Source organism: Nicotiana tabacum, chromosome 12 (genome assembly GCF_000715075.1).
Source record: "Nicotiana tabacum cultivar K326 chromosome 12, ASM71507v2, whole genome shotgun sequence".
NCBI lineage: Eukaryota > Viridiplantae > Streptophyta > Magnoliopsida > Solanales > Solanaceae > Nicotiana > Nicotiana tabacum.
In genome coordinates this window covers 44,231,719-44,375,897 of record NC_134091.1, presented here as the reverse complement: position 1 = coordinate 44,375,897, position 144,179 = coordinate 44,231,719, and the positions used below count along the sequence as shown (strand labels likewise).

The window sequence follows — 144,179 nt, the reverse complement described above, 5'->3', positions numbered from 1 at the left end:
TACTTGGGCATTTAGGAATAATACCCTTCTTTGATGTTCTCGATCATGCGATAAAGCTGATTGTAAGATTTTTCCTCCTTTAACTCGTGGTTTGCTCTAACTTTCAGTACATGGCGCCTAGGAAGAAAGCAAGAACTGGCCAAGGAGCCAATGTCACCCCAAATGTGGAAGTTGATTCTATATTTGATGATGCGGGTAAGCACCCGAGGGGTGAGGATATTCCCCCAATTACTACACTGCCTGAATCTACTATTCCTGCTCAGACTGCACCATTTCCTGCACCTACTGAGGGTGCAACGGTCCCTCCAACCAGTTCCACCTCCAGCGCCGGCTTCTAGTCTCGGTATTTCTGATGGGGATATTTGGGGAGACATACAAATGTTGGCTCAGATAGTGGCCTCCCAGGCCTAGAGATCAAATATTGCACCTATTTTTTCTAGTCAACCATGGGATTCCACTAGTTCCAGGGTGAACAGGTTTCTCCAGTTGGATCCTCCAGTGTTCACAAGTACTGATCCTGAGGAGGACCCCCAGGACTTCATTGATGAGATGCACAAGACTCTCTGAGTTATGCGTGCTACTGAGACGGAGGGAGTGGAGTTGTCCTCCTACCGCCTCAAAGGGGTGGCCAATTATTCGTTTGAGATATGGGAGGAGTCCCGAGAGGAGGGGAGCCCTCCGGCGAGGTAGAGTGAGTTCACCGATGCCTATATGGATCATTTCTTGCCTGTCGAGACTAAGGCAGCCCATGCCGCTGAGTTTGAGAGACTAAAGCAGGGTAGCATGAATGTGTGGGAGTACTATATGGAGTTCACGCACCTGTCCAAGTATGCTATTCACATGTTGCCCACTATGGAGGCTAGAGTGCGTCGGTTTGTATAGGGTCTTAGCCCCTTGGTTATTAATGAGGCTGCTACAGCTGCCTTGAAAATTTTTGATATGAACTATGGGAAGATGGTGGCGTTTTCTCAAGCTACAGAGGATCCTAAACTGAAAAATAGAAGGGAGTGTGAGGGTAACAACAAGGCCCGGACCGCGGGCAACTTGGGTGGTCCTTCTGGTGGTGGTAGGTCGGCATTTAGGGGAGGGTCATCAGAGCCATCTCAATCATTCGATCAGTCTTTGATGAGTGCACAGCCATTTGGGTCCATTCAGGGCAACATGGGACCCTACCAGCAGGGTCGGCTTGGAGGGAGATTCCAGCAGCAGCGGAGGCCCCCATGCCCTAAGTGTGGGAGGATGCATTTTGGGGCATGTTTCATAGACCTACTTATATGCTACGGGTGCGGTGTGAGGGGTCACATTCATAGGGATTGCCGCTCATCCTGCCGGATCATGGACAGAGGTGTGGCGCAGCCAGTTAGTTCTGCAGCTACTACATCCACAACACCTCCTCTAGCTCGAGGCACCCTAGCACCCGCAGGGTGTGGTGCAGCTAGGGGTGGTGCATAGAGTTCAGGAGGACAAGCAAGTGGAATCAACCCTGCCTAAGCTAGAGTGTCAAACATGCTCAAAAACTGGGCAAGAGTCTCCTAAAGTGCAGAAGTAGTAACAAGCGTCTCAGGTGCTTGTTCTCCAACTGGAGCTACTGGTGGCTCTGCTACAGAAGCTCGTGCAGGTGCTCTGGTTGCACCACGTGGTCTTCCTCAGCCTCTGGCACGGCCTCTGCCCCGACCTCGGCCTCTTGCGGCTCCAATAGGGGGCGCGGGTGTCTGATCATCGAATCCAGTTGTGCGTATTCTCACCATCTATAAGAGAATAGAAAAATAATGGTTTAGAATTTGAAGTCAACAATTGCACACGATAAGGAATCAAAGAAGTTAAAATTTTCCTAACAGTTCTATAGCCTCCTGAAGATAAGTACAGATTTCTTCGTACCGATCCGCAAGACTCTACTAAACCTGCTTGTGACTCATAACACCTATGAATCTAGAGCTCTGATACCAACTTGTCACGACCCGAAATTCCCTCCGTAGGAGGTCATGATGGCACCTAGTCTCTAAGACAAGGTATGCCTATCAATGCGGAATAATAATAGATATCTGAAATAAATAAACTACAATTCAAATAATTACAACTCCCAGAACCCGGTAGAAATAAGTCACAAGCTTCTAAGAATTTATCCTCAATGTCTCTATATATATCAAAGTCTAAAGAAAATAAGGAAGCAACATGATAATGATAGAAAGAGACTCCGGAGTCTGCGAACGCTGGCAGATATACCTCGAAGTCACCGTACACCGGTAACTCACTGATGTCTGGGCTGGTAAGATGTACCTGGATCGGCACAAAAAAGAAGTGCATAAGCGTAATATGAGTACACCACAGCGGTAACTAGTAAGTGCCAAGCCTAACCTCGGTAGAGTAGTGACGAGGTCAGGTCAGACACTATTGGAAAAAATAAATAATGGCATGGTAAAATGTTTAACAACATAATAAGATAAAATGACAATGGAAATGAGTCAAATAGTATGTCACCATTTAATGACACCAAATAATGGCAATTAATACTTCGCGGAAACAAAACAGAATTCTTTTCAACTTTAAGAAAAATCACAACAATAATCAAAGGCAACTGCGGCCATAAATCAATATCAACAAGGGCACTCCCGAGGTACTGCCTCATAGTCCCGAATCATAAATAAATTCACAATATCTCATTTTCTTATATCGTCGTGGGAGCCTTCATAATTTATTTTAAAAAAATATTTTTCTCGAAATAGCATCCCGCGTTTTTAGCCATCCTTATCACACCGCATGACTTCTAGTAGTTTTCCCCTACTAGCCACGCGTATCAAGCCACCCTTATCTCACTACATGTGTTTCAATACCCAGACCTTATACCACCGCATGCGTATCAATATCACAATATATCACAATTTGCATCTCAAGTGCCCAATATTTCAATTTGCCAAAATAAATCAACAACAATAGTTTTCCATAATAAAGAGCTCACGGCTCATGCCAAAATAATCCAATAATAATATTTTTCCACAACAAAGAGCTCACAGCTCCATCACAATGAGCACGGAAAATCTCACAAAATATTCGGGAATAAATAACTTATCAAAATAATATTTTAAAATTTTCATATGTTGCTTTAATACCAAATTTAAAATGTCAAATAATTCATATTAATAATAGTTAATTTTAAAAAAATCACCCTTTAAATAATGCACAGAACAAAAGAAATCAAGTTTCAACTAAACAAGTAAAACAATTAGCAGGAAAAGGTCAAGCAAATTTAAAGTATAAACATTTAAATCAATGATGAAGAATATAAAAAGGTAAAATTATTTAATTAATATGTAACATCGATCTACACAATTTAAAGACATAATCTTTCACATTTAGCCCGTGTACACACTCGTCACCTCGTGTACACGACTTTCAATATATTTCAATTTATCACTTCAATACCAATCCTAGGAAAAATTTCCTCACACAAGGTTAGACAACTCACTTATCTCGACTTGCTCCAATTTAACCAAGTAGTATGCCTTTTCCTCGATTTTCCGACTCTGATCGACTCAAATCTAGTCATAATTAATTCGATGCAGTCAAAAAAAAATTATAGAATCAATTCCATAAGAAAATACTATATTTTTCAATAAAAATCCGAAATTAACTCAAAAATTGCCCATGGGGCCCACGTCTCGGAATCCGGCGAAAGTTACAAAATATGAACACCCATTCAACCACGAGTCTAACTATACCAAAATGACTAAATTCGATAACAATTCAACCCTCAAATCCTCAAATCTATCCAAGAGGATTTTCAAATTTTTCCAACTTAAATCACCAATTACTTGTTAAAAACAATGATGGATTCGGGTAATCTAACCAAGATTGAGCTAAGAAAACTTATCCCGATATTTTCTCCGAAAATCTCCCCGAAAAATCGCCTCAATCCGAGCTCCAAATCGTTAAAAATGGAAAATGGAACAAAGTCCCATTTTCAGAACTTAAACTTTCTGCCCGGGCTTTTTCTTCTATGCGATCGCGGCCAAGTCCACGCGATCTTAAAACACAGCATTCCTAGACCTACGCGATCGCGAGCCTTCTCACACGATCGCGAAGCATTAAGCGCGTGGCCCAGCTTCTGCCTCATTTCCTCTTCGCGACCGCGGTCTTAGCCACGCGTTCGCATAGCACAACTTGCCAAACCTACGCGATCGCGGACTCGCCCACGCGATCGCATAGCACAAAATTTCAGCTGCCCAATTAACCCTACGCGATCGCATACCTTCTCACGCGATCGCGTAGAAGGAAACCAGAACCTGCAGAAACCAGAACTTCAGCTATCAAGCCAAGTCCAAAAATGATCTGTTAAGCATCTAAAACTCACCCGAGCCCCTCGGAACCTCAACCAAATATACAAACAAGTCCTAATACATCATACGAACTTAGTCAAGTCCTCAAATCACATCCAACAACACTAAAAACACGAATCACAAATAGATTTAAGTGTAATGAACTTTGAAACTTTCAATTTCTACAAACGACGCCGGAACATATCACATCAAGTCCGATCGACCTCAAATTTTGCATGCAAGTCATAAATGACAGAAAAGGAGCTATAAAAATTTTCGGAACTGGATTCCGACCCCGATATCAAAAAGTCAGCTCCCCGGTCAAACTTCCAAACTTAAATTCCTATTTTAGCCATTTCAAGCCTAATTTAACTACGGACTTCCAAATAAAATTCCGAGCACGCTCCTAGGCCCAAAATCACCATACGGAGCTATTGGAATCATCAATTTTCTATTCCGGGGTCATTTTCTCATAATGTTGACTGAAGTCAAACTTAACATTTTAAGGCCAACTTAAGGAACCAAGTGTTTTCAACCCCAACACTTTCAAATCCCAAACCAACCATCTTCGCAAGTCATAAATTTATAAAAGCACATATGGGGAGTTTTATGTAGGGGAACAAGGTTCTAAAAGTCCAAATGACCGGTTGGGTCATTACAATTAGTTAGACAATTCAATTGAAGAATACAATAGGAATGTTAGATAGACAATAACCCTAGATCGTTTTCATCACATTGATAATATAAAAATCTGTTATTCCTCTGTTTAAAGTTTACTAGTTATTTTCTTTTTAGTTTAATTACTTTAGCATCGCTACTTTTGGGTTTAATCCTTGTTTAGATAATTAGGATAGTCTAATTTAGTTAATAGTTAATCACAAGTCCTCGTGGGTTCGACATCCGACTTTTAGTTATTTTATTACTTGACGACCGCGTATACTTGCGTGTACGTTTGGCCGCAATAAGTTTTTGGCGTCATTGCCGGGGACTTAGAAATTAGCTATTTTTCTAGATTAGACTTTTACATTTATCTTTACAAGCTTTGTATTTTTTTTTGTAAATATTTTTATTTTTATAACTATTTATTTTTCTCTTGATGAAGAGGTAAGGTTTTCTCTTTACAAGTTTGGCCGCAATATCTTTTTTTGTAAATATACGGAGTTAAGGTTATTGATGAAGACGCTTGATTGACGGAAGAATTTTATGGCCCGTATTATTGGGATATTCATGGCCTGACCTCTGGGAGGTTTGAACTTAAATATGGGAGTAAGGGAAGGTATTGGGACGGATATTCACGATTAACGGAATATGCGGAACGACGTTATCTTCTAACAAAGTTGGTAAATGATTGGTCGAGGAAAGAGTTGATCTTGCACAAGAAACTGACAGGTTTAGCTTGGCTTTGCACAACTTGGATACAGATTTGAGTGCAAAGGTTTATGCGTTCAACGCCCAACAATTTAATGATGAGTTGTGTGAAGCTGGAAAAACTATTCTAGACCAAATTGAGGAGCTAAAACGAGAATACCAATCATTAGACCATATTTTTCTTGAGGATGTCATTGTTGGGAAGAGTGTTCTAAAGTCATATGAGGGAGTAGATAAAGTTATATTTGAAGACTCTAGTGCATGTAAATATGAGGATGTAAATAGTAATAGAATTCCAAAGTTGGGGCGTGTTGGTCCTCATTCTAAACATTTTTCGACATTGTGTTTGGATGATAACATGGAAATCGAGTCATCTGAGCCTTTTGAGGAGTCAATGGAAGAGGAAAAAGCTGCTTACATTCTTGGATTTGTCGTGCCAGAGAGAAAAAATTACAATCCTCATATAAAGGCCGAGAAGTATAGAGTGAAAAATTTATTACTTGGCCTGATTATTTTTGAATCCCCACCAAAGGAGCATAGCCACAGACTGGATGCCTTGTTAGGGGTACAATTCATAAGTTCATGGTGGAGGCAAAAAGTGGTTAAAGTCGTACCGCGACTTTAAATTAAGCATTTTTTTGGGAGGCAACCCAGCTTTACTGCTTTCTTTTATTTTTGTTTTTTTATATTATTTTTGAAGTGTTTGTTTTTATTTTGTAGGATTATGAGAAGAGGAAGCTGTCACTACCCAATTTAGGATCAAGACCGGCACTTAAGGAGAAAGTGCCCTAAAGTAAGCCTCATCGGTATTTTACAGAAAATCGGGCAGAATTTTCCCTGTTCTTGGACTATCCCAAAAATTTCTCTCTCAAATCAACAACCAAACATCCTAATATAAATTCAAACGACAATTATTTTATCAATTAACCAAAACAAATATCTACCATTAATAGTCCACCCACTAACAACTAGAAATACTACTTTATCTCCAACTTTGATAAGAATAAGCGATACTCAACATAAGTCTATAATAACAAAAGAATACTCAAGACTCTAAAAATAATAACTATGGAGCGATTCTAAGAGGTCAAAGAAAAGACCATAACAATAAATAAAATTTCTGCCCAGGCGAACAAGTGCGAAGCTCACCAAGAACTATCAACCTGTGAGCTCTAATTAACGAAATCCTCGCCCGCGTCAACTGCTGTCTCTGTAAAAAAGAATTAGTGGGGAATGAGTCGCTAGATCAGTGAGTAATAAAACTTAACCACAACCGTTTTTATTGGGGATAAGTCAGAAAACATGCTAGTATATCAAACAGAAAATAACATAAAAATGCCCTTTCAAAAACAATAAATAATTCAGTCTCATCATGTTTTTCTTGTAGTATAATACAATTAACAATTCAGTAATAAGCTCGGTAACCACTGTATAATATCAATATTTACTTTTGGGAGGTTTCAATGAACGGATCATGTAATCGGTATAACTGTGGACTTCTTTGCAAGAAATTAAATATAACGGTAGTCCCTACTCGAGGGAAATGAGTAACAGTATGCTAGTTCTACCTTTCCACTAGCGAGGGATGTGACGGTAATCTGTAATTACAAGGTGCACCAGGTCTAACGAACCCGCCGTTAGCTACGGGATCCTTCAATGTCTACTCCCATTTATACTTGTCTCTGTAATCCGTATATACTCGTAGAAAATATTTTAAAATAATATAGGGCATTTCGGTTCTTATCAAATCATATAATTTCATTTCGATAACAGTAAATTCAAGTAACGGTAAAATAGATCTAGTGACAACGGAAATATTTAAAATAACGGTAATCATCTCAAATAACTATTTCGGTATCATATCGAGTAAGAGACTTATCCCACATGCAACTCAAAATAATCGGTAACATATTCATATTAAAAATCATGTGTAAATCATGCAAGTTATGAAAACATAAATTGCGGTAAGATTACTACTCACAGTACTCGTGCCTAAATATCAAATGCTTCACCTCGAGCAATTCGTACAAATTCCTCCAATCAATCTATAATTACATAATATCGATCTCATGTTAATTTCCATGTTTAGGCTAATTCATAACTAATTTAGAATACCCAAATCCTCAAATTTTCATATTTAACTCTTAATTCACCGAATTATAATAACTCAACAAATCCCTCCTATTCTACTTGAAATATCAAGACTCATTTCAGTATCCCAACTCACTGCTACAGTTAACTTAAACCAATTCAAAATCTATTAAATACAACTCATCTATATAATATACCCAGTTAATTCACTGAAAAGTCTCATGGATTTCTCAAAATTTCCTTAACTTTATCTTTTAAACTCTTAGTTCAATCCCAACCTCATATCTATTCAGTCCCATAAGGAATCATGTAAATAAAATAATAGTGTTTTCTAAAGAAGGAATAATACATGTAATTACCTTATCACTGAGATGCAAGAATATGAAAAAAAATCCAGTTGGGTGTGAGTTTTTTCGGTACCAAGACTGCACCAACTTCTTCCTCCTTTTCTCTTTTCTTTCGTACTTTCTTTGCTCGTATTTTTTTTGTTTTTCGTTTTCCTGAAGAGTTTTTGCTTCGTTCCCCTTCCCCTAATCCCTTTTCAATTTGGCAGATAGGGGTTTTCAATGGGCTTCGACCCTTTTTGCTTCAATTCCTTATCTTTTTCTTTTCCCTTTTTTTTTTATTGGTTTGTTTGTTTTTATTTTTTGCTAAATGTCCAATATGTCCTTATTTAAAATATTGGGGTCTTACATCCTTCCCACCTTATAAAATTTGGTTTCCGAAATTTGCGAAAGTCGAATTTTTGGAGATTTTGACTGGTAGTTTTTTTATATCGGGGTCGGATTTCGATTCCAGAAGTTAGAGTAGGTCCGTAATGTCGAATATGACTTGTATGCAAAATTTGAGGTCAATCGAACGTGGTTTGATAGGTTTAGGCATCGGTTGTGTAAGTTCGAAACTTTGAAGTTCATTAAGTTTAAATTGGAGGGTGATTCGTGTTTTTAGCGTTGTTTGATGTGATTTGAGGGCTCGACTAAGTCCGTATGGTGATTTAGGACTAATGGGTATGTTTTGTTGAGGTCCCAGGGGCCTCGGGTTGATTTGGGATGGTTAACAGATCAAATTTAGTTTTGGAAGAATAGCTGAAGCTGTTGCACCTGGTGTAATCGCACCTGCGCAACATTGACCGCAGGTGCGAGCCCGCAGAAGTGAGCCAATGGACATATGTGTAGTTTGGAAGAAATAGGCCATAGGTCGCAGGTGCGGAGGTATAACCGCATTTGCGCATCCGCAGATGCGGAAGATGGAGCGCAGAAGCGGAAGGGTCCAGGGCGTGAGGGATCGCAGAAGCGGAAGAATTCCGCAGAAGCGGGCATGCAGGTGCAGCCCATTGCTCGCATATGGGGACCCAGTCCCTTTAAGTCATTTTCACACCTGTGATGTAAATTCCACAGTTGCGGCGTCGCAGGTACGACTATGGGCCGTAGGTGCGTGATTTCTGGACAGAATACTTAATTCAAGGGTTCGCGATTTTTGCTCATTTTTTACATTTTGAGCTCGGGTTTGGCGATTTCTTGAGAGCATTTTTGATGGATTTCTTGAGGTAAGTCCCTTGTGCTTATTTTTTATCAATAATCTTGCTTCCCCATTTATTTTTCCACCTAGTTAGTGTGTATTTAAGGTGAAATTTGGGAGTTGAGACTAAGGATTTGGAGAGTTTGATTTGAGGATTTGAAGGACCATTTGGTGTAGGATTTTAGTAAATTTGATATGGTTAGACTCGTGAGTGAATGAGTGTTCATATTTTGTGACTTTTACCCGATTTTGAGACGTGGGCCCGGGTCGACTTTTTAGGGCGAATTTCGGAATTTTTGTTAAAGTATTGGTTTCATTAATTAGATGAGCCTATTATAGTTGTATTTATGATATGCAATTGTGTTTGGCTAGATTTGGGCCATTCGGAGTCGGATAGTCGAGGAAAGGGCATTCTTACGGATTGATTGAGCTTGGTTCGAGGTAAGTGGCCTGCCTAACCTTGTGGGGGGAAATCCCCTTAGGATTTGGTGTTGTTATGATATGTGAGCGTCGTGTACGCGAGGTGACGAGTGCGTACACGGGCTATTTATGGGGAAAACCTGATTTTTATTGAGTAATAGCCTATTTTCATCTTATCTGAGTATACTAGCATGTGTAGTTATCCTGTTAGCCTATAATAGTATGTCTATATGTCCTAATTGCCTACTTGAACTCTTGCAGCATGTTTAGTAAGTCATGTTTCTTTCTTGACATGTACTTAGCCTAAATTGTAGGTTTTCTTGCTGTAACTGTTATATTCATTTGTTTGAGTTGTGTATTTATTTTGGGACTACGGGACGGTATTCCGGGAGATCCCTATGTACTGCATATTTACTTTGGGACTACGAGGCGTTTACTCGGTAGATCCCCATGTACTGCATATTTACTTTGAGACTACGAGGCGGTTCCTCGGGAGTTCTCCCTGCATATTTACTTTTGAGACTACGAGGTGGTTCCTCGGGAATTCTCCCTGCACATTTACTTTTAAGACTATGAGGCGGTTCCTCGGGAGTTCTCTCTGCACATTTACTTGAGACTTTGAGGCGGTTCCTCGGGAGTTCTCCGTGCATATTTACTTTGGGACTACGAGAACGATATCTTCTACCATACAATGCTTCGTACGGTGCCATTTGAATACTGGACTAGAACCTATTATTGTAAGCAAATTCAGCTAAAGGTAGATAAGCATCCCAACTACCTCCAAACTCAAGAATGCAAGCTCTCAACATATCCTCCAAGATTTGTATAGTACGTTCAGACTGCCCGTCTGTCTGTGGATGAAATGCAGTACTAAGATCTACTCGTGTACCCAATGCTTCTTAAAAAGATTTCCAAAAGTGTGAGGTGAATTGTGATCCTTTATCAGAGATGATGGATATTGGAACTCCGTGAAGTCGGACAATTTCGTTCATAAATATCTGTGCATACCTCACTCCACCATATATAGTCTTCACTGGCAAAACGTGTGTTGATTTCGTCAGTCGATCTACAATCATCCATATAGAGTCATAACCTCTAAGGGTTTGTGGTAGCCCGGTGACAAAATCCATAGTAATTCTTTCCCATTTCCACTCCGGAATCTCAATTTGTTGTAGTAGTCCTGCTGGTCGTTGATGCTCAGCCTTGACCTGCAGACAAGTCAAACAACTAGAAACAAAGTTAGCAACATCTTTCTTCATACCTTCCCACCAATAAAATTGCTTTAGGTCATGATACATTTTTGTAGATCCAGGATGTATAGTGTATCTAGAGTTGTGGGCTACTTCAAGAATAACATGTCTCAACCCATCTACGTCTGCTACACACAGCCTGTCACCCAATCGAAGAACACCATCACTTTCAACAATCATATCCTTGCTTCTACCAGCTAAGGCTTCATCTCTGTATTTTCATAATCGCTCATCCTCATATTGGGTGGCCTTAATGCGCTCAACTAATGAAGACTTAGCATGAGCACAAGCCAACAATGCCTCTGAATTTCCGATACCAAATCTGATACCTGTATATTCTAGTCTCTGAATATCTTTGGCCAAAAGTCTCTTTATAGGAGCTATATGTGCCAAACTCCCCATAGATTTTCTACTCAATGCATCAGCCACCACATTGGCTTTACCAGGATGATACAGAATAGAACAGTCATAGTCCTTGAGTAGTTCCATCCACCGACACAGCCAAAGATTTAGATCTCTCTACTGAAAGATATACTTCAGACTTTTATGGTCAGTATAAATCTCACAAGTTTCGCCGTATAGGTAATGCCTCCAAAATGTTAGAGCAAATACCACTACAGTTATCTCCAAATCATGTGTAGGATAGTTTTGCTCGTGCTTTTTCAATTGTCTCGAAGCATAAGCTATAACACGACCATTTTGCATGAAAACACATCCTAATCCCACCCTCGAGGCGTCACTGAATACTGTAAATCCTCTATAACCTGATGGTAAGGCTAATATTGGTGCAGTTGTCAGACACGTTTTGAGTTTCTGAAAGCTCTGCTCACATTCCTCCGTCCACTGAAACTTTGCATTTTTTTATGTTAGCTTAGTCAGTGGCGCTGCTATTCTGGAGAAATCCTGCACAAAATGCCTGTAATAGCCTGCTAAACCTAAAAAGCTACGAATCTCTGTAGGAGAAGTAGGCTTGGGCCATTTCTGCACAGCTTTTGTCTTCTTAAGATCTACCATAATTACATCTTTGGATATAACATGCCTCAGAAATGCTACCGAGTCTAGCCAAAATTCACACTCCGAGAACTTAGCATAAAGTCGATGTTCTCGCAATGTCTACAACACAATCCTTAAATGATTCTCGTGTTCACCTTGGCTACGAGAATATATCAGGATATCATCGATATATACTATTAGAAATCGATCCATAAACAGCTTGAACACCATATTCATTAAATCCATGAATGCAGCTGGAGCATTAGTCAGTCCGAAAGGCATCACAAGAAACTCATAGTGCCCGTATCGAGTTCTGAAAGCAGTCTTAGAAATATCTTCATCTTTGATTCTAAGCTGATGATAACCAGAACGGAGGTCAATCTTTGAAAAGTGGGTAGCTCTTTGTAACTGATCAAACATGTCATCTATACGAGGCAAAGTATATTTATTGCGTATTGTTATTTTGTTCAACTGCTTGTAGTCAATGCACATTCTCAGGGATCCGTCTTTGTTCTTTACGAACAGTACTGGTGCACCTCATGGTGATACACTAGATCTTATAAAACCCTTATCTAGCAAATCCTGCAACTGTTTCTTTAGCTCCCTCAACTCTACTGGTGCCATCCGATATGGGGGTATCGATATGGGTTGTGTGTCAGGTGGCAAATCAATACCAAAATCTATTTCTCGTACTGGAGGCAATCCTGGTAAATCCTCAGGAAATACATCAGAAAATTCTCTCACTACTAGTACATTTTCTATACTAACTGTTTCCTTTCTTGTGTCATTTACAATAGCTAAGAGACCAAAGCAACCTTTCTTCAGAAGTCGTTGATCCTTCATAAAATATACAACTTTGCAAGTCTCTGGAACTTGACCCCCTTTTAGAATAAAACTAGGTTTGTTTGGTATCTCAAACTTAACTATCTTTGCATGACAATCGAACATAGCATAGCAAGAAGATAACCAACCCATTCCTATCAGCATGTCAAAGTCAACCATATCAAGTACAATAAGGTCAGCTAGAGTATCTCTACCCTCAACCTGAATCTGACAAGCACGATATACGTATTCAGCTAATAGAGACCCTCCAACAGGAGTAGCAACTAGAAAAGGATCATTCAATAGCTCAGGTTGTCTACTAAACCTCAAAGCAAAGTACGAGGACACATAGGAGTGAGTATATCTCGGATCAATCAACGCAAGTGCATCAAATGAACGGACAGAAAGAATACCTGTAACCACAGCATTCGAGGCCTGAGCATCCTGTCTAGTAAATGCAAAAACTCTCGCCTGTCCTTTACCAGCATTCCCTTGTCCTTGATTCAAAGTAGCACGATCTCCAGCACCTCGACCTCTATTTCATGTACATGTAGCACCTGAAGTATTACCAGTGGTCTGAGTAGGTGCAGCTGACTGAATAAAAGCTTGGCTGAAATTCCTTGGAGGTTGAGGGAAATCCCTCAAGTGATGTCCCAACTGGCCACACCGAAAGCAATCTCCAATCAGAACATGACACTGGCCCAAATGTGATCTACCACAGGTCTGACAGACTAGAGTAATGGCATATATCTGCCCAAAATTACGATGTCCAGATGATGATGGTCTCGTAGTACCCTGTCTATAATGTGGCATGTATATGGACTGTGAAGACAAGTGTGTCCCTGTCTGAGAACCCTGTTGTTGTTGTCCCTGACTTCCTGCTCTGCGATTTTCATCAAAACCGCCACTGAAAGATCCCCCTGTCTTGGCCTTCTTACGTAAATCACTAGCTGCACGCTCGTCACGTCCCTTATTTTCAATCTTTCTAGCGAGATCTACTGCATCGGAGTAGGCCAAAGTCTTCATCTGTGGGGCTACTACAATGTATAGACGATCAACCAACCCATCAACAAACCTCTGAACTCGAGCTTCTTCGGTAGGCACTAAGTAAGGAGCATATCTAGCCAGCTTACAAAACTTGGTGTTATATGTTGACACATCCATATCTGGAGTCTGAACTAATTTCTCAAAGTTTTTAGTATATTTTTGCATCAGGCTTTCTGGAAGAAAATAATTCATGAACAACTTAGTGAACTCGTCCCATGTCAGTGGTGTTGCTCCTATTGGCCTTCCTAGCAACACAGTTTCATACCATGTATTGGCCATATCCTCTAGTTTGTATGCTGCGAGCTCCACGGATCTCTCACTAGAACATCCTAGAGCACGTAATGCCTTGAGTGTCTCATCCAAGAAACTTTGAGGATCTTCAGAATTATCAGAACCTGTGAATTTTGGTGATTTCAATTTTAGGAACTCTTGTAGGGATACTTCCTTATTTTCGAAAGTCTGAGTCTGTGCAGGTTCTTGTGTCTCTAAAGTAGCCTGAGGAGCTGAACTTCCACCCTGAGTAGGCACCAATGCCTCTAACATATTCAATAACCTTGCCACCGCATCTGCAGGTAAGGCAACAATAGGTACAACAATTGGCACTGGTGATGGAGCATCCTGAACCCCCTGTTCTTGTACTTGATCCGGCATAGCAGCTTGGGGTTGACCCATGTTCTCAACTTCAGGTTGAGGAGCAGTCTGTCTTCCAGCAGCTGAGGGTGTGCGTGTCCTAGCCATTTGCGAAAGAAATACTCCAAAGTCAATCTCAAGTTATCTCAACGCACGATCAAAGAATGAAAGATGGGAAAACATTCCTAGATGTTCAGTAGCCTCAAGATCATAAGTATGGGAGCCTACATACCCATGAACAAGACTCTACTAAACATTGCTCCATGATTCGGGACATAAAGCCTAAACTCTGATACCAACTTTGTCACGGCCATCATGACCGGCACTTAGGAGCAAGTGCCCCAAGTAAGCCTTATCCGTATTTTACAGAAAATCGGACAGGGTTTCCCCTGTTTTTGGACTATCCCAAAACTTTTCCTGTCTGAAATCAACAACCAAACATCCTAATATTAATTCAAACGATAATGACTTTATCAATTAACCAAAATAAATATCTACCATTAATAGCCCACCCACTAACAACTAGAAATACTACTTTATCTCCAACTATGATAAGAATGAGCGATACTCAACATAAGTCTATAATAACAAAAGAATACTCAAGACTCTAAAAAGAATGACTATGGAGCGACTCTAAGAGTTCAAAGAAAAGATCATAACAATAAATAAAATTTCCGCCCACACGAACAAGTGCGAGGCTCGCCAAGAACTATCAACATATGCGCTCTAATTAACGAAATCCTCGTCTGCGTCAACTGTTGTCTCTGTAAAAAACAATTAGCGGGGAATGAGTCGCTAGCTCAGTGAGTAATAACACTTAACCACAACCGTTTTTATTGGGGACAAGTCAGAAAACATGCTAGTATATCAAACAGAAAATAACATAAATATGCCCTTTCAGAAACAATAAATAATTTTCAGTCTCATCATTTTTTTTTTGGTAGTATAATACAATTAACAATTCAGTAATAAGCTCGATAACCACTGTATAATATCAATATTTACTTTAGGGAGGTTTCAATGAACAGATCATGTAATCGGTATAACTGTGGACTTCTTTGCAAGAAATCAAATATAACGGTAGTCCCTACTCTAGGGAAACGAGTAACGGTATGCTAGTTCTACCTTCCCACTAGCGAGGGATGTAACACTAATCTGAATTACAAGGTGCACCAGGTCTAACGAACCCGCCGTTAGCTACGGGATCCTTCAACGTCTACTCATATTTATCTCTGTAATCTGTATATACTCGTAAAAAATATTTTAAAATAATATAGGGCATTTAGGTGCTTATCAAATCATATAATTTTATTTCGATAACAGTAAATACAAGTAATGGTAAAACAGATCTAGTGACAACGGAAATATTTAAAACAACGGTAATCATCTCAAATAACTATTTCGGTATCATATCGAGTAAGAGACTTGTCCCACATGCAACTCAAAATAATCGGTAACATATTCATATTAAAAATCATGTGTAAATCATGTAAGTTATGAAAACACAAATTGCGGTAAGATTACTACTCACAGTACTCGTGCCTAAATATCAAATGCTTCACCTCGAGCAATTCGTACAAATTCCTCCAATAAATCTATAATTACATAATATCGATCTCATGTTAATTTCCATGTTTAAGCTAATTCATAACTAATTTAGAATACCCAAATCCTCAAATTTTCATATTTAACTCTTAATTCACCGAATTATAATAACTCAACAAATCCCTCCTATTCTACTTGAAATATCAAGACTCATTTCAGTATCCCAACTCATTGCTACAGTTAACTTAAACCAATTCAAAATCTATTAAATACAACTCATCTATATAATATACCCAGTTAATTCACTGAAAAGTCTCATGAATTTCTCAAAATTTCCTTAACTTTATCTTTTAAACTCTTAGTTCAATCCCAACCTCATATCTATTCAGTCCCATAAGGAATCATGTAAATAAAATAATAGTGTCTTCTAAAGAAGGAATAATACATGTAATTACCTTATCACTGAGATGCAAGAATATGAAAAAAAATCCAGTTGGGTGTGAGTTTTTTCGGTACCAAGACTGCACCAACTTCTTCCTCCTTTTCTCTTTTCTTTCGTACTTTCTTTGCTCGTATTTTTTTTGTTTTTCGTTTTCCTAAAGAGTTTTTGCTTCGTTCCCCTTCCCCTAATCCCTTTTCAATTTGGCAGATAGGGGTTTTCAATGGGCTTAACCCTTTTTGCTTCAATTCCTTATCTTTTTCTTTTCCTTTTTTTTTGGTTTTGTTTTGTTTTATTGGTTTGTTTATTTTATTTTATTTTTTGATAAATGTCCAATATGTCCTTATTTAAAATATTGGGATCTTACAGAAGCAAAGTCATAGGAAGTAAGCAAAAGAGAGCTAGATGGTTGGGACTGGGTGCCCACACAAAGGACCATCCTTGGGGGAAGTTTGAGTATCCCGTGAGCTGCTATTGCTTCGACCTTTCGCCTTCCAGGGGGTTTCTCTTACCCTCTTGATTTTATTTACTATGTGCATTAAGGACATTGTACTCTTTTAAGTGGGGGGTGGGAGAATTCCTTTGGATAATTAGCTTTTTAGCATTTAAGATTCTTATTTTTTATTTTTTTTAGTAGTGTAGTATTTCAATAGTAGTTTTAGTAACTTAATTTTTTTTTTAAATCAAAAATTAATTAGGAAAATTTGGACTTTTCCCGACGATGGATCTCCTAGATTGTTTTCTTGAGGGATTAAAGTCTAACCAAAAATGCACAAAAAAAATTAGAAAATAGAAAAAGTCCAAAAATAAGTTTTTTAATTTCTTTAGGTAGTAATAATCCCCCGTGATTTTTCTTTGTGCCTCGATTCTTTTTCATGGGATGTAGTTTGAACCGAGTAATTATTTTTTCTTTTAGAGTAGATTAGGAATTTAGGGAATAAAAGGAGGAAGAATGATGAACCTAGGTGACCTTGACTTGTTTGATAATATCATATTTAGGATTTGGCATGTGTAGTATCTTCCCTATAATTTAAAATTATTGATGATGCCACGCTTAGTTGGATAGCATGTATTGTGACGCCTATGTCTCGTTTTCTTGACTTGTGTTCACATTGCGCTTAATGCTTAATATCTCGTAGCTCTGTGAATACTTGTATTGTTTGAGAGCCAGAATGGGACCGTCCTTAGTAAGTCATGTTCATGTATGGTGAGGTTTTTGTGTAGTCCATGTTTTTGTGATTGAGTTTAGAACTTGCCCGGTATGTGAGTTGAAGCAAAATTTTAGGTGATGCCCAGTTTGAAAAATGATTTTAGGCCTTCTTTGATCTTGTTGAGCTTATTTCTTACCATAAATAAAATTTATCCCTAGTTAACCCCTTTGAGCCTATAGATTTTATTTTGGCACCCACATTACAAGTCTATACCCTTTTTGTTCTTAATTGACATTGTTTTGATCATTTTACCTCTTAAAGTATTTTAATTGTAAAACTGTGATGACCCAAAAAGTCATCTTATATTTAGAGCTCAAATATGCGCTCTTAAGCCTTAAAAATCTCATTTTTACCCTCCTTAATTTGCGTGCACAGTCCGGGCAGGTTTCCGGAAAGCTTTTATGTTGAAAACTAATGAAAATAAGAATTTTTGCCTTAAAAGTTGATTTTAATTGACTTCGGTCAACATTTTTAGTAAACGGGACCGGATCCATATTTTGACGATCCCGGTAGGTCCGTATCGAATTATGGGACCTAGGCGTATGCCCAGAATTGAATTCGGAGGTCCCTAGCTTGAGTTATGAATTTTTGATGAAAATTAAAAGTCCGAAAATTATTTATTTTTAAGAATTGATTGATATTTTTCATTGTTAGTATCGGGTCCGTATTTTGGTTCCGGAGCCCGGTACAGGTTCATTATGATATTTAACACTTATCTGTAGTGAGAATCGGAGTTGATTTGACGTGATTCGGACGTCCAGTTGAGAAAATAGAAATTTTAAAGTGTTCTTGAGAATTTCATTTGATTTGGTACTAAATTCGTAGTTCTAGGTGTTATTTTGGCGATTTGATCGCGCGAGCAAGTTCGTATGATATTTTTAGACTTGTGTGCATGTTTGGGTTGGAGCCCCGAGGGCTCGGGTGAGTTTTGGATAGGCTACGGAGTGAGATTTGGCTTGGAAAACACTGCTAGGCATCTGATATTATTGCAGGCCTCTGATCTCGCATTTGCGAGATCAGGCATCGCAACTTCGACCTCTGAGATGTTCGCATTTGTGCGCTTCTCATCGCAAATGAGAAGAGAAGTTGGGCCAATAGTTTTTGCATTTGCGAGTTTTCATTTGCATTTGCGAAGGGAGTCGGGGAAGGGAAGTGATCGCAAATGCGATCATTTAGTCGCATTTGCGAAGATACAGTGGTCGCAAATGAGACACTTTCCTCGCATTTGCGAAGGCAGCGGGACTGTGAAGGGCATCGCAATTGCGAGTGTTCCTTCGCATTTGCGAAGCTCAGGTCGCAATTGCGACACCTGCAGCTGAGTAGAAGGGACTTAGACGGGATTTTTCATCCATTTTTCATATTTTCAAAACCCTAAACCTTAAGAGGCTATTTTTCAAAGACCAAATCTTTTCCAAATCATAGGTAAGTGATTCCTAACTCTTTTCTTTCAAACTTTTACATCTTAGAACAAGATTTCAACCTAGAATCTAGAATTTTTATGGTGAAATTAAGATTTTTGGGTAGAACTTAGAAATTTCGAAATTTGAGGATTTAGACCTCAATTTGAGGTCGGATTCCAAAACTAATTGTATATCCGGGCTCGGGGGAGAATGGGTAAACGGATTTTGGTCCGAACCTCGAGTTTGGACCAAGCGGGCCCGGGGTCGATTTTTGACTTTTGTTGGGAAAACTTAGGAAAACTATAATTATGCATTAAAGTTGATTCCTTTAGAGATAATTGATGATATTAAACTAATTATGATTAGATACGAGTGGGTTGGAGGTGAATTCTAAAGAGAAAGCGGTACTTGAGCAGTGAGTGGCTTGCGAAATTGAGGTAAGTATTGTGTCTAACTTTGGCTTGAGGGAATAGGTATTGTGTGAGTATTTGCTATGTGTTTTGTTGTTAAATACGATGTATAGTTGAGGTGACGAGCATCTATACATTATGATCGAGTCATAGCATACGAGTGAAATTCCATTCTTGCAAATTTGTAGTCTTAAATCTTGTTATCCATGCTTATTGTTGTTGTTGAAATGTTGGGAGACTTGTATCCGGTTCGACCAAGGTCGATAAAATTGTGAATATTGATTCGAGGTTGAGATGTTAAATTATGAAAGTAATCATTGATAAAATATTGATTTCTTTGTGAAACTTTTCTCTATTCGTTGTTATTGATTCTGTGAATTGTGAGGAAGAGTTTAAATCACGAAGGGTGATGTCGTGCATGATTTATTTATATTGTGAGGAAGAGTGTAAAGCACGAAGGGTGATGTCGTGCATGATTTATTTATATGGTGAGGAAGAGTGTAAAGCACGAAGGGTGATGTCGTGCATGAATTATTTATATTGTGAGGAAAAGAGTAAAAGCACGAAGGGTAATGCCCTGTAGTCTTATTTATTATTTGGTGAGGTTGAGAGGAAAAGCACGAAGGGTGATGCCGTGTAGTTTTTCTTGCTGTTTTAATTGCTCAATTTGTTTAAGTATTTCCGGTTTAATTCTGTCTTTTCATTATTCTCACTGTTTATGTTGTATTCCCCCACTGTATGTTCCCCTCCCATTATTTCTGCGTTATTTCTTTATTTACTGTTGTTGTCACTAGCATGATTATACTGTTCAGGTTATATGTGGGTGTCTTGTCCTAGCCTCGTCACTACTTCGCCGAGGTTAGGCTCCACACTTACCAGTACATGGGGTCGGTTGTACTGATGTTGCACTCTGTACTTTCTGTGCAGATTTTGATACCGGCTCAGGTTGATCGAGATTTGCTATTGGTCCGCTGTCCGGAGACTCAAGGTAGATCTGTCGGCATTCACAGACCTTGAAGTCCCTGTCTATCTTTTATGTCCTACTGTTTTCTTTCATTCAGACAGTTGTATTTCTTTTAGGCTATTACTTGTAGTAAATTCTAAAATGCTCGTGAATCATGATTCCAGATCCGGGTGGTAGTAATTAATACAGTTTTATAATATTTCGTACTTATTATATTTCATCTTAGTTAATTATTGTTATTTACTGAATGGAAATAAGGAATCGGTTTAATGATTTTCTAACATTGGCTTGCCTAGCAAGTAAAATGTTAGGCGCCATCACGGTCCCGTCTGTGGGAAATTTCGGGTCATGACAAGTTGGTATCAGAGCACTAGGTTGCCTAGGTCTCACGATGCACGAACAAGCTTAGTAGAGTCTGGAGGATCGGTACGGAGACGTTTGTGCTTATGTTCCAGAGGCTATGAAGTTTAGGAACAAGTTTCACTTTTATTCTTCTCCGTTGTGCGATTTTGCTTTCTCAATACTGATTGAACTCTTCTACTCATATTCTCTCGCAGATGGCAAGAACACATACTGCTTCCTCAGCTGAGCAGCAGCCAGAGCCTCCAGTGACAGTTCCTACGCGGGGCAGAGGTCGAGGCCGTGCCAGAGGCCGAGGCAGGGGCAGGGCTCAGCCTAGGGCCCGAGCAGCAACCCTACCAGTGGAGCCTCAGATAGAGCTTAACGAGGAGGTTCTAGCCCAGACTGTTCCTGCCGGACCAGCTCAGGTTCCGGAGGGGTTCATTGCTACCCCAGTACTTCAGGATGCTTTGGTCCGTTTGGTGGGCCTTATGGAGAGTGTAGCCCAAACTGGCCCATTTTCTATGGCACCAGCGGTCTCTCAGGATGGAGGAGGAGCCCAGACTCCTACCACTCCCGTTCCAGAGCAGATAGCTCCCCAGTATCAGGCTCCAGCAGCTCAGCCAGTCGGATTAGTTCAGCCGGTTATTGCGGCACAGGTCAGAGATGGGCCAGCTATATCTTCTGAGGCTTTATGGAGATTGGATAGGTTTATCAAGCTCTTTCCTGTTCACTTCAGTGATGCTCCTTCAGAGGATCCCTAGGAGTATCTTGATAGCTGTCACGAGGTTCTACGAAATATGGGTACAGTGGAGACCAATGGGGTCGACTTTGCTGCATTTTAGATGACTGGTTCCGCCAAGAAATGGTGGAGAGATTACTTGTTGACCAGACCAGCTGGGTCGCCTGCTCTTACTTGGGACCAGTTCTCTCATCTCTTCATAGAGAAGTTTCTGCCTATCACATTGAGAGAGGAGCGTCGCCGTCAGTTTGAGCGTCTCCAGCAGGGCAGTATGACTGTTACTCAGTATGAGACCCGTTTTGTGGATTTGGCCCATCATGCTATTCTTCTGCTTCCCACCGAGAGATAGAGGGTGAGGAGGTTTATTGATGGACTTGCTCAGCCTATCAGATTGCAGATGGCTAAGGAGACTGGGAGTGAGATTTCTTTTCAGGCGGCTGCTAATGTCGCCAGACGAGTCGAACTAGTTCTTACTCAGGGAGGTCAGGGGTCTGACAAGAGACCTCGTCATTCCGGTGAGTTCAGTGGTGCCTCACCTAGAGGCAGGAGTACTTTTGGCAGAGGCCATCCTCCCAGGCCGTTTCATTCAGCGCTCCAGGCATCCCACGGTGCATCAGGTGGTCGTGGCCCTCAGATGCATTATTCCAACCTCCTAGCCTACAATGCACCATCAGCTCCTATTAGTGCACCTCCACTCCAGAGTTATCAGGGTGGTTATTCAGGTCGATAGAGCCAGCTTCAGGGTCAACAGTCACAGCAACCGAAGTTATGTTATACTTGTGGTGATCCGAGGCACATTGCTAGATTTTGCCCTCGAGCAACGGGCAGTTCACAACATTAGAGTTCTCGTGCCATGGTTACGGCACCAGTTGCTCCACCACCTGCTTAGCCAGCCAGGGGTAGGAGTCGGGCAGCCAGAGGTAGGGGCCAGACAGTTAGAGGCAGAGGTCAGGCCATTAGAGGTGGAAACCAGCCAGCTAGAGGCCGTCCTAGGGACGTAGTTCAGGGTGGTGGGGCCCAGCCCCGGTGTTATGCTTTCCCATCCAGGCCTGAGGCTGAGTCATCTAACGCTGTTATCACAGGTATTGTTTAGTTTGCAGTAGAGATGCTTCAGTTCTATTTGATCCGGGATCTACTTACTCATATGTGTCATCCTATTTTGCTTCCTATTTGGTTGTGCCCCGTGATTCTTTGAGTGCTCCTGTGTATGTGTCAACACCAGTGGGAGATGCTATTATTATAGATCATGTTTATCGTTCGTGTGTGGTCACCATTAGGAGTCTTGAGACTCGTGTAGATCTCCTACTTCTCGACATGGTTGATTTTGATGTCATACTGGATATGGATTGGTTGTCACCTTATCATGCTATATTAGATTGTCACGCCAAGACGGTGACCTTAGCCTTGCAGGGGTTGCCTCGATTAGAGTAGAGTGGGAATCTTGGCCATTCTGCCAGCAGGGTTATCTCTTATATGAAGGCTCGGCATATGGTCGAAAAGGGGTGTCTAGCTTATTTAGCTTATGTCCGCGATTCTAGTGTGGGGGTTCCTTCCATAGATTCGGTGCCGGTTATTCGTGAGTTTCTAGAGGTGTCTCCTGCAGACCTGCCGGGGATGCCACCCGACAGGGATATTGATTTCTGCATTGATTTGGCTTCGGGCACTCAGCCTATTTCCATTTCGCCATAAAGCATGGCCCCGCCAGAGTTGAAAGAATTGAAGGAGCAGTTGCAAGATTTGCTTGACAAGGGCTTCATTAGACCTAGTGTCTCGGCCTGGGGTGCACCTGTGTTGTTTATGAAGAAGAAAGATGGATCGATGAGGATGTTTATAGATTATCGGCAGTTGAACAAAGTCACCGTCAAGAACAAGTATCCATTGCCGGCGATTGATGATTTATTTGATCAGCTTCAGGGTGACAATGTATTTTCAAAGATTGATTTAAGATCTGGCTACCATCAGTTGAGGATTAGGGCATCCGATGTTCCTAAGACAGCTTTTCGGACTCGGTATGGGCATTATGAGTTTCTAGTGATGCCATTTAGGCTGACAAATTCCCCAGCAACATTCATGGATTTGATGAACCGGGTGTTCAAACCCTACTTGGATTCCTTTGTGGTTGTGTTTATTGATGATATCTTGATCTACTCCCACAGTCGAGAGGAACATGAGCAGCACCTTCGGATCGTTCTTCAGACTCTGAAAGACAGCCAATTATATGCTAAGTTCTCAAAATGCGAGTTTTGATTGAGTTCAGTTGCTTTCTTGGGTCACGTTGTATCAGCAGAGGGTGTCTAGGTGGATCCTAAGATGATTAAGGCAATTCAGAACTGGCCTAGTCCTACATCAGCTACAGAGATTTGTAGTTTCCTGGGTTTGGCGGGCTATTACCGTCGATTTGTGGAGGGGTTTTCATCCATAGCAGCCCCGTCAACCAGACTGACCCAGAAGGGTACCTCATTCAGGTGGTCAGACGAGTATGAAGTGAGCTTTCAGAAGCTCAAGACTGCTTTGACTACGGCACCGATATTGGTGTTACCCACAGGTTCAGGATCTTATACATTATATTTTGATGCATCTCGTATTGGTCTTGGTGCAGTATTAATGCAAGATGGCAAGGTAATTGCATATGCGTCGCGGCAGTTGAAGGTTCACGAGAAGAATTACCATGTTCATGATCTAGAGTTGGCAGCCATTGTTCACGCGCTGAAGATTTGGAGGCACTATCTTTACGGCGTGCCATGTGAGGTATTCACTGATCATCGGAGCTTGCAGTATTTGTTCAAGCAGAAGGAACTCAATTTGAGGCAGCGGAGATGGCTGGAGCTATTGAAAGACTATGATATCACCATAGTGTATCATCCGGGGAAGGCCAATGTGGTGGCCGATGCTTTGAGTAGAAAGTCAGTCAGTATGGGTAGCCTTGCATATATTCCAGTTGGTGAGAGATCGCTTGCATTGGATGTTCAGGCCTTGGCCAACCAGCTCGTGAGGTTAGATGTTTCTGAGCCCAGCCATGTTCTAGCTTGTACAGTTGCTCAGTCTTCTTTGTTTGAGCGCATCAGAGATCGGCAGGATGACAATCCTCATTTACTTGTCCTTAGAGACACAGTGCGGCACGGTGGTGCCAAGCAGGTTACTGTTGGAGATGACGGAGTTTTGTGGATTCAGGGTCGTATTTGTGTGCCTAATGTAGATGGACTTCGTGAATTAATTTTTGAAGAAGCACACAGTTCCAGGTATTCTATTCATCCAGGTACCGCCAAAATGTATCAAGATTTGCGGCAACATTATTGGTGGAAGAGAATGAAAAAGGATATAGTTGCATATGTAGCTTGGTGTCTGAATTGTCAGTAGGTTAAGTACGAGCATCAGAGACTTAGTGGTTTGCTTCAGAAGTTAGAAATTACTTAGTGGAAGTGGGAGCGTATCACTATGGATTTTGTTGTTGGGCTCCCACGGACTCAGAGAAAATTTGACGCAGTTTAGGTCATTGTGGACAGGTTGACCAAGTCAGCACATTTTATTCCAGTGGCAGTTACCTATTCTTGAGAGAGGTTAGCTGAAATTTACATTTGTGAGATTGTCTGCCTTCACGGTGTGCCCGTGTCTATTATTTCAGATTGAGGTACGCAGTTTACCTCATATTTCTGGAGGGCTGTACAACGTGAGTTAGGCACGCGGGTGGAGTTGAGCACAACCTTTCATCCACAAACATACAGACAAACCGAGCATACTATTTAGATCTAGGAGGATATGCTCCGCGCCTGTGTTATTGACTTTGGAGGTTCTTGGGATCAATTTTTGCCGCTAGCGGAGTTTGCCTACAATAACAGCTACCAGTCGAGCATACAGATGGCTCCCTATGAGGCATTATATGGTAGACAGTGTAGGTCGCCAGTTGGGTGGTTTGTGCCGGAGGAGGCTCGGTTATTGGGTACAGATTTAGTTCAGGAGGCCTTGGACAAGGTCAAGATTATACAGGATCGACTTCGCACAGCTCAGTCCAGGCAAAAGATTTATGTCGACCGTAGAGTTCGTGATGCTGCATTCATGGTCGGAGAGAGAGTGTTACTTCGGGTATCACCCATGAAGGATGTAATGAGGTTCGGAAAGAAGGGAAAGTTGAGCCCTAGGTATATCGGACCTTTTGAGATTCTAGAGAGAGTGGGAGAGGTGGCTTAGAGGCTTGCGTTGCCACCTAGTTTAGCAATTGTTCATCCGGTATTCCATGTGTCCATGCTTTAAAAGTATCACGGCGATCCGTCTCATGTGTTAGATTTCAGCTCTGTCCAGTTGGACAAGGATTTGACTTACGAGGAGGAGCCGGTGGCAATTCTAGCCCGGCAAGTTCGCCAGTTAAGATCAAAGAGTTACCCTTCAGTTCGAGTGCAGTGGAGAGGTCAGCCTATTAAGGCAGTTACTTGGGAGTCCGAGTCCGATATGCGGAGTAGATATCCCCACCTTTTCACCAGCCCAGGTACTTTTCTATGTCCGTTCGAGGACGAACGGTTGTTTTAGAGGTGTAGAATGTGATGACCCAAAAGGTCATCTTATGTTTAGAACTCGATTCTATGCTCTTAAACCTTAAAAATCTCATTTTTACCCTCCTTGATTTGCGTGCGCAGTCCAGGCAGATTTCTGGACTAATAAAAATAAGAATATTTATCGTAAAAGTTGATTTTAGTTGACTTCGGTCAATATATTTAGTAAATAGGATCGGATCCATGTTTTGCCGGTCCCGATAGGTCCGTATCGAATTATGGGACCTGGGCGTATGCCCGAAATTGAATTCGGAGGTCCCTAGCTTGAGTTATGAATTTTTGATGCAAAATTAAAAGTCTGAAAATTATTTGTTTTTAAGAATTGATTGATATTTGACATTGTTAGTATCGGGTCCATATTTTGGTTCCAGAGTCTGGTACAGGTTCATTATGATATTTAAGACTTGTCTGTGAAATTTGGTGAGAAACGGAGTTGATTTGACGTGATTCGGACGTCCAATTGAGAAAATAGAAATTTTAAAGTGTTCTTGAGAATTTCATTTGATTTGGTACTAAATTCGTAGTTCTAGGTGTTATTTTGGCGATTTGATTGCGCGAGCAAGTTCGTATGATGTTTTTAGACTTATGTGCATGTTTAGTTTGGAGCCCCGAGGGCTCGGGTGAGTTTTGGATAGGCTACGGAGTGAGATTTGGCTTGGAAAACACTGCTGGGCATCTGATATTATTGCAGGCCTCTGATCTCGCATTTGCGAGATCAGGCATCACAATTTCGACCTCTGAGATGTTCGCATTTGTGTGCTTCTCATCGCAAATGCGAAGAGAAGCTGGGCCAATAGTTTTTGCATTTGCGAGTTTTCATTCGCATTTGCGAAGGGAGTCGGGGAAGGGAAGTGATCGCAAATGCGATCATTTAGTCACATTTGCGAAGATACAGTGGTCGCAAATGCGACACTTTCCTCGCATTTGCGAAGGCAGTGGGACTGTGAAGGGCATCGCAATTGCGAGTGTTCCTTCGCATTTGCGAAGCTCAGGTCGCAATTGCGACACCTGCAGCTGAGTAAAAGGGACTTAGACGGGATTTTTCATCCATTTTTCATATTTTCAAAACCCTAAACCTTAAGAGGCGATTTTTCAAAGACCAAATCTTCCCCAAATCATAGGTAAGTGATTCCTAACTCTTTTCTTTCAAACTTTTACATCTTATAACAAGATTTCAACCTAGAATCTAGAATTTTTATGGTGAAATTAGGATTTTTGGGTAGAACTTAGGAATTTTGAAATTTGAGGATTTAGACCTCAATTTGAGGTCGGATTCCAAAACTAATTGTATATCCGGGCTCGAGGGAGAATGGGTAAACGAATTTTGGTCCGAACCTCGAGTTTGGACCAAGCGGGCCCGGGGTCGGTTTTTGACTTTTGTTGGAAAAACTATAATTATGCATTAAAGTTGATTCCTTTAGCGATAATTGATGATATTAAACTAATTATGATTAGATACAAGTGGGTTGGAGGTGAATTCTAAAGGGAAAGTCGTACTTGAGCAGTGAGTGGCTTGCGAAATTGAGGTAAGTGTTGTGTCTAACTTTGGCTTGAGGGAATAGGTATTGTGTGAGTATTTGCTACGTGTTTTGTTGTTGAATACGATGTATAGTTGAGGTGACGAGCATCTATACGTTGTGGTCGAGTCATAGCATACGAGTGAAATTCCATTCTTGCAAATTTGTAGTCTTAAATCTTGTTATCCATGCTTATTGTTATTGTTGAAATGTTGGGAGACTTGTATCCGGTTCCACCAAGGTCGATAAAATTGTGAATATTGATTCGAGGTTGAGATGTTAAATTTTGAAAGTAATCATTGATGAAATATTGATTTCTTCGTGAAACTTTTCTCTATTCGTTGTTATTGATTATGTGAATTGTGAGGAAGAGTGTAAAGCACGAAGGGTGATGTCGTGCATGATTTATTTATTTTGTGAGGAAGAGTGTAAAGCACGAAGGGTGATGTCATGCATGATTTATTTATATTGTAAGGAAGAGTGTAAAGCACGAAGGGTGAAGCCGTGCATGATTTATTTATATGGTGAGGAAGAGTGTAAAGCACGAATGGTGATGTCGTGCATGAATTATTTATATTGTGAGGAAGAGAGTAAAATCACGAAGGGTGATGCCCTGCAATCTTATTTATTATTTGGTGAGGTTGAGAGCAAAAGAACGAAGGGTGATGCTGTGCAGTTTTCCTTGCTGTTTTAATTGCTCAATTTGTTTAAGGATTTCCGGTTTAATTCTGTCTTTTCATTATTCTCACTCTTTATGTTGTATTCCCCCACTGTATGTTCCCCTCCCATTATTTTTGCGTTATTTCTTTATTTACTGTTGTTGCCACTAGCATGATTATACTGTTCAGGTTATATGTGGGTGTCTTGTCCTAGCCTCGTCACTACTTTGCCGAGGTTAGGCTCGACACTTACCAGTACATGGGGTCAGTTGTACTAATGATGCACTCTACACTTTCTGTGTAGATTTTGATACCGGCTCAGGTTGATCGAGATTTGCTATTGGTCCGCTGTCCGGAGACTCAAGATAGATCTGTCGGCGTTCACAGACCTTGAAGTCCCCGTCTATCTTTTATGTCCTACTGTTTTCTTTCATTCAGACAGTTGTATTTCTTTCAGGTTATTACTTGTAGTAAATTCTAGAATGCTCGTGAATCGTGACTCCAGATCCGGGTGGTAGTAATTAATACAGTTTTATAATATTTCGTATTTATTATATTTTATCTTAGTTAATTATTGTTATTTACTGAATGGAAATAAGGAATTAGTTTAACGATTTTCTAACGTTGGCTTGCCTAGCAAGTGAAATGTTAGGCGCCATCACGGTCCCATCGGTGGGAAATTTCGTGTCGTGACAAAAACGAGTGCTATAAGAAGTTAGAAGGGACTAAGTTTGGGGTGACTTTGGAGTGGAACCAATGAAAGAAAGAAGGGTGCACTTATTTTGTAAAAATAATGCACCACTAGCGGAAATTGAAGAAGAAAAATCTGAAAAAAGAGAAGGAAAAATATAGGTGAATAAATTGTTGTCTTGTTCTTGCTAGTGAGGTATAAATTAAAGTAGTGCTTAAAGAAAGAGGGAACATTGTTGGGGGTGATTGTAGTTGTGAAATTAAAGTGGATTGAGGAAATATGCGTTTAAAGTTGATTATGTGATGTGTTAAAGTGCTTAGGAGGGTGAACCACTATTCCTAAATATATCATACCCGTCCTTTAGCCCACATTACAACCATAAAAATTCCTAATTGATTTTAGATTGAGCGAGCCTACATTAGTGGAGATTTACATTAAGGTCAAGCTTAAGGCACCAATTGCCTGCATGTGACTTCTTTGTGAGAGTGAGGGATTTCTTTTGTATACAAGTGAGTCCTTAAACTATATTTGATCATGAGATTCGAATGTGTGGATTCTTCTTACTCTCTTTGATTTACTTGTATGGGCACATGGTTTCACGAGAGATAGGTAACTTTATTAGGCTTCTCGACGATGTTGAGTGTTCAAGCCATGAGTAAATTGTGACATTGAGTTGGTTTTTGAGGCTAAGATTGTTATGAATATATTATCTTTGTTCTGAATATTTTTTAATTATGGAATGAGTAAAGGGAAGTGTATGTGATTACATATGCTAAGGTTTAATTATTGCTATCAACCATAGTCATTGGTATAGTGTGCTTCAAAAGTGTTAAATATGTTAAGTGCTCAAAGATAGTGTAAAGTGTTGGTTGACTCGAGGTCGAGCAATGTTTAAGTGTGGGGTGGTGATATTCGGTCAAAAATACATATATTTACTCATTATTACCTCACATTCTAGTACTTTTAATCGTCTTTTGAGTGTTAATTATATTACTTTATACTTAATATTATATTTTAACTGTGTAAGAAAAAAGCGGTATAAAGATGAAGAGATTCGGAACAAAATTGAATAAAACGTGGAAGAGAAAAAAAAAATTAAAAGAATAAAAAAGGGGGGGACACCCTTTAGGTATTTGTCCCCCCTAGTGGAAGACAAAAGAAAAGGAACTAAGTCTCAAAGGCAAACCAAGGAATTGGAGTTGAATTCGTGAAAACGGTAAAAACTCATTGGTTTCTGCGCCAGGGCCAGCGCTAGGCGCTGGTCTAGACGTTGGGCATGTGGGTTTTCCTATTTCGCCCGGGACTTGGTTATTTCGGTCCTACATACCCTAACTCATATAAAAGGGGTCCTAAACCTATTTTGGAGGGGGGAGAACGTTTTTTAGAGTAACCTTTGACCAAGGGAGAGCACAGAGCCGCCGTAGAGGCCGGGTTTCATCTTTTCTTCCACCAAACTTAGTATTTTTTATGTTTCTTTGTATGATTTGTTGTTTTGCTACCATGTCTATGTGGAGCTAAACTTCACGTTCTAGGGTTTTGGTTCTTTCATGACTATTGTTATTCGAATATTGATTTTAATTTCTTAGTTTATTGTATTAGTTTATTCATTCAATCCTGCACTCAATTATTTGATTGCTTGATCACCAATTGAATACTATCTATGAATCTAGAATTGAACTCGAAAGTGAGAATTGTAGATTGCATATAGGATTGAGTAGAGCAAGTTCTTGAACCTGGGCATCGGGGAACGGATTCGCGGTTAGGATAGACATATACCTAATTGCCTTGCTTTGTTGATTTATAGGAATTATAAATGCGTTCTTGTTAGTTCTAATTCCATAGACATATAGGCATTAGGTTAGCTTGAACAGGCGAGTAAGAACTCGACAGATTCTTATGAGCAATATTAACCCTATTAACCAATAAACTAGATATATTAGTTAGTCAATTCAATTGAAGAATACAATAGGAATGTTAGATAAACCATAACCCTAGATCGTTTTTATCACATTAATAATATAAAAATTTGTTCTTCCTCTGTTTAAAGTTCATTAGTTATTTTCTTTTTAGTTTAATTACTTTAGCATCACTACTTTTGGGTTTAATCTTTGTTTAGATAATTAGGATAGTCTAATTTAGTTAATAGTTAATCACAAGTCCTCGTGTGTTCGACATCCGACTTTTAGTCACTTTATTACATGACGACCGCGTATACTTGCGTGTGCGTTTGGCCGCAACAAGTTTTTGGCGCCTTTGCCGGGGACTTAGAAATTAGCTGTTTTTCTAGATTAGACTTTTACATTTATCTTTACAAGCTTTGTTTTTTTTTGTAAATATTTTTATTTTTATAACTATTTATTTTTCTCTTAGTGTATTTCTAGCTCTCTCAACATGACATCTGGGGAAGAAATATACGGAGGTAAGGTTATTGATGAAGACGCTTGGTTGACGGAAGACTTTTATGGCCCATATTATTGGGATATTCATGGCCTGGCCTCTGGGAGGTTTGAATTTGAATATGGGAGTAAGGGTTGGTATTGGGATGGATATTCACAATTAAGGGAATATGCGGAATGACATTATCTTCTAACAAAGTTGATGAATGATTGGTCGAAGGAGAGAGTTGATCTTGCACAAGAAATTGACAGGTTTAGCTTGGCTTTTCACAACTTGGATACAGATTTGAGTGCAAAGGTTTATGCGTTCAACGCCCAACAATTTAATGATGAGTTGTGTGAAGCTGGAAAAACTCTTCTAGACCAAATTGAGGAGCTAAAACGAGAATACCAATCATTAGACCATATTTTTCTTGAGGATGTCATTGTTGGGAAGAGTGTTCTAAAGTCATATGAGGGAGTAGATAATGTTATATTTGAAGACTCTAGTGCATGTAAATATGAGGATGTAAATAGTAACACAATTCTAAAGTTGGGGCGTGTTGGTCCTCATTCTAAACATTTTTCGACATTGTGTTTGGATGATAACATGGAAATCGAGTCATCTGAGCCTTTGGAGGAGTGAATGGAAGAGGAACAAGCTGCTTACATTCTTGGATTTGTCGTGCCAGAGAAAAAAAATTACAATCCTCATATAAAGGCCGAGAAGTATAGAGTGAAAATTTTATTACTTGGCATGTTTATTTTTGAATCCCCACCAAAGGAGCATAGCCACAGACTGAATGCCCTGTTAGGGGTACAATTCATAAATTCAAGGTGGAGGCAAAAAGTTGTTCAAGTCGTACCGCGACTTTAAATTAGGCGTTTGTTGGGAGGCAACCCACCTTTACTGCTTTCTTTTATTTTTGTTTTTTTATATTATTTTTGAAGTATTTGTTTTTGTTTTGTAGGATTATGAGAAGAGGAAGCAAAGCCATAAGAGGTATGCAAAAGAGAGCTAGATGGTTGGGACTAAGTGTGGGGTGCCCACACAAAGGACCATCCTTGGGAGAAGTTTGAGTACCCCGTGAGCTGCTATTGTTTCGGCCTTTGGCCTTCCAGGGGGTTTCTCTTACCCTCTTGATTTTATTTATGATGTGCATTAAGGACACTACACTCTTTTAAGTGTGGGGTGAGAGAATTTCTTTGGATAATTATCTTTTTAGTATTTTAGATTCTTATTTTTTGTTTTTTTAGTAGTAGTTTTAGTAAGTTAATTTTTTTAAAAAAATTAAAAATTAATTAGGAAAATTTGGTCTTTTTCCGACGATGGATATCCTAGACAGTTTTCTTGAGGGATTAAATTCTAACCAAAAATGCACAAAAAAAATTAGAAAATAGAAAAAGTCCAAATATACGTCTAGAAGTTCATTTACGTACTCACTACCTCGTCGGGGTTAGGCTAGATACTTACTCGGTATGCGTTGATTTATGTACTCATGCTGCACTTCTACACTAAATGTGTAGGATCTAACAAGTTCATTTGGCGGTCACTTGGGCGCGTAGGCGCAGCTGCCGAGGGGACTTTATGGTGAGCTGCATTCCATGCTACGATTCACTGCACATAGAGTCTCCATCATAATTATTTACTTTATCTTGTCTATCTTGTATTCCAGACAAATGTTGTAATATTATTGTACTTTTTAATAGATGCTCATGCACTTGTGACACCGGATTTCGGGGATTCCTAGCGGATGTTCATTATTCTAGTTCAAGTTATTATTATCATTTCACCTTATGATTTATTTACATTTGGATTTTGGTAAAGAAAAGCACAGGTTTCTATGAGTGCCAAGTTTTATTCTATTTATTTAATGAAATTCCTGATTTTTAAATTTAAAATGGATAATTATTTAGATGGTCCACCGTTGGCTTACCTAACGGCGACGTTGAGCGCCATCACGGCCTATAGTGAATTTTGGATCGTAACAGAAAAGATCAACAAGGGACACTACCGAGGTACCGCCTCGTAGTCCCAAAACATAAAAGTAACTCACTGTTTTTTCTTATATCTCTGCGGGAGTCTTTACATTTAGTTTTGAAGATCATTTTCCCGAAATAGCTCCCCGCGTTTCAGCCCACCTTATCACACCACATGGCTTCTAGTAGTTCCCCTACTAGCTATGCGTATCAAGCCCACCTTATCTCACCGCATGCGTATCAATAGTAACAACAGCATGGCAGAAACCTCGTGCAAATAGTAACAACAGCACGACAGAAACCTCGTGCAAACAACCAAATAATCCTCTCAATAATAACACAAATGCCAAAATATAACAACTCAATAAAATGATATTTCACAACGTACACTTTGCCTCAATAGAAACCACGACCTTTGCAACTCAATACCAAACTCAACAGCAAGATATTCCAAGGATAGCAAATTTCAAGTAAAGAATCCCACAGTTAAATAATGAATATACAATTAAAGAAAGCAAGTAATTCAACTAAACATGTAGACAAGTTGCAAATAAGAGATAAGACAAGTAGACATGTGAAATTAGACTAAACATGGTGACTATAACATGTTAAAGTAACTAAATTAAAGCATGAAAAGAAAACTATGTAGCTAAAATCGAAATTTCAATAATTATCCCGTGTATGCACTCATCACCTTGCGTACACGGCCTTCACATATCACAATTATCACAACAATACCAAATCCTAAGGGGAATTTCCCCCACACAAGGTTAGACAAGTCATTTACCTCAAACCACGCTAAATCAATCAACTAGAAGGCCTTTTCCTCGATTTTCCAACTCCGAACGGCTCGAATCTAGCCAAATCAATTTCATACTATAAATATAACTATAGGAAACTAATTTAAATAATTAAATTATGATCTTAGCAAAGAATTGAAAAATTGCCTCAAAAAGTCAACTCGAGGCCGCATCTCAGAACCCGACTAAAATTATAAAATCTGAACACCCATTCGATATTGAGTCCAACCATAAAATAATTATTCAAATATGATCCCATTTCGCCTTTCAAAACTCAAAATTTAGTCTAAGAACTTCTACACTTTTTCCCCAATTTTTTTCCAACTCAAATCCTAAATTACATGATAATAATAATGATAGATTAGTGTAACATAACCAAATTCGAGTCGAGAAGTCTTACCCCAATTATTCCTTTGAAAAATCCTCGAAATTTCGTCTCAAACCGAGCTCCCAAAATCCCAAAATGAAATATGAAGACTAACCCTCGAAATCCCTCTTTTCTGCCCAAATAAACCACATCTGCGAGCCTTTTGCCGCACCTGCGGAAATTCCATCGCTGGTGCGGTCATGACTAAATCCCAACTCTCCACCTCTGTGAGCCAAGGGCCACACATGCGCGTGCGCGCCTGTGACAAAAGGTGTCGCACCTGTGACCATGTCGCTCCTCGCTTCTCCTCACCGCAGAAGCGAGGCCATTTCTGCGGAAAATATTCTGCTTTTGTGCCCCTAGATGGGCATGAACAAAACCGCATCTGCAACCAAGAACTTGCTTTTGCGAGCCCGCACCTGCGGCCAACCCCTCCGCAGGTGCAAAGACACCAGAACCAGCCCAGCTTCAACAGTCTCAAAAATTCAAACTTTATCCGGATTCGATCCGAATCACACCCGGGACCCCATCCAAGTATACCAACTAGTTCCAAAACACATAACGGACCTACACGAGGCCAAGAATCACATCAAACAACTTAAATTCAACGAATCACAATCCAAATTCAAGCCTAAGAAACTATGAACTTTCGAATTCCGAAACCGATACCGATTCATACCAAAACAACTCCGATTGACACCAAATTTTGCACGCAAGTCATAAATGACATTACAGACCTATTCTAACTTTCGAAATCGGTATCCGAACCCGACATCAATAAAGTCCACTCCCGGCCAAACTTCCCAAATTCTTCCAATTTCAAACTTTCGCCAAATCACGCCGAAACGACATATGGACCTCCAAATCAACATCCGGACATGCTCCTAAGACCAAAATTACCATACGGAGCTATTGGAACCATCAAAATTCCATTCTGGAGTCATCTTCACACAAGTCAAACTACTGTCAACTCCTACGACTTAACCTTCCAACTTAAGGACTATGTCCTATTTCACTTCGAACTCACCCAAAACCAGAACCAAACACCCCGGAGAGTCACGTAACCATAATATAATATAAGGGATGCATATATTAGGGGATCGGGGCTTCAATAATCAAAAAGACCGGCCAGGTCGTTACATTTTGATGTTGTGACCGCGGGTACTAGGGTCACTTCTTTGACGGTGAATATCTCCTTTGCGGTCGGTTGTTCTGTGTAGACCATCTTGATCCCACCTGAAGTTGGATATTTCAATGCTTGGTGCAAGGTCGATGGTATCGCCCTCATGCTATGAACCCACGATCTTCCGAACAAGGCATTGTACCTCATATTCCCCTCGATCACATAGAACTTTGCTTGCTGAGTGGTCCTGGACGTGTTGACCGGTAGGGTGATTTCACCCATGCCATATTGAACCCGTTTAGTACTCGAACTACTGGTACGATTTGATCAAACAGCCCCAGTTGTTCCATGACTCTCCATTGGATTATGTTGGCCAAGCTACCTGGATCAATTAACACACGCTTAACTCGAGATTTATTAATGAGTACAGATATTACTAGTGCATCATTGTGAGGTTGAATGACGCCCTCAGTGTCCTCGTCTCTAAACGAGATGGATCCTTCCGGAACATAATCTCAAGTTTGTTCCTCTCTTGTGAAAGAAACTTTGGTGCGTTTTATCATCGGTCCTTGTGGAACGTCTACTCCACCGATAATCATGTTAATCATATGTTGAGGTTCTTCCTGATTGATCTGCTTGTTGGCATCCTTATTCTTGAAATGGTTTTTGGAGCGCTCACTTAGGAATTCCCGAAGATACGTATTGTTGAACAAACGAGCCATTTCTTCCCTTAACTGCCGACAATCCTCAATTATGTGCCCATGAGTACCGTGATATTTTCATATCAAATTGTGATCCCTCTCTGCAGGATCGGACTGGAGCGGCCTAGGCCATTTGGTCTCCTTGATGTGATCGATGGTTGACAATATACTCGATGCATCCACGTTAAAGTTATATTCTGATAGCCTCGGGGCATCTCTGACTCCGGATGATCTGTCAAAACCGTCTCTATTCACTAACTCGGGATTGCTTGGACCCTGATCATTTATTCTGTTGTTCTTTGTCGGATAGTGACAGGGTCCGTTTCCCCTTATATCTGAGTTGTAAGGCTGGTATCGGTCTCGGGGTGGCCTCGACTCCTGATCCACTATTCTTTTAGACTTGTCGTTTACTCTGTTGGGATAAATCGAACCCGAGGGATCCCCTAGTTGGTCGTCCTCGACTCTGATCTTTAACTAATACCTGTTATGGATGTGGTCCTAGGTAACCGTTGGGTACTCTACCAAATTTTGCTTCAGTTGTTGAGACGCAACCGAACTTCGGGGGTTGAGCCTTTGAGTAAATGCCTGAATGGCCCAATCGTCTGCAATCGGGGGCAGGTCCATTCGTTCTATCTGGAATATTGACACGAATACCCTAAGCATATCGTTATCCCTTTGCTTGATTTTGAACAGATCCGGTTTTCTCGTCTCAACTTTAATAGCGCCAGCGTGAGCTAACAAAGGCATCTGCAAGCATAGCAAACGAATCAATAGAGTTTGGAGGTAAGTTGTGATACCATATCATTCCTCCCTTGGACAAGGTTTCTCCGAATTTTTTCAGAAATACCAATTCGTTCTCATCATCCTCGAGGTCATTGCCTTTTATTGCGCATGTGTAAGAGGTCATATGCTCCTTTGGATCTAAAAGATTAATTCACATCATATGTGAAGTATTTTGCTTTGATAGCACAAGGAGTACGTTTTTGCTTTGATTGTAGGAAAATTGCTTGTGAAGTATTTTCATCCCATTAATTAGGGAAAGAAGAGCCGAGAACACCTAGTTGGTTCTGTTACTTTACAGAATGCATGTTAATTGAACTATAAATATGCTTTGGCACATAGTTAATCTCTTTGGTTATTTCAGCATATTATTGTATGACCAAATACCAACAGTTACAATCTGTGACGAATCTATGGCATCGAGTGTGGTTTCTCGGGACTACTTACTTATGTCAAAACTCAGTATTTATATTAAGAAATTTATTGAATATTTATAAATATTTAGATGAAACTTAGTTAAAAAATGTGCCGTTGGTTTAGGGGTAAGAATAGCTGATACCGCATCAACTTCATGTGTTCAAGAAGTACATTGCAGAGGAGTGCTGACGGCTAATTTACATAGATTACTCAATACGCTTTATATATATATATATTTATATATGCGCGCACACATTCAATTTTTACTCTAAGCTTTTTGCAATAAATTGTTGCATTCTTATACTTTTCGGGAAGAGTTGAAGAATGATTTGTTCTCAACATTTTGCATTAATTAATTCAAATAGACATGTGGTTAAATCTTCAACTTTACCGAGTAACTATGGGACATTCACTATGAGATGACGAGAGTATTTCTGTTTACCCGTAAAACAGTACAGTTGAATTTATACGTGGTTTCTAGATAAGTGAATTAATTTGATTCTGAAATAAATAAATAATTGAAGAATCATGCAACACTTAGCCTTAAGATATGGACGAAACAGCAGAAGCAACAATTCCTGGAATAAGGTTTTCGGGCACAAAAATAAAAAGAATCGAGAAATCAGAAGTGAAGATTGGATTGGGTTTTGTATAAAATATAGTATAAGTTTGCCAGAATAGTCGTCCCCTTTACAGTGACACCTGAGATCACTATTTATAGCTATGAAGAAGGTCTTAGAGTCATGCCCTTCTTTAATGTCAATTATGAGGAGCATTGATGAAGATATAACGGTGAATATAAATGTCAAATTCCTTGTAACGGGTAACTGCTCTTAATGCCATGAATATTCCCTATTTAATGCTACCGGGAGAAGAGCATTATCATATTTTTATGAGCATTATTCTTTCTGGTGACAAACGAAACAGTTGTCTTCAGTCCTCAGTCATCCCACCGTCTTGGATTTCGCGTGTTCTTTTCTCGGACGGTCACGTACCATAACATATTTTACCCAATATAGATAGTCCCCCTACTTTCCATAACTTTGTGTTACCGGAAAGTTGGTAGAAACACCCTTTTGGCGGGAATTACTACAATTCCCTTTGAAGGCTATTGACGGTTGATTAGACACATGTCTCTACGCATTTAATGCCCCGAACACGCGTCTTCCCATGATTCAACGCATCTTTTGCCGTTATCGAGGTAATTCTCACCATGAATTTAGCCGCCAAAACTTTTACTTATACGTATCAACTTCCACCCTTATACTTCATAACTTCCTTCATCTAATCTTGCATATTGTTTCTTCATCTATTCCCTAATTCTCTTCAAACGAAAAATCCTTTCTTTCCTACAATGGCCTCTTCCTCAAAACGAACCGGTTTCTCAAAAAGCAAGAACAAAGCCGAGGACTTTGTTCCTCCAACAGTGGACTCCATCATCCCTAGAAGTCTTATTACCACAAAAGACTTCGAAGAGAAATTCCCTACCGCTAATTCTCGTACATAGGCCGTTAGCAGGTATCCTTCTTCCATACGTCCATCGAGCATTCCTGCTGTGAAGGAGGAATGTCGCTGCCATGACTTAGAAAGTATCGCTCCTGATCTATCAGAGCGAGTCAACCTTCCCAAGGAAGGTTTTACATATGTTTACATGTATCTCTTTACTTTGGGTGCATTTTCTTTTAGCGGAGAGCTTGACTCCGTGATTGCGGAGTTTTGCCTCTGTTACCAGGTGTGTTTGGCACAAGTAAGTCCTTCTGTATGGAGAATGGTTGCTTGTCTCCGGCGTTTGTGCCAGGAATCTAGGGAGGAGCTAACCTTAGCTCACATGATGAATCTTTATTCTCCCAAAGTCTTGCGTGGGCGAATGATAAACCTCTGCAAGCGTGGCCACCATGCCTTATTATCTAGCATGGATGATGACAACGACCGCGGATGAATGGAACGATTCATTGCAATTGCCACCAACAATATCATTCCAGCAACGGCTTCATCCTTTCCGGCTGCTTGGAACCGCACTCGTAAGCTCTTTATTTAATATTTCCTTTTACTAAAAAATATTTTAATAGCCGTATTGATCTTCCATTCTTTGTCTGTTTAAGCAACTCGATGGGCCCCACAGGTGATTGAAGGTTTGGACCGGTCGGTGCAAAAGATCTTGGATGTTACGACGCCAGAAACTCGCTTGTAGAAAGAATTGGCCCATGTCTATGAAATTAAGTCTATCTGCCGGCTCTATTGTTGTTCCCGAGGAGGATGTCTTGGAAGAGCCCGCCGATGCAGCGAGGCTGCTTCAGGAGGCGCTTACTCGAACAGGTGGCTCCATGCCTGCTTCGAGAGCAAATTCTTCTTTTCAGAGTCCCCGGCTGGAAGACAAACAACCAAAGAGAAGACGCTCCTCTGCAGCCGAGGAAAAGAATAAAAGGGCGAAGATCGATTCCCGCGAGTCATCTCCGGTAGTGATGGTGACTGGTCTTTCTTCCGGACCGGTCATAGACACCGTGATGATCGATGATGATGAAGAAACTAGTGATGAGGGAGCTTCTCTACATAGAAAACGACGATCATCATCATCTCAACAGGATGCTCAACCTGTTGAGAGGGCTACATCAATCGAGGATGATGTCTCGGCACTTTGGGGAGAATTTGATTTAGTAGATAATGTCGACTCCTATTTTCGGGCCCCAATTGTTGTGTTCAGTACTGCGGAGCTGAGTACCGGACCCTTGCCGTCTTTGATTGGCGAGCATCCAACGACCAGCACTGCATTTGACGCAACTGCTTCTCACTCTTCAACTTTATCAGCTTCATCTCCATCTTCACCAACACCAGCAATTACTACATCACTTCCATCTTCATCCATTCTTCTACCATCAATTGCTACACCTCCTCTTCCGGTCAATTCTGACCACGAAGAAGGTTTTCCTCTTTCACAGTGGGGCAAAATTATGCTGCCCCTTCTGGAGATCCACAAATGAGGAGGAACGTTACTCTTTCGGTCTCTACCGGATGCAACTTGCTATCCCGACCGGTGGATCTTGCTAATTATCTGAAGCCTTTGGCTTCAGAGAAAGACTGGAAAAAAATTCAAGCACTCTCGGGAGAGTGTTTGTTGAACAACGTTATGCACAATGCTGCAGCGGTACGTTCCTTTATTCCTTTATTATTTCTTCTATTTTCGGGTGCGAACATCTCCTGAATTTTACTCTTATTATCTTGTGGGCCAATTTTCTTGCTTCCGAGGGCCTTCAGAGGTTGAATCTTGAAAAGGAAGATATTACCTCCGCAGAGGATCAGCTTTTGGCAGAACATGAGCAACATGTCACTCGCCTTTTGGAACTGGAAGCCAAAGCCGTTGAGGCTGTTGTATTGGAAGCTCGTTTGCAGAAGAGCGAGCAAGAAGTAGTAACCCTTAGCCAAGAAGTTGGTCCTCTAAGGGTTAGATTTGACGAAGCCAGGGCCAAATGGGTTGAAGTCCATAACGTCGTTCTTGCTGGAACCGAACGTGAGGCTGCCTCCGCTGGAAGAGTGATTACCTTAGAGGCAACCTTGAACTACAAAACTGAAGAGCTTGTTGTTGTGGGGGTGAAACACACCCAGCTAGAAGAGAAATACAGGAAAACTATCGAGAATAATAGGCTCTTTAGTTTAACAGTCCGTGATCTTGATGTCAGCCTCAAATCTGCTAGGTCTGCCCGGGAAAATATTTTTGCCGAGGTAACCCAACTCAAAGAAGAATTCAAGCGTCGAGCGGCTTCCGTCGTTGTTGAAAAAACTTATGCCATGTACAGCATGAGGAGAAAAACCTTGGAAGAGGCCAAAGTTAGTGTCATTGACATTGATGCCGAAATTGTAAAGGCCCTCGAGCTTGAGTTAGCTGCTAAAAGTGGACTCCCATCGAGGTCTGATGCGCCTGGTTCTTTTGGTTCTGGTTCCGAATTTTCGGGAACTGAAGAAGAATCATAGGATGATGATGCCGAATGATAAGATTCTAAGGTCCACCAAACACTATAGAGAACTAGGTTCTCTATCGGTTTCCACAGATTATGCAAACACAGCATAAAGTAAATAACACAAAGAGTTTTTAAGTAGAAAATTCCCAGCTCAACGGGATCAAAAACTACAACCTACCCTTGTAGGATTTCAACTTCACTACTGAGCAAAACGTTTAGATTACAACCTATTGTAACCTAGGAATTAACTCCTTAATCCCTCACTAACTTGTAACACACCTATCACAAGCCACTTTATAATACATCTATTACAAAGACTTTACAACTTGACTAACTCTAGCCAAGACACAAATACGGGGGTTTATGATTTACAAGAGTTTCCTACACAATGCTTCTAAGTAAGCTAAATAGGAATTACAAGTAAGAACATTAACAAAGTTACAACTCAACTAAGGACATACAATCACTTGATATGTGGAACTGGTCTGTAGCAGTGTTGTTCTTTGTTCTTGATGCACTTGAGAATCGTTAACTGGAAGATCAATCACTATTGAAGTGCTTGAGTAAATTTTCTAAGTGTTCAAGTGATGTTTTGTCATTGGTTTAATGTTAATATAACATTGATGACATCACTTCAATGATGTAAGCAACTTGGGTACAAGGTCCTTGACTGCTGCACTGTGATGTATTATTACGTGTGCAGTCAGTCACTTTCCAGCTGTTGGAGAGTTAACTTGGTACAATCACCAAGGGAACTGAAGTCCATCTGTTCCCCTTGTTGATTCTTTGACTTCTGAAATTCTGACGAACATCTCCAGCTTAAGTTTGGTTATTTCCATGCGCTTGAGAATGTGAACCAGATGTGAATCGGGTTCCTTATCTGGTTCTTGACATTAAGTTTGTTAGATCATCAAAACATAAAACAAGGGCACTTATAACCTATCAATTTCCCCTTTTTTGATGATAACAAACTTATAATTGAAGATCCTACGAAGAACCGCAAAGAACTAGACAGTGAACCGGGAAGGTTGTATTCCCCCTTAATCAGTGCACATCATTATTCAATTATGCATAAATTCTTCCCCCTTTTGGCATCATAAAAAGAAGAAAACCAAGTAAAGGCAGAAAGAATTCCAGCGTAGTTAACTCATGCCACTTGTGTGCACACAATATGATAGAAAACAGAGACAAAAGAACAGTTGTATACACGGCAAAAGGGGAAAAGCTTGCATAAACTAGTTTGGATTTTACAGCGGAAGCAGATTTAATGTTACCATCCACAATTCAAAAACAAAACAGAAACAAGTACCAACAACAAAGACATTATCAGAAATATTCATAAAAGACGGACCCTGGAAAACTGGACACTGAAGGGAACACTGCTTAGGGGACACTGGAGGAAGAGGGATTAGAGGAAGGGACAAGGGATTTAAGGACAATATCCATGCGAGCATTCGCGGACATGTGCTCATTAAGCAGTCTTTCTTTCAGGTCTTCCATTTGTTTCCTGAGCTCAGCATTCTCCTTAGTCAGGCGGGCAACCTCTGAGCTGTGAGAACTACCGGAACCAGGTGCCTCTTGTAGCTGATTGTGCTAACTCTTAAGAATTATGTTCCTTGCCTTTAACTTCTGGATCTCCTCTGTAGCACTATTCTGAGCATGTATCAGTTGAGAGATAGTAGAGGTGCTTCCAACTCCTCCGACCTTGTCAATACACTCACACTCCTCAAGAGTGGTCTTGGAGAAAGTTAGCTTTTTAGTGCCCACTTTGGCATATCCCAGGGGTACCTTGAAGAACTCGAAGACCTTTGTAAGAAGAAACCCATAAGGTAGCCCATGGTTGTCATCCTTAAAGTCTGCCACTTTTTGCATATGCTCAATCATTATCCCAGGTAGATTAATGGTGGTGAAGCCATCCAAGACTTCCTTAAGGACCAGGTCAGCTTTGGACGTAATAGATCTCCTCTCAGCGCGGGGAAGCAATACTTTGTTTACCATCTCAAAGAGCAACTTATATACTGGAAGGAGTGCCTTCTTATGCACCATTTCCCCCTGATGGATTGCCTTGTCCTTAACTATGGCATTTTTGAAATTGGAAGAGCAGGCACCTTGAACATATGACAACCCTTCAGCAGGAACACCCAAAATTGACCCCAACAAGACAGAGTCCATCACTATGTCAACCCCATTCACCAACACATAGATGTGATCATCTTCAACTTTGAAGAAGTCGGCATAGAAGCTCTGCACTTCCTCCTCATACACTTTTGGAACATCATTTGTAAACAAATGAGTCCATTATTGAAAATCACAAATTTTCACTAACTGTCGCATCCCGGCAAGCTCCACAATGTCAGGGGCAAAAGTGTGTCCCCACAGTACCTTCTGATTTCTCAACTTTCCTTTCCCAAAACTTTGGGATTCTTCAACCTTTGCTTTCTTGGAGGAACCAGGTTCCTCATCAACATCCATTTTTCTCTTCACTGACTTGCGAGTAGACTTTCCCTTCTCTGCTGACTTTTCAGGCACATGTTCACCAGAATCTCCCACCACTTCAACATCAGATTTTCCACTACTCTCTTTCAATGTCTTTTCACCAGATTTTTCCACAAACTTTTCACTGGAAACAGCATCAGCACTCTTGGTTGGACTCCCAACACTTACAGAAATGTTCTTTTTGGATTTGGAGAGAGAGTGCTTCTGCTTTGAGGGCTTGTGAGTCAAGGAACTAGGTTCCTCTTCTACTTCCTCATCCACATTGACAACAGGAACAACCTTTTCAAGTACTGTTTTGCCATCCTTCACCAACTCTCTCCTTCTTTGACTCCGTTGACTTTTCTTAAGAGCAAACTCAAGAGCCTCCTTCTTTTGCAACCTTGTAGTAGGTCGCTTAGGAGTTGGATAAGGAGTTGCAACTGGCTTAATCCTAACCCTGATAAAGCTAGCAATCAACAAATTGTCTAAATCTTCTTCACTATCAGACCGTATCTGAGGCATCACCATAGACAGGGGCTCAGCATAAAAATGGGGAGAGGGCACAGGATCAATACTGACCTGGGGAGATGAACCCTGAGCTGGATCCTCCGTGGAGGGATCAGGTCCATCATTAGGGACCCCAGTAGTATCATCATGTGCCAATTTTTCAACCGGTACAAGCTCTCTCCCATCTACTGTGGCCTGAGGCTCTTCCCCCTGAGGCTCAGACCCCTTTATACCTTCCTCAACAAATTCCCCTTCAGCAGCTATGGAGAGCATGTTTTCTATTGCCTCTTTTTCTTGTGGTTCCATGGATATATCAGGAGAAGGATGAGTGTTATTTGTAGACTCAAGACCTGTCGTGGTTGTATTAGCATTGTCAAGACCAGCCGCTTGGTTTTTACTTGGGTTCTCTTCACAGCGAGATTGGAGATTTCCTGATTTCCCTCTTCGGCCATGTTACCTTATTCACCTTTCTTTTCCGGTGAGACTGGGGGAGAGCTGGTAGCCATAAACCTTTTTGGATTCGAGGTTTTGCGACTCTGATGAGAACTTGAACTTGAGTGGGTAGGTGAGGAGACTGAGTGTGGGGGAGACTCGACCCTAGGGTTTGGACTGGTGGTTGTGTTGAGTGAGGAGTCTACTATTGGAGTTTCAACTGGTGTGGACTCTATGGAGGTGTCACTGAGAACACTGGGGGTTTCTTGATTCTCAGTCATGGTGGACTTTACTGGAGAGATTAGTGGTTTGAGAAGAGAGAAGGAGAGGTGAAAATTTTGAAGTTTGATGTGAGGATTATGAAACGGCGGCAGTTTTTTGGGAGGCGGGTCGCTCATCAACAGGTGAGATGTTTTGTTTCAAAAGACGCAAGGAAAGCAACTGACACACTGATGACGTGGCATTGTTTTTATCTGTTCAAAATTGTGTATGAGAACAAAGAAGCTACTAACCTGTGCCAGGAGAATCAGGTTCCCTGACAAGTCTTGCAAGTGTGAGCTTAACCCCTTTTACCAACATGCACTGCATCAGCTGCTCTGTAATCATCATGCGTGTCTACCTGTAATGGTATAGAAATGAGTTAGACTTTGCCAGAAAACACTTTTAGCTAATTTTACTTGTACACTTCTTTCATAGCCAATCATTAGGAACCAGGTTCTCAGTTGGGTTTTATTAACCCCAGTGCCAGGCGATTTCTTTCAAAATGTTCTCTGCTCAGAGCTTTGGTGAAGATATCTGCAATCTAATATTCAGTGCTGCAAAACTTCATACAGATGAGCCCTTTTTCAACATTGTCTTTGAGGAAGTGATGACGTACATCAATGTGCTTGGTCCTCTTATGTTAGACTGGATTTTTGGACATATTGAGTGCACTTGTATGTCACACAAGAGGGGCATACAATCAGAGAATACTCCAAAGTCTTCCAACTGTTGTTTGATCCACAGCAATTGAGCACAACAAGAGGTAGTTGCTATATTCCGCTTTTTCAGTTGAGAGTGCCACCGAGTTTTGCTTCCTTGTACCCCATGAGATTAGGCAAGAACCCAGGAAATGTGCCACTCCAGACGTGCTTTTCCTGTCCACCAGATATCCTGCATAATCAGCGTCAGCATACCCAATAAGATCAAAGCTGTCACCTGAGGGATAGAAAAGAACCAGGTCATGCGTTCCTTTGAGATATCTCAATATTCTCTTGGCAGCCTTCAGATGAGATTCCTTTGGATTGGATTTAAACCTTGCACACAGGCCTACACTGAACACAATATTTATTCTACTTGTAGTGAGATACAAGAGTGATCCTATGATCCCTCTATACATGGTCTGATTTACAGGAGAACCAGGTTCATCCATGTTTAGACGAGTAGTTGTGGCAATAGGAGTGTCAATAACTTTTGATATTTCCATGTCAAAACTTTTTAGCAGCTCTTTGATGTACTTCTGCTGACTTATCATTGTTCTCTTTTAAGATTGCTTCACTTGAAGTCCCAGGAAGAAATTTAATTCTCCCATCATACTCATTTCAAACTCACTCCCCATGAGTTTTGCAAACTCTTCACAAAGAGAGTCAGTTGTGGCTCCAAAAATGATATCATCAACATATACCTGAACAATGAGCAGGTTCCTCCCTCGTTTCTTTAGAAAAAGAGTGTTTCAATTTTCCTTCTTGTAAAGCCATTTTCTAGAAGAAACTTTGATAACCTTTCATACCAAGCCCGGGGAGCCTGCTTTAGCCTATAAATGCCTTGTCCAGCTTGAATACATACTCAGGATGCTCGTGACACTCAAATTCAGGAGGTTGCTTGACATAAACTTCTTCTTTCAGGTAGCCATTTAGAAATGCACTTTTAACATCCATTTGGAACAATGTGAACTCTATATGAGATGCAAAGGCAATACGAATTCTAATAGCTTCCATTCGAGCAACTGGAGCAAATGTTTCATCATAATCAATCCCTTTTTCCTGATTGTAGCCTTGAACTACAAGCCTTGCCTTGTTTCTTGTTGTATTTCCAAACTCATCAAGTTTGTTCCTGAATACCCATCTGGTCCCTATGATAGTTCGATCTGCAGGTCGAGGAACCAGGTGCCATACCTTGCTTCTTTCAAATTGATGCATCTCCTCTTGCATGGTTGTGATCCAGTCTGCATCTTTCAACGCTTCTTTGATATTTTTGGGCTCTATTTGGGAAAGAAAGGCTAAAAAGGCAAGAGAGTTTCTTACTTTTGATCTGGTTTGAATTCCTAAGTCAAGAGGAGTTATTATGTTGTCAAGAGGATGTGAGATTTTGTGCTTCTAATTTGGTGCCTAAATCTCATTGGCAGAGGACCCAGGTACGTCTGACTGAGGTTCTTAGGCGCTTCTTACTTCAGCAAGTGGAGTACATTGGACTGCATCAACAACTCTATTTTCAGCTTCAGTTGGTGTGATCAGGAGACAGGGTTCCTCTCCAATAGATGGAGGTGTACTCGCATCATCTTCACTGGATTCCTTTACATGACTCATCATGTCTGCTTTTCCATTTTCCATGTCAATAACTTCTCCTGGAACAGATAAAGGTTCTCCATCTTGATTAGTGTGTCTGTCTTTCTCACATGAGAGGTGAGATTCATCAAAGATCACATGTATACTTTCCTCAACACATTGAGTCCTTTTGTTGTATACTTTGTAAGCTTTGCTTTGAGATGAGTATCCCAGAAAGATTCCTTCATCACTTTTGGCATCGAATTTTCCAAGGGCTTCCTTTCTATTGTTGAGAACAAAGCATTTACACCCAAAAGTCCTTATATGTGTCACCTTGGGCTTCCTTCCATTCAGCAGTTCATATGGAGTCTTGTTCAGAAGGGACCTTATCATGCACCTGTTCACCAAGTAGCAAGCAGTGTTGACAGCTTCTGCCCAGAAATTTTTTACAATTCCACTGTCAATCAACATTGTCCTTGCCATGTCTTCAAGAGTTCTATTCTTCCTTTCCACAACACCATGTTGTTGAGGTGTTCTTGGAGCTGAGAAATTGTGAGTGATACCATTTTCAGTACAGAACTCATCAAATTTGGCATTGTCAAACTCTGTCTCATGATCAGACCTGATGTAGGCTACCTTATTACCATCTTCACTTGGATCTTTTTGAAAAAAGCAACGAACACTTCAAAAGTTTCATCCTTGGTTCTGAGAAACAAGGTCCATGTGAATCTGGAGTAGTCATCAACTATCACAAAGATGTACTTCCTTCCTCCTCTGTTTGGCACCCTCATAGGTCCACATAGATCCATGTGAAGAAGATCAAGTGGCCTTGAGGTACTGACTTCCTTTTGGGGCTTGAATGAGGATCTGACTTGCTTGCCTTTTACACATGCATCACACACTTTGTGATCCTTAAAGCTTGACTTGGGCAGACCACAAATCAGGTCCTTCCTGACCAATTTGTTCAGCAACGTGAAGCTTGCATGACCCAGCCTCCTATGCCATAATTCAGCATCATCATCAACAACACTTAGATAGTTGAGATCACCAGTCTGCAGGGACTCAAAATCAGCAACATAGATATTTTCGTATCTTCTTGCCACTAGCACCACCTCACCAGTCACTAGGTTTGTGACTGTACATATTTTTAACATAAATTCTACCTTGTTTCCCTTGTCACGGATCTGGAAAACACTTAGCAAGCTATACTTCAATCAGTTCACGTAGTACACACTTTTGATTGAGTGTGAGAGAGACTTCCCAATCCTTCCAACTCCTAGAATGTATCCTTTCTTGCCATTTTCAAAGGATACACTCCCTCCTTGCAGGGCCTTAAGTGAAAGGAAGTCATTTGTACTTCCAGTCATATGCTTTGAGTAGCCACTATCCATGTACCATTGTAGGTTGCTTCCTTTCACTATTCCCTGCACAAGAAAATCAAGAGTTAGACTTAGGAACCCAAATGAGTTTGGGTCCCTTGTAATGAGGAAAGGGGTGAATGAGGGATCTTCTGGTCCAAGCAGGTAATATGTATTTTTATATGAGGGACCAGGTTCTCTACCAGTACTTACTTTTTCAGCACAAACTTTTGTTTTTCTGCTGTGACTAAAATCTGGCCATACAGTTTTCTTTAAAGTGCCTAGTGTTACCGCAGTGAGTGCAAAGCTAATTGTCAGGTACAGCAACGTACTTGCTATGAGGGTTGTAAGGAATCTTTTCCCTTTGGAACCCAATCCCCTACCTGTTTCCCCCATTATTGGTATACATGGAAGTGATAACATAAGAGGACCAGGTCCACTTGAGTGATTTTTCAAGATCACTCTTCACTCTACGTAGTTCTTCCTGAAGTTGTTTGTTTTTCTCAAGCTCAGCAAACAGACTAGACTTCACTGAATTTAACTCACTTTCAAGCTTAATGTGTGCCTCACTTGCAACTTTATTTCCCTTTTGATAATTTTCAGGCCTACTCTCCATTTTAAGTTCCCCAATTGTTTCCTTCAAGTCCACTACCACCACTAATAGGTCATCTCTCTCATGCTTAATGTTAGCCACTCTCTCAGCTAAGACTTCTTTTTCCTTTCTTACACACTCAAAGGTCTCTTTTAGGTCTATCACAGCGACTATTAGATCATCTCTTTCATGTTCTATATGTGTAATTTTTTCATCTATGGCATCCTTCTCTTTCTTCAAGTTCTCAATCGTTTCCTTTAAATCAACAATAACGATTGCTAAGTCATCTCTGGTTTGTTCTGCTTCTCCTAACTCCACAGTTAAAGCATCTTTATCATTTATAAGACTGTGATAAGCATCAATTAACACATTTGCCAAAGACATGAGTTTTTTAAGAGAATAAGATTTCATATTTCTCTAAACATCCAGAAAATTTACCTCATCGTCATTGCCATCTTCATCATCATCAGACTGAGCCATCAAGGCAAAGATTGAGTCATACTCAGTTGCTTCACTTCCCACTGCCATCATTGAAATATTACCATGATCATTTTCTTCTTCAAATTCGCTGGAGGAGTCTCCCCATGCAGCAAGAGCTTGCTTTACAACATTGTCAGCGGCATTCTTTCTCTTGAAGCGTTTATCAGGAACCGGGTTCCTCTTGGTTGCTTTGTCAAAGTTGTTTTTGTACTGATTTTGCTTTAGGAGAGGGAACTCCTTTATGAAGTGTCCTGGCTTGCCACATTTATGACATAGGTCATAATTTTTTGGCTTGCTAGAACTTCCCCTTTTTGGAATGCCTCCATTCCTGCGAACCATCTTCTGGAATCTTCTTGTCAAGTAAGCCATATCACCATCCTCACCACTTGAATCATTGTTGTCTATCTTGAGGACCAGGTTCTTCTCCCTTTTGGGTTCTCTTCTTTCATTGTCCTTCTTCTTCTTCTTCATTTCATATGTTTTCAGATTACCAACAAGTTCATCTATGGTCAGTATCTGCAAGTCCTTCGCCTCTGTAATGGCATTCACTTTGCTTTCCCAAGAACTGGGCAGTACACTAAGGATTTTTCTGACAAGCTTGTTTCTTGGAATAGTTTCACCAAGAGAGTGAAGCTCATTAATGATGGAGGTGAAGCGAGTATGCATATCTTGGATGGATTCATCATCTTTCATCCTGAAGAGCTCGTATTCAGTTGTGAACATGTCGATCTTGGATTGCTTAACCTGTGTTGTTCCTTCGTGAGCTGTCTGAAGAGCCTCCCATATTTCTTTTGCTGATTGGCATGCCGATATCCTGTTATATTCATCAGGACCAATGCCACAAACAAGAATTTTCTTTGCACGAAAGTTCTTTTCTATGGCCTTTCGATCAGCGTCATTGAATTCCTTCCTCGTCTTGCGAATGGATACAGCTGGGTAGCCAAGATTCTTGGTGGGAACAAAGGGTCCATCACATATAACATCCCATAGCTCTAAATCTTCAGCCATGATGAAGTCGTGCATCCTAGTCTTTCACCATCCATAATACTGGTCATTGAACCTTAGTGGCATGTAGGTAGACTGACCTTCTTCAAAGTTTGGTGGAGCAGCCATGAGTATCCTTTCTAGGTGTTAGCCTAATAGAAAGAACCTGTTCGGATACCAATTGATAGAATTCTAGGGTCCACCAAACACTATAGAGAACCAGCTTCTCTATCGGTTTTCACAGATTATGCAAATAAGGCAGAAAGTAAATAACACGGAGAGTTTTTACGTGGAAAATTCCCAGCTCAACGGGATCAAAAACCACAACCTACCCTTGTAGGATTTCAACTTCACTACTGAGCAAAAATTTTAGATTACAACCTATTGTAACCTAGGAATTAACTCCTTAATCTCTCACTAACTTGTAACACACCTATTACAAGCCACTTTGTAATACCTCTATTACAAAGACTTTACAATTTGACTAACTCTAGCCAAGACACAAACATGGAGGTTTATGATTTACAAGAGTTTCCTACACAATGCCTCTAAGTAAGCTAAGTAGGAATTACAAGTAAGAACATTAACAAAGCTACAACTCAACTAAGGACATACAATCACTTGATATGGGGAACTGGTCCATAGCAGTGTTGTTCTTTGTTCTTGATGCACTTGAGAATCATTAACTGGAAGATCAATCACTATTGAAGTGCTTGAGTAAATTCTCTACGTGTTCAAGTGATGTTTTGTCATTGGTTTAATGTTAATATAACATTGATGACATCACTTCAATGATGTAAGCAACTTGGGTACAAGGTCCTTGACTGCTGCACTGTGTTATATTGTTGCGTGTGCAGTCAATCACTTTCCAGCTGTTAGAGAGTTGACTTGGTACAATCACCAGGGGAACAGATGCCATTTGTTCCCCTTGTTGATTCTTTAACTTCTGAAATTCTGACGAACATCTCCAGCTTAAGTCTGGTTATTTCCATGCGCTTGAGAATGTGGATCAGATGTGGACCAGGTTCCTTATTTGGTTCTTGACATTAAGTTTGTTAGATCATCAAAACTTATAACCTATCACCGAAGGACAAACTGATGAAAATGTTGAGCCATCGATGGGTCCGTCTACTTCTTTGGGGAGCGCGGACACTTCTCTTCCTCCTGGTTTTGGAGACAATGCAGTTTAGCTTTTCTTTTCTTTTCCAATTCTTGTATCTATGCCATTTTGTCATGTTCTCGTAAATAAAAACATCTTTTGCTCAAGTATTGTTTGAGTCTTCTTATTGTTAGAATATGCAAGACTTTAATCTTTGTATTTTCTTTAAGAATTTTGCGCAGACTTTTTTGCATCTTACTACGTGAAACTTTTAGGTGTATTCTCCCCGAAAACATTTTTGGCTCCGGGCATCAGCCTTTTTTCGTGAGGGCTCTGATAAGTATTTGCGCAAGTTTACTTTTTCGTCATTTTTATATGCGGCTTCGGGTGTATTTTTCCCCGATGGCATTTTTGATTCCGGGCATAAATTCTTCCGGAACCAACCCTTTAACGTGAGGGTTTTTATAAGAGAGGTCCCTCTTATGTTTACGGTGCTCTTGAAGAGGATGTCTCATGTTCATCACGGCACTAACATTTGAAGTACTTGTTTAACTTTCAAATGATAAAGTTAATTCATCGTTCAGACAAGAAACAAGATAAAAATAAAAGGATTTCACTTTATTCCCTATATTTTCAAAAAATACATAAGCATTTGCTATGCTGAAAAGAAATTTCCATTACTTGTGGCTAACTTATACAACTTGTTTCTACGGGGTTGTTCGGGCAGTCCCCGGTCCCGATGACGTAATTAAATTTCCAGTTTTTCGTTCCCGATCGACGTGGCAGTCATTGTTGTCGTATCCTCATATCATTCCCCTCCCCCCCCCCAGTGTTCGAATCCGACGAATGAGAATTGGAACACTGGAATTTGTGCTCGTGTATGATCAGATAAACTTTGCTCAAATAGCAAACTTAACTTTCCGGTGGGAATTTTCTATAAAGCAAAAGATTATCTAACCATCCCCGAGTGGATCTCTGCTTGTGTGCCTTGTTATTAAAGGTCTTATTGTTGTTGTCTTCGTAGTATGGTTTCTGTTGCTGCCTCATTAAAAACCTTTCCAGAAAAACCCAATAGGGACAAAAACTGAACGAATAAAAAAAGAGTGCAGCACATACTTTCTGATCGGATAATGTCCATCAGCAATAATATTTTTTGAGGTGTGCCACGTTCCAATTGTTAGGCAACTTTTCTCCATTTTGGTTTTCCAACTCATATGAACCTTTTCTGGTGATAGCTGAGATCCGGTAGGGGCCTTCCCACGTTGGACCTAGCTTCCGCGTGTTGAGCTCCCGGGTATTGTGAGTTACTTTCCTTAGGACCAAGTCACCTACTTTGAAATAACGGATATTGGCTCTTCGATTATAATACCGCTTCATTCTTTGCTTTTAATCTACCATTCCTACATATGCCAATTCCCTGCGTTCATCGACCAGATCCAAGTTGACAAGCATTGCCTCATTGTTCTATTCTTCTTCTGCCTTGAAGTATCTCAAGGTTGGTCCCCCTACTTCTACCGAGATTAAAGCTTCTACACCGTACACGAGGGAAAAAGGGGTTTCCCCTGTGCTTGACTTGGCCGTAGTTCGGAATGCCCATAGAACTCCGGATAATTCCTCGGGCCAATTTCCTTTAGCTGCTTCCAACCTTTTCTTGAGGCTCTGAATAATCACTTTGTCCGTCGACTCCGCTTAACCGTTTGCGCTCGGATGATGAGGAGAATATATGATCCTCTTTATTTTCAAATCTTGGAAGAACTTTGTAACTTTTGCACCGATAAATTGTGGCCCATTGTCGCATGCTATCTCTTTTGGTATTCTGAACCTGTAAATTATATTTTTCCACAATAAATCCACCACTTCGCGTTCTCCGATTTTCTAATAAGGACCTGCTTCCACCTACTTAGAAAAATAGTCAGTTAAAATTAAAAGAAATCTTATCTTTCCGGGAGCCAGCGGTAATGGTCCGACGATATCCATTCCCTATTTCATGAACGGTCATGGAGATAGGACCGAATGTAAGGGTTCTTCCGGTCGATGCATCAGTGGCACGTAGCGTTGACACTTATCACATTTCCGCACGAAGATCTTGGCGTCTTATTCCATGCGGGTTAAGTAATATCCTGCCCTTACCAACTTTAACACCAAGGAATCTGCGCCCCAGTGGTTGCCGCATATCCCTTCGTGAACCTCTCTCATGACATAGTTAGCTTTTGACGCTCATATGCACCTGGCCAACGGGCCTTGAAAAGATTTTTTATACAATTGGCCTCCCTTGAAGCTATATCGCGCTGCTTTGGCGCGTAGCGCCCGAGATATTTTAGGGTCTTCAGGTAGCTTTCTGTGTTTGAGATAATCGATAATTTTATTCTTCCAGTCCCAGACCAGACTAGCTGAATTTACCTCGTAATAACCATCTGTATCCAAGACTGAATTCATCAATTGTACTACCGACCCGGATTCTGATCCCTTTGTTTCTGTTGATGATCTTAGGTTTACCAATGCGTCTGCTTCAGCAATTTCTTCCCTTGGGATATAAGTAATTGACCATTCTCGGAATCGTGCCAGCAGAGCTTGAACCTTTACCACGTATTGTTGCATGCACTCCTCTTTGGTATTGAAGATCCCGTAGACCTGATTTACCACCAGCTGTGAGTCACATTTGATTTTGATGACCTCGAAATCAAGTCTCAGGGCCAACTGGAGTCCTGCAATCAAAGCTTCATACTCTGCTTCATTATTAGTTAAATGGACCGTCATGATGGCTTGCCTCAGGGTTTCCCCCGAAGGCATGATTAAGACTATACCAAGCTCGGACCCTTTTATGTTGGAAGCTTCATCCGTAAATAAGGTCCAAACCCATGATGTCAGTATCATCATTGCTTCCTTGGTAGCCTGAGGCAATAATCCCGAACTGAAATCGGCCACGAAGTCAGCCAAGACTTGTGACTTAATCGTAGTCCTCAGCTTGTATTTTATGTCGAACTTACTCATTTCGACGGCCCATTTGGGCAATCTACCTGAGATCTCGGGTTTATGGAGGATGTTTCACAAAGGGAAAGTAGACACCACGGCTATCGGGTGGCATTGGAAATAGGGCCTCAGCTTTCGAGAGGCGACTACGAGAGCTAAGGCCAGTTTTTCCAAATGTGGGTAACGAGTTTCTGCTCCCGTTAAAACTTTACTAACATAATAAATGGAAGATTGCGTACCTTCGTCTTCTCGAACAAAAATCGCACTTACCACAACTTCCGAAACCGCGAGGTAAACCAGCAATGTTTCCCCTTCTTTTGGTTTTGAAAGCAATGGAGGGCTTGATAAGTACTTCTTTAAATCCCTCAAAGCCTGCTGGCATTACGGGGGTCCATTCGAAATTATTTTTCTTTTTGAGCAGTGCGAAGAAACGATAAGACTTTTCCAAACGATCGAAAAATGAATCTACTCAAAGCTACCAATCTCCCCGTAAGCTGACTTCCTTCACGCTTGTCAGTTGGTCCAGTATATCCTCTATGGCCTTAATTTTATTGGGTTTTACTTCGATCCCCCTTTGTGATACCAGAAATCCCAAAAACTTACCTGAGCTGACCCCGAATGCGCATTTCTCGGGATTAAGCTTCATATTATGCTTCCTTAGGATGTCAAAAGCCTCTTGCAGATGTTTAAGATGATCACCTGCATTTGAAGACTTGACAAGCATATCGTCTATATAAACTTCCATAGTTTTTCCTATTTGATTTTCAAACATCTTGTCCACGAGCCGTTGATAAGTGGCTCCGACGTTTTTCAACCCGAAGGGCATCACATTGTAACAATATATACCGAAATTTGTTATAAATGAAGTTTTTTCCTGACCTTCCAGGTTCATCTTAATTTGGTTGTACCCGGAATAAGCATCGAGGAAACTCATTAACTCGTGCACGGTCGTGGCATCAATCATTTGATTGATATTTGGCAATGGGAATGAGTCTTTCGGGCACACCTTATTAAGATCTTTATAGTCTACGCACATGCGAAACTTATTGTTCTTTTTAGAAACTATCACTACATTAGCTAGCCAGTCTGGATATCTTACCTCTCGGATTTAACCGATATTAGGTAAGCGGGTTACCTCTTCTTTGACGAATTTACTCCTGGCTTCGGCGATCAGGCGTTTCTTTTGTCTTACCGGATGTATGTTAGGATCCAAGCTTAACTTGTATACGGCTACCTCCATCGGGATACTTGTCATATCCTCATGCGACCATGCAAAACGATCGGCGTTAGATTTAAGGAAAATAATGAAGTCGGACCTGAGTTCTGGGTGCAATCATGTCCCTAGGTAGAATTTCCTTTCTAAGAATTCCTCGAACAATGCCACTTGCTCCAGCTCTTCCACTGTGGACTTCGTCACATCAGTCTCTTCTAGAACTTGGAATTATCTCAGCACCTGATTATCTTCCGACACCTGGCTAACTTTATCTAGTTCAGGAGTAGGTGTCGGGCCCTGTAATTGCTATGCCACATGTTCCTTTCCTTTGCTATTGGAGACCAAAATTGAATTCATCTCCCTTTCCACCGATTGGTCACCCCTTATCTGCTTAATTCCCTCGGGTGTTGGAAACTTCAGTAATTGATAGTACGTTGATGGTACAGCTTTCATCTCGTGCAACCATAGCCTTCCCAGAATGATGTTGTATCCCATATCATCATCTACCACTTCGAAAATATTTATTTTCATTACTCCTTCAGCGTTTGTGAGTAATAAAATTTCTCCTCGAGTTATCACACTTGCAAGGTTGAATCTGGTGAGGTTTGTGGCCGGAATAATGCTTCAGGTGAGTTTAGCTTGCTCCAATACTCTCCATTATGTGATATTAGCCGAACTCCCTGGATCCACTTGAACACGTTTAATCTTAAAATCTAGCACATTTAAAGAAATTACCAGTGCATCGTTGTGTTGTAGTAGAAACCCGTCTGTGTCCTCCTCCGTAAAAGTGATATCGTCTTCCAAGAGCCTTTTGCTATGCGTTACTGATACTTTCGTCTTCTTTGTTGCTGAAAAGGTGATCCCGTTAATCTCGTTTCCCTCGAAGATCATGTTGATTGTTTGACAAGGGGAATCTTCTCCTGCTTTCAAGGGTTTCGCGTTGTCTCAGTTACGCCCGTAGTTGTTCTTAGCTCGGTCACTCAAGAATTCTTTGAGGTGACCATTCTTTAGTAGCGTTGCCACTTTTTCCCTGGAGATGTCGATAGTCCCCTGTTCGGTGTCCATTTGTATCGTGGTATTCACACCACAAATTGGTATCTCTTTGATGTTTCTCATGGCAGATACTAATTCTACTATACTGACATTGAAGTTGTATTCTGATAATTTGGGGTAAGAAAGATCCTGTGACCCTGTCACTTCTTTATCTTGCAGTGATCGATTATTCCGACCACGATCAGTCCTCCTATCGATCGTGAACCTGTTCGTTGTCTGAAAATCTCTATTTGCGGCCTTCGGTATGTTCCTAAGGTGAAAACCGGCCCTTAGAAGTCCGCATGTCCGCGTCATAATCATCCTTTGATTTTTTCTTATTCTTTTCTCCCCCATTGGTCGACGATGGAAAACCAACCTGATCATCTTCGATCCTTATTTTTGATTCGTACCGGTTGTGGACGTCCGCCCAGGTCGTTTCTTGAAACTCGAGTAGGCTCTCTTTCAATTTTCTGGAAGCGTCTGAACTTCTTGGATTCAATCCTTTGGTGAACGCCTCAGCCGCCCATCGGGGACAGCGGGAGCAACATTCTCTCCTTCTGGAATCGGGTAACGAACTCTCTTAGCAACTCGGACTCTCCTTGCACTATCCTGAATATGTCGGCCTTTCGGGCCTGCACTTTCCTTGTCCCGGCATGAGCCTTGATGAAAGAATCCGCAAGCATTTTAAAGGAATCTATGGAATGCTCGGGTAAAAGTGAATACCACGTTAAGGCCCCCCTCGTGAAGGTTTCCCCAAATTTCTTCAGCAGCACAGATTCGATTTCGTGAGGAGCTAAATCATTCCCCTTTATCGCTATTGTGTAGGTGGTAATATGCTCCTGGGGGTCTGAAGTACCGTCATACTTTGGCATTTCAGGCATTTTGAACTGCTTCGGGATCAACTCTGGTGTCACACTTGGCTTGTACGGCAATTGAGTATACTTCTTCGAGTCCGGACCTTTCAGCATTGGCGGTGCTCCCGGGATCTGGTCTATACAGTCGTTTACTTCCCTCATGAACCGTAAAAGTTTATTCTTGAAAGAATCATTCTCGTTGTTGAGACCGGATACGTTCCCTCCTGCCCCATCGGAGCCAATTTCACCCCTGGGAGTGTTGTTGTCGATCCTCCATGTTGTTTGATTCGTGGGAATCACAAGAGGGATCGGATCTCGTATGTTTGCATTATTTGAAGCTCCCGACAACGCTTGCTTCAACTACGTCATAACTCTATCCTATCGCGTGAGGTGGCCTAAAATGATCGTTTGTTGCTCCTGCAAGACCCTTAACGCGTCGACGACATGCTCCTCATCAGCGTCATCGAGAGTGGTCCCCCGAATATGTCGAGGATACTGCATGTCATGCACCGGTGTACCGTCACTCCCTTCGTTATCGGTGTCGCTGATTGAGTCTTCGGAATGAAGTTGATCCCCTTGAATCTCGGGGTTGTGCATGTCGTTAACAGTGTTATCTATCATTTCTTATGATTTTTTCTAAGACAAAAACAATCAAAACGAGTTAGTAAAAAAGGCAAGGATCAATTTAATTACACGGCTATCTAGGCCCCACGATGGGCGTCAAACTGTTTACTCGTAAAACGGTACAGTTGAATTTATACGTGGTTTCTAGATAAGTGAATTAATTTGATCCTGAAATAAATAAATAATTGTAGAATTATGCAACACTTAGCCTTAAGATATGGACGAAACAACAGAAGCAACAATTCCGGGACAAGGTTTCCGGGCACAAAAACAAAAAGAATCGAGAAATCAGAAGCTAAGATTGGATTGAGTTTTGTATAAAATATAGTATAAGTTTGCTAGAATAGTCGTCCCCTTTACAGTGACACTTGGGCTCACTATTTATAGCTATGAAGAAGGTCCTATGGTCGTACCCTTCTTTAATGTCAATTATGAGGAGCATTGATGAAGATGTAACGGTGAACATAAATGCCAAATTCCTTGTAACGGGTAACTGCTCTTAATGCCATGAATATTCCCTATTTAATGCTACCGGGAGAAGAGCATTTATCACATCTTTATGAGCATTATTCTTCCTGGTGACAAACGAAACAGTTGTCTTCAGTCTTCAGTCATCTCTCGTCTTGGGTTCCGCGTGTCCCTTTCTCGAACGGCCACGTGCCATAACATATTTTACCCAATACTATTTCTTTTCTTTTTGTTTAATTGTGCCATCAATTACTTTTTGATTAATTCTTGAGCATATTTTCATGTAGGCTCTGCAATGTTAAACGAAAAACAGTTTTTTTCTTTTTCTTTTTTAAATCTTCTTCCAAAAGGAGTGGCCTCTAGATTCCCATTCCCTCCCAACACACAAGGTAAAGAGAAATGGGAAATAATTTCTCATTTTTCTTTGCCTTTCACCCCTATTTTTATCTATTCTGAGGATTATTGTAAAATATAAGTCTCAACTGTTACTAGTTCAATCTTTCCTTCTGATCAATTTCTATAGCGTGTTAACTTATTGAGATAGTTCTTCTTTTTTTTTGTATGTTTTATTAATAGGGAAAATAAGCCTTGGGTCTAAGGGAAAAAAAATATGTCTTCTATCTCGATTTAATATATGAAACGATCATTTTTAAATTCACTAATGTACCGCGCAAGCGCGGGCAATTTACACTAATTAGGATTATCATTGTGACGTACAACAAGTCGGTGGCAGATAATCTTATAGAGCACCAAGTTGTCTATACTTAGATGGGGCGTAAACAAGCTCAAGTTAATAATATTGCCCTGAATGTCAAAACTCACAGACCTACGAATGCCATTTAAAGGGGAAGTGCACAAAAAGCCGTAAGTTTGATATGCGTTCAAGAACAGAACTTTTTAATTCCTTCTACATACGTAACGTCCACAAAGTTTGAAATCTGTCATTCATATCATAGTTGGGCCTAACTCTTTAGCTTCACTTTGTAAAGAAGAAGAAAATTTGGTGGCACTTCTACTTTAGAAGCATTAGTCATACCTAACTTAATGGTTTTGCTAAAAGACATAAGAAACTAAAAGCTTAGAACAAGAAGTAGAATGTTGACTGAAAAGAGCCATTTCAGGGTCACTACTGATTGAATATTATTTTCTAAAAAGTGACCGGTCCTTCCAAAAGTAGATATGGGCTCGTTTGGTATGAGGGATAAGGGATAATTAACCCCGAACAAAGTAAAAACCACACCTCATTGACAGATAGCTGCTTCAAATCCACACCTCATTGACAGTCCTGTTTATGTACAAAGTACAAACCACACCTCTCAACAGAAGGCTTCCCCACCTATTGAGAGAACGAGAAAATTGTACAAATTGCAACCAAAACTGTAAACTGATTCATCTTATTTACTTGACAAATAATATAACAGGACATTAAAGCACCTTGAATTTCGTAAATTTCAGCACAGTGCTATTGTGTGATCACAAATACATGCCAAGCTTTCCTCACAGAAGAAATATTCACGAGCATTATATATCATTCGGGGAGAGGAGTACCCGATGCCGATGAAGAAGGTTGCAAGGAGCGGATTTTGATATCATATTTTCTATGAGTGCTTGTTTCACTGCCAGAGGCTGTATCTGATGCATCTGCTACAAGTGGGTAAGAAGAAGCACTATCATCATAAGCAATTCCAATATCATTACCACATTTTCTGCACAGAAGTTTTGTTCGCCGCTGGAACAAGCCCCAAGAACGCTTGGAGAAGAAGAATGGCACACACTTAAATTCTTCAACCTGAGTAAATCTGCTCTCATCAATGGACAAGAAGGAGATCATCCCTTTCTTTATGGATTTTCCGTACTTGGAACCAATGGAAGCGGTATTGCGACTAGATGAGTTAAGGTTTAGCTCATACCCACAACTGCCACAGCTGCATAAACAAACAAATAGAGCTGATGACTGTTTGACTAAAGTAAAGCCAAATAATTGCACAATGCACTATAGAACCAATATTAACATCCAATTAACTGGACTAATTGATAGTTTTCCCCTTTTTTGCTCACATACCTTTTCTCTTTCTTTGAGACGGTTAGTTAATCAAAATTTAAAAAAAAAAAAAAAAAAAAGTTCCTCAGGAGCGTAGACTACAAACTACATCTCTTTTTCTCTACATTTAGATGCTTAAAGTTTCCTAGTTTTGCATAAAATGTGATGTTCTGACCATCTCCTTACCTCGCAATTGCTTTATCGTATTTGTTAGGCAGAAATGCTACTAATCAACCTTAGATGATGCTCAACCACATTTAAACCCTCTATAATGAAGTGGAGCTATTGTAATTTGTTTGTTCTCATGGATAATTAGGAGTTCTTAAGTCCAAATAAAAGATGCATCTCAACTTCTCAGAGAAACATTCTAGCGTAAAGCATTCTTTGGTATAAACGCAGTCTCTCTAAGTTTCATATAGGACCATAACTAGGGAGATGAGTTTTTTTTGTGGTCAAATCAACTTTTGCTACATGACTGGTGTCCATTTTTTTTGCTACTTGGTCCAAATTCAACTTTTCTTTTAATTTTATTGGAGTTCAAACAAAGCATGAAAAATAATGGCTGTTTGCAGACTAATCGACAAAATATAGGTAAGGTAATGACAGTTACTTATCTCAAAATCAAAAAGGATATAGCAATCAGTGAATAGAGAAGTCAGTTGAGGAAAAAATTATCAGCTCACTGATGGAAATAATGTCCATCATTGTTGTCCTCTCTGCACAGAAAATAAAATAAAGAACCCCTGACCTGTTCTAACAATGACAAGATCTATGGCAGATACTTTATGTCCAAATACACTGTTGGGTTGAGTAATTAGATTTACCAAAAAACACTTGCTAGTATATGGCTAATTCCTATCAACACCACCGAAATCCTCAAAGTCAATGTGGGGCTGCTTCTTTACACTATTAGGATTATTGAGACTAAAATCCAGCATGTAGAACGCCATCCATGAGCCCTAGAACACCAGGTTAATAGGTTTCTTCAGTTTAGAGGCCTTACTTCTGTTTGTGTGAACATTAGTTCAAACTTAAAAAATTATCTGTCCAATATCTTCCAGAAGTGGCCGAATAAAATTAATTTTAGCTGTGATCATCATAAGACCAAGACAATGACTCGAAGGCAAAACACATAACAATTTTAGGATGATTAGTCAAGGATTGAGAATGTAACTCGATCACCAAATCAGATTTTAGTCAAACTTTAAAGACTGATATTGCAAAATTCTTTGTAAAGAGTTTTCTTCTATTGTACCTGTATTCTCTTTGACAAAGGAAAGGCCGTCAAATATGATGCCTGATAATGCACAAACAATAGTTTATGATAGATCGAGTTGACAATCTGAGACATGACCTAACAAATCAAACATCGACTGGTGGAAGGGGGCAAGAAACCAAAAAGATTTTCTTTTTTCATTATTATTATTTTATGTTTTTGAATGTTAAGTATTCTTGATGTACAGAACCAGCACCAAGAAAATGTTGTGATTATATCCAAAAAGAGCAAAAGAAAGTGAATCCTGGCCATCTAAACAAAAGTATCCATTATATTTTGTTTCTCCCATCGACGTCAACCTCCAGATACCGGGTTTTAGGTGTAAAAACCAGAGTTATTGAAGGTGTTAAAGGGGACAAGATAGGAAAAAAGTCACAATGGTATGAAGTAACAAAAGACCTACAATCTCTTGGAGCCCATGAGACTTGGCAAACTAGGATACAATGGAATAAAAAAAACCATATAGGCGATACCAAATAGTTGGATAAAGTTTCTTTTGTAGGAAAGTCGGATATCGTTTTAATCATGTTAATACATTTACATTATGTTGACTTTTAGCTAGGATTTTTTTGGTCTTAATAAAGATTTGGATACCAGTACAAAATGTAAAAACTTACTACTGCTAAAGAACCTAAAGTTTTAAATATTAGATCGAAAAGGTTTAAATGGAACGACACGAACAGTGAGGATTTATATAGCCAACCGCCAACTAGTTTAGGATTGAGACATAGTTGTTGTTATACCATCCTAAATGCCATATCCAAATGTTTTAATTTTAATAGGATTAAAGGAACAAGACAATTTTTTCCCGTTTTTCTCTCTTCTTTTTATAAAGTAGAAAGGAATAAGACAATGAGATCTCTAACTTGCACGCAGACTGAAAAGATTTTAGGAAATTTTGTAACTTGAAATAAGCAGAAGATCAGAAGGTAGCAGTTTAGCACCAAATAAAAGGCAAACAAGTAGCTGAAATCCTTCAAGAGAATGAATGAGACTACAATATAGGGACCGGTACAGTTTGTTTCATTGTCTCAGATATGAATTCCTAGAAAAGATTTAATCTTTACCTAATAATTAAATTTAATTTCTAACAATCTAATCTAGTTATTTTTTAAAATAAGGACAATCTAATCGAGTTTTATTAGCTAAAGGAACTTAACTCCTCAACTATGTAAGAAAAAGTACCACACTCTTTCTCCAATATGTCCAAACTCTCTCTTCTCCACTAATAGCCGGGCAACAAGGCCACCAGAAAGGATATAGTTTGAAATTAGAGATGGCAAACGGTGCGGGGCAGGGCGGGTGCGGGGCAGGTTCTACTTTAACCCGCAAAATTTCAACCCTCCCCGCCCTGCCCTGCCCCTCCCCGCATTGCATTTTCACCCGCATCCACACCCGGGTTATCCGCCCCGTCCCGCAAAATTTTCCTCTTCTTTTTTTTTTCTTTCCAATTTGTCTTATTTTTATTTTTGTCTTTTCAATTATGTTTATATATGTCATTGCTAATGTACAAGTTTCTATCAAAATCCAGTGGCAAACCAAGGAAGTCATATTTTGAATACGCATAACTAGGGAATAACTATAAATCCTACCGAATGCTATTAGTATGTCATTCTAATATACAATTCAGATTGTACAATGTAATGAGATCATATACCTGAACTTAGCTTAAAACAAATTAACTATATAGTTAAAAGTGAGACTTTGGAGCAGTAAATAAAATATAAAACAAGCAGCTCTTCTTCCCAGTGATGCAATTAGCAGAAGCATTCATATTTACAATAAACTGAATAGACGTATACTATGAATCAATTTAAAAAACTAAATCAATTTGAGACTACAATGATCCAATTCGTAGGAGAACGGAATTATAAGTCCAAAACTGGAAAACAAATATTTCTTGGTTGAATATTAGTGATCGATAGCTGAAAAGTTGCACTTATTCGAAAATTTTAAATCTTAACCCGCATCCGCACCGCACCCGCAAAAAACTGAATTTGTTTTTATGTTGACCCGCACCGCCCCATTGCCATCCCTATTTGAAATGCAGGTACACTTGACTTAACTCACTTTATTAACATAGAATCCTAATACGCCATTGATTCTTTTCTCCACAAGAACAACAACAGTGCAGGTATTAACACTCTATAAATTAACATCTAAATTATACAGCATGTGTTCTCACTAATATGTGGAAAAAACTTAGTTAGTGCACCTATCAAAACATGTGGAAACTCAGTGGTACAAGTGCGAATGTGCGATCGCCTCACAAACTGTAATGACAATTATTTTCATTTGGTTAATAAAGTAAGATTCTTTTCTTAAGAAATTAAAAATTGGAACCACAAAACAGTAAAATAAAAAACCTAATTTTAAGAATGAAAAGTTCAAGTCAAGCACCATACAATTCATTTCAAATTAATATTGGGAACCAAGAAACAACAATTCACCTATAATTATTGCACCTAGAAGCACATTTAAAATCAAAGTCAAGTTCTATCAAAAGTAAGAACTCCAATTTGAATCACATTTTTTTTCCTTCAGATATTAAAGTAAGATTCTTTGAAGAAAGCGAACCTGTAGGAAACATCTCTCCTAGAAGAACCAAAAGAGGGATGTTGATGATAATTCAGATACCCACTTGATGTTTCCATTAATTAATGCACCAAAACAAAATTAAAAAATACAATAAAAAAGGCGTTGGCAATGGCGGAGAAACGCAGTAGGTGGTGTTTTGGATAGATTTAATTACTCAACGGCTTAAGTGTTTTGTGACGGCCGCCGGAAGATGGCGTGAAGCCGGAGATTGTGACGGCCGCCGGAAGTTTGGCCGGAGAGAAGAGAGGGAAAGAAAATTGATGGAAAATAGGAAGAGAGAAGTTGAAGTGTTGGAACGTTGGGAGTATTTGTTGAATCCGACATCATCGTTGGAACATGGGTCGGAGCTTGGGGGGTGGGGGCGGCTCCCACAAATTATTAATTTATGACTTTTTAAAATTTATTAATTATATTCGGTACCGTGATTAATTCACTCCTATTAGAAGTTTGCGTTGGTAAATAAAATAATTTTTGGGAAAATGTTTCAAATAATTTCAAATGTAAAGGGGAAAGACGTAAGATTTTCTTTTCTTTCAAAAGAAGCAACATTTGTAAAATATAAAGAAAATGAAGAACAATGTTTTTTTATACGGCAAAGATCACTTTTAGCTCACAATGAAAACTTATTTACATATGATAACCGTAAAAGTATATAAAATTTATAAATTATATAATATATATAAATATATATATATATATATATATATATATATATATATATATATATATATATATATATATATATAATATTTATTTATTCGATAATTATTTGAGAGCAGGTATACAATGTGATTTTTTCCTTTTTTTGTATAGGAGGTTGAAATGAAAAAAAGACTTTGGACAAAAAGGAGAATAATAATTAATGGTCACTTACTACTCAATGTCAATTTGTCATAATTTTACTCTCCATATCTTTTTTTAGTTTAACTAGTCAAATTTGATTTAGTATAACATCGGGCAATCGAAGAAAATAAAAGTAAGGATCTGTTGAAAGAGAAGATATACAAAATTCTATAAACTGGTCAAAGTTTTAGTTGGAAAAGTAATACATAAAAGAATAATCTGACATGTTTTTTTTTTCCTTCAAAAGAGACAAGAATTCTGAAATATCGAGAAAGTGAAAAAAAAAATGGTTGGTTTATTAGGTTACAATTTGGTGTGTGATTCATGTTAAGGGCAATTTGATTAAGTGAATCAAAAAAAGAAAAATGGAACCATATGAAAAACAACACAATTCATTTAATAATGAGTTTGTCTAGGCATTTCTGGGAACAGTCAAATCTTCAAAATTTCAGCAATCTTAGCTAAAAATCTTTTCTAAAGAACGTTCATTTAATTTCCAAACATCAAGGAAGTGAAGCAATTTCAAGTCTTAGGTATTTTCAATATTTGTTGTATTACCATTGCTTAAATTGAGATATGGAACCTCGTACGTACTCAAGTGAGATATTACGTGCATTTATATTAACAAAGCAAGAACATATTCCTTTCTCTGCTTTTTGCTCTTTATAGCCCCACCAAAAATGATGAGAAACTTTCTATTATCGGGAAATTTTACTTCTCTCACCCCCACCCCCACCCCACCCCCCAAAAAAAAACCCAAAAATTGTGTGATTTATTCATAACAGTCTTCTGATTAACAACCAAATATGTATCATATATTCATACTTTATTATCAATTTACACCATCTCCTATTCATAAAACAAAGATTCATTTTAATTTGCAAGTTAAAATTTTGTAAATTCTTACCAAATTCAGATTCTCTTCCTTGGTTATCTTCTTCTCAACCCCATCCCCCGAAATTCAAAGCAAAGCCAAAATATTTGTAAAGAAAATCTTCGTTAGCCTAAATCTCAAAACACCATTAACAATTCACAACTTAAATTAGCATTCTCAAGGCCACAAAAAAGAAATGTTGGGGAAATTACTCTCTTTTTTAAAAAAAAATTGTTGGGGTCTTCTTCACTTCTTGAATTATTCTTTTATTATCTCTTCATTTCAATTTATGTGAATCTATTTTCTTTTTTGTCTATGTCAAAAAGAATGAACCCCTTTTCATATTTGTAAACAATTTACATTTATGCAATGATTTAAAGTCATACAATTTATATGTGTCTCATTTTACGCTACAAATTCAAAAGTCTTCTATTTTTTTAAAACCACATACATAGTCAAATAGGTTCACATAAATTGAAACGGATGGAATATTTAATTCTATTATTTATTTTTTTGAATCTTTGCATCATATCACATCCTTTGTCGTCCAGTTTGGGTTGAAATTCATGTGTCTGCTATTTTTGAGGCACTTTTTAGTTTGGAGTGGTAGCAAATGCAACTTGCAAATTGGATCTTTGTTTCATGAAGAAGAAAGAGCGTGAATTGATAATAAAGTATGAATATATGATCCATATTTAGTTGTTAATCAGAAAACTGTTATGAAACATTTATTATACAAAAAATTTGGGTTTTGGTTTTAAGAAGGGTGGGGGGAGGGGGAGAGAAGAAGAATATCTGAATTTGGTAAGAATTTACAAAATTAATAAAGTGGGACAAGTAGTCCAATTGTCAAATTTTAAAGGAGCCTCACACAAATATTGTTGGTTGTGTGACTTATAAAGTAAAATTTCTCTTCTATTATCATGATTCATGCAACAACAAAAAAAAAACTTTAATGAAGAATATTTCGCAAAAGAGAAAGCGAGAGAATAAAAAATTAAAGTACACAGGAATCCAATAAAAGTTGTTCATATCATAACCAAATTTAGCACATTCCAAAATTATTAAATCCAAGACTATTTCCCATGCATAAAACCCTTGTCATAAAATCCTCTTAATTAAACTCTAATCGCCACAGCAGGCTGAGGAGATGGAGTTCCACAATAACCACGAAGAATATCAACTTCCTCAGCAGTAAAACCAATGGAAGTAAGCATAGAAGGCCAACAGTTATAAGTAATAGTTCTAATAGCCTTACAACAATCTTTCCCTAAATAAGATTCACCATTGAAGAAGAAAAGTATGATCTCATTTGTGCATGATTTTATTTCAAATAATGCATTCCAACACACTGGCATGCTACCTTCTCCTCCATTTTCGCCGCCTTCGAGTTGAAGCCTAGCAACAATGTCTTGTCCTAATTTCATTTTGGACAAGTTTATTGCCGTTGTTGTTGTTGTTGTCAGAAGCCACGAGATTAAAAGTACTAATGGAAGTTTGAAAGGAGCTGTCATTGATTTATTTATTTATTTATTCTTGAAATGAAGTGCAGAATATGTGTAGAGTGCGTGGTAGGGATATGGTGAAGGAAATGAAGGTTTAGACATGGTGATTTATAGGTTGTAAAGTAAGCTATAGAGACTGTAACTGATGTAAGTTGAAGAGGCAGAATTTAATTAAGAATTTGATATACACAATAATAAGTTTAATTCATGATTTCATCAGTTAGTAATGTGAAAAGTTAGGAACCTAATCAAAGATTCATTTGTTTGATTGAAATATTAATCAACGTAACGTTTTGGATAATTACTAAAAGGAATCCAATCATACAGCTAGTTATGATCACCAAAAGGAATTATATGTATGGATTTTCCGTCTACTATACAAATAAGCTACCGAATCGATACCTAACTGATATATACTTATTTTAGACTAATTCCAACCTAAACTAGATGTTCTCTAGCCAATATCTCTGACTATAATCGAAAGGTCTTTGATAATATGATACCGCTAAAATGTTATATCTCAGAAGGAGCTTCAAAATAGAACTAGCTAGTATTTTCACACTTTTTCCTTTTTTTTTTTTTTTTTTGAGTTGAGCAAAAGATATTTAAAATTTAGACGTCAAATATCTAAAAGAAAATTCATCAATCCAAATTCTAGATTTAGTATTCACAGCAAATTCGTAGACCTTTTTCTTTGCTACATAAAGTGTAAAATTTCATAATATCATCTTAGTTTAACCACCTAATTCTTTAAAGATTAAAACGAGAAAATTAAAACCATTTGCTTTATTTATATTTGCTTCTATTCATGGCCCACAAAATCAAGAACCTTCAAAAAATAAATAAGAGATAAAACAAAAAGAGGAAGGGTGAGATTCAAAGTTCCAACTGACGATAACTTTTGAAATCTCAAAAAAATGGGATGCCAAAGATTCCCTTCTTTTTTTTAATATTAATATAGGAGAGATTCACCTAGAAATGACTGCACACAATATAATTCTTATATTATTCATTAGAGTATATTCACTTGAAATAGTCTTTATATGTTATTGTTATTCCATTTTCATTTTGCTGAGTTATTCTCGTTATCTGGTGTTGAACACAAGATTCATAACTTATACAGCTTGAGTGTTCGGTTTGACTTGAATCAAGAGGCTTGGCCCATGTTGATTGGATAGCAATCTGTTGAATTTAGCCCAAAAGAGTTGCTCTACTAGGCCCAATAAAGCATTAAGACCAAAGCCAGATAAAACTAACAGAATCTATAACAGTTGTTTCTTAACAAGAAATGTATATTTTTAGCCGCTCCCAATAATAATATCTGATATATATATATATTGCATATACTTTTGGGCATGCGAATGCAATTAGTTTCGGCACGGCCAATTTTGTATTTTGCCCTTTCTTAGTTCAGAATAATTGGGCCAACTATGATCAAGAATTTGAGGTTTCAATCCAATTTATTTTCTGAATATAGTTAAGAAAAAATTTATTTGTACTTCTGTTGAAAATATGAAGAGTAGCAAATAGGAGGACCCTACAATTAGCTGCTGAGCCTAAAAACCAACCGACAATACAAAAATTCCTAAAACATTCCGAATAGATCGGCCCACACCTACAATCTGGTCCTATAAGCCCATCTCAGTTAATAGTGGGCCTAAACCTTAATGGGTACAATAGTGGGCTCAAAGGCCCTACCTTGTTTGTAATCCCATGTCCTATTTGTCCAAATGACCCATTAAAATGTCTCATCCCACGGTATAACTATTCTTGGGAATCCCGAAATAACTAATCTCGAGATAATTAATTTTGGGATAACTTGTTTCCCAACCAGATGACCCCTAAAGGTGTTCTACTTTGTGTCAATTGTAGTGTCCAATATACTTGGGCAAAATACAAAATTAGCCGATCGGTAGAAACTAATTGTATTTACTAGTTAAAAGTATATAAAATATGTATATTATGTATATAATACACATATTAATAAAAAAAAAATATTTTATCAGATATTATTTTTGGAAACGACTAAAAATATACATTTCTCTATAAACTTTCGTTGCTCTTTATGGTGCTTCGGGTCTTGTATATGGACACAATGTTGAAATATAACCCCGAGACCACATGCACGGATAAACCCAACTTAATCTGCTACTTTCTAATTGAGATATTACATGCTAGATTACAGAAAAATATGGTTTATGGATCAATTCAAAGCATTCTCTTGGAAAACAGTGAAAACCCTACTTATCAACCCCACAAACACATCCTCCAGAAGAAGAAAAAAATACTCAATAGAGAATAGGATATGTGTTATGATGGAAATCATTTTTATGTGAAAATTATTTTTTAGTTTTTAGTCATAAAATAAGGAAAACATTTTCATCAAAAGAGGAAAAATGGCTCTCAACTTACCTTATAATTATTTTTTACTTTACATTTCATACTACTTGCTCTAATTAATTTTAGACGTTATTATTAATCTTTATTACTTAAAATCTTATTAAATGTTTTCTGATTTCGTTAATATTATTAATAATTTTTTAGATATATCTTTTTTTTATGAAAAAAATTGTAATTAACCAACCAAACCTAGGAAAAAAAATCATAAAAGATATTCTTGAAAAAAATATTTCCATTAAAAATGATTCCGTCATGCAACATATGTTGTACGTACACTCATATTTCTCAATTCACATTGATCAACTTTTCCAGTGAAATTCTTTCATTATTCTGCTTTGTTTCTGCTAGAAGAATAGAGACCAAATTCGAGATCATTGGCACTGGAATATTACCTATGACTGATGGTCAGCCGTCTACTATAAGATATCAATTATTTATACAATTTTTTATAAATTGATGTATTTGTTAAAGAGAAGACTGCTGTATATGGTTCGTTGGAAATTAACCATTTTAAAATGTGTTCTGCCCTTGATATTGTCTGATTTTTTTCTTTTCTTTTTTGTTTAAAGAGCGATCTTTCTCAAGTTGAAGCAACAAAGAATAATCATTGGAACATAACATTTACCAAGAAATTTAAGTTACCTTGATTTCTACAAAGTTTAAAAAGGTTTACAAAACCATAGCATTTCTTAATATAACTCCTCATCATTAAGTAGTATAGTTAGTTACTACCTTGATTTCTACAAAATAATTTAAAAGGAGCCTCAGCTAGCCTTTTTGTTCTTTAGGCTGATCTCAATCCACTACATTACCAGTCTTTTATACATTTGTTATTTGTATCGGAACTTGTGAACTGCTTCTCCGACCTTAGATCAGTTAATATAAATATGTGTTGCAGTAAAGTGTATCATCCGACCTTAGCTCAGTTGGTAGAGCGGAGGACTGTAGTGGGCAAAACCCTCAGCCAATCCTTAGGTCACTGGTTCGAATCCGGTAGGTCGGAAATATTTGTTTTTTTCAATTTTGTTTATTTTTACCACCCTTTTTTGGGTTTTCCACAAAAAATAAAAAAAATTAGAATTCACAAACCTTTATCAAGAATGAAATTAGAATGCCACGGTTGTTTATCCGGTGTAATAGTAAAAGAATTATTATATAATAAGTGGATTGTAGGGTTAATGATGAACATTTTGTACCCCTTTTTTTCTTTTTTCTTTTTTGGTCTTCCACACAGAAAAAAAAAAGGAAGATATAAACGAGCTTTTACGAAGAATGAAATTAGATTGGTAAGATTGTTTATCCGATAAATAATAATGAAATCATTATTATACTATGATCAATAATAAAAGAATTACTTAAATCTAATGGTATTTTTTATTTTTGTATAATTTAATCCACATATTGCCAATAAATATCGTATTATTTTCAAAGTTTATTTAAAGAAGTAATTATACCAATACAATCAACGCCAACTTATAATGGTTGGATATCAACAATTGGAAAGTCATAAAGCTTGGAAAAAGTATAAATGAGCTAATAATGGTTTACAAGTACCATCTTGTAGATGACCCTACGCCAACTGTCGGTGGCAAAATCACAAGCCAAAGTCCAAACGCAGAAAATAATAGATGGAGTAAAATAATACAGAGTACGTAGTAAAAAAAGGATTTAAATATAGAAATTGCACATTGTCTAACACATGACTCAGCTGAGTGTCGGCAGATTCCAAATTAGAAATCTACTGATTCCCACAAAATAGGTCCCCCCAAATATATTTTCATTTTCGCAATGTACGATTCACAATCTTGTTTTGCATATTTTAATTTCTAATCTTAGAAACATTCATCAAATAAGACAAGTTGTTATTACTTTGAATGAGACTGGTTCTTCTAAATTTCTCTACACACTCAAAATTATGGTACAAAAACTATAGGCCAAGAAAGGAAATTAAGTCTTTGTAGCCGAAAAGAAATAAAAGATAGGAAAATGACTTGGAAACCAATGCCTTGTAGTATCATTTATTGCTTGTCAAATTGATAGAAAAGTTTGTCTGCATAACTTTTCTTTATTTTGATTATGATTATCCAATATCTGAAATTCGTTAGCAGATTGATTCGAATTCCTGCCGAATTAATCTATTAAAGAGATAAAAGTTCCCTATCAAGAAGTTATTTATTTCTTATGGTTCTAACCCCATAAATACGGTTAATATTATAGGAATCTCAATCTTCTCATCACAACTTATGTAGGTTAGTGTGTGCATAAATTTGATTCAGGCAGTGAATCCAAAGAAATGCATTATGTATATGTCATACTTCTTAGGTTAACAAGTAAAAGAACTTATTCACTTTTCATTAAACTAATAAGTGTATATAGTGCCAACATATACAGTTCCTAAAATGGGAAATATAACAATTTTCAAGTATTAGAATAAAACATTTTAAAATTCATGGGAAGGTTCATAATTAAAGAAAATAAAAACAAACTTAACTCCCTTCACTTTGTGACTAATATTACTCCTAAATTTGGTGTATTTATAGGGTACGACTGAATTTTTATTTGTCGCTACTCATTATCCCTATTAGTAGAAAAACATGATTATGTTGTTTTCTTTTAGAAATGAAACTCTATGTAGCTGAAATTCTAGTTTTATTAGAGTTGGCCTCTCTACAGCATTCTGCTCTTTTATTTTTTACGGACTTTTTTAATTATAATAAAGCAATTAAGAAGAAAACAAGGTTAAATGGCTTTTACTTATTTATTGTTAATGCGTCCTCGTGAGGAGGTGGGAGGCCTAAAATAAATGCAGCAATTGATGGTGTAACAAACTTCTTAACTTGATACCCCAAAGAATTTGATGTATTATGTATAGAAATTGACTATGTCATCTACTTTTATTTGGAAGTAATGAAATCCCAATATTATTGATTTGTTATTTGTGCCTTTCAATTTTCATGAAAGCCAAGAGCAGTTAAGTGAGTGGCCAAAAAATAATTGTCATGCTAATTAAATTTCAAAAATAAATGGTGAACCTGGCCCTCACAAATATTCATCATTAATTATTTCAGATCGTCTAATTCTTCGACGTGCATGCATTTAGAAATAGTTTTTCTTTGTAAGTATTGAAACTAAAATGCAACTTTGTATCAGTTTTTAATAATTTTTAATATTCTTTGCTTGTTTATTTATGTATTTGCTATTTATTGTTCTGGTTGATGAAGGACAGTAGTAACTCCTGGCCAAACTAACTTGCAGCTTCTCTTGAATGCATTTGTACGTACCAATGCACTTGTTCTTCAGAAGAGTACGAATTATGATCTATATAATCCATTTTAAACTTAAAAACTGTACAAGACTTTACATTAATTGACGAAATCACAGATTAAATGTATTTTGCAATCGAAACTTTTGGTTCATGTTTCTACTATTGTGGATTATAGGAATAATATATCAAATTGTCGTGTATATCATCTTTGGAAGGGGTTACTTGATTTGTAGTTTAAATTATTGAAATTTTTGGAGAATATATTTCTAATACGTCTTTGTGGGTATTGAATACTGAGTAAATTTAATGAGCTCGGAATAGCTTAAGTTGAAAAGGCCGCACTCCTGATTCTAAAACTGTCCTTTTTATAATTCCTTTTAAGAGAATTTTTAATGTTGTTTATCCTCAAAAGAGGATAACAATTAAATTTGTTAGTGGTTATATGGACATGTAGATTAACTTCATACGAAACGATAAATTATATTGCAATTAAAATAAATAGTGATAAAATAAACAGCAAACCACACGAATTGTATGATTTCAATTTATGAATGCCAGCCACCCTTGAGTTGAATATACTTTTATTGACAGAAAAAAATATCAAAGAGTAGGAGCTTGAAAAATGTATTGCTTATGAGCGTATGTTATAATATCCTTCGTGGATTGTCAAGTCCTCTTTATATATTGAGTAAGACCTACCCCTTAGGGTATTATTTAATTGTACTATGAAAAACATAAGTGCTTGATTTTGAAGACCGTTGGTTCCCTTTTTGACTAATTCTGTGATTTCCGCCATAATGATCGGTTAATGACTAGAATTCTGGACCCTTGTCGGATGAGCTGCTAGAGCTTTCTTCTAGACCGTTAGAAACAGGATCGGTTACGCCTTCGGTAGACTGGAGGGCAAATATGATAATCTCGATGGTTAGTTTTGATGATGCTTTGGGTCCGATATTGAATATTATATTTCGCCCTCGGCTAACCATGTTGGATGTCAGATCGAACTTCGGATTTCGATTTTTACCCTATTACAGATGTACCGATCTTGGTCCTCCATTTCCCAAGCTCGATCGAACATCGAACTCGGTTTTACTCGTACACAAAAGTAAAACTCGAGTTGCTTCTTTTTACATATTTTCAGTAACCATTTCAGTAATTTTTCAGTTTCTGAAACAATTGAAAGAACTTTTTCTTGTGTTCGCTTGCTTCTTTGGTATTGTTTTCTTTTCATATGTCCTTGGGTGGAGCCTTTCGGAATTAGACTTTTTATCCTCAAAATAGAAATAAAGTCTGCATACACACTACCGTTCTTCTCCTTGTAGGGATTTATTAGATTTGTTGTTATTTGGTTAAAAAACGATTTTTCAAAAATTTAGAATTAAAAAATTGCAAAAAACGATTTAGTCAAACTTTGAAACAAACACGTTTAATTTTCAGCTACAATTTCCATCGTAGTAGATGTGCCCCATAATACACAAACTTTAGATGTTACAACCCAAATTCGCATATCATAGATCACGCCGTAAGGTAGTCGACGTAAATCCAAGAAGAGATTATCTTTGAGATGATAATAAGTTAATCCTATTGGTCTTAAACGATACAAGGGTGTATAAGAGTGGTTAACAAGTATTTGAAGTTAAGCTAATCAAGGATGTTGTAACCCGTATTTTCGGATAACACTAGAGGTGATTAACTGTCCCAAGAGGTCTTGTTTTAATGTATTTGAATCATATAATATCCGCATCATAAGTCTTGAAGTCAAGCGAGTTATGAAATAAAAGTCGATAAAAGTTGTCGCAACTTAGGTTTATAATTTTACTTAAACTTTAGGTCAAATGTTACTGCATTTTACTCCCAATGTGCTTGGAATTATGGGGTGATCTACCTATCAAATTGAAGATCTATGAGTCTAGTTTCCAACACATTAAACCGTTCGTCGATACGATCTCGGAATTGAGAGATATTCGCGTTTTCGCGAGTGTGCGCCAAGCTGCTCTCTATGGGGCCCACAAAGGCGGTTTAAGACATTTGGACATATATAAGATAACTCAACCCCGTTTTAAGTCATTATTTTTCAGTATATTCAGACCTTATAACCCTAAAAACAGTCTCTCAAGGTTCTCTCATGATCCAAGACCCAAACAAAGGGCAAACAACACAAATCAAATGTCGGGAATCCCGTGGTGCTAGTAAGTTTCTTGTTTTTCTTGTTGTTGCTGATTTTTGTGTTATTCCAGCTCATGTGGGAGGTTGTTTTAAGTGTTTTATGTCCTGTAAATACACCTTCAAGTTTTTAATATCAACCCTAGGTGATTTCAAGTCTTCTAAAGTAATTCTAGTGCCGAAAAACCCGAATTAATTGCTAGTTTCGCTTCCTTGTTCTTGTGGCAGAATTGAAGGGATATTTCGTGGAAAATTAAGGTCAAATTGGAGTTGTTCTTTCTGTTTAAAGGTAAGGAACCTGTTACTCGATATATATTTAAGATTATCCAAGTTGCAGCTAAGTCGTTGAAGCTAGAACTTGTGAAATATATATATCGAAAAGCTTGGTAGTAACGTTGTTAGTTGGTGGACTGTTTTGGAGGCTCAATATGATTATTAATGATGTTGTTTGGGCTGTTTGGTGATTGTATTGACTTGTGTGAAGTCATATAAATAGGGGAGGTGCTGTCCGTTTCATCGTAAAATAGGTTGCGGTCGATACATAATAGTTACGACGCTTAAACGATAATGATAGTGTCATTTCTTTTATTGTAGACTAAGGAGTCGTGATATTTGCATAGCTTGAGGTTGGGCAGTATATACAAGGTATGTGAGGCTATCCCCTTCATTCTTTTGCACGACTCCAATTGTACATAATGTAATGAACGAGCTCCCAAAGATACTCTACTCTTAGAAGCTAGCAGTACTTACATTGCTGCCCTTCTTATGAAACGATTGATATTGATGTTACTTCTCTTATTCTTATATTATCAATGTTGTTGGTAGTTCCTGATTCTTATAAGATTCTTGATGAAGAGTTAATCCTAATAACGTGTACGAAGGATACCGACCTTACGTCACTCTGAAAGGTTCAAAATGTGATTCCAATGAGTCCAGCATGCATCATATATATGTATCTATTTTACTCTACCGAGCCGCGCTATAGTTGGCCGGGTATGGCACCTATTGTGCAACCACTGATCAGTTGGGTTTTACCGAGCTCCACGTGGCCGGGTACGATTCTACCGAGCCCTATGATGGCCGGGTACGTTTTACCGAGCCTATTATGGCCGGGTACGATATGATGATGATGATGCCCACAAAGGCATATGTTTTAAACGTTTATGTATATATATATGTATGTATCATGTATTTCATGTCAGTAGCCCTCAGAGGTACCCAGATGTCATAGGTTGTATATTCCCTATCACTGTTTACATTATTGTTCTTACTTATGCTATTCTGCCTTACATACTCAGTACTTTATTCGTACTGACGTCCTTTTTATTTGTGGATGCTGCATGTCGTGCTGCAGGTCCTGATAGACGGGTAGACGCAGCTCCCCCATCACAGTAGGCTATCCGGTTCAGCGTTATTGGCAAGATCCTTTCTCCGGACTTGCCGTGGTCTTGGTATGCATTTTTGTTATAGACATTATGGGTATGTCGGGGCCCTGTTCCGGCAATGTTGTAGCACTTATGTTCTTTTAGAGGCTCATAGACAGGTGTCGACTCATGTATGGTTTGGAATGCCTTGTCGGCTGATTTTTGTTGTATAGTCTTTCATGGCACCATGGTAGCTCGTACCTTATATATAGTTTCTTGACAGTCTTGTCGTCCCATGTTACGTATGTTCATGACATTATCTTTCATTGTTGGATGTTCATGATCCATGTCTTTCATTTATATTGGTCTTGTCGGCCCTTAAAGATAATAAGGAAGGTTAGAAAATGTACGTTGGTGCTCGGCAAGTATGGCCCGGGTGCTAGTCATGACCCTCCAGTTGGGTCGTGACAAACTTGGTATCAGAGCAAGTCTATCCTAGGGGTTGTCTATGAGCCGTGTCTAGTAGAGTTTTGATTATGGATGTGTAGCGCGCCACATTTATAATCAGGAGGCTACATGACATCTAGGGTTGTTACCTTCTTCCTAAATCTAGATCGTGCGTAGAGTTGAGTTGTAAGTGTTCATATCTAATATTCACATTGTTTTCTTTCAGCGATGCCTTCGACTAGGAAGCAAGCGATTAGTAAACGGCTTGATACAGCTGTGGGCGAGGGTAACATTCAGGTGCCTCCAGCCATAGCAGGCCAAAGTGAGCCTCAGAGTGAGATGCCGTCTCATACCTCTCCGTCTCCTCCAGAGGATATTAGGAGGCACCCAGTACATCCAGTTCCACCGTCTGGCACTACAGACCACGATATGCGCAGTGCAGTGCAGTTGTTGACTAGCTTGGTAGCTGCTCAGGCTCAGAGGCAGAATACCGGTGTTGCTGATAAACCGGTTAGTGCGAGAGTTCGTGATTTTATTAATCTAGACCCTCCAGTGTTTACCGGATCAGATCCCAAGGAGGACCCACAAACATTTATTGATCAGGTTCATCGTACATTGCGGGTTATGCATGCTAGTGATACGGAGGCAGTAGAGTTGGCTTCTTATCGGTTACGGGATTTAGCGGTTTTCTGGTATGATAGTTGGGAGAGATCTAGGGGTCCGAACGCTCCTCCAGCCGTGTGGAAGGAATTTTCTGAGGCCTTTCTTCGTCACTACTTACCAGCTGAGATACGATGAGCTAGAGCTGATAAGTTCTTGAACCTTCGACAGGGTAATATGAGTGCATGAGGGTATAGTATATAGTTTGATTCTTTATCAAGGTATACTCCCCATATGGTGGCCGAGATGAGTGATAGGGTGACCACATCTGATAAATGAGTGCACAACAGCCTCCTTGGTAGAGGGCATGGATATTTCCCGTATTCAGGCTTATGCCCAGACCCTTCATGATCATAAGTCATATGCTAAGCTCTCTAAATGTGAATTCTTGCTGAACTCAGTAGCATTCCTTGGCCATGTGATATCTGATGCGGGTATTAGTGTCGACACTCAGAAGATCGATGCAGTGAAGAATTGGCCGAGACCTACAACACCGTCAGAAGTCCGCAGCTTCCTGGGGCTAGCAGGATATTATAGGCGGTTTGTAGATGGGTTTTCCTCTATATCAGCACCATTGACTAAGTTAACACAGAAAACTAAGTTCTAGTGGTCTGATGCTTGTGAACATAGTTTTCAGGATCTAAAGAATCGATTGACATCCGCGCCAGTGGTCACTCTCCCAGAAGGAACAGAAGGTTATGTGGTATATTGTGATGCCTCAGGTATAGGTTTGGGGTGCGTATTGATGCAACGTGGGAAGGTGATTGCTTATGCATCAAGACAATTGAAGAAGCATGAAAAGAATTACCCGACTCATGATTTGGAATTGGCTGCAGTAATATATGCTTTGAAGATATGGCGGCACTACTTATACGGCGTCCATATTGACATCTACACAGATCACAAAAGTTTACAATACATCTTCAAGCAGAAGGAGTTGAATTTGAGGTAGCGTAGGTGGCTTGAATTACTGAAAGACTATGACGTCGAGATATTGTACCATCCTGGTAAAGCCAATGTTGTGGCAGACGCTCTCAGCCGTAAGTCAATGGGAAGCTTAATACATATTGAGGCAGGTAGACAAGGGTTGACCAAAGAGCTTCACCAGCTGGCCAATATGAGAATCAGATTGTTGGACTCTGATGACGGAGGTGTTACTGTACAGAATACAGCAGAATCATCTTTGGTAGCCGAGGTAAAAGCACGGCAATATGAAGATCCTACCTTAGTAAGATTGAGAGAGGGAATTCAGCAGTGTAAGATTACAGCTTTCAAGATCGGAGGAGATGGGACACTGAGATACCAGGGCCGATTATGTGTGCCTAGTGTGGCAGGGTTGCGAGAGAAGATTATGATTGAGATTCATCAGTCCCGATATTCTATCCATCCTGGCTCGACAAAGATGTATCATGACGTTAAGGAGCAGTATTGGTGGGACAACATGAAGAAGTCTATTGCAGAATTTGTAGCCCAGTGTCCTAATTGTCAACAAGTAAAGATCGAGCATCAGAAACCAGTGGATTGATTCAGAATATAGAGATTCCGACCTGGAAATGGGAGGTGATTAATATGGACTTCATTATTGGATTACCTCGCTCTTATCATAAGTTTGACTCCATTTGGGTGATAGTTGATCGACTTACAAAATCTGCCCATTTTCTACCAGTTAAGACAACTTACACGGCTGAAGATTATGCGAAGTTGTATATCAAGGAGATTGTTAGGCTTCATGGTGTGCCGGTATCTATTATATCAGACCGAGGAGCTCAATTTACGGCTAACTTTTGGAGGTCTTTTCAGAAGGGTTTAGGCACACAAGTAAATCTCAGCACTGCATTCCATCCGCAGACTGATGGACAGGCTGAACGTACCATCCAGATGCTTGAAGATATGCTACGAGCATGTGTTCTAGATTTCAAGGGGAATTGGGATGACCATCTGGCACTTATAGAATTTGCCTACAATAATAGCTATCATTCCAGTATTAAAATGGCCCCGTATGAGGCACTGTATGGGAGGAGATGTAGATCACCAGTTGGATGGTTCGAAGTCGGTGAGACAGAATTATATGGGCCAGATTTGATTCACCAAGCCATTGAGAAGGTGAAAGTGATACAAGAGCGACTGAGGACGGCACAAAGCAGGCAAAAGTCTTATTCCGACGTCCGACGTCGTGATCTGGAATTTAAGGTTAGTGATTGGGTTTTCCTAAAGATCTCGCCGATGAAGGGTGTTATGCGTTTTGGGAAGAAGGGTAAGTTGAGTCCGCGGTATATTGGGCCGTACAAAATTCTTCGACGAATTGGACAGGTTGCTTACGAGTTAGAATTGCCATCTGAATTGGAATTTGTCCACCCGGTATTCCATGTATCTATGTTGAGGAAATGTATTGGAGACCCTTCTCGGGTCATCCATATCAAAGATGTACAAGTTACAAAGGATCTATCATATGATGAAGTGCCAGTGGCTATATTAGATCGACAAGTCCGCAAGCTGAGAACAAAGGATGTAGCTTCCGTGAAAGTATTATGGAGGAACAAGAATATAGAAGAAATGACATGGGAAGCAGAAGAGGAGATGAAGTCTAAATACCCTTACCTATTCCAGAGTGAGGATAACGAGGATGCCGGGGGAAAGAAGGACGCATTATAAGGTGAAACGGCTCTATGAGATAAGCAATAGCTTGTGAATACTCTTTTTTTAATACAAAATGGTGATATGCAGATAATGTACATATCCATAATGCTTTGTATAGTCTTGTATGGCAATAGGTTGGGTTTAACTGCTTGCAAGTTTGGCTAGTGTCCATTTTATAAGGGAAACTCAGCCGGAAATCTCCATCGGAATCCACGATGAGTTAGACACCCCATAAACCCTTACATTCGAGGACGAATGTTCCTAAGGGGGAGAGGATGTTACAACCCAAATTCGCATATCATAGATCACGCCGTAAGGTAGTCGACGTAAATCCAAGAAGAGATTATCTTTGAGATGATAATAAGTTAATCCTATTGGTCTTAAACGATACAAGGGTGTATAAGAGTGGTTAACAAGTATTTGAAGTTAAGCTAATCAAGGATGTTGTAACCCGTATTTTCGGATAACACTAGAGGTGATTAACTGTCCCAAGAGGTCTTGTTTTAATGTATTTGAATCATATAATATCCGCATCATAAGTCTTGAAGTCAAGCGAGTTATGAAATAAAAGTCGATAAAAGTTGTCGCAACTTAGGTTTATAATTTTACTTAAACTTTAGGTCAAATGTTACTGCATTTTACTCCCAATGTGCTTGGAATTATGGGGTGATCTACCTATCAAATTGAAGATCTATGAGTCTAGTTTCCAACACATTAAACCGTTCGTCGATACGATCTCGGAATTGAGAGATATTCGCGTTTTCGCGAGTGTGCGCCAAGCTGCTCTCTATGGGGCCCACAAAGGCGGTTTAAGACATTTGGACATATATAAGATAACTCAACCCCGTTTTAAGTCATTATTTTTCAGTATATTCAGACCTTATAACCCTAAAAACAGTCTCTCAAGGTTCTCTCATGATCCAAGACCCAAACAAAGGGCAAACAACACAAATCAAATGTCGGGAATCCCGTGGTGCTAGTAAGTTTCTTGTTTTTCTTGTTGTTGCTGATTTTTGTGTTATTCCAGCTCATGTGGGAGGTTTTTTTAAGTGTTTTATGTCCTGTAAATACACCTTCAAGTTTTTAATATCAACCCTAGGTGATTTCAAGTCTTCTAAAGTAATTCTAGTGCCGAAAAACCCGAATTAATTGCTAGTTTCGCTTCCTTGTTCTTGTGGCAGAATTGAAGGGATATTTCGTGGAAAATTAAGGTCAAATTGGAGTTGTTCTTTCTGTTTAAAGGTAAGGAACCTGTTACTCGATATATATTTAAGATTATCCAAGTTGCAGCTAAGTCGTTGAAGCTAGAACTTGTGAAATATATATATCGAAAAGCTTGGTAGTAACGTTGTTAGTTGGTGGACTGTTTTGGAGGCTCAATATGATTATTAATGATGTTGTTTGGGCTGTTTGGTGATTGTATTGACTTGTGTGAAGTCATATAAATAGGGGAGGTGCTGTCCGTTTCATCGTAAAATAGGTTGCGGTCGATACATAATAGTTACGACGCTTAAACGATAATGATAGTGTCATTTCTTTTATTGTAGACTAAGGAGTCGTGATATTTGCATAGCTTGAGGTTGGGCAGTATATACAAGGTATGTGAGGCTATCCCCTTCATTCTTTTGCACGACTCCAATTGTACATAATGTAATGAACGAGCTCCCAAAGATACTCTACTCTTAGAAGCTAGCAGTACTTACATTGCTGCCCTTCTTATGAAACGATTGATATTGATGTTACTTCTCTTATTCTTATATTATCAATGTTGTTGGTAGTTCCTGATTCTTATAAGATTCTTGATGAAGAGTTAATCCTAATAACGTGTACGAAGGATACCGACCTTACGTCACTCTGAAAGGTTCAAAATGTGATTCCAATGAGTCCAGCATGCATCATATATATGTATCTATTTTACTCTACCGAGCCGCGCTATAGTTGGCCGGGTATGGCACCTATTGTGCAACCACTGATCAGTTGGATTTTACCGAGCTCCACGTGGCCGGGTACGATTCTACCGAGGCCCTATGATGGCCGGGTACGTTTTACCGAGCCTATTATGGCCGGGTACGATATGATGATGATGATGCCCACAAAGGCATATGTTTTAAACGTTTATGTATATATATATATGTATGTATCATGTATTTCATGTCAGTAGCCCTCAGAGGTACCCAGATGTCATAGGTTGTATATTCCCTATCACTGTTTACATTATTGTTCTTACTTATGCTATTCTGCCTTACATACTCAGTACTTTATTCGTACTGACGTCCTTTTTATTTGTGGATGCTGCATGTCGTGCTGCAGGTCCTGATAGACGGGTAGACGCAGCTCCCCCATCACAGTAGGCTATCCGGTTCAGCGTTATTGGCAAGATCCTTTCTCCGGACTTGCCGTGGTCTTGGTATGCATTTTTGTTATAGACATTATGGGTATGTCGGGGCCCTGTTCCGGCAATGTTGTAGCACTTATGTTCTTTTAGAGGCTCATAGACAGGTGTCGACTCATGTATGGTTTGGAATGCCTTGTCGGCTGATTTTTGTTGTATAGTCTTTCATGGCACCATGGTAGCTCGTACCTTATATATAGTTTCTTGACAGTCTTGTCGTCCCATGTTACGTATGTTCATGACATTATCTTTCATTGTTGGATGTTCATGATCCATGTCTTTCATTTATATTGGTCTTGTCGGCCCTTAAAGATAATAAGGAAGGTTAGAAAATGTACGTTGGTGCTCGGCAAGTATGGCCCGGGTGCTAGTCATGACCCTCCAGTTGGGTCGTGACATTAGACTTTATTAAGTATGGAATTATAAAATTGATTCGAATAAAAGAAGATTTTTTTTGCAACTTGTTGTATTTAGAGGCATATCTAAGATTTTAAGAGCGTGAGTGCACCATTATGTTTAGATAAATGCATGATTTGACAATATAATTATTTTTACGATAAACTAAGTTGACGAGTTTATATTCTCAACGAGTTTTCATACTTTAAAAACTATGAATAATAGCATCATTACTTACCGTTTTAAATATCTTATGTTATACTATAGCAAGCTAAAAATCATTAAAAATTCTTCATCCATCCAATTACATAGACAATTTTATATACTTCTATCTTCCCGTAGATATGTGATTTGCATTATTAGTTTTTTTATTATAATGGGAGTTTAAGATTAATTTATTTTTTCCGATACTTCATTTCTTGACAAAATGTAAACTTGTTTTAGAGATTAATTAACTTTCCAATTTGAAGTTCTCTTTTTCAATGAACACTTACAACCTAATATTATTGGTAATGATCTTCAATAGAGAAAATCGACGTGGGGGGCAAAGGTGCACTCACTAACCATGGGTTCACAAAAGTGATCACTTCAAAAGTCTAGTAAAAAGTGAAGTGATCACTTAAACATAGGTTTACACATGCTTATTTAAGAACAAAATTAGAAAAATACAAGCGCTCTAGAGAGGGGAGTATTGATTCACGTAAATCCACCCCCTCCCATATAGATCCGCCATGGTTGTGTCATGTCATATCATTCGCCAAAGAATTTAAGCTATGGGGTTGGTGATATTTTATAAATTTTTCGAGTCATCAAATTAATAGTATCTTTGGCCAAGTTTCGAAAATTTATTTATTTTAAAAAGTGTTATTTCTAAAAATATTTTTCAAAAAAATACTTTTGATGAGAAGTAGTTTAATGTTGTGAAAATGACACTGTATAGCCGCTCTCAAAATAATAGTAAAAAAATATCTATTTTTTGTATATATATACATTTTGTATGTTATATAAAAAATTTATACAACATATTTTGTATGTTATATATACATTTTGTATGTTATATAAAAAATTTATACAACATATATATACATTTTGTATTTTGTATGTTATATATACATTTTTTGTATATTTTTTGAGGAAAAATTAATTTTTTCTGCTTCTCAAAAGTTACTTATGTTCTACTCAAAAATATTTTTTCCTTCTATAAATGCTTAGCCAAACCGTTTAACTTTAGAAAAAGTATTTTTGACCCAAAAAATATTTTTGGCCCAAAAGAAGTTTGGCCAAACACGATATAAGTTGCCATGCAAAAACAGATACTAATACTTAATTAGCAAAATATAGGGGCACCTTAGTCTTTCAATACGATTTCCCCCCACTTTCCAAATTTATCAAAATTGGATCGCCAATATTTTCCCGCCATTTTATTCAAGTCCAACAACTTCCTTTGACCTCGAAATTCTCATCTCTCGCTCTCTATCTTTCATCAGCCGTGTCTAAAATGGTAAAAGCAACCAAATCAAGTATATTAGCATAGTACACAAGTACATACCAAAAAGACAAAGCAAAATCGAAAAATCTGAAAAAGTAAAAAACAGAAAAACTCAAGATTTTCCAACTTTATGACGTCATAATAGTAAAGGGCCCCAAATAAGGACAACGTAGTAGCTGTTGCTTGACAGCTAATGAAAGCGACACACCAACATCACTCAAAAGGTTTTCACTAAGCTAAGCTCTTTGCTCTTGGACCCACGTTAAGAAACGTGGAGCACTTCTGATCGTTAGATTATTATCTTATAACCGTTGGATCATTCTGTCGGCGATGTGAAGTGGGTGGACTGGATATTCGGGCACCACGTTCATGGGCTGCCGCTTGTGGGACCTACACAGTTATCCAATTTTTTTATTTTTATTTCTGTGTTTTGTTTTTAAAACATTTTTTTTGCCTTCCACCGACAAAACAAAGAATGTAATAGTACACGTAGGATTATGCCAGCTGTCAGAAAGTTCTTGTGGGACCTACTTTGAAAAACCTCTCGTGTTTTTCCTTTGTGATATTCATACGTGGTTAGATGTGATTGGTTATTTAAGATGGTTGTCCCAATCTAGTGTTTTAATCATTCGGTAAATGTGTTTTGCTTTTGCCTAATCAATTACTCAAATCATGATTAGTTTTTTTGCTTTTAATCTTTGACCTGAGCTAAGTTTTTCCACTTTACTCACTCACTCACTTATCCTTTTTTTTCTTCTTTTTGTTTGTCTTTTTCTTTAGAATTTACTTTGATAAATTTTCGATTATGAATTTTAATTTTTACAAAAGTAAACAAAGACTTGGGAATTGTACCTTTTTACTAGTACGAATCACTATTATGTTGCCTCTTTACTTTGATTCAAGTTTCACGATATTTATGATTTAGGATCAGTGGCATTCCATTTTGTAAATTCAGGCAATTGATATGACCATTCTCTCCTTCAAAAATCAATATCACACGAGTTCAAACGAAATTTGTAATAAATTAATTTTGATATTACACTTTTAAGTAGCACCATCTTTCAGTTGTACTTGTTACGCCAATGTACTTCTACGACTCTGTACAACATTATTCCTAGTTATGGTAGTAATGTAGGAATATTTGTCTTCCTGAAAAGAGGGCCATATTTCAACAACCAGTTCAATGAATAAATTGCTAGCTATTTTTTTCACACTTGCAAATAATTGCTACATACTCCTATTTCAACGCAGTTTTATCTTTAGAATTCTCGAAAAAACTTTTTTCTCAAGTATTTGTAAACGTAAAGTTGCACAAAAAAGACCTTCATAATAGAACTTATAATTTTGTAAATATTGATTTTAAATTGTATAACATGGGATGTTATAATGTCTCAACACCTAAACTTCATTATTTGCATTGCATCTCATATATATTTAAAAGATTTCTGATTTTTTATTACTAAACGCGATTCTAAATGCATAAGGATTTAAATAGTAATTAAGTTACAAATATCAACAGTCGTATATAGTTTAGGAAAGTTCATGATTATATACTACACGTGACACATTAACAAACTTTGATTAAGTTATTATGTATTATATTTATATGATTCCTAAAGTGTCATATTTTCAGTGTTGATCATTAAGTCTAAGTGGACCTTTTTTCCTAAGAAATTACTTTGAGCCAAGGGATAAAAGACAAATGTAAGACAATGAAAGGGGAAATAGTAATAGATCACGAATCTAATTAGGTACTCACTCCGGTCCACTTTAATTGATTTTTTGGATTTTTTTTGTGGTCCACAATATTTGATATTTTCATATATCAAGAAGGAATTAACTTTTTCTTTCTAAAGTTACTCTTAAAATAAAGAGCCTATAAATATTTATTATATTTCCAATGAACAAGTTAAAATTAATTTGATCAATTTTATTGTTAATTAATACTAAAAGATTAATTTCTTAAAATATAAAAAAGTAGCAACAAAAAAAATCAATTAAAGGGAGTAATGATTATTCTCAACAATTATTGAGAAAATTGAAGCATCCAATGTAGAAGTGAAAAAGGAAACTGTGGGTCTAGAGCTTCTATTGGGAGTTAGCAATCAATTTTGACTACTAACTTCTATTAATGGCAACGTACTAAAAGGAAAAATCTATACTTCAGTGCCCTATAAATAAACTATGTTAAGTTGTTAACTATGTTATTGTGTTTGGAATCAATTCACTTCTAGATCAGGGACACCACACTAGTGTGGCTGTGTGGAGGCTTAATAATTTACACTTTCAAATTTAAAGTATACATTTAACTTATAATGTTTTTTTTTCTTTTTAATATCTTGTGCTTAAAAATTAGCACTTTCTTTACATGAAGGTTTACTATTACATAGCTGTATTTATTTTGTGTACCCCAATTAAGTTTGATATCCCGTGGTCCATATCTATGAAGGATCAGCTAGAGTGAATTTTGACATAGAAAAATAATTAAATTACTAGGGAAGGTAAATTTTCTTTTGTGCTGAAGCTATATAAAACTGTGCAATAGAGTTGGTTTTCGCATATTAGTGATATTTTAAAAACTTATGATTAAAACGTTGAAATTTAACTAGTAAAGATTAAAATAATATGCTTTGTGAAGTAGTTGGTTTGACAGCTACTTTAGATTACGACGCTAATATGCTTTGTGAAGTATCACTTTTACCCTCATTTTAGTTCTTCTAGCAAGCTCAATTAGGTTTTACTGTCCTAACGAAATGTATTCTTTTCACCATAATCATTTAACAGTCCAAATAATTACATAAATGAATACATTGCACCATTTGTCAAGATAAATGACTTATAATCTACAAATTATTACATTATATTTTTCATTAATAATTTCCTAACTGGACTCTCTTAAGTCATTATCATACTTCATATACCTAGTGGTGCTTTAGTTACAACTAAAGAATAACCTCTTTTTAGTCTTGTAATTACTTTTATTTATTTGTCCTTTTGGGGAACCACAATGACAACGCCCCACATTTTAATGTGTGGGCTCTATTATTGGCTTTTCATTAATCTACTAGTAGTACAGTGGAGTTGTAATTAAATTAGCAGTCAAGTCATATTTTTAGCGCTTGTTGATATCTTTTAGCTTTATTTCTATTTCTTTTTTGCTTTATGCATAAGAATATGGTCAGATAACTGTTTATCATTGTCGTAAGCAGAAGGATCATGATCCAGTCAATGCACTATAAAATAGAGGTGTACATAGGTCGGGTTGATTCAGATTTTTTAATTATTAAATCAAATCAATGATATCGGGTTTTTAAATTTATCAACCAAACCAAACCAATAAAGTCGGGTTTTTCAATCTCGATTTTTCTCGGGTTTTCGAATTTTTTTCCGGTAAGTCTTCATAGCATAAAATATGTAACTTGTACTCCAAATATTTCTTAAGTCCTAGTAAAATACAACTATATAATGTGTTTTTCAAGAAACTAACACAATAATATGAGATAAGTCATAGCATTATACTAAAATATTCAATAATAAAGATAAAATAATAACATTACATAAAATAAATATTGCTAATTAATAAGTCATAATAAAAATTAACATAATCTAAAAATACTATATAGATCATGCTAAAATAAATATAGCTAATAAGTACTAATACTAATTACATAACTAAGCACTAAAGAAAAAGCTAAACTAAGTTATGCATTTTCATTATAAACCAATGTAAAACTAAAATAATTATCCAATACTTTCGTCATTCCTAGTATTGTATTGAATTTCTTTTGTTAGCATTAGTATTGATTTGAACTTTGTTTGAGTTACTACATTCACGGGCTATAAAATTTATTTACCATTCAAGAATGTTAAGTCTAAACTTGAAATAATGCGTTAAAAGATAAAACTGTGAAAAAGTTTAAGAAATATTTATAAATTACATTACAATAAATATTTATATGCATAAAATATTTTTAAAAATTATATAAATATACTATCAGGTTGATTTGGTTTCGGTTTGACTTTTTTTAGTTAAAACCAAATCAGACCAATTATGGTAGGGTTTTATTTTCCAATAACAAATCAAATCACATCGAATTTTTTTTCGTTTTGAATCGAATTATCGGTTTGATTAGATTTATCGGTTTCTTTGTACACCCCTACTACAAAATTATTTGGGGAGTTGGGCTTATAGGAATGCCAGCAGCTAGTTTTGCTTGGGGTTAGAAGGGTTGAAGATTTCCCACTCTATAAATCGATCATTGAGGTAAAAATCGATCGAACCTTACGCTATTGATCATTATTGCTACTGATATATTAATGAGTTAGGGTTGAAGAATCGTATGATGAAAAATTGGGGAATTGTTGTGAATCGATAAAAATTAGCCCTGTTCGCTAATTTGAGGTCAAATTTAGTTGAAACAAGACTTGGAGTGATTGAATTGTGGTTTCATATTATTTGGCATTTAAGAAGACATTTAAGAGTTTGCTTTGACTTTTGTGAATATTTACGTGGGAATATCTTATAAAAATTATTGTAATTTTCCATGACCTAATACTGGAAGCAAAACACAAGATTACTGGTCAAATAACATACTAGCAAGTTGCATATTTTTCAGCCATTCAAAAATACGAAAAGATTATGGGTGTTGTTCTTAACTAGGAAAAGCACACTATTAGGAACTTTCTAAGAGTATTGAAGACAATGACATTTTTCTTTTCTCCTTTTGAATAAAGGTTTAAAGGTAATTTAATTTTAAAACATTAAATTTTCGTTTCTACGTTTTTTCCTCTCTCTTCCTATTTCCTAATAGCTTCTATTCTTAAAATCTCATTCTTTTTTCTTAATGTGTATGCTTATTTCTATTAGCATAGCAGGAGTCTTTATTTTGCAATGGGACGATATCACTATACAAAAATAAGTTAAACGTAGTACAAAAATATTCGTATAATTAAATCACTTATAAAAAGGTATTATATACAAATTTCTTTTATAAACATCAAATATAACTTGGTAAAAATGTTAAGTCACGTAGATATTATAGATTAAATTACACTAACAGTGTAAAAATATGTCCATGGTCAGTAAATGTAACTTAGATTCATGAAAAAAAATATAGAAACGATGGTCCCCACGTTTCTGTACTCTCTTCATTAATTGGGAATATTACTCGTTCAGAGCAAACAAATAATTTAATGAGTTATTTTGGTTTCTAATTAATTTACTTTTGTCAAGTTGGTTTCATTTAGTGTTGCATGCAAAATTTGCAAATGCACCAATCGATAATTTTCTAGTATTAACCATGTGTTCGTTGCGGTCAAAACATGCTTTCGATGTCACATTTAGGGTGTATGGTCATTTCGCCTTTGACGAGTTAAGTCGAGGGTCTTTTGAAAACAACATCTCTATCTCAGTAAGGTAGAGATAATGTCTGTGTACACTTTACTTTTCTTAGACCCTATAATATGAAATTACACTAAATATATTGTTGTTATGTTGTACTAGTTGATTATTGCACATTATTTTTTTCTTGAGAAAAAGGTTTTATTTCTTTTCTGTTCTATTTTTTTTTTCTTTTTGAGAGAAATAGAGAATATTTTATTCATCGGAAGCCAATGAACCACCAAGTTCCAATTTTCCAAAAAATCTTCTATATATTTATATCAATTGAAAACAAAATATTATATTCTTTTTACTATGACAAGATAGATCTAATGGTTGTTTGGTGGGAAGAAATTAAGAACTTGGATGCAAGCGACATGTGAATGAATAATTTTCCATCGGGAAAGAGGAAATAAAACCAATTTGTTTTGTTGATTTGCTTTCTTTGAAGTCATTTCTCTTCTTTTTTTTCGTGTAAGAAGTAGGTGTAGAGGCGGATTCAGGATTTGATGGTTACAGATGCTACTGTCTTTAATGTAAACTTATTTCTAGTTAAGGAGGTCGAATTAATTTGGCTAGTTCACTCAGTTTTGAATTAACTTGGTTCGGTTAGGTTCGTTCCATTTTTCAATTAATTCGGTTCACTTCATAAGATTTTTGGTGCATAAATACACACGTGATAACCAAACTAAAAATGTTATAGAAATGTATAAAGAGAGAATACAAAGATGAAAATAAGAAATTAAGAGGAAAGAGAATAAAACAAAAATCCGGAAAAAGAGGGAACAAGGAAAAATAAAATAAGCTTTGTTAAAAAATCAGTGAGAGGAGATTTGACCCTAGGTCTTGAACCTGCCAAGAAACACTTGGACCGTGGCACTACCATAACTTTGTTAGTCAAGGCGCCACAAAATTATTTTGTACCTTTTTTTACATGAAATATAGAATACTAGTATTAATATGAAATTCTACCGAAGTGATCGGGTGGCATATCACCTCATTCCCTCTACATAGATCCGTCCCTGAGTAGGAGTGTTCGTAGGTCAGTACGGTACGGTATTTAGACATTTTGGTTTGGTATTTTCGGTATTCGTTTTCTTAAAATGCTATACCAATACCGTACCTAATTAAATTCGGTATGGTTCGGTTTTTCTCCTTTCGGTTTCGGTTTATTCGGTTCGGTAACTTCTGTTTATTCGTTTGAATACTAACAAGTGCATAGAGTCATAGACTATAATATTCTTAATTAAAGTACTCAAAAGTACAAAACTAAAAAAGTTTGTTGACAAACGTTTTGTCCAAAACTAGCAAATATTAACCTAGAGAGAGAAAACTGCACATAAAGGAATAAATTTGATCATTAGAAATGTCTTCTTACTTGCTTAGAGTTAATTGATGAACTTAGAGAATAAAAGAAAGTAAAATTTTAGTTTTTTTATATTTATGTTATAATTAATAATATGTGTTTTGTGTAATATAATATATATATATATATATATATATATATATATATATATATATATATATATATATATATATATATATATATATCGGTATCGATTTCGGTATTTCATTTTAAAATATCAAATATCATACCTAATACTATATTTTTTTAAAAATTTAAACCAAATACCATACCAAATACCAAATACCAAAAATTTCAGTTTCGGTACGATAATTCAGTATTTACCAAATTATGCACAACCCCACTAAGAAGGAGCATTATTTTCATTTAATGTGTTTTCTTCTTTTCCTGTTGTGTGCGCTTTTGAACACATACAAAGGGTACTATGTGGATACTTATTTTTAAAGGATTGTTGTACAATTAGCCGGTCAAATTAAATATTTATTTTTTCTAGCTTATATGAGTGGATTATATATTAGTTATACATATATTATATATCTGCTAGCTATTTTCACTTTAAGAGATTAGGAACTTGGACTGAAATTGTGATACAAAATGACTCAACAACAACAACAATGTATTGGTGGAAAAATAGTCTCGCAACGTGGACCTATAATATGCTGACAGGTGGCATAAAAGTCAAAACAATAAAGAAAAATGAAGATTAGAGAAAACAAAAGTAAAATACCCATGTGATCGTCTACGAAGATACCGGGCCTGGTAGTTGGAAAAGAGAAAATAGGTGCGGAATGGATAATTAAGGCCACAAAGATGGAAGGTTCATTAATAGCCATGAATATGAAAACAAATTAGCATAATTCCTGATTATGCGTAATCGGTTGTTATTACCATAACCATTACGAATCACCCGCGTAACGGGTAATCCATGTAACAAATATTAGTAACATGGAGAAATTAAATAGGACGAAATAATTAAATATTGTACCCTTATATAAATCCCTTTACCATATATTGTACACCCATCGAGAAGTTTACAAAGTTAAACTATCAATTCTCTCTGTTGGAAGATCATATTCTTTCCTATTGAAAAAAAGGTGTGACTATCAATAAGATTTCTTTTCCCTCATTCTCTCAATCTTGCTTTCCATTGTTTTCTTTTCTCTTATATAAGGGAAACTGAAGTAAAATTGGTTATTAGAAATCCGAATTATTCTTTTATTTGCTTTGACCACAAAATATATTTAACAACAACATCGACAAGTGATATTTGGGGAGGATAATATATACGAATACCTTGCCGCTATATTTAATAAGACAAAAATATTATTTCCAGAAGACCCTCGACCGAAAAATGATACAGAATGACTCACTAACAACTAAATCTTCCACTCTTACCTCCTTTTACTAACATTTTACATTGCCATTTTCAAAATACATAATGAAGATTATTTAGAAAAAAATTGGCAAATGTTATAACTTTTATATATTCCTAACTAATTTAAGTCTTTTGGAGTAGTTACAATCCTACATTGGTTCTAAGTTGGATGATTCTTGTTCAAAACGTAGATGTTTTTGTTTTATCGTTTTTGTTATTTTAATAAATTCTAAAATAATTCGGTCCTTTACTAACTAGAAATTACTTTACTAATTTACATTTATATTCATATAATTTCGAGTCAGAAGTCTTGGTTGTATCAAATTTAGAAAAGCTTTCACTATCCGATGTCGTTCACTTCATTGAAGATCACTTTAGGCTTCATAAGCTAAACAAGCAAGTATAAGTTTTCAATTCTCATAGGCGTAGAGTAATGAAAAATCCAAATCACAGCACATGTCATGTGTCTATAATTTTCCTGTCATTTTTCAAATAACTCTTTGTAGGAAGAATATATATCACTTCCCGGCGCCCCTTTGTTATATAGTATTACTTTGCTTCCAAAGCAAACAATATAAACTTTTTGGCTCACTCCCTTTTGCCACTCACTCATTACTCTCAACTCTGAATCCTCCAACAACAAGCAAACTAGGGATATTGTCAGAACTCTAATAGTATACAATTTTTCAGTCTCAAAATTTCATGAGATTCAGAAGACAGTTTTACACACAATTATTTGTACTCATTTTTTTTTTATAAACAATGGAGTAGTAGCTTACTATGTGGAACCAATTAATTTCCATCAAACATTGGATTTTTAAGTTTTTCGTTTTAATTTCGTACTCAAAATTTCAAGATTTAAAGATGCAAAAAAGGTGGCACGTCTATTGGGGAATGGGACCAATAAAAACAGGAGAAAAAAGGGGAAATTCTACATAAATTGACATAAATGTAGGTCATAGTCGTCAGATAGACCAGAGATCATTAAATAGGGTGTGGGTGTGAGTGTGAGTGTGGGGTTAATGTAAAATTTGAAAGAATATAAGTTCCAGGCATGCACAGTGTAATGTAAACAATATTTAAAGGATTAGGTCAAATACATGCAATTTTAAGTAAATCTCTATAGTGTTATAATAAGTTCAATTATATTAATTTCGATGTATATAACTTAATTAATAGAGATAAAAAGAAGCAAACCTGTAGATGAAGCATCCAAAAGGGTCCAGTTTGCAGAATTTGTTTTTATGAAAGAGAGAATAGCTGTTTTGAATCCCCTTATTGAGAAACAATAGAAGGGCATGTGGGTGCATTTCTGTACACATGCTTTGGTTCTTCCCATTTCTTTATTTCTCCCCTCTAAGATTCTCATATCCTTAATCAGAGACGGATTCATAATTTAAATTTTATGAGTATAATATCTAAATTTATTAGCGTCGAACCTATTATTTTTGAAAAAACTATATCTAAGTTCATATATATTATTTGTTATAAGTTTAAAGAACTTTACCAATAAATTTATGCACCGCGCCAAAATTATGAGTTCGATTAAACCTTACATTAGCCTCTTAATTTCGACTGATATATTCTTGTCACTCCTTCACTTCCTTATGGTTGCTTATAATGTGTATTAACTATTAATGTTCAAGTGGTCTACTTGCTAGTTGCTAGTTTTATCCTCTGCTTCTTCTATTCAATTAATTAACCTTAGTTTGGTATAGAATTTGTTAATTTTATTCAAGTGAGTTTTGAGTGCTAGAAGTCAATTTTTTGTATAAACAAATAAACATGGTATAGTTCTAAAGCTATATTTCACTTTCTTGTGTTGCTAGTGCCCTTTCCCGGATCAATAGAATTTATTCTCTACAGAAACATAGTGTCATAGAGATAAGTAATTGCAATAATATAGACAAAAACTTCCACTTTTACTTAGTCTTTTGCACCAATTAAATCACGGTTTATAAAACATGAATGAATTGTGCTGTCGGTGATGCATGATATCGGACAATGTGGGGCCTTTTACAAGAAAAAGAAATATATATATATATATATATATATATATATATATATATATATATATATATATATATATATATATATCAAATAATATTAATTAAACAAAGAATATAATTTACATTATTGAAGTCACTTTTTAAGTGCACTATTGGTTGCTATATCATATGCTACCACTCCTCGTTCTTATTTGTTTATCAAATATGTAAAAAGTAGATGATAAACTCCAACTACACCTTTGGATATCAACATGAAAAATTTTGTTATTTAATAATAGGATTGTTTATAGCTAACAACAACAATAATAATTATTGTATTTTAGGTAAGGAAAAAATCTTTTACTTTTTCTTTCCCCCTTTTAAATGGGTTGAAGTGTTTTTAGGACTAATAGTAAATAATAATTTTTTTGTTAACTTCCCTTTCTTGTGAGCAAACAAAAAGCTTTTTTCTTTTATGTGTCGGCAAATTGATGTGATATCAATCAAAGGAGTGGATGAAATTGTTGTGAATGGTAGATATTTTTGCACCAACTTTTTTAGCTGGCCCTTATTGTACGGAAAATGAACTTACAACAAATTAGACAATCAATTAATAACGAAAATAAAGTCATTGTATCTTCCATTTAATATCATTGTGCAATTGACTATTCTCTCCTTATGGCATGGAGTCTAAAAAGAGAGATTCTTGAACAATGAAAAAATTGATGTCCTTCAGAAAAAGATCAAGAATTATAGCTTCCATTTGATAATAGATTTTGGCTGCTTTTTGTTCAAAAATAAAATTTGAAAACACTATTTGTTCATGGAATATGATTAATTTTTGAAAAGAATTTGATTTTTTTTTCAAATTTTCAAAAACTGGTTTAGGACAGTTTTTGGGCGAAAATTTTCTTTCACTCATAAAACTCAACTTTTTTTCAATTAAAATGCATGTCCAAACACAATTTTAATTTTCAAAAATTATTTTTCAACACAACTTCAAAAACTCTATTTCCAAGTTTCAACTAAATTTATGTCCAAACGCTAGAATAAAATCGATCCATATTTTTTTCCTTGCATGACAAAAGTCAAGAATGTAAATATAGGCTGGAAAATATACAGTTTTTAAAATCGATCCTCGCCTTTTTCGTTTCACTCACTCGTTTACAACTTTGCCGCTCTAACAGCATAGACGGAATCAGGATTTAAAGTTACTGAGTTCGGGATTCTAGCATTTTTATGTTACTGAGTTGTAAAGTAAGAATTAATACCTATTCAATGGATTTCTTAAGACAAATATACGTGTTTACCCAAAAAATGGATAAAAATTGAATTTATACGCAGTTTTAAGGATACGTGATATAACTTGGCACAAGTTGAGAAAATATATATATTAATATTAAAATTGACTGTGAAAAAAATGAATGTAAACCAAACGAATCGAATAGTCTTGGCCCTCGAGATCGATCACCCTCAAATCAAGTGAAGATTCAACTAATATAAGAACAGAGTAACAAGAAATTGAAAGCTAAAAGAAGGCAGTATATTGCTTTGTATTGCATAAATTTGATATGCCTTACAAATGATCAGACCCACTTTATATAGTAGGGAGTCCTACTCTTGATACAATTCTAAATACAGTAAGGAATCTCATGATAGGCTAATTAGTCGGCCTCTTCTTGATACGTGCCGGGATTTCCGCTTCTCGCCCGATTGCGGATATTTCGGCTTTCCGTTATTTGGCTCGGTAAGCTTCCCTCGGTCTCGCTCGATCTCAATCTTGCTCGGTCTCGATCTTGGCCGATTTCGATCTTGATCGGTCTTTATGTCACGAGCTCGGCAATCTAACTTCGCACCATGGTTCGATATGACACTAGTTTGAACCTTGGCCTATCAAGTTCTAGTCTCGATTAGTCATACGAAGGCCAAGCCCGATTTTGACCGTATACAGATAGTCCCCTCGTTTCTCGGAAAGAAGAAAATGAGAAACGGCATGAATTTCTGAACTCTGTCTCGATGGGTAATGACGTAAGCGATGAATGTCACTGATACGCCCGATCATGACGTAAGCAATAACTCGAAACGTCCCGTCGGTTCAGTTATCGAGGTATTAAATGCATGTCAGTCGTTGGTCGGCCACTACCGGTTCTTAGCCGTCACCAACAAGCTATAAGTAACCTAGCTTTTTTCTCATTCAAACTTTTACGTTGAAAGCTCTTCCTACTCCTGCTTTTTCTTCAAAAATCCCTTTGCGTTACAACTTTTGCACCCAAATTTCTTGAATTCTCATCAATCCGCATACTATCTTAATTCTCTTTTCTCTTGTTCTTCAATGGCGAAAATGTCTAAGATCGTACAGCAAAAGGAGGCCGCTTCTTCATACGGCCCGCCGGCGGTGAGGCTGCGGTGGAACCTCACCCTGGGGAATTTGTTCCGACAGGGTGCCCGACTGTTACTAATTTTAGGGTCGAAAAGGCCTCCTCGGTATCGGGCCAATGTGAGCCGGTGTCGAGGTACATATGCACAATCACCGAAGGCCTCCTCACTAAAGTTAAACAGGATTGCAACTGGGTCACTAAGCATGTGGTGGTTCCTTTGCCAGATGAATCGATCACTACCCACATGGAGGGGTTTCTAAGTATTTACACTTACCCCTTTACGTTGAGTCCCTTAGACCCCATCATCATTGCCTTTTGCAAGAGGTATGATGTGACCCTCGGCCAGATTCACCCCTCCTTCTGGAGAATAGTGATTCTCATCCGATTTTTTGTAAGCAAAAGCGAGGGATGTCCCTTTACCCTCGACCACCTTATGCGCCTCTACAGTCCCCGACTCTATCGAGGGGGGTTGATCAAGCTTGCTCACCGAGCCAGTAAGGCTCCGCTCTCAAGCATAGATGAAGCTCGGGACCGAGGTTGGACATGCCTATTTGTTCGAGTAAGGACTTCAGACCTGATACCTACTGAAGACATGCCATTTCCTGAGAAATAGAACATGAAACGTAAGTAGTACTTCGCTTTGAAGGTTTAATCTCGTTGCTTTTCTTCTTATTTCTTTCTTCATTGATGTTTTTTGGCGTCGCAGCTGTAGCCCATATGCCGGACCCAGCTTCGGAACTTAAGTAATGGGTCGAAGGCCTTGTGTTACAGAGGTCGTACTCAGAGCATGCTTGGATAGAGTTATCAAAGGGTCGATGGGATGCCTGCAATCATGGTAAGTTTCTTTCTTAGAACGGTGATCGTTCGGGTTTCTTTTCAAGCATACTCATCTTTTTTCCTTTGTAGGCCTCGGGAAATATGTTGCAATGAGGCCCCCATATGGTGACGAAGAAGTCCTTCCTCACCCACCTGCTCCAAAGCAGGCCAAAGAAAAGAAGATGAAAGGGGCTCCGAGTTCCCTAGGCTCGGAAAAGAAGAGACCGGCGAGGAGGTCTCGCAAGCCCGGGGGGACACCAGTGCTATTTCTTCGGACTCAATCCGCCAATTAAGGGATGAATCCGAAGAAGAAGAAAAGGAAGATAATTCCAAATTGGTGGCCCACGTGCGGGCAGGTGTCACTATACAAGAAGTTCTCGAACCGGCGAGCGCTGAAGTTGAAACATCCCGACATGAGGAGGTAGGTAAGGGAGCTCTAGTTGAAGCTTCTGAGCCAGAAAAGGTCGAGCCTATTCCTCCCCAAGATAGGGTGTCGAGAGAGAGACCGGTGACGATGGTTCTCGAGCTGCGAAAAGTTCCCAATAGACGAACTTGAGGCGGTCAACATTAGTGGGTCTCCTCATATTTCGGATGCCATGATCCGTGAGGCCGGTATGTTGAGTAGTCAGGGGGTGACCGATATCCACGGCTTCTTGGATGGGGTTGAGTCCGCTATTTTGGAAGACGTCACCGGGCTCGATGACCTGCCGGTACCAAGAAAGAAACCGTCGTCGGGTGCCACTGGGTTCCCTTGCCTATTCAATGAAGCCCAACAAGCATTAAATCGGGTAAATTCGCATGTCTTTTCTTTCTCATATATTCTAACTCTTAAAGTTTTAAATAACCACAACATCTTCCCTTTTGCTTGCAAGCTTCGGTGATGCATCACGAGGCTTTTCTCCTATATCGGGAGGAATTAACTCATCATGAAGCCGAGGTCCGGGACTTTACTGAGAAAAGTGACACCTACAAGCTTCTCAGTGAGAAGCTTCAGGCCGATTTAGTAACGACTCGGGATGAGCATGCCGAGATGGCCGAGCAGGTATTCAGAGTGCTTTACGATAGTGAAGATGAATTAGAGATAGTAACTAACAATCCGATCCTGCAGGTCCGACAGAAGCTCGAACATATCGGGGAGCTTCAGAAACAAGTAGATACAATACAAGCCGAGGCTGAAGAATTCAAGAAGAATATGGACATCTTAGCCTCGAAAAAGGAAACCGTCCAAGCACAACTAAAGTCGGCCGAGACCCAGCTCCAAGTTGTAAAAGAGAAGGCATCGGTGCAGGTCGAGAAAGTCAAGGAGCTTCAATCTCAGTTGGACTTGGCTATTTCCGATAAGGAAAACTTGGCTAATGAACTCGAAGTGGTCAGATCTGAGGTGGCCATGGCCAATACCAAAGTTGATACTAAAGTGGCCCAATTTAAAGTCGATGTCGAGGCCATCCAGGCGAAGGCCAAGAGCATGGTGGATCATGCAAAATGGTAAGCTCGAAGGGAAGCCCTCGAAGGAGTTCGTGCTCAAGGCTTCGATATTATGGCCTAAATCGAGAATGCCAGAGCAGAGGAAACCAGGAACGAGAAGCTGGCCTTTCCTGAGGAAGACTCCGACAACTTAAGCGAATCCGAAGACGGGGAAGATTCCGGGGATGGAGGTGTTACCCCCGATGAAGACTAGGCCATTTAGTCCTTTATATTTTTGCTTTCTTTAGCATCTTTTTTGAGGTCGTTTTGGCCGTTGTAAATTTTTATATTAGGCCGATCTAGCCTTTTGTAAAAATTATTATATACATAAGGCTTTTCTTCCCCTTTCGGTTCTCAAATTTTTCCTTTGCTTTATTACTTGTATTCATAAAGGTCGGAATGCCCTAGCGTGAAACATTGAGGTTGTGTTCGAGGGTTCGAACAAATCTTACTTTTATTGCCTTTCTGGGTTAAGGCATTGTTGGGGTTCGATGTTACCGAAGATTTTGCACTGAAAATATCTTGAGTTTATGACTTTGCCAAGGGAAGCCTTTAGAACCGGTTGTGAAAAATTTTCTCTTTTTCGAAGGCCTATTTTTGTTGCTGGTCTCGAACGTCTCCGAGCCATGTTAAATTGGCAGTAGCCTTTTAGTTCGGCAATTGCCTATTTGGCTTATTTTCCTGAGTCATCCGGGCTTGCCTGAGATAACAGTCCTCGAGTGGGGTGGCCGTGGACTTTAGAAACCGGGGAATTGCCTAATAGGTCTTTTGCCCCCGAGGCCTGATGACTTGGGCTGTTTGATTTGGACGGTAGTCCCCGAGTGAGAGGGTGGTCGTTCACATTCTAGTTATGTATTGCCCTTGGGCTTGTTATTTTTCGGAAGTACGAAGTTCTTTAAAGGGATGTAAAGAGGAAATTTTTTTAAACATAAGGTGATTTCAAGGAAAGTACTTCTCTTTATTCTCGATCGAAATAATCATACATGCGTACATGTTTTATGCCAGGGCTCGAGCAATCTACATGGGCACGATTCGTTTTGACCATTTGGATATTTTAATAAATCATTTTTATTGAGACCCTCCCTTTATGAAGTAGTTTCCTCGCTAGAGTTGATACTCGAAGACAATGCATATCCGAAGGTAGCCCCCAGTATTCGAGGTTGATTGCAAAGGAACCTCGGATATTGTTGAATTGATCTTCAGTGTCTATTTGTAATTGGGCTTGATTCTTAGTTAGCATGATTCATTGTTTCCTCGTTAAAAACCTCGCCAAAAACCCATTTGGGACAAAACCGGTCTAAGGGAGAAAGAGTGTAATACGTGCTTTCAAACCTAAAGACTTCGTGTCGTTCGCCGAAAAATCCATCGTCGTTTCTTGTTGACCACCTGCAAGTGTTAGTCTGAAATAATAAAGGAAATGGAAAAGGGTCGTACCTTAGTAGTAATACTATTTTAGGTAAGATATGTTCCAATTGCTCGGTAGTTGTTCTCCATTCATCGTTCTGAGCTTGTAGGACCCTTTTCTGGTAACTTCAATAATTTGGTACGATCCTTCCCAATTCAGACCCAATTTCCCTTCATTCGGATTTCAGGTGTTGAGGGTGACTTTCCTTAGCACTAAGTCCCCTACGTTAAAATATAGAAGATTGGCTCTTCGATTGTAATATCTCTCGAACCGTTGCTTTTGCGCGGCCAATCGGATGAGGGTGGCTTCACTCCTTTTATCCAATAGTTCTAGGCTCGTATTCATGGCTCGTCGTTTGATTCCGTTATTGCATATCGGAGCCGGATACTCGACTTTCCGATTTTGACCGGTATTAGAGCTTCAGCACCATAAACTAATAAGAATGGGGTAGCCCCGGTACTGGACTTCGAGGTTGTACGGTATGCCCAAAGAATTTCGGGCAGAATTTCCTTCCACTTTCCTTTGGCGTCGGTTAACCTCTTCTTAATATTTTGGATGATGGTTTTGTTGGTCGATTCGACTTGCCCGTTCCCACTAGGATGATAAGGTATTGATAGGATTCTTTTGATCTTATGATCTTCGAGAAATTTGGTTACTTTGCTGCCGATGAACTATTTCCCGTTATCACACACAATTTCGGACGGCATCCCGAATCGACATATGATGTGATCCCAAATAAAGTCGATGACCTCCTTTTCCCTAACTTTCTAGAAGGCGTGTGCTTCAACCCACTTAGAAAAATAGTCAGTCGTAAACAAAATAAATTGAGCTTTACGTGGTGCCCGTGGAAGAGGGCCAGCGATATCCATTCCCTACTGCATGAATGGTCATGGTGATAAGACCGAATAGAGTAGTTCCCCGGGTTAGTGAATCATCGGTGCATGTCTTTGGCATTTGTCACATTTTCAAACGAACTCCTTCACATATTTTTCCATGTATATCCAATTATAGCCGGCTCTGATTACCTTTTAAACCAATGCTTCGGCACCAGAATGATTTTCGCAAGTGCCCTCGTGAACTTCCCTCAGAACATACTCGGTGTCTCCTGGTCCCAGATATATCACTAGTGGACCATCGAACATTCTTCTGAACAAGGTTCTGTCTTCGAATAAGGTGAATCGTGCTGCCTTCGTGCATAGGGCCCTCGATTCTTTTGGATCTGAGGGAAGATTTTTGGTTTTCAAATAATCTATGTATTTATTTCTCCAATCCCAGGTCAGGCTTGTAGAGTTTATTTCGGTGTGGCCTTCTTCGACTACTGACCTCGTGAGTTGCACGACGGCCCCCGATTGAGCTCGTTGTCTTTGACCGATGACCCTAAGTTTGCGAGGGCATCAGCCTCACTATTCTGATCGCGAGACACATGTTGCAAAGTCCACTCCTTAAATCGATGCAAAGTTACTTGTAACTTATCTAGGTACCTTTGCATTTGTTCTTCTCTGACTTCGAACATTCCATTAACCTGATTCACCATAAGGACGGAGTCACACTTAGCTTCGATCACCTCCTCCCCTAAGCTTTTGGCTAGTTCGAGACCTGCAATCATGGCCTCATATTCGGCCTCGTTGTTAGTCAATTTCACAATTCTAATAGATTGTCTAACCACGTTGCCTGTGGGAGGCTTTAGTACAATGCCAAGTCCGGACCCTTTTATGTTTGAAGCACCATCCGTAAAGAGGGTCCAGATTCCCAAGGACGTATCCGAGTTTACCAACAGCTCTCTTTCAACCCTGGGTACTTGGGCTACCGTGAAGTCAGCCACAAAGTCTGCCAAAATTTGAGACTCAGTGGTTGTTCGGGGTCGATATTCGCTAACTTACCCGCTGATTTCTACTGCCCATTTGGCCAACCGCCCTGAAAGCTCAGGTTTATGTATAATACCTAGTTTCGGCCTCACATATGGTCCGGCTAATGTAATAAACTGGAAATTGCGTACCTTGTTCTTCCCGGATATGGACTCCACTTACCGCTATCTCCGATACTGTGAAATATAAGTACAACTGTTCGTCTGCCCTCGGTGTGTGAAGCAGCGACGGGCTCGATAAGTAACGTTTAAGCTATTCCAAGGCCTACTGGCATTCCGGGGTCCATGTGAAGTTATTTTTCTTCTTTAGCAACGAGAAAAATCGATGGCTCTTATCGGAGGACCTCGAGATGAATCGCCCCAGGGCGGCAATGCGCCCGGTTAACCTCCACACGACCTTATGTTGTCTACTACCATGATGTCCTCGATAGCTTTGATCTTATCGGGGTTGATCTTGATTCCTCTGTTGGATACCATGAATCCGAGAAATTTGCCTGACCCGACCCCGAACACGCATTTTTCCGGGTTCAGCTTCATATTTTATTTCCTCAATATACTGAAGGTTTTCTGCAAATGCTTCAAATGGTCCTCTCCTCGCAGGGACTTAACTAACATATCATCTAAGAACACTTCCATAGATTTCCCTATTTGTTCTTCTAACATCCAGCTTACTAGGCGTTGGTATGTGGCACCAGTATTTTTTAATCCAAATGGCATTACGTTATAGCAGTAGGTTCCATATTTAGTGATGAACGAGGTTTTCTCATCATCATCCGAGTTCATTTGTATTTGGTTGTACCCGGAATAGGCATCGAGAAAATTGAGGATCTCGTGGCCGGTCGTGGCATCGATCATGCGATCGATATCAGGCAAAGGAAAGGAATCCTTGGGGCATGCTTTATTTAGATCTTTGTAATCTACACACATTCTAAGTTTGTTTCCTTTTTAGGGACTACCACTACGTTTGCCAACCATTTAGGGTATTTTACTTCCCGGATGGACCCTATTTTAAGAAGCTTGGTTACCTCGTCTTTAATAAAGGCATGCTTGATCTCGGACTGGAGTCTTCTTTTCTGCTTTACCGGATGAAACTTCGGGTCCAAGCTTAGTTTAGGGCGGTGATTTTCGGTGGGATCCCTGTCATGTCGAGATGGGACCAAGCGAAACAATCCATGTTAGCTATAAGAAATTAAATAAGTTTTTTTTCTAAGCTCGGGAGTTAACCTCGTGCCCAAGTATATATTTCGTTCGGGCAGATGTTCGATTAGTATGACTAGCTCCAGTTCTTCGACCGTCAATTTGGTGGCATCAGAATCATCTAGGATTATTAAGGATCGAGGAATCCCGCAATTATCATCTTCGTCAATCCCTTGCTTGTCTGATTCGGTCGAGGCTGGCATCAATGATTGCTATTTGGCTTCCTGTTTCGCTTTTGAACCCGAGTCTCTTGTCGATGAGAGTGTTGATATCGGAGTTACTTCATCGACGATATACATCTCCTTTGCGGCGGGTTGCTCCCCATAAATCGTCTTTATCCCTTCTGGTGTCAGAAATTTTAATACCTGGTGAAGGTTCGAGGGCACAACCCTCATGTTGTGGATCCATGGTCTCCCAAACAGGGCATTTTACCTCATGTCTCCTTCGATCACATAAAACTTGGTCTCCTTGATTGTACCAACTACATTTACCGTCAACGTTATTTCCCCCTTAGTAGTTTCACAATCCATGTTGAATCCGTTTAGCACTCGGGTCGCATGCACTATTTAGTCCTGTTGGCCGAGTTGTTCTACGAACCTCGATCGAATGATGTTGGCCGAACTACCTGGATCAATCAACACACGTTTAACTAAAGTTTTATTCATGAGTACAGAAATTACCAGTGCATCATTACGGGGCTGTATGATTCATTCTGCATCCTCGTCATTGAAAGATAAAGTTCCTTCTCGTATGTAATCTCGAGTTTGTTTTTTCCTTGTGATTGATACTTTGGTGCGCTTAATCACCGGACCTTGAGGAACATCGATGTGATGGCCCGATAGGTCATCTTATGTTTTAAAACCTAATCCGAAGCCTTAAAAATATCATTTTATCCACCTCGATTTGCGTGCACAGTCCGGGCGTGTTTCCAGAAAGCTATTAGGTTAATTACTGTGAAAGGTAAGAATTTTTGCCAAAAACAACTTCATTTGAGTTGACTTCGAATAACATTTTGAGCAAATTAAAACTAATTTGTGTTTTGACGGTCTCAGTGGGTCCGTATTGTAATTTGAGACCTGGGCGTATACCCGAAATCAAATTCGGAGGTCCCTAGCCCGAGTTATTGATTTTTGTTGAAAATTGAAAGTTTGAAAGATTTATGATATTTAAGAATAGACCAATGTTTGGATTTATTGATACCGGGTCCGTATTTTAGTTTCGGAGCCCGGTACATGTCCACTATAATATTTTATGACTTATCTGTGAAATTTGTTGAGAAATGGAGTTGGTTTAACGTGATTCGGACGTTCGGATGTAAAAAATAGAAATTTTAAAGTCTTCTTGAAAATTTACTTTGATTTGTTGTTCAATTCGTAGTCCTAGGTGTTATTTTAGATATTTTAGAACTTGTGTACAAATTTGGTTTAGAGCCCCGAGGGCTCACGTGAGTTTAGGATAGGCTAAAGAGTGTTTTGAACTTAGAAAACATAGCAGCTACTGCAACTAATTTGCAGTCTTCGCATTTGCGAGGTTTGGCTCGCAAATGCGAGCCTCGCATTTGCAAAGAGACCGTCGCATTTGTGAGTAGTGGGCTAAGGGGGAAGACCTTTGCAATTGCGAAGTTTTGATCGCATTTGCGATCCTCGCAGTTCGCATTGGTGAAGGTGGCACGCATAGCCATTCTTCACATTATGCGATCACTAGGCCGAATTTGCAATCAAGCCTGAGTTCGCATTTACGAACTATTTTTCGCATTTGCGAAGATTGCAAAGGTGTGATATTTCTCGCATTTGCGATGAAATCTTCGCATTTGCGGGATTCACAACTGCGAAGCCCAGGTCGCAAATTTTCATTTCTCAAATTTTTGGTTCATTTCTCAAATTTTCAAAACCTAAAACATTAGAGGAGATTTTTTCAAGACTTTTTCTTCCCCAAATCGTTGGTAAGTGATTCTAAACTAATTTCTTTCAATCTTTCATTACATTTCACCAGTTTTTAACCTAAAATCTAGTGTTTTCATGGTGAAAATTTGGGGGTTTGGGTAGAGTTAGGGATTTTGAGGAATTGGGATTTAGACCTCAAATTGAGGTTGGATTCTAAAATAAATTACATAACCGAGCTCGGGGGTGAATGGATAATCGGGTTTTGGTCCAAACTTCGGGTTTGGACCAAGCGGGCCAGGGAGTTGACTTTTGTTGACTTTTTCAATAATGACCTAAATTGAATCTTTTGCAATCGTGGGTGATCCCTAAGGCTTATTTTGAATTTTTTGGTTGGTAATTTGCTAGATATTGTTGGTTCGGAGGCTGGTTTGAAAGGCAAAGTTGTGGTTGAGCTTTGAGTGGTCTTTGGAGCGAGGTAAGTGTTGTGTCTAACCTTGACTTGAGGGAATTAGGAACCCTCGGACTATTTGCTATGTGAATTTCATGTGAGTGGCGTATGTGTGAGGTGAGGAGTGCTTATGCGCCGCCGAATTATTTGTTTTTTCCTATTTTCCCATTCTTCTTATATTATATCTTTCCTTGTCTTAGTTGGTATATGCTCTAAATGTGTTTCCATACCTAATTACCACTTGTAGTCAATGTTTCCTCCTGTGTATGATATTAGTTCTTTCCATAGTTGCATAATCTCCTACTATTTGCTCAAGTTGGTTTATCTGTACCTTGTAGTTGTAAATTCTGGATTGGTCTCGATGTGTAGTATTACTTATTCGGATTATCATAATGTACAAGGTTTCCTATTTGTTCAGTTTGGTGTCTTGGAATTGTAAAGGGTTTTTTCTGTAATTTGAATTGTGAGTTTTACTGTGCTTATTGAGTACTCGATATTGATACGGTGGGATCATCTTGCACGCCGCAACAGGTGAAATAAGGGTGATATGTTGAGGTGGAATAAGGGTGAATTTGTACTATATAGTGAGATCGGGTTGCACGCCGCAACAAGTGGAATAAGGGTGGATTGACATGGTAAAATAAGGGTGAATTATGATTCTGATATTGACATAAGGTGGGATCGGGTTGCACACCGCAACATATATATATTATTTACTGTTTTTGATATCGTTATGGTGAAATAAGGGAGAAATTTGTGTTGTCTGGTGGGATCGGGTTGCGCGCCGCAACAACCTATATGTTTTCGTTTCTTGAGTTGTGTTGGTTTTCTTTTGGTATTTGTATCTGAATTATTAAAGATTGGTGATTCTGGACGACACTGGTTTATTCTTGAGGCTATGGTTATTATTTCTAGTTGGCTGTTTAATTTCGTTCAGTATTTCCATTTTCTATCATTATTATATACTTCATTCATGTTGTAGTGTAGGTGACCCGCCTTAGCTTCGTCACTACTTCATCGAGGTTAGGCTCGGCACTTACCAGTATATAGGGTCGGTTGTACTGATACTACACTCTGCACACTGTGCAAATTTTGGAGATAGTCCCAATGGCGGCTATTAGAGAGCTCGGATTGGACAGCCTGCGGAGACTTGAGGTATAACTGCTTAGCGCCCGCAGCTCCTGAAGTCCCCGTCTTTATTTTTATTTAGCTGTGTATTTTTATTTAGACAACTTTGTATTTATTTTAGACCCTTGTATGTATTACTCTAGAAGTTCGTGCACTTGTGATATCGGGTTCAGGGATTTGTAGCAGATGTTTTTACGGTTTTAGCTTCCCATTTATATTTGGATTATTGAAGTTAAATCAGTTCTTCTTCATTAATTATGTTTAAATTTTTAAAAAGGGTAAATTGTTCTAACGTTGGCTTGCCTAGCAAGTGAAATGTTAGGCATCATCACGGTTCCGACGGTGGGAATTTCGGGTCGTGACAGTTGGTATCAAAGCACTAGGTTGCATAGGTCTCACGAGCCACGAGCAAACTTAGTAGAGCCTGGAGGATCGGTACGGAGACATCTGTACTTATCTTCCGGAGGCTATGGAGTTAGGAACAGTTTTACTTCTATTCTTCTCTCTCGTGCAATTTTATTCTATCATTGCCGATTAGACCCTTCTATTCTGTTCTCTCGCAGATGGCGAGAATGCGTACCGCATCTTCAGTTGAGCAGCATCCGAAGCCCCTAGTGGCAGCTCCTACGAGGGGCAGAGGTCGAGGCCGAGGTCGTGCCAGTGGCCGAGGGAGGGGTAGAGCTCAGCCTAGAGCTCGAGTAGCAGCACCAGCGGTGGAGCCTCACGTAGAGTTTGATGAGGACATTCCAGCCCAGGATGTGCCTGTCGGACCATCTCAAGTCCTGGAGGGGTTTATTGCCACCCTAGTACTTCAGGATGCTTTGGTCCGTTTGGTGGGCCTTATGAAGAGTGTGGCCCAGACTAGCACATTCCCCATGGCACCAGCCGTCTCTCAGGCTGGAGGAGGAGCACAGACTCCTACTACTCACACTCTGGAGCAGATGGCTCCCAGTATCAGTCTCCAGCAGCTCATCCAGTGAGTAGTAAAGCTGTTGTTGCGGCACAGGCCGGTGATAGGTCAGCTATGTCCTCCGAGGCTTTATGGAGATTGGACAGATTTACCAAGCTCTTCCTAGTTCACTTCAGTGGTGCTCCTTCAGAGGATCCCCAGGAGTATCCTGACAGTTATCATGAGGTGCTACAGAACATGGGTATAGTGGAAACCAATGGGGTCGATTTTGCTGCATTTCATATGTCAGGTTCCGCCAAGAAATGGTGGAGAGATTATTTGTTGACCAGACCAGCTGGATCGCCTACTCTTACTTGGGACCAGTTCTCTTAGCTTTTCCTAGAGAAGTTTCTCCCTATCACATTGAGAGAGAAGTTTCTGCTTCCTACCGAGAGAGAGAGAGGGGGTGGGGAGGTTTATTGACAGACTTGCTCAGCCTATCAGATTGCAGATGGGTAAGGAGTTTGGGAATAAGATTTCTTTTTAGGCGGCTGCCAATGGTGCCAGGCGAGTCGAGATCGATCTTGCTCAAGGAGGTCAAGGGTCTGATAAGAGACCTCGTCATTCCAGTGGGTTTGCCTCATCTGGAGGCAGGGCTACTTTTGGTAGAGGCCATCCTTCCAGGTCATTTCATTCAGCGCTTCAGGCATCCCACAGTGCTTCAGGGAGTCGTAGTCCTTATGTGCCTCATTCTGGCCAGCCAGCCTACAGTGTACCACTAACTCCTATCAGTGCACCTCCTATTCAGAGTTATTACCGTGGTCATCCGGCCCATTCGGGCCAGTCTTAGTTTCCACAGCCAAGTACCAGGATGGATGTTTCGAGTGTTGTGGTTATGGGCATATCAGGAGGACCTGTCCGAGATTATTGGGTGTCTCGCCACAACATCAAGGTTCTCGTGCCATGGTTCTGGCACCAGTTGCTGCAGCCAGCCAGAGGCAGGGGTCGGGCTGTTAGAGGTGGAGGTCAGGCTGTTAGATGTGGAGGTCAGGCCATTAGAGGTGGAGGCCATCCAGTCAGAGGCCGTCCCCGGGACGTGGTTCAGGGTGGTGGGCCCCAGCCCCGATGTTATGCTTTTCCAGCCAGGCCTGAGGCTGAGTCATCTGACGCTGTTATCACAAGTACTGTTTCAGTTTGCAGTAGAGATGCTTCAGTTTTATTTGATCCGGGTTCTACTTACTCCTATGTGTCATCTTATTTTGCTTCATATTTGATTGTGCCTCGTGATTCTTTAAGTGCTCATGTGTATGTGTCCACACCTGTGGGGGATGCCATTATTGTAGATCATGTTTATCATTCGTGTGTGGTCACCATTGGGAGTCTTGAGACTAGCGTAGATCTTCTACTTCTCGATATGGTTGATTTTGATGTTATCTTGGGTATGGATTGAATGTCACCTTATCATGCTATATTGGATTGTCACGCTAAGACGATGACCTTAGCCTTGCCGGGGTTGTCTCGATTAGAGTGGAGGGGGACTCCTGGCCATTCTACTAGCAGGGTTATCTCTTATGTGAAGGCTCGGCGTATGGTCGAGAAGAGGTGTCTAGCTTATTTGGCTTATGTCCGCGATTCTAATGCGAAAGTTCCTTCCATGGATTAAGTGCCAGCTTTTCGTGAGTTTCCAAAGGTGTTTCCTGCAGACTTGCCGGGGGTACCACCCGACAGGGATATTAATTTTTGTATTGATTTGGCTTCGGGCACTCAGCCCATTTCCATTTCGCCATACCATATGGCCCCGCCAGAGTTGAAAGAATTGAAAGAACAATTGCAATATTTGCTTGATAAGGGCTTCATTAGACCTAGTGTCTCGCCCTGGGGTGCACCTGTGTTATTTGTGAAGAAGAAGGATGGATCGATGAGGATGTGCATAGATTATCGGCAGTTGAACAAAGTCACCATCAAGAATAAGTATCCATTGCCGAGGATTGATGACTTGTTTGATCAGCTTCAGGGTGCCAAGGAGTTTTCGAAGATTGATTTGAGATCTGTCTACCATCAGCTGAGGATTAGGGCATCCGATGTCCCTAAGAGAACTTTTCGGACTCGTTACGGGCATTATGAATTTCTGGTGATTTCCTTTGGGTTGACAAATACCGCAGAAACATTCATGGATTTTATGAGCCGAGTATTCAAGCCTTATCTGGACTCTTTTGTGATTGTGTTTATTGATGATATCTTGATCTACTCCCGCAGTCGAGAGGAGCATGAGCAGCATCTCAGGATTGTACTTTATACTCTTAGAGCCAACCAGTTGTATGCTAAATTTTCAAAGTGCGAGTTTTAGTTGGATTCAGTCGCTTTCATGGGGCATGTTGTATCAGCCGAGGGCATCCAGGTAGATCCTAAGAAAATTGAGGCAGTTCAGAACTGGCCTAGACCCACTTCAGCCACAGAGATCAGGAGTTTCTTGGGTTTGGAGGGCTATGACCTACGATTTGTGGAGGGGTTTTCATCTATAGCAGCCCCGTTGACCAGGTTAACCCAGAAGAGTGCCTCGTTCAGATAGTCAAATGGGTGTGAGGTGAGCTTTCAGAAGCTCAAGACTGCCTTGACTACAATGCCGGTGTTGGTGTTGCCCACAGGTTCAAGATCTTATACAGTATATGGTGATACGTCCCGTATAGGGCTAAGTGCGGTATTAATGTAGAAGGGCAGGGTGATTACATATGCATCGCGGCAGTTGAAGGTTGACGAGAAGAATTACCCTGTTCATGACTTAGAGTTGGCAGCCATAGTTCATGCGCTGAAGATTTGGAGGCACTATCTTTACGGCATATCGAGTGAGGTATTCACGGATCATTAGAGTTTGTAGTACTTGTTCAAATAAAAAGATCTCAATTTGAGGCAGAGGAGGTGGTTGCAGCTATTGAAAGACTATGATATCACCATCTTGTATCATCCCGGAAAGGCCAATGTGGTGGCCGATGCCTTGAGTAGAAAGACAGCTTTGCGTTCATTCTAGTCGGTGAGAGGCCGCTTGCATCAAATGTTCAGACTTTAGCCAACCAGTTTGTGAGGTTGGATATTTCAGAGCCCAACCTTGTTCTAGCTTGTACAATCGCTCGGTCTTCTTTGTTTGAGCGTATCAGAGATCGACAGTATGATGACCCTCATTTGATAGTCCTTAGGGACACAGTGTGGCACGGTGGTGCCAAGCAGGTTACTGTTGGAAATGACGGAGTTTTAAGGATGCATGGTCGTGTTTGTGTGCCTAATATGGATGGACTTCGTGAGTTGATTCTTGAGGAGGCCCACAGTTCCCGGTATTCTATTCATCTGATCACCGCCAAGATGTATCAGGACTTGCGGCAATATTATTGGTGGAGGAGGATGAAGAAGGATATAGTTGTTTATGTAGCTCGGTGTCTAAATTGTCAGCAAGTAAAGTATGAGTATTAAAGACTTGGTGGTTTGCTTCAGAAGATAGAGATTCATGAGTGGAAGTGGGAGCGTATCACTATGGATTTCGTTGTTGGACTCCCATAGACTCATAAGAAGTTCGACGTAGTTTGTGTCATTGTAGACAGGCTGATCTAGTCAGTGCATTTCATTCCTGTGGCAGTTACCTATTCTTCAGAGCGACTGGCAAAGATTTATATTCGCGAGATCGTCCGTCTTCACGGTGTGCCCATGTCTATCATTTCTGATTGAGGTACGCAGTTCATCCCGCACTTTTGGAGGGCTGTACATTGTGAGTTAGGCACGCGAGATGAGTTAAGTACATCATTTCATCCATAGACAGACGGATAGTCAGAGCGCACTATTCAGATATTGGAGGTTCTTGGGATCAGTTCTTGCCCCTTGCAGAGTTCGCCTACAACAACAGCTACCAGTCGAGCATTCAGATGGCTCCCTATAAGGCATTATATGGTAGACGGTGTCGATCGCCGGTTGGATGGTTCTAGACGAGGGAGGCTCGATTATTGGGTACAGATTTGGTCCAAGATGCCTTAGATAAGGTCAAGATTATCCAAGATAGACTTTGCACAGCTTAGTCCAGGCATAAGAATTATGCCGACCATAGAGTTCGTGATATTGCATTCATGGTCGGGGAGAGAGTGTTTCTTCGGGTATCACCCATGAAGGGTTTAGGGACCTTTGAGATTCTGGAGAGAGTGGGATAGGTGTTTTACAAGCTTGCGTTGCCACTGGGGATATCATCAATTCATCCGGTGTTCCATGTGTCCATGCTTCGAAAGTATCACGGCGATCCGTCCCATGTGTTAGATTTCAGCTCTGTCCAGTTGGACAAGGATTTGACTTATGAGGAGGAGCTGGTGGCTATTCTAGCCCGGCAGGTTCGCCAGTTGAGATCAAAAAGTTATCCTTCAGTTCAAGTGCAGTGGAGAGGTCAGCCTGTCGAGGCAGCTACTTGGGAGTCCGAGTCAGACATGCGGAGTAGATATCCCCACCTTTTAACCAGTTCAGGTATTTTTCTATGTCCGTTCTAGAACGAACGATTGTTTTAGAGGTAAAAAATGTGATGACCCGATAGGTCATCTTAAGTTTTAAAACCTAATTCAGTGATCCGAAGCCTTAAAAATCTCATTTTACAATCCTCGAATTGTGTGCACAATACGAGCGTATTTTCGGGAAGCTTTTATGTTAAAAACTGTGAAAATTAAGAATATTTGCCCAAAAAACTTTATTTTAGTAGGCTTCGGTCAATATTTTGAGCAAACGAACCCGAGTTCATGTTTTGACGGTCCCGGTGGGTCCGTATCGTAAGTTGGGACCTGGGCGTATACCCGAAATCGAATTCGGAGGTCCCCAGCCCGAGTTATTGATTTTTGTTGATAATTGAAAGTTTGAAAGATTTATGATATTTAAGAATCGACTGATGCTTGGATTTATTGACACTAGATTTGTATTTTGATTTCGGAACCCGGTACAGATCCACTATAATATTTATGACTTGTCTGTGAAATTTGGTGAGAAACGGAGTTGGTTTGACATGATTCGGACGTCCGGTTGTGAAAATAGAAGTTTTAAAGTCTTCTTGAAAATTTTCTTTGATTTGGTATTCAATTCGTAGTTCTAGGTGTTATTTTGGCTATTTGATCGCGCGAGCAAGTTTTTATGATGTTTTAGGACTTGTGTGCATGTTTGGTTTGGAGGCCCGAGGGCTCGGGTGAGTTTCAGATAGGCTACAGAGTATTTTGAACTTAGAAAACATAGCAGCTGCTGCAACTGATCTGCAGATTTCGCATTTGCGAGGTCTGGCTCGCAAATACGAGCCTTGCATTTGCGAAGAGACCATCGCATTTGTGAGCATCGGGCTGGGGGGAAGACCTTCGCAATTGCGAAGTTTTGATCGCATTTGTGATCCTGGCAGTCCGCATTTGCGAACACTAGTTCGCATTTGCGAAGGTAGCATACATAGCCATTTTTCGCATTTTCGATCACTAGGTCGCATTTACGATCAAGCTTGGGTTCGCATTTGCAAAGATTGCAGAGGTGTGACATTTCTCGCATTTGCGATGAAATCTTCGCATTTGCGGGCTTCGCCAGGTCGAAAATGCGACATATGTAGCTGAACAAATATGACTTGGACATGATTTTTGGTTCATTTCTCAAATTTTCAAAACCTAAAACATTAGAGGCGATTTTTCCTAGACTTGTTCTTTCCCAAATCATTGGTAAGTAATTCTAAACTAGTTTCTTTCAATCTTTCATTACATTTCACAAGTTTTTAACCTAAAACCTAGTATTTTCATGGTGACAATTTGGGGGTTTGGGTAGAGTTAGGAATTTTTTAGGAATTAGGATTTAAACCTCAAATTGAGGTCGGATTCCAAAAAAAATTACATAACCGGGTTCGGGGTGAATGGGTAATCGGGTTTTGGTCCGAATTTCGGGTTTGGACCAAACGGGCCAGGGAGTTGACTTTTGTTGACTTTTTCAATAATAACCTAAATCGAATCTTTTGCAATCGTTGGTGATCCCTAAGGCTTATTTTGAATCATTTGATTGGTAATTTGCTAGATATTGTTGGTTCGGAGGCTGGTTTGAAAGGCGGAGTTGTGGTTGAGCTTTGACTGGTCTTTGGAGCGAGGTAAGTGTTGTGTCTAACCTTGACTTGAGGGAATTAGGAACCCTCAGACTATTTGCTATGTGAATTTCATATGAGCGGCGTATATGTGAGATGACGAGTGCTTATGTACCGCCGAATTATTTGCTTTTCCCAGTTTTTCCATTCTTCTTATATTATCTCTTTCCATGTCTTAGTTGCTATATACTCTAAATGTGTTTCCGTTCCTAATTGCCAATTGTAGTCATTGTTTCCTCCTGTTTATGATATTAGTTCTTTCCATAGTTTCATAATCTCCTTCTATTTGGTCAAGTTGGTTTATCTGTACCTTGTAGTTGTAAATTCTAGATTGGTCTCGTTGTGTAGTATTACTTATTCAGATTATCATATTGTACAAGGTTTCCTATTTGTTCAGTTTGGTATCTTGGAATTGTAAAGGGTTTTTCTGTGATTTGAATTCTGAGTTTTACTAAAGATTGGTGATTCTGGACGACATCGGTTTATTCTTGAGGCTGTAGTTATTATTTTCAGTTGGCTGTTTAATTTCGTTCAGTATTCCCATTCTCTGTCATTATTATATACTACATTCAGGTTGTAGTATAGGTGACCCGCCTTAGCTTCGTCACTACTTCGTCGAGGTTAGGCTCGGCACTTATTAGTATATAGGATCGGTTGTATTGATACTACACTCTGCATACTGTGAAGATTTTGGAGACAGTCCCAACGGCGGCTACTAGAGAGCTCGGATTGGACAGCCTGCGGAGACTTGAGGTACAATTGCTCAGCGCCCGCAGCTCCTGAAGTCCCCGTCTTTATTTTTATTTAGCTGTGTATTTTTATTCAGATAACTTTATATTTATTTGAGACCCTTGTATGTATTACTCTAGAAGCCCGTGTACTTGTGACACCGGGTTCAGGGATTTGTAGTAGATATTTTTACGGTTTAGATTCCGCATTTATATTTGGATTATTGCAGTTAAATCAGTTCTTCTTCATTAATTAAGTTTAAATTGTTAAAAAGGATAAATTGTTCTAACGTTGGCTTGCCTAGCAAGTAAAATGTTAGGTGACATCACGGTCCCGACGGTGGAAATTTCGGGTCGTGCCAATCGACCCCTCCGATGATCATATGAATGACATGTTGGGGCTTGTCTTGTTCATTCTGTTTATTTGAATCCCTGTTTCTGAAATGATTCTTAGCTCTGTCGCTCAGAAATTCTCGAAGATGCCCGTCATTGAATAACTGGGCTACTTCTTCTCTCAATTGTCGACAATCCTCCGTTCTATGGCCATGTGTACCATGAAATTTGCATATTTGGTTGGGATTCCTTTGTGTTGGATTGATTTGTAGAGGTCGAGGCCATTTAGTATCTTTGATGCGTCCGATAACCGATACGATGATGGATGCATCGACATTGAAGTTATATTCTGACAATCGTGGTACTTCTTTAGGTCTGGTATGCCTGTCGAAACCATTCTTGCTCATGATCTCTCGAGAGCTCTGACCTCGATCATTTCTCCTTTCACCTCGTACAGGGTTACGACTAGGTCTATTGCCCCTACGATCTCCATTATACGGCTGGTATCGATTTATGTTCGACCTTGGTTCTCGGTCGATATCCCTCTTAATTTTCTTGACGGGTCTGATAGGATAAACGGACCCGGAAGGAGCCTCGAGTTGGTCATCTTTGACCCTGATCTTCAATTGATACCGATTATGTACATCGGCCCAAGTGACAGCTGGGTATTCTATCAAATTCTGCTTCAACTGCTGCGAAGCCACCGATCTTCGAACATTGAGTCCTTGGGTGAAAGCTTGAACTCCCAATCGTTGGCGACCGATGGTAGGTCCGTCTGTTCCATTTGGAATCGAGACACGAATTCTCTAAGCAATTTGATGTCCTTCTGTCTTACCTTGAAAAGGTTTGATTTCCTTGTTTCGACCTTGAAGGCTCCGGCGTGTGCCTTTACGAAAGAATCTGCAAGTATAGCAAAAGAATCAATAGAGTTAGGTGATAAATTGTGGTACCATATCATAGCTCCCTCTGACAGGGTCTCCCCGAATTTCTTTATTAACACAGATTTGAATTTGTCGTCCTCTAGATCATTCCCTTTAATTGCACATGTGTAAGAGATGACATGCTCGTTTGGGTCAGTCGTTCCATTGTACTTAGGAATCTCAGGCATGCGAAATGTTTTGGGGATCAGCTTCGGAACCTCACTCGGAGAAAAACGTTTTTGTACGAACTTCTTGGAATCCAGGCCCTTCAATATCGAAGGTGCTCCTGGGACTTGGTCTACCCTGGAATTGTAAGTTTCCACCTTTTTGTCGTTAGCCTCGATATTCTTCTCCCCTTATTCTATCTGTTTCGTCAGCTCCTCAAGCATCTTTATAACTTCGAAGCTAGCCCTTCATTCACGTTCGTTTTACCTTTCTACGACCGATTCATCCCTGCGAGTGACTTCCCGGGGAGGATCGGGCTCAGCCCTGCTTGGTGCGCGGTTTTGGTTCTGTAACTGAGCTATCGCCGCCTGTTGAGCCCGTAACATTTCGAAGATCATTCTAGGTTGATCTTGTCTCCTTCAACATTTTGTGCGTTCCGAGTCACCGACTGGGCTCTACCACTAACGCTATTTTCGGGGTCGGTAGGCAAATTTGCATCGATAGCCACATGCGAATTAGCGTCGATCAGATCTGCGATCGAAATTCCAGAGGGATCAGCAGGCAGTATCTCGTTACCGGGTGCTATGTTGGTATTTTCACCTTGGTGACTCGACTCGTTGTCAACACGTAGAGGCGCTGATTGAGAGTTTGACATTTTGGATACTCCCAAGAACAAGTATAAAATAGTGTGTGTTACGAAAGTTAGTATCAGACAATTAATATTATCCTTAGCCCCACGGTGGGCGCCAAACTGTTTACCCAAAAAACGGATAACAATTAAATTTATACGCAGTTTTAAGGATACATGATATAACTTGGCACATATATATATATATATATATATATTGAAATTGACTATGAAAGAACTGATTGCAAACCAAACGAACCGAATAGCATTGGCCCTCGAGTTCGATCACCCTCAAACCAAGTGAAGATTCAACTGATATAAGAATAAAGTAACAAGATATTGAAAGCTAAAAGAAGGCAGTATATTGCTTTGTATTGCGTAAATATGACGTGTCTTACAAATGATCAGACTCCCTTTATATAGTAGGGGAGTCCTACTCTTGATACAATTCCAAATACAGTAAGGAATCTCATGATAGGCTAATTAGTCAACCTCTTCTTGATACGTGCCGGGATTTCCATCGCGATTCTCGCCCGATTGCAGATATTTTAGCTTTCCGTTATTTGGCTCGGTAAGCTTCCCTCGGTCTCGCTCGGTCTCGATCTTGCTCGGTCTCGATCTTGGCCGATCTCGATCTTGATCGGTCTCTGGGTCACGAGCTCAGCAATCTAACTTAGCACCACGGTTTGATATGATACGAGTTTGAACCTTGGCCTATCAAGTTCTAGTATCGATTAGTCATACGAAAGACAAGCCCGGTTTGACCGTATACAATATGGTTTGCACTAAAGGTACTAGGTTCGCCGAATATTTTACTGAAACTCTAGCTCCGCCCCTGCCTACCAGAATATAAAGAAATCGAGTAAATCCAGTCCAAGCCCTTGTGTTAAATCAATAGCGGTTTGTAGAAATACAGAAATAACCACGTTAATTTTGTTAATGTTTTGGCTAACACATTGTTAATAAAATTAGTATGGTTAAGAGGGAAGTTAATGACTAATCTGAGTCAAATTTAATTTGTTTTTATATTTAATAGAATTGTCAAGTCTAGACAAGCTATATACTAACTAACTATTAGCATGCAACAAGATAACGAAAGTTTAACCTTGTGAAATACTATTAAATTATTAATTATCTGTTGATATTTGGTACAACAACTAACAAAAACGCTTTGAAAATTCAATATCGGATTCATCTCGCTATATATATAAAAAGGGTTTATCATATAAGGTTTGCATGGCCAAAAGTTATCTCCATGATTATTTAACATAGTCATAATTGGTAACTTGTAATAGCCATTACCATAACTAAAACACATTCATGTAGAAAACAATTAAAAAATTTTGTTTCGGAGCACAGTTTTTTATTGTTGTTTGAGAAATGCTATAAAAAGCATCACAAATTATATGTTTCTATGAACAATAAATGAATAGCGAAAATAAAATATATAAAAAGGTCCCATCCGATAAAAATTGACATACTTGTTTGAATTCCTCATATGAAATCATATACTGGTGCATGTGCATCAACATCGTAGTACCATATATGGAAATTTTCAAGTTTAAAAGGGACTTTTCAACGTAATAATGTTTTGTACTCTTAACAAATAAAAATAGAAACTATATACAGTAGCTGTTATCACAAGAAAGGCATCAGATGTATGGCATTGTTGACCTCCTCAAGATATGGTAAATCGATTCAATTAATAGCAAAAAGTAGTAAAAATGTGTTAGTCTATTCTTGCCTCTTAAAAAACTTTATAGTATATTTTTGTGTTAGCACTTAGCATAATGGAGAACAGTTTCTGATTTTGTTTAAAAGAACTTTTTTTCTGAAAGAAAGAATATTTATTAAGATTGATAATAATGCTTGCAAGTCAAACAATATTTTGTTCAATGAATGTTATACTCCGGTTTAGCTCGAACGTAAATTGATTACCAGTTAGTATTTACTTGGAAATAATCTCTCAAATATCTAGCAAATTATAATTTTGGTTTTTGTGATATTTGGCGAAACACATTTAACATTCAATTAATTGATATGTACAGTTTTGATTTGGTAAATCTTTACAAATTTAACAAATTTTATATGATTACATTATTTGACTAATCATGTATTATGTTAACTTTGTACTATTATTTTATATTTGGGGGTAATTATAATTTTAAGTATAGTCTAAATGTAACATTATTAATATATAAAGGGAGCAAAAATATATTTCTTCCATGCTATACGAATTCTAGAAGATGAATTCACTTATAAACAGATGGAAAATCTTAATTTCCAGCGTCCGGGGACACATGATAAAATTGTTGCATTTAGGAGGTTTTACCTTAATGATTTTCATTTTCTAAAATTCCTAATAGTGTTCTAACAAGTTTTAGCTTTACGTAAAATGCACTTTACACGGTGGAACATTAATTATTCAATATTTAGTTAATGAATTAATCAAAACCTTGGATCAACCCTCACATGTAGAGCACGTGACTCAACCATTTCCTCACTTACCTCTTTACTAGAGTATGAAAAATGGTATTCCACTATAATAATGTAGTAATGTATGTACTATGTAGTACTCCATTTAATTACATTTATAATAATGCATACAAATATGTCAGTGTATATATACAGTATATTACCAAAAACTACCATTTTCTCTCTCATTTGACTCTTTTAACCCCACCACCCTTAAATATCACTTATTTCATCTTCACTATTGTTAGTACAACTCCATCACTTAACTTTCATACCATCAACAATAACTACTACAGCTAATGACTCATTAAGCCTAAAACACCAATTAGCTACTGAATTTACCAATATACCCTCCACCCCACCACCAAGAACCACCGTGCCCCTCCTCCCTAGGTGGGGCCACTTCCACCACCACCAAATTGGACCCCACATACCCCATTTCTTGTTTTCACTCTTTGATCATTTTTATCAAAGATCTATCCAACAGATCTGAGTGTCCCTTGTGCATTACGCGTTGAACTTTCCAAACTCTCTCTTTAATTTGTCTTTGTGTGGATCCCTTAGCTTCTTGTTCATTCATTCTCTGAGCCACCCCACAGCTCACCATATATAAATATTACTACTGACCAAGTAAAGAGAGTGAACCCCATTACTATTATTATTTCTATAGCTGGGGGTTTCTCTCAAGTAACAAGAAACGAATCCCAAAAAAAAAAAAGAACTCTACAAACCCAAAAGAGTCTTTTTCTTCACATCACCAAATTCTTGTTTTTTTTATTTTCCACACATTTATAATAATATTCCCCCCATCCCCACAAAAATTTTATTCATTACTATAATATAATATACTGGTATGTGTATGTTTATACATCATTTTCATTCATTATTAGTATTTCTCTAATTGAGAGGAGTGGTTGTTGTTGTTACTTGTAATGGGTGTTTAAAAGCAGTGTCATAAATAAAGAGGAGAAGAGAAGAATAATAAGGGGTTGTGCTTTTCTTGGACGTGTAGTGTAATGGGGGGTTCTCTCCTAATGTGCTAAGTGAAGAAGAGGGTATTATCTCCATTCTTGATTACTTAATCAAGAATGGATACTAAAGGGAGGCTAGTTGCTGGTTCACACAATAGGAATGAGTTTGTTGTCATCAATGCTGATGAGGTTGGAAGAGTAAGTGCTGCCTTTCAAAATCTTTCCTTTTCTTTTATTCATTTCTTTCACTTCTCAGTTCCATTGTGAGTAATTTCAAGGAGATTTGAGGTAAAACTGGCATTCAAAGTTGCTTTTTTTTTTTTGTCGGTGGGGTGTTATTGACCACATTTTTGCTCTTTCTGTAAGTTACCATTTGCTCATTTCCTGTTTTTGTGCTAAAAAGGTGTGATTTTTGAGGATAAAGTTCACAACTTTTTCTTCCGTTTTGCTGGATTCTTAGATTTTACTCAAACAAGTTTGCACAGATTTTGGGGGGAGGGTGTTGTCTTCTAGTTCTTCACTTCAGCTGAGTAAATCCACTTGAGAAGATCCCTAAATTCATTGCTTTTGATTGTGCAATATCTAGATTTAACATGCCAAAATTGGCTCTTTTTGACCACCACTTTTAAGCTCCCTTGATTTCAGAGCCTGCTAAAGCTTATTACTTGCATTCTTTTTGCGCAAGTTTGTTACATTCCAAGATTTTTTTTTTATAATTTTTTCCAAATGGGGTTCTGTGAATTCCAAGCATGGAAATTCTTGATCTGAAGAGGTGTTGATATTTCTTAATTTTTTATTTATTACAGGTAACTTCTGTGAAAGAATTAAGTGGGCAGATTTGCCAGATTTGTGGAGATGAGATTGAAGTTACAGTAGATGGGGAGCCATTTATTGCTTGCAATGAATGTGCATTCCCTGTTTGCAGACAATGCTATGAGTATGAAAGGAGAGAAGGAAATCAAGCTTGCCCTCAATGCAAAACTCGGTTCAAGCGCATTAAAGGGAGCCCCAGAGTTGATGGAGATGACGAAGATGATGAATTTGATGACTTAGACCATGAGTTCGATTACCATGGTAACCCTCGATATATGTCTGAGGCTGCACTCTCTTCTCGCCTTGGCCGCGGTACCAATCATAATGCTTCTGGGCTTACTACCCCATCAGAAGTAGATCCTGCTGCTCTTAACTCAGAGATCCCTCTTCTTACTTATGGTCAAGAGGTAATCCCTCAAGATTCTCAATTTTTTGTTCTCACCCTATTGAATTTTGGCTAAAAAGTTACAAATTTTGGATTTGTCGCTTAGGATGATACAATTTCCGCTGACAAGCATGCTCTTATCATTCCACCGTTTATGGGTCGCGGAAAGAAAGTTCATCCTGTGCCTTATTCTGATTCCATGTCTTGTAAGTTAAATCATGTTTGTGCTACATTTTAGTTCTTTGACCAATTTTCCAGTAATAGAGGGCCTAATGTGTTTGATACTTTTGCAGTGCCTCCTCGGCCCATGGATCCTAAGAAAGATTTGGCAGTTTATGGATATGGGACTGTTGCATGGAAGGAAAGAATGGAGGACTGGAAGAAAAAACAGAATGATAAATTACAGGTGGTTAAGCACGGAGGCGGTAATGATGGAGTTGAGCTGGATGATCCCGATTTGCCCAAGTAGGTGTATGCGTTCCATTTTTTTTAACCAACCTCATGAGTGATCTACAGTTGTTGCAAGCTGTAGATATTATTGATTGTGCTGAAGAAAATACTACGGTTTTCTTACTTTAGTACGAGGCGTGAAAAGTTGGTCATATCACATGTGTATAAATATTTTTTATGAGGTCCTTTTAGTTGAGACTGCCTTAAGAAGTTTGACCATACCAGATGGCGATTTAGTCTCGTGCAGGTTACTGCACCTTTCAAAAAACTAATTCAGTTATCACTCTGTTTCAATAAGTATGTGAGAGGGAAATCTCATTAATGGAAATGGTAGCCACACTGAGCCGTTGATCTAAAGGGATACGAAATTTAACCATGGATAGATATCCATCCACCTTTTTGCTGCAGCTGCCGCAAACATAGTTTTAGGGCCCTGGCCCCTGGGGTAGATTTGCTTGTGACTTGGATATACTTGCTTATTATTGATCAAACTCGAATCTCTGCACTGTCTAATTGGCTTGGAGTTATTCTTAATGAAATGAAACATATTAAGAATCTTAATGACAAACAAACTTCCCAATGAAATTAATTACCGTTTTTTCTTAATAAAAATTAAGCAAATGTAAGTTGTACTTGCATGAAAAATGAAATGAAACATATTGGATAAATGTTGCAGATTAGTCACTTGAACTGAAGCATTTTTGTGCAGCATAGTTCATCTCTTTTCCCACTCCTCTTTTGTTGTTGTGGGTATAACATGTTGCATGTCCGTTTATTCCAGCGAGGACCTTACTTTCTAAAACCCAATCACTGCTTTATTTGAACATTCTTTGTATCAGTAAGATTTATCTTTCTTACTTTATCTCTGTTTGTAGGATGGATGAAGGCAGACAACCACTTTCGAGAAAGCTGCCTATTTCCTCTAGCAAGCTAAGCCCATACAGATTACTCATTTTAGTTCGTCTTGCTGTTGTTGGGCTCTTTTTCCACTATAGAATAACGCATCCTGTCAATGATGCATATGCATTGTGGCTGATTTCTATTATATGTGAAATATGGTTTGCGGTATCGTGGATATTTGATCAGTTCCCAAAATGGTTTCCAATTGTGCGAGAGACATATCTGGACAGGCTATCTCTGAGGTATATGCATAATATAATAGTGTGTGTCTGTGTGTATACATGTGCCTCTCTGGTCATGTCCTTACCTTTTAGTTAAATGTTTTTCTCAGGTATGAGAAAGAAGGGAAGCCTTCTGGGTTAGCCCCTATAGATATATTTGTTAGTACGGTGGATCCCCTGAAAGAACCTCCGCTTATCACTGCAAATACCGTTCTCTCCATTCTCTCTGTGGATTATCCGGTGGACAAGGTTTCGTGCTATGTCTCTGACGATGGTGCTGCCATGCTTACTTTTGAGGCTCTCTCTGAAACATCTGAGTTCGCAAGGAAATGGGTCCCATTCTGCAAGAAGTTCAACATAGAGCCTCGGGCCCCAGAGTGGTATTTCTCTCAGAAGGTTGATTATCTGAAAAATAAAGTACATCCATCGTTTGTGAGGGAACGTCGTGCTATGAAGGTGTGCAAGTTATCAAATTTTATGTTCATCGTCATTTTTCCCCGTATGGTATGACTATAAAGACGTCTTTGCTCAGACAACTTGCTACCATTCTTTTTGTGCAGAGAGACTATGAAGAATTCAAGGTTCGGATAAATGGGTTGGTTGCCACGGCACAAAAGGTTCCCGAAGATGGCTGGACCATGCAAGATGGAACGCCTTGGCCCGGAAATCTTGTCAGGGATCATCCTGGAATGATTCAGGTATAAATCTGATCTCTTTTATAGCCTAACTTCAATGGAGATATTTTAAGATTGTACTATTGTGACCTAACCTATTTTCATTTTATGAAATTGAAAAGGTCTTCCTGGGTAATGATGGTGTCCGTGATATTGAAGGGAATATACTGCCTCGCCTTATCTATGTTTCTCGTGAGAAGCGTCCAGGATTTGACCACCACAAGAAGGCTGGTGCCATGAATGCTTTGGTAAGTCGTTGTTTGTTTCTTCTTCTGCCTCCCCTCCCTCTTTTTTTTTAATTTAAAAAAAAAAAAAAAGCATTGGATAGGCTTTTGACCCTTTTTTAAAATGTGATTTTAGATGCGGGTATCAGCGGTCATATCAAATGCTCCTTACTTGCTCAATGTGGATTGTGATCACTATATAAATAACAGTAAGGCACTGAGAGAAGCTATGTGCTTTATGATGGACCCCACTTCAGGAAAGAAAATATGCTACGTACAATTTCCGCAAAGGTTTGATGGTATTGACAGGCATGACAGATACTCCAACCGCAATGTGGTCTTCTTTGATGTACGTAAGAAGCTTTCTTCTGAGGTTTTGCTATGCAATGTTGCAGTGTTTATATTTGTGCATAAGTATACCATATGCACTATTAGCTGCCTGACAGAAAGCTAATTTAATTTTATGCTTTTGCGTTAACAGATCAATATGAAAGGACTTGACGGGATCCAGGGTCCAATTTACGTGGGTACTGGATGTGTCTTCAGGAGGCAAGCACTTTATGGTTATGATGCTCCAAAGAAGACAAAACCTCCAGGAAAAACATGCAACTGCTGGCCGAAATGGTGTTGCTGTTGTTTCAGTTCTCGAAAAAAGCATAAGAAAGGGAAAACAACCAAGGATAACAAAAAGAAGACTAAAACCAAAGAGGCTTCACCACAAATTCACGCCCTTGAAAATATCGAGGAAGGAATTGAAGGTACGGAATGGACACCTTGAGAAGCCACCACTAATGGCTAATTTGTAGACTTGGGTCTTTAGATTAATGAATTTGGATCCTTTTCAATTTGCCTATTTGGTTAGCAAACATTCTAATTTCGAAGTTCCTCTGTCTTAACTTTCTTCTTTTTGGATCATATCTGTTTTACAATCTCTGGAACATGTTTCTTCCCTTACACATGGTGAAACTTAAGATTCTTGTATGTTCATTTGTTGTTAACTTGCTTTTTGCTGCAGGAATTGATAGTGAAAAAGCAACCCTCATGCCTCAGATAAAACTTGAGAAGAAATTTGGACAATCACCGGTATTCGTTGCTTCAACACTTCTAGAAGATGGTGGCATTCCTCCAGGAGCAACATCAGCATCTCTCCTGAAAGAAGCAATACATGTCATTAGTTGTGGTTATGAAGACAAAACAGAATGGGGTAGAGAGGTAAAAAAATATGCTGATATTTTTATTTTCTATAATGCATTCTGCATTTATTTGGTCTAACTTGTCATGTGCACCGCCAGGTTGGATGGATTTATGGATCTGTTACTGAGGATATCCTTACTGGTTTTAAGATGCACTGTCACGGTTGGAGATCTGTCTACTGCATGCCCAAAAGGCCTGCATTTAAGGGGTCAGCTCCTATCAATCTTTCAGACCGTCTTCACCAGGTTCTGCGGTGGGCTTTGGGATCTGTTGAAATTCTCTTGAGTAAACATTGTCCCATTTGGTATGGATATGGGTGTGGGCTGAAGCCGCTGGAGCGCTTTTCCTACATAAACTCAGTGGTCTACCCATTGACCTCTCTTCCTTTGATCGCATATTGTGCATTGCCAGCTGTCTGTTTGCTTACTGGGAAATTTATTGTTCCAGAGGTAAGGGTTTCTTGCTTCGAGCTTTATTTTATATTCTATTCAACTCCTCATATTACATGGACTCTGTATCTTCAGTTCTGGAAATGACAGTACACAAAATATCCCTCTTTTCATCTAAGCCGCCTTAGAATAATATTTGAGTTAAAGTAATATTTCACATAGGTGAACTTCTAGGCAACAGCTGAAACTGCTACTTTCTGTGGTTATTAATCTGAAAGATTGAAATTTTTTGCCCCCCCCCCCCCAAGTATCTTAGAGCAGGAAGCCTGTTATCTTGGTTGTGCTGTACCTAGAAGGAGACAGCTGCTCCAATTTCTTGTCTTTATATATTTGTACAGGACTAACTAGTGATTAGGCCACCAGTTTGAAAGTTTGATACTCCTTTTCAGTTCCAGAATCTTTTATCTCTAGGCATGACTAATATAATGCATCACAGCATTCAACTCATTCGATGATATTTTTGCTGAAAATTCTTTGCGGTTTGCAGATTAGCAACTATGCTAGCATTCTTTTCATGGGACTTTTCATAATGATTGCTGCCACGAGTGTTCTTGAGATGCAATGGGGAGGTGTTACTATTGATGACTGGTGGAGAAACGAGCAGTTCTGGGTCATTGGTGGTGCCTCATCTCACCTATTTGCTCTTTTCCAAGGTCTTCTTAAAGTTTTGGCTGGTGTCAGCACTAGCTTCACTGTTACTTCCAAAGCAGCAGACGACGGGGAATTTTCTGAGCTTTATCTGTTCAAGTGGACATCTTTGTTGATTCCTCCTATGACTTTGTTAATTATTAACATTATTGGAGTTATAGTTGGAATTTCGGATGCAATCAACAACGGTTATGATTCTTGGGGTCCTCTATTCGGTAGGCTTTTCTTCGCCTTATGGGTCATTGTTCATCTATATCCCTTCCTCAAAGGTGTGATGGGCAGACAAAATAAAGTTCCAACCATCATTGTTGTCTGGTCTATCCTTCTGGCATCTATCTTTTCCTTATTGTGGGTTCGAGTCAACCCATTCACGGCAAGAGGTGGACTTGTTCTAGAAGTGTGCGGGTTGGACTGCGAGTAAGCATAAGAAATAGGAAGCATTATGTGGCTTCAGTGTAGAAAAGGTTGTATGAAAATGAAATAGAGCTCAAACTCAGGGAGAGAAGGAACAAGGGTATCTTTATCTCCTGGCAATTTGGTCATTGACGACGAAGATTTTTGAGTTGGAGAAGCAGAGAATGGGCTCTGATGATTGTGTATAAAGGGCAGAATAGCAGACACATTGATATTTGTTTTTTGCAAAGTGTTTCTTTATTCTTTTGATACATTTTAGGATTTGTGGCTTGGAGTGCTGTGGAGTTCCAATATTTGTAATACCAACCGAACATAAAATTTGTTGTGGTAAGCCACAACTCCTCCTTAATAAGGGACTTCACACAAAAAAAATGTTGTTGTGAGAAATTTCATCAGTAATTAAGAATTTTCATTCCACTGTTGTAATTTCAAGAAAGTGAAATTCCATATCCAGACTTTACCTGTCTCAGACTTTTATGTACTTGTTGGATGCTGATATCTCCCTCTAAATAACTTTATTCCATGGTTGCCATTTCAAGAAAGTGATATTGGAATCTGGAAAACTATATTGGTGAATTATTGTAGATGCTATTATTTGCATATTCGTACATACTGCATCAGTGTTATTTGTTGATGTTCAGGCTATAAATTTGCAACATTTTAAATGGGTTACGATCAGCTAGTTGGACATTGTTCTCTCTTTTTTAAATGCAAAGCTTTAAAGCTAAAAAGCTCATATTTATAGCGTATACAGATTTTTTCTACTTCCTCATTTTTGGATATATTATTGAAATAGTTAGCTTCCTCAAAATCTTTTGCATCAAAAGTCAAATAATGGAATAATTTTTGAAGTTATAAATAGAGTTTAGCTCACAGGTGGTTTGTGACGAAAATTACTTGACAGGTAAAACAAAGGTACCTTTGCTTCATAGCATTTCAAAGGGTTGTGATGAGTTACTTTTGCTGTTGTGTATGTCCAATTTCTAATTTTGAATTAACTCAGTAGTATATGGTGTAACTAATCCAAAAAGTATGCTTCGATCAGTTGAAACAGCTTAGCTTAGCTACTAAGTCAAACCCATGAAATAACATAAACATGATATAATTACAATCGTTTAGTTCTCACCACCTTCAAGCACAAACAAAACAAAAGCAAAAAACGAAAGTTGCTGATTTTATCTCATGTAACAGTAATATAGGCCATGAGATATGCTTAGCCATCAAATAAAAGACAAACGAAAGAAGAAGAAAAATTAACAGAAATGTTTCTTCTATTTCCATGGTAGGATTTGCAGAGCACGCCTCTTTTCTGATCTTAATGCTGTTAAGGTACCAATATTTCCCTTCACATTTGGATCATTTTCTTTCATGTCAGCTTTCTGGGATTGTTTGTTTGGGGTTCCATGTATCAGAATGGTTCTGACATTCTTCTTTTTAACAGTGGAATTCAAGTGCTCGGCCAAAGAAGTTTTAGCTACACCTGCTGGGATAAATGGTCCTTTCTTTTCAGCCAAGGAATTCTTTTTCTCAGACATCAAGGTATCTTCACCAGCAAAGCCTAAATAATATGACAATCCATAATTATTATAGTCAAAGCTAAAAAGTTCGAAACAAAACAGAAAAATTTGGTGGATGGAAGTTTACCTTCCTCAATAAAGTTAATGTTTCCACGAGATTTATAAGAGGGTGATACCACAGATTCTGTTATTTCATGCTCCTTTTTATCAAAAGAATACTCGTCCTGTTGATTAGCCTCGCAAGACTTCCCCTGATCACTTTCCCTCTGAGGCTCTTCAGATAATGCAGAATGGGAATTTTTGCCACTCCCTCCTGCGAATATTCCAGGCAGGTCCATTTGTGTGGTGAGAACTGAATCGTTAACATTCATAGACGTGCTCTCATTTGATTCAAAAACAGTAAGACTGTCCCTCTGAGCAGCAAGATCAACTTCCTTAAAAACATATTGACATTCATTTGTTGAAGCAGCTAACTCCCTGGTGCTTGCAACATTTTCTATCACGTTATGTTCTGGAAAGTGGAACTGCTTATCAGCAGGCAAAACTATTGAGATTTCTTTTGCATCTTCATCATTATTCGGAATGTTGTATTGGAAAGAATTACTGGTATTTCTCACTTCTAGGTTTTGTTCTTCATCTCCCCTAGTCTCCTCTAAAGTGATGAGAATCTTTTCCTGACTTCTTAATGTAGTGGATTCAGCATCAAAATCAAGAATTCCACTTTCTGAAATTCATAAAGATATAAGCAGCTCTAATATTGGAGAGAAAAATATTCAAGATATTTGAAAGTAAAAAATCACAAAATCTTAATAATTGCCTCTTTTGCTGTAAGACAAGGAAAATGGATGACCTGTATATACAAATTTCATGCAAAAAGAAAAGCTTTTTTTCTTTCTTTGTATTCATACAGACTTGATGAACTCACCAGCACTAATAGAAGTGCCATCGGTCTTCGTTATGCTCTCCTGAGTTATGTTCTCAGTTTCAATGTCACTCAAAAGCATGTTTGGTTGTTGGCAAACTGCATCAGTAACAGAACCACCTTTTGCTACTTCGTCTTCTGGAGATTCCTGAGATGTCATTTGATGATCGTGTGCCTGGCCCTCAGCAAGAGCATCATCTTCTGTGACTTCACCTTTCTCATGCAAGGACTCGAACTGAAGGACAGAATCATTTTCTACAGCATTGGCAGTATAAATTTCAGCATTATACATCTATTCAGGGATTTTGCAAATTAGAAAATGAGAAAGGTGTAACAGTAAATACTATATTCCCTCTATACCGTGTTCCAAGAAAATTAATTTAAAATGTCTCATGCATCTGATGAATTAGTTTCTTGTTCTTCCACTGCTCTGTATTTTAACCATTGCAAAATTTATCATTGCATCATTTGAGAATTCATTAAAGTATAATCAGACTTGCAATTAATCTTATACATACCGATCTGCAAATTTAATTTTGTATTGCAATTTTTAACATACTAATTTACCATAGGAGGTGGTTGAAGATTTTAAAGACAATGTAAATTAATTTTGCACAGAGCAACTTTGCAAAAACCGTATACAGATGTTATTAAGAGTGCTCCTTAGTGCACATGGTTCAAACATGAGTTGTTGCCCAAAATGTTGAAAAGGAGTAAAAAGATTACCTTTTTGCGTCTCCAGCTCTGTCTCTCTGGGAACACTGCCATCGTTTGTTTGAAACCATTTGAGTGTAGCTTCACCAGTATCATCTATCATTTCATTAAGAAGTTGACGATCTTCATACTGCGCAAAACTTTGTTCCTGAGAGCTAAGGAACTTACCACCATCCATATCCTTAAAAATATCTTCCTCACAACAAGGACTTTCCTCCAATTGCAGTGGACTTGTACCTTTTGATGGTGTAGCAAACAGAGGCCCCTCTTTAAATTGTTCATTCTCCTTGAACAAGCAAGATCCTTTAGTGCTACTAGAACCTCCAGAAATAATCTCTACAGTTAGTGGCTCTCCGGAGAATTCAGACCCTTTGCGCTTAGGCTCCTTACCAACCATTTCAGATGCAGTTGCAATCATTGCTGTCTTCAATTGACAAGTAGAATCTTCATCCAATTTGGAAGGACTTGTTCCTTTGATTGGGGTAGCAAACAGCAGCTTCAAGTGATCTTCACTATTCTCTTCATTGATGGCATCATATGGTTGGATGGACTCAGGACCGGAAGGACTTGTATCTTTGTTTGGTGTGGCAAACAGCAGTTTCAAGTGATCTTCACTATTCTCTTCATTGACAGCATCAGACTGTTTGATTGACTCAGGACTGCTCTTATGGGTCTCCAGCACCATTTGCTGTTCAGAAAATTCAAGTTCGTCGCATGCAGGCTCTGAAATAACAGCCGAAGTGTTTTTGTTTGCAATTTCAGAGTAAATATTCTCTTCCAGATATTCAGAGGTATATATTAGCAACAAATCCTTGCCAGCCACTGCTTCCTCAATTTCGGGCTCCTGAAGAGAACTTTTAATGTGCTCCAATGCTTCACTGTCTTTAGAAGGTTCACAACTTTCTTTTGCTTCCATGGTTCCCAAAGGACAGCCTTGACTTTTGTTCCCAGCATTGCTATCAATGCCTTTAGTCGAGAGAGCAAATTCTGCTGTATCCAATTGGCAACTAAGACTTTCCTCCAATTGAAGTGGACTTGCGCTTTTTGATGGTGTAGCAAACAAAGGCCCTCGTTTGAACTGTTCTTCATTCTCCTTGAGTAAGCAAGATCCTTTCCTACTCTCACAACTTCCATCAATGATCTCCACAGGTAGTGGCTCTCCAGAAAATTCAAACCCTTTGCACTTAGGCTCCTTACCAACCATTTCAGAAGCAATTGCAATCGTTGTTGTCTTCAATTGACAAGTAGAAGCTTCACTCAATCTGGACGTGCTTGTTCCTTTGATTGGTGTAGCAAACAGCAGTTTCAAGTGATCTTCAGTATTCTCTTCATCGTAGACATCATCAGATGGTTTGATGGACTCAGGACTGCTCTTATTAATCTCCAGCAATTGCTGTTCAGAAAACTCAGCATCGTGGAATGTAGGCTCTGAATTTTGGTTTACAATTTCAACATCGACGTCTTCTTCCAGAGCTTTAGAGGTATCTCTTAGCAACAAATCCCTGTCAGCCACTGTTTCATCAGTTCCGTGTTCCTCTCCGTCAACAATTTCCTGAACCCAGCTCTCAGGTCTTGTATTCATCTCTTGGTCTCTAACCATTTCTCCCGACATTGCAACATCTGCTGTCTTAGGTTCTTGAGAAGAAAGCTCATCTTTCCGCAATGGAGTCGTGCTTTTAGCTGATGTTGCAGACAGCATATTACCCTGACCTTCGTTGTTCTCTTCTTCAAGAGAACTGGATCCTTTAATACACTCAGGAGTTTCTTTGATGTTCTCAACTGTAATATTGTCTTCCGATTGTTTAGAATCCATGCTGTCAGACTCTGACAGATCCACAACACTTGGATTTGCAACTGATAAACCTGTGTGATGGGAGAGCCCTTGAGCAGAAAGCTCTTCTGTCTTGCTTGATGTTCCATCCATTTGATTCAGAGTCTGGGTATTGATGGGTAAAGTAAACAGCATTTTCAGTTGATCTTCTGTGCATCAGGAATTCAAGCTATTAATGCACAATCAAGCAACAGCTAATAGAAGATGATAGGAGGAGAGCTATATTTACTGTCCACAGTAAGAGATACTTCGGAACTAACCTTGTTCACTTTCATCACCATAGTTGAAAGCAGCAACATGTGAGATTACTGGAGCTATAAAAAAAATAAGTCTTCGGTGTTAGTATAACAAGCTTACACAAACACAAACTGCAATTAAATACATTATGGTTAATGGGGATAATTTACTACCTTGGTTGACTCCAGCAGGTCCATCTTCACATTCACCAACATTTCTTTCTAATCCACTGCAACTAAAAGTTTCCATTTCATGACTCTGACTATACTTTCCTTTGGTAGAAGTAGTCTCTTCATTAGTGCTTTTCACAGAGATTGGTGAGGCAGATAGATTATTTAGGTGTTCCCCTGTTACAATGGACATCTCTAAGCAAATGTTAGAAACCAAAGAGAAGAACAAAAATGAAAGTGAAGAACAACTGAGAAAATCCAGAGGGCAAACAGAAACTAGTTTTCCAAAAGATCATATCAAAAGAAAGGGATTTCAGAACCAACCTTGCTCATCCGCGAACAATCCACCGACAGGTTCACTCGGATTTCTTTTTCCACTGGAGCCAAGTCCTTCTCCCAAGATCATTGCTTCTCCACTCAATTGACTTCGAAAATGGTAAGGTTCGCCTCCAATAGATCGTGAAACAAATAAAGGCGTAGCAAACAAACTTTTTAGCTCTTCTCCGGCTGCATCAAGTTAATGAGTTAGACATGCTTTATGAAATTTTACAGAACCAGGAAACGAGTTTAGAGATACCTTCTTCGTCTTTAGATGTGTCCTTTAAAGGAGTTGTAGATTGTGACAAGCCATTGCCAGCAGAGGGAAAAGCTGCATGTCAAAAGATACTTAGTGATTAATGAATATGGTGAATGATGATTTAAAAAGAACTACAGGCAAATTGGCAATGACATTAACTGGCTTGTTACTCAACAACCTAAATTTCGAAATAGGGCTTCATAAAAGAACATAAATCAAGCAATAAGATGGCTTGGAAATCATATTAAGGAAGAAAAACTAACTGTTCTCATTAGCATGGCAACTGTGCTTGTATTGACTGCTTGTCTCATTCAACTCGATAGAAGTTGCTATTTCTACCTTGCTGCTTCTACCACCAAATGGTGTGGCAAACAAACTTTTCAAAATTTCTCCTGTAACATATAGTAAAATCAAGCTGTAAGTAACATATAATCTTTAGGGAAGAAGAAGTCCAGGACTAACCTTGGCCATGTTCATCACAATCACGGACAGAACTTTGAAGACTTAAGTTATCATTACCACTGACGGAAGCTGCATAAAATCACATAGCAAAATGTGGGAATTAAAAGTGAATTACAGCAATACATTACACAAATGAAACATGTAAAAAGAATCATTTTGAAGCTAACCTTGCCCCCTTCTGTTGAGATTCTCATCAAATTCTTTATTTTTGACCTCTTTATCCAAAGTAACTTTATTTTCTTTCAACCTTGAATCACCTTCCAAAGAAGCTTTTGATTCTTCTTTAGAATGTGAAACATCACAAGGAGTGGCAAACAAAACTTTAAGTTCTTCACCTGTTGCAACAAAAGGTAGAGAAATGAGCAAATTAAAGAGAACAAGGAGGTAAGTAAACATTATAACTACCTTGCTTCTCTTCATCACTGTCCACTAATGCGATGTCATCACCAAGAACAGCAGGTTCTGCAACTAAAATAGATGTCAATGGCAATAGTTCAAAAGCAAATTGGAGAAAAGGAAAGGAAAGATTCGATAACTTAACTGCAAAGTTTAATCATTATGAAGAGCATAACAGTCTCTCTTGCTTAAAGGAAAATACTAGTACTGTGTTTCAACAGAGCATCACAATGTAATATGTATGAAATAAAATACTACTATGTTTCAACAGAGCATCACAATGTAATACATATGAAATTCCTATGATCAGTAAGAGATGAGAAAATACTACTTACCTTGAAAATCTAGAACTGCTTTTATGGGACTTGAGACGGTTTTCTCGGAAGCAGCCGCCTCAACTGAGCCTCCACTGTCATTGCTGTGTCCAAGCTGCTGCATACCTTGATCAGGTTCATTATACTGATCTTCCAAGCACCCGTCTTCATGATCATTGCTGTTTCTGAGCTGCTCATCATCTATAATGTCTTCTTGTCCTTCAGTAGCCTCGAACTCTATGGATCTCACACCCTCATCAGGTCCATTTTCCTGATCTTCCAAGTACCCGCCTTCATTGTCATTGCTGTTTCTGAGCTGCTCATCATCTATAATCTCTTCTTGTCCTTCAGTAGCCTCAAACTCTATGGATCTCACACCTTCATCAGGTTCGTTTTCCTGATCATCCAAGTACTCACCTTCATTATATTTAGCTAGCTCCGAAGAAGTTTGGATACTACAATCAAGACAGTTCCTGGGCCTGAACGTTGATTGCTTTCCATGATCACAAGATTTCTCAAAAGTGAAGGCACTAGAAAGGCCTGCTGCTACATTCAAACATTGAGTCAACGGCTAGTGAAATGCAAAAAATAGGTAGAAACATTCATAACCAAACATTAACAAAGCATACCATCATCATCAGGTTGAGATATTGACGAGAATTCCTTAGTAGTCTCCTCCAAGTTTGCAAATCCTTCTGCATGTAATTCACCTTGAGTTGTGAAGGTAGGTGCATCTCCATCACATTTAGCAATACATCCAGCTTCTGCTTTTTCCATGGGAGGACCAGATTCAGAATTTTTTACTCCCATCTCATTGCTCAGATTGAAAGCACCTACACTGTCCAATGAGACACTACTAGACAACCCCGCATCAAACTCCCTGGCATAGTCCGTTACAGTTAGGTCCTGTTCACCAGAAGTTACTCCTTCAGTAACAATAAATCCAGTCTCTGATTGTTTTTTGAAACCAGACTCAAGGTTGTCCTTCATATTATCACTCTGATTTAGTGAATAGTTATCAAGAACTTCATTAGATAATCCTGTGTCAAATTCATCTGCATTATCCGCTGCAGTTGCACCAAGCTCCTTTTTGTCAAGAGTTAAATCATTTGGAACTGCATCATCAGCCAAATTGCGTGCAGGCTCCTGCTCACCATAAGTTACTCCTTCATCAACAATACATCCAGTTTCTGATTGTTCTTTAAGGCCAGACTCAAGGTTCTCTTCCATTTTATCACTATGGTGTAGTGAAGAGTTATCAATAACTTCATTAGATAATTCAATATCAAATTCTTCTGCATCATCTGCAGCAATCGCACCATGCTCCTGTTTGTCAGAAGTTATGTCATTTGGAATTGCATCATCAGCCAAAACAGAACTAGGACATAGGCTTGCAGGCGCTTCATGGTCAGACTGCAAAAGTTCCTCAACTACGTTCTCATCGGGTCTAGCTGCAAAATACGAAAGAATGAATTAGCATTCTTCACAAGAAAATGCATAAAATTAACTAATGATCAGATACACTACCGTTGGAGCTGAATGGATCACTGAATGGAGGGCATTTACATGTGGAGTTATTTTCAGGCGGAGAAGCATTTGCATCTACAAGTGGTCCTTTCTCCTTCAAATTTTCAGCTAGTGTGCTCGAGTCAGCAACTGCTTCATCCTTGCTTCCAGCGAGAACTATATTGACATCATTTTTAACAGCTTCAAGCTCATTCAGTCCTGATTTTGAGAAGCTCGTAGCACCTTCTGACCCTGAGATATCACAGTCTTTACTGTCTGACTCTCTGACTATTTCCATGTCCTCAGATGTAGGAGCTTCTACTTCCACATTTGATCTTTTTTGTCGACCCTGCTGCTTCTTTCCAGCAGTACTAGTCTTTTCAACAACTGCTGCCGCCTCCACATTTGTTTTTGCTCTACTTGTGGACTGTTTCAGAGAATCTAAATCTTGCAGGGCGAACTTGTTCTTGGTAGAACTTTTTTCTGGAACAGCGGTGCAGTTTCTCTTTATCAGTTTATTCTCACCACTTTCCTTCTTTTCATCTGAAACTGTTACAAGAGTGAGACTAGCAGCACTCCTTTCAGAACGTCTCCTCTCTTCTTGCACTGAACTGCTCAATATCTTGGTGACTACATTGGCTTTAGCAGCACTCCTTTCGGAACGTCTCTTCTCTTCGTTTACCACAGCAATTTCTTCTTGCACTGAACTGTCCAATATCTTGGTGTCTGCATAGGCTTTAGAAGCACTCCTTTCAGAACGTCTCCTCTCTTCTTTTACCACTACAATTTCTTCTTGCACTGAACCGTCCAATATCTTGGTGTCTACATTGTCTTTAGCAGCATTCCTTCCAGAGCGTCTCCTCTCTTCTACTTTATTTTCAGCAATATCATCTTTAGCCGGTACAGAATCTTCGACTTGTTGAGCAAGCCCTTTTGATCTCTTTAATGCCTTCTGGGGTTCTTCTTTTGTGCTTTTACCCCTTACCTTGTCATCATTAGCATCTAAATTTCTTTTCTCCTTTGCGGCTGCAACTTCATCAGTTCTTAATTTCTCCAAAGAAGGAACAACAGATTTGTGCCTATTACTTCTTTTGACAGGAGCTTCTCCCGGTTCTTCAAGTGTGATAACCACTTCAACAGTCCCTTGAGATTCAGTTGGCCTGTCCATTTTACACCGAGTCTCCACTGAAGAAACGTTTCTTTTCAAGTTAGATTGGTTTCTTGTTGTCATGCCTCTATCAACCACTTTATTTTCAGCAATATCATCTTTCGCCAATACTGAATCTTCCACTTGTGTAGCAAGCCTTTTTGACCGCTTCAATGCCCTCAGGGGTTCGTCTTTTTTACCTTTATTCGCCATCTCGTCATCATTAACGTTTAAGTTTCTTTTCTCCTTTACAGCCACAGCCTCATCACTACTCAATTTCTCCAAAGGAAAAACAGATTCGCGCCTATCACTTCTTCTAAGAGGAACTTCTACCTGTTTATCAAGTTGAGGAACCACGTCTGATGTCGAAGCTTCTACAGCCAAGTTAGAATGATTTCTAGTCCTGTCCCTAGTAACCATCTTATCTTTAGAAATATCATCAGTCAACCTTGCACCCTCTGCCTTACTAGCTAGCCTTTTTGACCTCGTCAAAGCCGTTTGAGGTGCCTCCTCCACCACCATATTCTGCTGAGACCTTGTGGTTGCTTTAACTTCATCATTGGCAGCTTCAACTGTGAATCTTGCACCCTCCGCCTTAGTAGCTTGCCTTTTTGACCTCTTCAAAGCCGTTTGGGATGCCTCCTCCACCACATTATTCTGCTGAGACCTTCTGGTGGTTACTTTAACTTCATTGTTGGCAGCTTCAACTGAAGATTCAACAAATTCTGTACAAAGCAGTTTTTCATTTCTCTCAATAACTTCCTTACCCCTCGTTCGGTTCCTTTTGATACCCACATAATCCTCAACTGATTTCAAGTTCCGAGACCTTGTTATCCGTTCTGCTGGCTTCTCCAAAACCTCATCCCTTACTTTAGCAACAACCTCATTTTGGACATGCGAGGTCTGAGTATGAGCAATCGATTTCCTTCTCCCTCCTCTTTTCATCTCCTTGGCTTTCGTTTCAGCTTTCATGCACTCCATTATCTGATCATCACTAGCGAATGTCACTTTCTTGTCCCTCTTCTCTGGATCAATTTCTTTTTCACTAGTACTTTTATCCAATTCTTCTGCACTCTCGTTAGCAATTTTCTCACCTTTTACTCTTCTACTCATCCTTAAACCTTCATTCACACCCTCATTTTCCTCCCTTCTTTCTTGTACTGATACTACTTCTTTGTTCCTCAAAGATCGTCTCTTGGTCATTCCAACTTCATCCTCACTCTCATTCACTAAAAGTACGCTATCTTTTGTACGCCTCGTCCTTCCCTTTTTCTCACTAACACCATCTTCCAAATTCATACCCCGCGACCTCGTAACCCTAACTGGACTACCCAAAATGCCTATCTTTACACCATCACTCCTAACACTCAAGCTGTTATTGTGCAACATTGACTTCCTCCTCCCTCTACTTTTCACTTCAACCGATTTTGTGAACTCGAAAATTTCATTCTCAGGACTAAACTTCACTTTCTTTAGTGTCCTATTTACAACATCAGACTCTCTATCATTCACAGTCTCATCGAAAACCTTTAAACATGACCGCCCTTGAGTTAAGAGCTTTTCATCATTTACCTGCCCATAATCACACAAATTTAACCAACAACCTAAAATTTCTTTTAACTCAGAAAACAATAAAGAAATACTCATTACCTTAATAATTGAAGAAAGTTTGTTGACCATTTCTAAGTTAGTTAAATTTGCAGGAATTCCATGTTTCTTGCATAGGGCTTGTAGTTCCTTCCTTTTCATATTATCAAAATCCATCTCTGCTATTTATTCATTAATCAATTCATTAATCAATAATAAGGTTAAAAAAAATTTGGAACAGAAACAGCGAAATTCAAAGAAAAAAAGAGCGAAAATTGGAAGGAAAATCATACCTGAGATTGAGAAATTTTTACAAATTGAACATGGGTGTTCAGTTTTCCTTGTTTATTTTTTGAATTTTTGGGTACTGTTGGAATTTAAGGGAATGGTAAGGATTTGAAATTTGAATTTAATTGGCTTTCCCGCTTCTCAAGCCAATACGACACGACTTTTTGTTTGGAGGATGAGGATGTCACGTGCAGAAAAGCGCGTTTGGGACTTTTCCGATGTTAGTTCTGGAGCGTCAAAATGGATAAGGAGCTTTCTTTTTCTTTTTCGATTGGATTGCATACGTGGAGGAAATCTAGTGGTTGGTGAGTGAGAAATACACAATCAGAATTGCAGAGTAAGCTTTATGTTTGAGATTTATTTCAAAGTTGCTGTGCATTTAAACCAAATTTAATAAATTCAGAACAAACTCAAAGATATTTACCATTCCCTTACCTTTCGTAGATCACAACACCTTTTTATTTATTGCTCCCTCTCCTTCCAATGGGAAAGGGCATCATCTTAGTGTTTACCCGAAAAACGGATGGAGTTGAATTTATACGTAGTTTTAAAGATACGTGGCATAACTTGATACAAATTGAAAAAATAAGTAGAAATATATCGAATATTGACCGTAAAAAAGGAATGAAATACAAACTCGAATTGAGTAGAGAATAATCTATGAATGAATAAGATGAACCAATGGCTAAAGCCCAAAAAGGGATAATATTTACTATATATGTGTGTATCTCAACAATCTTTGAAATGTGAAAGTGTATCAATGTCTGAATGTCCAGTGTCCCCTCCTTACAAATGGCAGTCACTCTAATATAATGGAGGAATCATCTTTTGGATATAATTAAAAATACATAGTGGGGATCCCGTGATAGATTAATTAATTAGTTTTTCCTTGATTTCTGTCGAGATTCTCTCACTTAGTGCGGCGATAACGGCTTTGTTGTCCCTTGACTCGAGCTCGATTAGTTTCTAAGTCTCGAGCTCGATATTGACTCGAGCTTTGGTTTTCGAGCTCGAATTTGACTTGGTTTCGGTATTTGATCGATCTCTGGGTCTCTGGGTCTCTACCTCTATCTGGGCTCGATGTCGATCTCGGCTGATCCCGACCTTGGTCGGTTTCTAGGGCTCGAACTGAGCAATCCGACTTTACGTCATAGCTTGATATCATAATGACGAACCTCGGTCAATCATGCCCCAAACTCGATCAGTCATACGAGGGCAAACTCAGTTTTGACCGTATACAGATAGTCCCCTCGTTTCTCAGAAAGAATATGGCGAGAAATGATATGACTTTTCAACCTCTGATTAGATACACACTGACGTCCGCGTTGAGCCCGTTTGTGACGTACGTGACAAATGTCTCGTCGGTTCAGTTACCAAGGCATTAAATGCGCGTCAGTCGATGGTCGGCCACTGTAAATTTTGAACCGTCATTGTGAAATCTATAAATAGCCCCCTTCCTTTATCATTTTAAACTTTTACTTTCAACTCTTCTCATTCTATCCTTCACAGTTCTTCGTCTTCTCCAAAATTATCTATTTCCAGGTTCTGAAAATTTCTTTGCTTGTTCTTCACCAAGCACCAAAATATTTCAATTTCCCATCTTCTTTGTTCTTTAAAAATTTAGATGGCCAAGATATCTAAAAATGTTCCTAAAAAAGGGTCTACTTCCTCATCTCAGTCGACCGGTGAGAAATCGGTGGTGGAGCCACGCCTTGAAGAACTCGTTCTCGAGGGATGTATTATTGATTATGATTTTAAAGTTGATAAACCCTCTTCGGTTGCCGGTCGATGCGAGCCGGTATCGAGATATATATGCTCGATACCAGTAAGTTTCCTTGATGTGGTGAAGAAAGATTGTAATTGGGTAGACAAAGAGGTCATGACACCGACAACGGAGGAATCAATCATTACCCACGTAGAAGGGTATGTGAGTGTTTACACTTACCCTTTCACGCTAGGTCCCCTCGATCCAGTCATCATCAATTTTTCAAGAAATACCAGGTGACCCTCGGCCAAATTCTTCCTTCTTTCTGGAGGATCATGATCTTGATCCGTTTCTTTGTGAGCAAAATCGATGGCCTTCCCTTCACCCTCGACCACCTTATAAGATTGTATAGTCATCGACTTTACCGAGGCGGACTGATAAAGCTTCAACGTCGTGCCACCAAGGTGTTCACGTCAAGCATAGATGAAGATAAGGATCGGGGCTGGATGGGCCGGTTTGTTCGAGTGAAGACCTCGGACCTAATCCCGGCTGAGAGTATGTTATTTCCCAAGAAATGGAATATGAATCGTGAGTGTGATGTCATTTTTAGTTTTTGTTGTTTTTACTTTTTTATCTTTTCTTATTAGTGTTCTTTTTGACACAACCGTTGCTTGGATGCCGGGTGCGGTTCCCCATCTCGAGAACTGGGTCAAAAACCTGGTCTCGAGGTCAACATTTGTCGAGTGCTCATGGCGTGATTTGTCGAAGGGTCGATGGGAAGCTCGTACTCATTATAAGCTTTCAACTTGGTCTACCAATTCGTTTGTCGTTCGAGGTGACATGTTTATTCGAAGCATGAGTTTACTTATCTTCTCCCTTCGCATGTCTCGGAAAAGATGCGGTCATGAGTCCCCCGTCTGGTGGTGACAAAGTTTTACCGCCTGTCTCGAAGTCATTGAAGAAAAGTAAGAGAAAAAGGACTTCGGATTCCAAGGGTCAAAAACCTAAGAAGAGGACAGTCTGTAAGCCCAAAGGAACCACAATCCCATTGACTATGGAATCTGTCTTGCGTCTAAGGGATGAAGAAGAAGAAGAAGAAGAAGATAACTCTGGAATGGTGGCCCGTGCTCGGGCTGGCACCGATATTTGTAAAGTTTTGGGACCGGTGGGGACTGATTCTACTTTACCCAGGTCCGACAAGGTCGAGGAGAAGACTTCGTACTAAGTTCCCGAGCAAAGGGGGACCGAGGATGTTTTACCTCGGGGTAACAAATCCGTCGAAGAGGCGGTTGATGATGGTGCAGGAACCGAGTTTGAGGTTCCCCGAGATGGAGGCGGCGGCTTGAAAGACATAATTGGGGCAATAGAGATAGGCGATTCCCCTTCTTTTCCTTCATTTTTCCAGTCTATGATACATGACGCCTAAGTTGTGGAGGTTTATCATGGGGAGGGACCCCATGGAGAGGAAGATCCTTTCCGTGGTTATTTTGTTGGAGTAGAAGATGCTACTGGTCCGAGCGATTTGGAGGCTTCGAAGAAGAGCTCAGGCAAGGCGGGGATTCTTCGTATATTCAACGAAGCTCAGCAAGCCCTGAATCGGGTAACTGCGCTTTCTCTTTGTCAACTTTCATACTTGTATTTTTCTTCTTTTGTATAACTCCTTTTTATTTTTTGTAGGCTTCTGCACTCTATCACGAGGCGTTTTTTTGATCCCGAGGGGAGCTAAGCCGGTTTGAAGCTGAAATTTGAGGGCTTACTAAGGAGAGAGATACCTTCAAGCTTCTCAATGAGCAGAGGGAAGGAGAAGCAAGAGGACTTCGAGTCGAGCTAGAAGCAACTCTGAAAGAACAAACCAATTTGTCCGAGCAGATAAAAACAGTCTTTGAAGTTAATGACATTGATTTGGACGTGAAGGCTAATTGTTCGGTCCCGCAGGTTTAGCAAAAGCTCGATATGATTGGACAACTTCGTGCCGAGGTGGATGCAGTGAAAGCGGGGGCTAAGGAGTGGAAAAAGAACATGGACCGCCTTGCTTCTGAAAAGAAGGCTGCTCGGGCTCAACTGGACTCGGTCAAGACCCAAATCCGAAGCTCGAAAGAGAGAGCCTTGGTACAAGCCAAGAATATCGAGGAGTTCCAATTTTGGTTGGGCTCAGTGACTTCTGATCGAGAGAGGCTATCCTCGGAACTGGCAGCGGCCAAATCGGAGGCCAAAATAGCCATGGCTAATGCTGATGCAATGGTGGTTGTTTACCGGTCTAATGCTTAAGCCGCTCAGGTTCGAGCAAAAGAGGTTGTCGAGGCTGATCAAGCTCGAGCAAATTGGGTTACCGAGCATGCTAAATGCCAATCTCGGAGGGAGACTCTAGAGGAGATTCGCATTCGTGGCTTCGATCTTACAACCGAGATCGAGAATACAAAAGAGCTCGAAGCCGAAGCCAGAGTGTTAGCCTTTCCCGATGATAATGATACCGGGAGTATGAGCGGTTCTAAGAGCGAAGGAGGTCTCGAGGGTAAAGATGTTGCTCCTAGAGAGGACTAAGTCCTTTCAGTATTTTTCTTCTTTCTTTTAAGACCGTTTTGGTCTTTTGAAGAAAAACTTGACCGGGTCGTGATGCCATTGTAAATGTTTTTGGTATATATAAAACTTTCTTTCTTTTATGGCTTCTAAAACTTTTGCCTTTCTTGTTAATTTATACAAAGGCCAAAAAGTGCCTTAGCACAGGATAATTACTTGAAGGTCCGAGTGAATGTTCGAACTTGAACTGAGATAGTTTTTAGACTTGACGAATAGAGTTCAAGCAAAATGATTTGCTCGAATTCGAGCTAAGGTAGTCTTTAGGATTTTCGGTCGAGTGAGAGTGATTTCTCAAACTCGAACTAGGGTAGCCCTTTAGGCTTTATGGTCGAGTGGGAGTGATTTTTCGAACTCGAATTAAGGTAGCCTTTAGGTTTTATGGTCGAGTGAGTGTTTTCTCAAACTCGAATTAACGTAGCCCTTAGGATTTACAATCGAGTGAAAATTATTTCTCAAACTCGAGTTAAGGTAGCCCTTAGGCTTTTCAGTCGAGTGAGTGTTTGCTCGAACTCGAATTAAGGTAGCCCTTAGGATTTATGGTCGAGTGAGTGTTTGCTCGAACTCGATTTAATGTA

General features: G+C 38.9%; 6 protein-coding genes and 1 non-coding gene across 15 annotated transcripts; 2 read left to right on the top strand and 5 right to left on the bottom strand.

The window, feature by feature from the left end:
- Positions 1–11,821: 11,821 nt before the first annotated feature.
- On the bottom strand, positions 11,822–14,560 carry LOC142167130 (uncharacterized). Its single transcript, XM_075227287.1, has 3 exons — positions 13,345–14,560; positions 12,628–13,188; positions 11,822–11,967 (listed from the first exon to the last, which is right to left on the bottom strand). The coding sequence occupies exons 1-3, from the start codon at positions 14,558–14,560 to the stop codon at positions 11,822–11,824; spliced, it is 1,923 nt and encodes a 640-aa protein (XP_075083388.1).
- Positions 14,561–49,712: 35,152 nt separating this feature from the next.
- Positions 49,713–50,783, bottom strand: LOC142167129 (uncharacterized). Its single transcript, XM_075227286.1, has 2 exons — positions 50,267–50,783; positions 49,713–49,816 (listed from the first exon to the last, which is right to left on the bottom strand). The coding sequence occupies exons 1-2, from the start codon at positions 50,781–50,783 to the stop codon at positions 49,713–49,715; spliced, it is 621 nt and encodes a 206-aa protein (XP_075083387.1).
- A 3,292-nt stretch (positions 50,784–54,075) lies between these two features.
- On the bottom strand, positions 54,076–54,849 carry LOC142167128 (uncharacterized). The gene has a single exon (XM_075227285.1). The coding sequence runs from the start codon at positions 54,847–54,849 to the stop codon at positions 54,076–54,078; it is 774 nt and encodes a 257-aa protein (XP_075083386.1).
- Positions 54,850–60,275: 5,426 nt separating this feature from the next.
- On the bottom strand, positions 60,276–65,268 carry LOC107832207 (uncharacterized protein At4g08330, chloroplastic). Its single transcript, XM_016660023.2, has 2 exons — positions 64,914–65,268; positions 60,276–60,944 (listed from the first exon to the last, which is right to left on the bottom strand). Exons 1-2 carry the CDS (start codon positions 64,988–64,990, stop codon positions 60,548–60,550), a joined length of 474 nt encoding a protein of 157 aa, XP_016515509.2. The 5' UTR covers positions 64,991–65,268; the 3' UTR covers positions 60,276–60,547.
- A 6,199-nt stretch (positions 65,269–71,467) lies between these two features.
- TRNAY-GUA (transfer RNA tyrosine (anticodon GUA)) lies at positions 71,468–71,559 on the top strand. Its single transcript is given in 2 exon segments — positions 71,468–71,504; positions 71,524–71,559. It is a non-coding gene; the product is annotated as a tRNA-Tyr (tRNA).
- A 48,998-nt stretch (positions 71,560–120,557) lies between these two features.
- LOC107805577 (cellulose synthase A catalytic subunit 2 [UDP-forming]) lies at positions 120,558–128,123 on the top strand. The gene is made up of 13 exons (XM_016629637.2): positions 120,558–121,480; positions 122,089–122,502; positions 122,587–122,686; positions 122,774–122,945; positions 123,806–124,072; positions 124,162–124,507; positions 124,612–124,749; positions 124,848–124,973; positions 125,086–125,298; positions 125,431–125,707; positions 125,965–126,161; positions 126,242–126,592; positions 127,080–128,123. The coding sequence occupies exons 1-13, from the start codon at positions 121,400–121,402 to the stop codon at positions 127,659–127,661; spliced, it is 3,264 nt and encodes a 1,087-aa protein (XP_016485123.2). The 5' UTR covers positions 120,558–121,399; the 3' UTR covers positions 127,662–128,123.
- A 572-nt stretch (positions 128,124–128,695) lies between these two features.
- Positions 128,696–139,448, bottom strand: LOC107805578 (uncharacterized). Of its 9 annotated transcripts, none has more exons than XM_016629638.2 (17): positions 139,328–139,448; positions 139,098–139,213; positions 136,322–139,019; positions 135,424–136,245; positions 134,816–135,340; positions 134,490–134,552; positions 134,252–134,419; positions 134,085–134,153; positions 133,886–134,014; positions 133,623–133,694; positions 133,370–133,552; positions 133,049–133,240; positions 132,899–132,952; positions 130,820–132,787; positions 130,097–130,348; positions 129,299–129,895; positions 128,696–129,212 (listed from the first exon to the last, which is right to left on the bottom strand). In XM_016629638.2, exons 2-17 carry the CDS (start codon positions 139,209–139,211, stop codon positions 128,926–128,928), a joined length of 8,193 nt encoding a protein of 2,730 aa, XP_016485124.2. In that variant the 5' UTR covers positions 139,212–139,213; positions 139,328–139,448; the 3' UTR covers positions 128,696–128,925. The 9 variants fall into 9 exon arrangements, with proteins under 9 accessions (XP_016485124.2, XP_016485126.2, XP_016485129.2 ...); XM_016629640.2 differs by having other exon boundaries at positions 130,820–132,784; XM_016629643.2 differs by having other exon boundaries at positions 133,049–133,222.
- Between the last annotated feature and the right edge of the window lie 4,731 nt (positions 139,449–144,179).

What these genes read in the sequence shown, in the direction of transcription:
- LOC142167130 (XM_075227287.1), bottom strand. Translation starts at nt 14,560, where the DNA reads ATGGCTAGGACACGCACACCCTCAGCTGCTGGAAGACAGACTGCTCCT. An exon ending in TGCACCTACTCAGACCACTG is followed by an intron (nt 13,189 to 13,344) that starts GTAATACTTCAG and finishes CTGTGGTTACAG; the next exon opens with GTATTCTTTCTGTCCGTTCA. An exon ending in AGTACGAGAAATAGATTTTG is followed by an intron (nt 11,968 to 12,627) that starts GTATTGATTTGC and finishes TAATTATGGTAG; the next exon opens with ATCTTAAGAAGACAAAAGCT.
- LOC142167129 (XM_075227286.1), bottom strand. Translation starts at nt 50,783, where the DNA reads ATGGCTGAAGATTTAGAGCTATGGGATGTTATATGTGATGGACCCTTT. An exon ending in GACCATAGATGAACTTGTTG is followed by an intron (nt 49,817 to 50,266) that starts GTAATCTGAAAA and finishes CAATGATGGCAG; the next exon opens with TGGGAAGTGAAGCAACTGAG.
- LOC142167128 (XM_075227285.1), bottom strand. Translation starts at nt 54,849, where the DNA reads ATGAGTAAGTTCGACATAAAATACAAGCTGAGGACTACGATTAAGTCA.
- LOC107832207 (XM_016660023.2), bottom strand. Translation starts at nt 64,990, where the DNA reads ATGGAAACATCAAGTGGGTATCTGAATTATCATCAACATCCCTCTTTT. An exon ending in AGGAGAGATGTTTCCTACAG is followed by an intron (nt 60,945 to 64,913) that starts GTTCGCTTTCTT and finishes TTGTTTATGCAG; the next exon opens with CTGTGGCAGTTGTGGGTATG.
- LOC107805577 (XM_016629637.2), top strand. Translation starts at nt 121,400, where the DNA reads ATGGATACTAAAGGGAGGCTAGTTGCTGGTTCACACAATAGGAATGAG. An exon ending in CTGGTGCCATGAATGCTTTG is followed by an intron (nt 124,974 to 125,085) that starts GTAAGTCGTTGT and finishes ATGTGATTTTAG; the next exon opens with ATGCGGGTATCAGCGGTCAT. An exon ending in GGAAATTTATTGTTCCAGAG is followed by an intron (nt 126,593 to 127,079) that starts GTAAGGGTTTCT and finishes TGCGGTTTGCAG; the next exon opens with ATTAGCAACTATGCTAGCAT.
- LOC107805578 (XM_016629638.2), bottom strand. Translation starts at nt 139,211, where the DNA reads ATGGATTTTGATAATATGAAAAGGAAGGAACTACAAGCCCTATGCAAG. An exon ending in TCTCAACAGAAGGGGGCAAG is followed by an intron (nt 134,154 to 134,251) that starts GTTAGCTTCAAA and finishes GATTTTATGCAG; the next exon opens with CTTCCGTCAGTGGTAATGAT. An exon ending in TTGCCATGCTAATGAGAACA is followed by an intron (nt 133,695 to 133,885) that starts GTTAGTTTTTCT and finishes TTTGACATGCAG; the next exon opens with CTTTTCCCTCTGCTGGCAAT.